Below are 144,179 nucleotides of genomic sequence, written 5' to 3'. Positions count from 1 at the left end.
TCTTCCTTGGATCTATTTTTAGGAGTAAGGAAACCTTCCCCCAAAGCCCCCCAGTAGTCCTACCCCACATCTCACTGGCCAGAACCACAACCCCTGTCCATGCCTAAACCAGTCACTGGCAAGGGGAAGGGACCACCTTTAATGTCATAGGGCAAGCAGTGCTCCCCAAGCCTATTAGACCCAAATGGTTCTCTTGAAAACAAATGTTTTTATGACAATCCTCCTTCAAACCAGAAACAAAACTCATAGATAACATAATTTACGTGCAATTACACATTTCGAAAAAAAAATCAAGAACACTCTCTGATTGTCATATAAAAGAGAAAAAGTAATACATAAAAAAGGTTGGCGATTCAAATCCACCCAGAGGTGCCTCAGAAGACAGGCCTAGTGATCTGTTTCTGAAAAATCAGCCATCGAAAACCCTACAGAGCACAATTCCACTCTGACACACATGGGGTTGCCATGAGTCAGAATACAGCTGAGCAAATGGTTTATGTTCCTAGAAAATTCAGGGTGTATTTAAGAAAAAAAAAAAAACTCAGAGTTTATATGTCAAACAGAATGAAGTTTTGGGCTTAGAAAAAAGTTTTCCACTTTCATGAAAGTCTCATGGAACACAGGACATCATGCCACCAGGGCCCCTTAAAGTAGAACAGCCCCATAGGGTTTCCAAGGCTGTAAATCTTGACGTTAACAGACTGCTATATCTTTCTGCTATGGAGTGGTTGGTGGGTTCAAACCACTGACCTTTCGGTTAGCAGCTGAGCTGCTTAACCACTGAGCCACCAGGGCTCCTAGAAAATTTGGGGTATATTAAAAACCTGCCAAAAAAAAAAAAAACTTTGGAGTTTATATGTCAAACGGAATGAAGTTTTAGGCTTAGGAAAAAAGTTTTCCAATTACGTGAAAGTCTTATGGAACATCTGAAAGCCATGTGGGACATGAAGCCATTCTCTCTTTAACAGGACTCCCCCACACCCTGTAGGATATTCAGCATTGCCCAGACCTTACACATCCAATGCCTGTAGCAGGGGAACCCCGCTCCCCGCTCCCCTCCCCCGCCAAAAAAAAAGTGCCTTTACCAATTTCCAAAGCACCTTTAGGCAATGGTACTGCCCTTTTGAGAACCATTGACTTAGATCAGCCAGCCTCCCCTGACCCATGTGGCTGCACCTTGCTGGGTGGATGCCTGGACAAAATTAGGATTCTGAAGGAAAGGTGGAAGGTGATTGAGAGTTGAATAGGTAACCAGCAGTCTGTTAACCACAAATAATAATCGAACATATTTGCTTCTGGTTTTTCCTATATATGCATATTTTTAAACACAAATAAGGATGATCAATTTACTGAATAGGCAGAACTCAGTGGGCTTAAATAAGAAATGGCTCCATTTCTTTTCCCATCACTGTTTTTTAGCTCTGCTGTGTCAGAACTCCCTGTCAACCCAGATAACAGCTTGGGCAGCCCCATAGATTTCCAGTCACTCTGCGCTATCATAACCCTAGTAGTATTTTCAAGCATTGAAAGCACAGCCTTGTCTAAATCAAAACCCAACCTCACACCCAGTTCCAAGCTTTTTCCCTCCCCTCCCCTGTGGCTCAGGGATTGCAATGCAGGAGGAGGCTCTTCTGTGACCCCCTCACCACCTCCCTCTCCTCATGCTCCTGGCTCTTCCTAGGTCAGGGCCGTGCAATGAATTACTTAATATGACCCTTCTAGCCATGGTCGTTGTGACTCACACACAATGATTTAGTGGGTCTATGCAAATAAAGTGTATGGAACCTGTGATGGTTGGGGTTATGTGTCAACTTGGCTAGGCCATGATTCCCAGTATTGTGTGCTTGTCCGCCATTTCCTGTGTTGTAAATCCTAACCTCTACGTGTTAATAAGGCAGGATTGGTGTGGGGTAGATCTTGAGTCACAGCCTTGCAGGAGGGCATGACTCAAGTCCCACCCTTACTCAACTTATGTCCTTCCCAAGGGTGTGGCCTGCATCCAAGGTATATATATATGGGTGCCCTGGTAGGGCTCTCTCTCTCTGCATCTGGATCCCGCATCCAGCCCGTGATCATCTAACCTCTGGTTCTAGGGACTTGAACCCGAGGCCTGCTGTCTGACATGTCAATTCTAGGGTTCGCCAACCCCCGCAGCCCCATGGGCTGGAGACCTATCGTCTGACCTGAATTGCCGGCTTCCACAGCCTTGTGAGCCAGCAGCCTGCGCTCTGACCTGCCAGTATGGGTTCATCGGCCCCTGTAGCCATGTGGGTCAGGAAAAGCCTACGCCTGACCCACAGATTTAGGACTTGGCAGCCTCCACAACCGCACGAGCCATTTCCCTGATACAGTTCGTGAGTTCTGTGAGTCGTTGCAGTGATTTATGGAACCCCAAAAAGGGAGGGAGAGTATGAGGGGAGGGGGAGGGGGAGTAGTTGATGTCAGAGATGATGGAGGGGGACAGCAGTTTTGAAAAGTTGGACGTTTGGGACATCTGTAACCTCCGCCTCATGGGAACCAGCTTTGTGCTGTTCTTTATCAAAGAAATTATTCATTTAGCCAGGCTAGGGGAAGAGGAGGCTGGAGGGAGGTGGCAAAGTCTTAGAGGACCGGCGGTGTATCAGCTCTGTCTTGGCCTCCGTGGTGGGTTTCCCAGAGCCGCCTCCCTAAGAGGGTCTCCATACCTCACAAGCAGTTCCTTGATGTGAGTGATACGGTCTCTGACCTCCAGTGATTCACTTCCCACGGATTTTCCTGGGGACGCCCTCTCCCAGCAGTCTTCTTGAGTGAGCTTCTCTCAAGGCAGCGTATGCCCAACTTCTGGGATGTCCATTTGGACCCTAGGAAACTCCTTCTTTCCTCACCCAAGAGTGGAAGTGCACCTTCCCAAGGCAAACCCTCCTCTCCTTACCCAGCGTCACAGGCTGTCGACCTTGAGAATTCTCCACAGAGGAGAAAAATCCATCTCTACTCATTTTCAGTTCTAAACTCTCAGAGACTTTTGTCACATTGTCCCAGGAATTTCCTCATCCGCCAGATTCTCTGGTGCCTGGGGGCAAGCATTCAGCTGAGGCAGAGATGCCAGTCTCTCCCTCTGGTAAACCAGTTCCCATCAAGGCAGCTCTGACCCCCAGAGACCTAGGCACATCGGAGCAGAACTGAGCTCCATCAGGTTTTCAGTGGCTGGTTTTTTCAGAAGTTGTTCGCCAGGACTTCCTTCCAAGCTGCCTCTGGATTGACTCAAACTGCCAATGTGAAGTATGTAACCATTGTCAATGAACTGTACGTGTAAAAATCTTTGAATGGGTGTATGTTTCGTTGTGTATATTTTCCCAAATATATATATAGTTTAGATTAAATACTAAACAACGGGCCAATAGGCAAATCTTACCTTCATTGCTAACTGCCCAGTAAAGATCAGCATGAATCCAATTCCCAAAGTGTGGAAATGGATCCAGTCCTCACCTCCAACTTCTATATCGTTGTCTCCATCCACTTGTGTGGCACTGTCTCTCTCTCAGCCCCAACCACCCAAGGATGGATCAGAGCTCACAAGTCAGGAGGACACCTTCTTTCAGGCCACCAAATAGGCAGACACCAGCCCCTATAGGCTCTCACTACCCCTGTGGGTTCATTAATTCATTGGAATGACTCACATAATTCACAGAAAATATACCATACTTACTTATACCAAAATATACCATACTTCCAGATTTATTATGACAAATAGAGTACAAACAGAGACACACAGGGAGAGGTCTGGGAGGAGTCGCAGTGCAAAACTTCCATGTCCCAAAGAGGCACATACTACCCTTTCCTGTACATGGTCACCAACCAGGAAGCTCCTTCTGAATCTTAGGGCTCAGGGCTCTTATCAGCTTCTCCATGTTGCCATGATAGATTATATGTTACCTCCTGAGGCTTAGTCGGCATCAGGCCCCCTGGTGGTTCCTCTTGGTCTGGTCAACTCCCATTCATTAGCTTCAGGTGTTGGTATGGCTACAAAGAACTGAGCACAAAGGCCAAATGGCTCTCTACAAGGTGATTCCATACCTTACAGTTAAAATGAGCTGACTAAACACCCATGTGTTTTGTGTAGCCAAGAAAACTGTTTGTATAAGACGAGCGTTATTTGTTCCTTGAACATTTAATAGAATTTATCCATAAATGATATCAACCTATTGCCTTTTGCAGGGTAGATCTGACTCTAATGTCAGTGCATTTCATTGTTATTTATATGTTTTCAGGGTTTTCTGTTTTTTCTTTCTTTTTGAGACAGTACTGGTAATTTTTATTTTATTTTGCATTTTTTAAAAATTTCATTGTGTTTTAGGTGAAAGTTTATAGTGCAAATTAGTTTGTTATTAAAAAATTATACACAAATTGTTTTGTGACATTTGTTGCAATAATTTTTATTTTTGGTAAAAACATTTTATCTAGATTTTCAGCTCTGTGGAATTATTCATACAATTTTAGCATTTAAATCTCTTCTTTATTTGTAGCTATGTTTCCCTTTTTTTTCCTTAGATTTGTATCTTTTTCTTTCTTTCTTTTTTATTGATAACATTTGCTAAAGATTTCTTTATTTGAAGGTCTTTTAAGGACCTAGCTTTTGGGTTATTAATCAACTGTACTTTTTTTATATTAAACTGTGCTTTATCTCTGTTATTTTCCTTTTCTTTCTTTATTTTGTTTTTCATTTTCTAAATCAATGCTGTCCAGCAGAACTTTCTGCAATGATGGAACTGTTCTATACCTACCACTAGCTATATATGGCTATACATATGTGAAATGTGGCTAATGCGACTGAGGAATTGGATTTTTAATATTATTTAATTTTAGTTAATCTAAATTTAAATAGTCACATGTGGCTAGTGGCTACTGTATTGGATAACACAATTCTAGTTTCTTCATTTGAAAGTTTATGTCAATTTTCAGTTTTTCTTGTCTTCTAATAAATACATTTAAGTTCTTTGGGCACAACCTATAAGTTTTGCAATGTAGTGCTCTCATTGCTCTTCAGCTCTAAAATCATATTTTTCTTCCACGGCTCTAAAATTATATTTTTCATTTAAGACTAGAAATGTGTTTTAACATATACAGGGAGGCGTGGGAGTAGTGGAACTTTTGTTGTTGATTTCTAGTTTCCAATTTTCATGTGGTCAGTAAACATGGCTTGTATGTTATTGATGTTGGGATTTGCTTGCGTATTTTGGGGGACCTAGAGACTTTGCTTGGAACCCAGTATATGGTCAATGCCAGTAAATGTTCCATAAGTGTTTGAAAAGAATGTTATTCTTTTCACACATACCTCCAAAAGCAGAGAAAATTGTAAGTACTACCAAGCTTCCCCCTCAGGCCTCATGACTACTTTTTCCTGTATATACTAGACACACTCTGACCTAAGAAGTCTAGTTGTGTACTCACTATCTTCTATATTTTTTTATCTTTTTTTTTCTGATTATGGCACAAGAAGGGAACATTTCTGCCCAGTCTCATCTACCATCTTGAAACTATTGATTTTCAGACTTGAGTTCAAGAACAAAGCTCTTCTGCCGCGTGAAGTAGCCCCAGATGAGCTTGGCCTGCTGGTGTCCCAGCCCCTCTGCTTTAATGAGCACTGGAGGTGGCAGGTTCTGCACGTGGAGTGTGTGGAGTGGAGGCAGGCTGAGCCGGCTGCTGCTCTCCAGGGCACACTTGGAGGGAAAGGAAAGGGATAGAGGGTGGATGCGTTCAGGAAGGCATGAAAGATGGCAAAGCTCCTGCTTTTAAGGTGGTGGTGGGAGGCAGGTCATGAAAACATGAAAAGCAATCAAGCTGCCTCTGCCACCAATGAGACTGATTTATCATTTTTCAACAAAATACAAGCTAACTTTTTTTAAAGAAAAAAAGTACAAGGGCAAAACTCGTTTTCTAAATTCTGCCGGAGGTGCAGTGACATCAGCTCTGAGTACTGAGTGTGCCTTGGCAGCGTGGTTACATGCTCTGGGTCCAGATGCTCGTCTCGCCTTCTCGCCAGCTGTGAGATATGACTACACCCGATTAGAATGACTTAAAAAACAAACAAATATCCAAGTGTTGATAAGACCTGGAAGATGTGCTTGTGGGAATGCAAAATGGTTCAGCTGCTTTAGAAAAGAGTTTGGCAGTTACTTATCAATTTAAATATATTCTTATCACACGACCCAGCAATCACATTCCTAGGTACTTACCCAAGAGAAAAAACACTATGTTCAACCAAAAACCTGTATACAAATGTTTATAGTAGTTTTATTCATAATTACCCAAAACTGGAAACAACTCAGAATGCCCTTCGATTGGTGAATGAATAAGCAAACCATGATACAGCCACAATGCATTGTTGTTGTTGCAGTCATTATTGTTGTTAGTTGCTGTCAAGTCAGCTCTGGGTCATGGTGGTCTTATGGACAACAGAATGAAACATTGCCCAGTCCCGCACCAATTCCATGATCTTTGATATGTTTGAGCCCATTGTTGCAGCTATTGTGCCAATCCATCTCACCAAGGGTTTTCCTCCTTTTTTGCTGACCCTCTGTTTTACCATAATAAGCAAGAAGCCTCTCTATCCTCACTTCTAAGAAGCATCCCAGTTGTCTTTCTTCCAACACTGACTTGTTCTTCTGGAATTCCACAGTATATTCAATATTCTTCACCAACGCCACAGTATACAGTGGAATACTACTCAGCAATAAAAAGAAATGAAGTTCTGATACATGAAGCAACACGATGCATCTCCAATGCATTATGCTAAGTGAAAGGAGTGAGGCTGAAAGGACTATACGCTATATGGTTCCATTTTATGACATTCTGGAAAAGGCAAAATTACAGGAACAAAAAATTATAGAAACAAATCAGTAGTTTGTTGATTTGGGGCTAGGAGTTGGGAGAGGAGTTGACTACAAAGGGACAGAAAAGGGAATTTTGGGTGGTGATAGACTGTATGTTGATTATGAGGGTTGTTACATGACTATATGTGTTTATCAACATTCATAGAACTGTATACCAAAAAATGGGAATTTTACTATATGCAGATTAAATTTTTTAAGTGTTTTTTAACAAGCATAGGAAAAGATGCTTAACATCACTAGCCATTACTGAGATAAAAATGAAAATCACAAGGAGATACCACCTCACCCCCACTAGAATGGCTGTGATCAAAAAGCCAGAAAACAACAGGTGTCGGCGAGGATGTGGCAAAATTGGAACCATCACTTATTGGTGGTGGGAGTGCAAAATGATGCAGCTGCTATGGAAAACAGTTTGTTGGTTCTTCAAAAAGTTGAACACAGAACTACCATATGACCCAGGAGTCCCAATCCCAGGTATATACCCAGAAGTGAAGGCAGGAATGCAAGCAGAAATCTGTACACCAGTGTTCACTGCAGCACTTTTCACAATAATCAAAAGGTGGAAACCACCGAAATGTCCATCAAGAGAAGAATGGATAAATAAGATGTAATGGACTATTACTCAGCCATAAAGGGAAATAAAGTCCTGATACATGCTGTCACGGATTGAATTGTGTCTCCCCAAAGCATACCTAAACTTGGCTAGGCCATGATTCCCAGTATCATGTGATTGTCCACAATTTTGTCAGCTGATATGTTGTAAATCCTACCTCTATGATGTTAATGAGGTAGGATTAGAGGCAGTTATGTTAATGAGGCAGGGCTCAATCTACAAGATTAGGTTGTGTTTTAAGCCAATCTCTTTTGAGATATAAAAGAGAAAAGCAAGCAGAAAGACATGGGGATCTCATACCACCAAGAAACAAGAGCCAGGAGAATAGCGTGTCCTTTGGACCCGGGGCCCTTGGGCTGAGAAGCTCCTGGACTAGGGAAGCTAGATGACAAGGACCTTCTCCCAGAGCCAAGAGAGAGAGAAAGCCTTTCCTGAAGCTAGCACCCTGAATTTGAACTTCTAGCCTCCTAGGCTGTGAGATAATAAATTTCTGTTTGTTAAAGCCATCCACTTGTGGTATTTCTGTTATAGCAGCACTAGATGACTAAGACACATGCAATGACATGGATGAACCTGGAAAACATTATACTGAGTGAAATAAGTCAGTCACAAAAGGACAAATGATCTCACTTATATGAAATTTTTAGAAACCAAAGATTATTAGCTGTTACTGAGGGTGCGAAAGAGGAGGAAAAGGGGGAGCTACTGCTTAGGGGGCATGGAGTTTATGTTAATGATGGTGGAATAATTCAGAAAAGGATAGTGATAATTGTTGCACAACATAAAGAATGTAATCAATGTCACTGAATTATACATGTAGAAATTGTTCAAATGGCAAATATGTGTATTTGCAAGATGATAAAAAAATTTTACATAATAAAAAAATGAAAGGGGAAAAAAAAAGTGAATAAAAAGAATATGGAACTGGGCCAGTGGTGTGGCTGGACAGACTGAAGATACAGAACAGTTGTAGCAGGAGCACTGGGGAGCACCAGGGGTGGGCAAAGAATGGTTATAAGGCCCATTGTGGGCTGAACCAGAAAGGCAATAGAAACACAAAGACTGCAGAAGACCTTAGACATCCATGGGTTCCCAACCCTGCTGTGCCTCAGAATCACTTACAGAGCTGCTCATGTTCTTCCCTGGTGGGGACCTGGAACCTCTTATTGTGAATTACAGCAGAGCAGACCCCAACACTGACCAAGGCCTATGAGAAACCCAAGAAAGAAGTCAAGTCCCAGAACAACTCTCATACTAATGTGAAAGGGGCTGAGCAGGACTGTCCAATTAAGAAGCAACAGGCTCTACTCAGTAAGCCTATTGCAAATGGCAGATTCTGACTCAATGGGACAACCCCAGTGACAAAAGCACACCTTGCACAACTGTAAATGGAGGACGGACATATAATTTCCGTGTTCTAGCAGAGAGCAGGAGGGGTCTACACATCCTGAGGACTATAGCATGTTCTTTTTCTGTCATTTCATTTCCTTTATTGTACATAGAGCCACTGATGCATGTGCAGAAGGATATTGCTGTTTTAATTACATGACCAATGATATGTTCTCACCAACATCAAATGGAGACAGGTGAGGAAAACACTGAGTCTGTAAAAAGCTCCCTTTTCTCCATGTCTTAAGCTAGGTTCTCTAGAAAAGCAAAACCAGTAAAATGTATAAATATCTATATAAACCAAAACCAGACCTGTTGCCATTGAGTCTATCCCGACTCCTAGCAACCCTATAGGACAGAGTAGAACTATCCCACATGGTTTCCAATGAATGGCTGATGGATTCAAACTGCCCACCTTTTGGTTATCAGCCAAGTTCTTAACCACTGTGCCACCAGGGCTCCAAATATCTATATAGAGAGATTTATATCAAGGAAATGGCTCACAAGGTTGTAGAGAATGGAACGTCCCAAGTCTGTGGGTCAGGCTGGAGGCTTCTCCTTATTCATGTAGCCACAGGAGCTGGCGAACCCAAGATCAGTAGGTCAGACATCAGGGCTCTGGCTCACAGGTTGCAAAGACCAATGAATCCAATAATCAGCAGGCAAGATGGCAGGTAACTGCTAGATCAAGTCCCAAGAACCAGAAGTCAAACAGGAGCCAGCTGCAGGATCCAGAGCAAGCAAAAACCCACGAGCCTTGCCAGAAAGTCCATCTATGTTGGATGTAGGCCACACCCCAAGGAAACTCCCTTTCAACTGGTTGGCTACTCACAGCAGATCCCATCATGGAGGTGATTACATTATATCAAATCTCATCATGGAAGTGATCACATCATCATACGACTGCCAAACTACATCGTAACTGCCAAATCACTGAGAATCATGACCCAGCCAAGCTGACGCACAACCTTAATGATCCCACTCTGTTACTGGCTAACTGATAGAACTTTCATCTTTATCTTCTAGGTAGTTGTTTGGTTTTCAAAGTTTAACAACAACAACCAAAAATCCCAGCACATCTTGTTTAGAGAATTTCAATGGTGTTCATTTCTTGTTAAAACAAAAAACGATCTTGTAAGCTTCTTTCTGTTTTGTTGTTTCATGTAAAGCAACCAGTCTTTGGGTAGTGGCATTGTTGTTATTGTCATTAGCCGCCGTTGAGTTGACCTCAACCCTGCCTGGTCCTGTGCCATTTCTGCAATCGATTGAGCAATGAACTGTTGTGATCCATAGGATTCTCACTGGCTGATTTTTGGAAGTAAATTGCCAGGCTTTTCTTCCTAGTCTCTTATTCTGGAAGCTGTGCTGAAATCTGTTCAGCATCATAGCTACACACGACAGGTGGTGGCTGTGCAGGAGTGCATTGCCAGGAATCAAATTCGGGTCTCCCACGTGGAAGGTGAGAATTCTACCGCTGAACTACCACCACCTCTTTTGGGTGGTGATTCATCACGCCAAATAGAGAGTTTTCCTTCAAGTCAAGCATCTAGTTATTTAAGTAAAGTTCTTGATCCCGGGGATCCTGGTTCTGTAGCACTGGTTGAGCAAGGTCTGGGATCTGCATTTTTTTTTTTTTTAATAATTTTTATTGTGCTTTAAGTGAAAGTTTACAAATCAAGTCAGTCTCTCACATAAAAACTTATATACACCTTGCTACACACTCCCAATTACTCTCGCCTCAATGAGACAGCCCCTCCCCTCCTTCCACTCTCTCTTTTCATGTCCATTTTGCCTGCTTCTTAGCCCCTCTATGGGATCCGCGTTTTAATAAATGCATGAAGCGAGTCTGATGCTACCTGACATCCACAAGCCTTTGGGTCCTGCTGTTCTAATCCAGAGACAGAAAAACGAGGTGCGGTCCCAGGGATTTGACTGAAGTTTGGAAAGTGCCATCTGTTAGGCAGCCCTGGTTTTTGAGAGGGAATAAGAGAATTGCCATCTGTAAGTCTGTCCCACTGTGGTGGCTTGTGTGTTGCCGTGATGCTGGAAGCTGTGCCTCTGGTATTTCAAATACCAGCAGCCATCCATGGTAGACAGGTTTCAGCAGAGCTTCCAGGCTAAGACTAGGAAAAAAGACCTGGTGATCTACTTCTGAAAACTTTATGGTCACGACAGAGTGCTCTCTGATACAGTATTGAAAGATGAGCTCCCTAGGTTGGAAAGCACACAAAATACACAAAATTTTGAGCATACCAAAGATCATGAAGATGGCACAGGACCTGGCAATGTTTTGTTCGTGGGGTTGCCTTGAGTCAGAGCTAAGACAACGGCAGAATAACAAAGAGAGAAATTATAAACTGTTCAAACACCAGCAGGGTGCCTAATATAGTACGTGCTGATATGAAGTCCTAACCAAAGGAGAAAGCACTATTGCGCTTTGGTGCATTTCACAGTCAAACACGGGAGGGCTGGGAGTTTAGGTGTAAGCCCCCAAGTGTGGTGAGAGAGGGTGAGACATGGGGCTAGAGGCCTGGCCAGAAGCAGCAAAGAGGCACATGGGATTGGCATTTGGATACTACTGTATGGGTGCTTGCACAGGGAAGGGGAAGAGGGTGTTTCCCACCCATTCTCCTCACTCTGCCTGCCCCAGAAAACCCACTTTTCCTCCTGGTGCCATGTCTTGGGTAATCATGCCCCTTTTCCTGCACATGGGGGAGCTCTGGCTTGATGGGTGTGCTGACGGTATAAATAAGGGGTCAAGAAACAGATCAATGGATTTGCAGAGGAAAGCTTGTGCCCCTCACACACAGCTACCTCCTCCCCCCGGCAGGCCCAGGGACTCCCCCTCTTCCCCTGCCATGCCCTACATGGGGGTGGTGAGCATCATTGACTAGGAAAGGCGGTGGGGCTCAGGGTGTAATATTCAGGGGACCACTGTGAATGTCCTTCCTCCCTCTTCTCCACCTCCACCCCCCCGCCCCTCCCAGAACACGCAGAGCCTTTCTTCCCTCCTCTGCAGGGAAAAGGCTCTCCCCTGTCAGGGCTAATTTCAGGCTGTTTTGAAGACAGAGGTTCTCATCACACCTAAGTCTGACATCTTCACTTCCCCAGCTCAGCAGATTGCTCAGAGAGCAGGGCACAGGCAATAGCACGGGAACAATTCCACTCCTTGCTGACAAGTACCCATTTCCCAATCATTTCTTTATCCCATTTACTTAACGACCAAACCTAGTGTCATCTCACATTTCACAGCCACAAGCAGCCCCATTCGGTGGAGAGATGGCTTCACAACACTGCCTAACAGGGGCCCTGCTTCCTCTAGCACGGACACTCAGCCTGCAGGGACCCAGCTGGCTTCCAGTGCTCCCTTCTACCTGTGCACCTGCCACCACCTCAGGGTCAGTTTCCGCTTCCCACTTTTGAGCCTTCAGCTCTCCCCACTAGGGCCTCTCCCCTTAGGCGGCAAACCCAGCCTAACAAAGTCATTTGCATCCAAGTTCCCTCTTGGGCTACACGCATCCCTTCTCCCTTTATTCAGTCTCAGCTTCCTCACCTTTGCCTCACCTCCCCGCCCCCAGAAGCTGCTCCCTCTGCAGGAATGCCCAAGTAGTGTGTCCTTGAATCCCTAGGACAACTGCACTTACAGATGGAGATAGAGAGACCAGAGAGGCTGACTGATTTACCCAAGGTCACACAGGCAGCAAGTAAAAGAGCTACAACTTGAACCCACTTTGTTTTTTTTTCATTGTTATAAAAATATAAAATAACACAACATTTGCCAATTCAACATTTTTCCTGAGTACAATTCCGTGAAAGTAATTACATCAATCACGTTGTGCAACCGTCACCAATATCCATTACCAAATTCTCCATCACCGTGAGCAGAAACTCACTGCTTGCTAAACAACGATTTCCCCCTTTTCTCCACCCTCCTGCCCCTGGTAAACCGAAAACCAAACCTACTGCCATTGAGTCAGTTCCAACTCACGGCGACCCTATAGGACAGAGTAGAACTGCCCCATAGAGTTTCCAAGGAGTGCCTGGCGGATTTGAACTGCCCACCTTTTGGTTAACAGCTGTAGCGCTTAACCACTATGCCACCAGCCTGCCCCTGGTAACCACTATTAAATCTGATCTCTACACACTTGACTATTCTAGGTATTTCATGTTAGTGAAATCATACAATATTTGTCCTTTTGTGACTGATTTATTTCACTCAACAGAATGTTTTCAAAGCTCATTTCTCTTGATGGCTGAGTTATATTCCACTGTATGTATATACCACATATTGTTTAGCCATTCATCTGCTGATAATCATTTAGACAGTTTCCACTTTTTGGCTGTGGTGAGTGCTACAATGAACATGGGTGTACATGTGTTTGCTCGCGTCGCTGCTTTCAAATCTCTTGGGTGCATACCTAGGAGTGGAATTGGTGGATCATATGGTAGCTCTACATTTAAATTGGAATCCTCATTCACTACTGGAGGGAATGCAAAATGGTTCAACCGCTATGGATGGAGACTCCGATTTCTCCACATCCTCGCCAACATTTTGAACCCAGGTATAATTCTAAAACCCATGCTCCCAATCACTGTCCCATCCAGTCCCCTGGAGGTCACCAGCGGCCTTTCAAAACCAAGCCCAGGCTTCTCTTGGCTTCAGCCTCCTCGGCCTCCAAGCAACATTCAACCCCAGTGAACACCCCTCCACATCCATATGCCCTCCTGATTGCTCTTTCTCTTCCCTCTGACTTTCTCACGAATTCCCACCCCTTGGCCAATTATGCCCCACTTTGATCTTCAGTCCTCTTCCCCCCCCTGCTACATCATCCAGCTCATTTCTCATGGTTTCAACTCTTTTCCCCATCCCAGCTCTCCCAGAACTCCTCCTGAGCTCCAGACCTGTGTTTCCAAAACTGTCACCCATCTTCCCTAGTCCTCCTCCACCAGAAAGTCCATTCTTCCTCCTCCTGCCCCTGTGTCTTGAGTAATTGTGCCCCAATCTTCCTGTCCACTCAAGCAGGGGACTTCAGAGTCATCTTGGCCTCCTTCCTTGTGACCATACTCTGCATGAATGGAATCCACTGCCCACACGTCTCTTCCTGTGAAGCTCTCATCCTTCACCCTCCAGTTTAGGAGCCTCCTACTTGAGCTTCTCACCCGAGCCAAATCCTCTGTGCTCAGCTACTCAGTCAAGTTAACACACACAGGGCTAGGACTAGACTCAGCTCAGAAGCCACCTCCATTAGAAGCCACTCCTCATAAATGCCCTTTCTTCTCTGGGATCCAACAGCACCTGGACCTACCTTAATATGCTGTGTTGTTCTGTGCTAGGTGCTGGGACACCAGTAATGAGAACGCATGGTACCTGCCCTCAAGAAGTTCCCAGTTCCCCTGGAGGATGCAAACGGGTAAACAGACAGAAGTGGAGAAAATGCATAAGGTCTGTTTTAGGTCAGGTTTGCATGCAGGAGGTTGTCACTGATAAGGGAGTGATAGAAACAAGCGTAGGAAGAGATGTTACCTGACACAGTTCCAGTAGAGGCCTCAGCCTATCCCATAAGGGGCTCTAAAGCTGGATTGCCCTTCATAAAACCCACTGCCGTCAAGTCAATTCTGACTCATACCAATAGAGTAGAACTGCCCATTGGGTTTCCAGGGCTGTAAATCTTTACAGAAACAGACTGCCACATCTTTCTCCTGTGGAGTAGCTAGTGGGGTTGAACCACCAACCTTTCAGTTACCAGCTGAGACCTGTTGCCATCGAGTCACTTCCAACTCATAACAACCCTACAGGACAGAGCAAAACTGCCTTATAGGATTCCCAACGAGCAGGCAGTAGATTCAAACTGCCAGCCTTTTGTTTATCAGCCTCACACTTAACCACTGCACCACCAGTGCTTCTTCCCTTCATAAAACCCAGTGCTGTTGAGTCGATTCTGACTCCTAGCAACCCTACAGGATGAGTAGAACTGCCCCATAGAGTTTCCACGGAGAGCCTGGCAGATTTGAACTTCCGACCCTTTGGTTAGCAGCCTTAGCACTTAATCACTACACCACCAGGGTTTCCTTCTTCCCTTCATAGCTGTCCCAAATTGAGGTAAGAAGATGCCCCTCCCAGCCACCAGAGAGGCCTGCAGTGATGAGCCATCAGTAGCCAACACTCTACGCAGCTGGGGGATGATGAAGGGAATCTCGGCATCACACCACAGTATCCTCTACAGGGTTGCAGGAAACCCAAAGGAGGACTGGCCAATTCTAAGTTGGAAGAAAACAAAATAAGAAAGTCAGGAAATCTTCCCATCTGGTCTAGGTAATATATATAGGTGTGTATCAAGTAGACAATCTAAACATCTTCAGTTCCTTCACTCCTCTTCATGTGACTATGATACCAAAAAAAAAAAACCCGTTCCTGTCGAGTCGATTCCGGCTCATAGTGACCCTATAGGACAGAGTAGAACTGTCCCACAGGGTTTCCAAGGAGCGTCTGGTACATTCGAACTGCCAACCTTTTGCTTAGCAGCTGTAGCTCATAAGTTCTATGCCACCAGGGTTTCTAATACAATGATACTGGCTAATATTTACTGAATATTTACTGTTGTGCCTGGCTGCCAACTCAAAGATTGGAGGTTTAAATCCCCCCAGAGGCACCTCAGAAGAAGGGCCTCATGATCTACTTCTAAAAAATCACCCATTGACGGCAGGGCCAAGACGGCTGGCTAAGTAGAAGCTACCTCGGATCCCTCTTGCAAAAAAGACTCGGAAAAACAAGTGAATTGATCACATACATGACAATCTACGAACCCTGACCATCAAACACAGATCTAAAGAGTTGACCTGAGTGACAGGGGAGTGAAAACCTGCGCCCTGAAGCAGCGACCGCCTCTGGAACCCGCATCCCGCTCCACAGTCTTGAGCCCTTGCAGTTCCCTGGTGACGAGTGGCGGGGCTGATTGAGGCTTGCTGATGCGGGACAGACATGGGACACAGCCCTAACCCCTAGCTCCCTGGGGTAACCTCGATAGAGACTCAGCCAGCGCAAGCAGTCTGTTCACTGACATGGCTAACGAGAGAGCGAGCAACCATGGGGAAGCAAAGACTGTTTTCGGAGCCTGGAGCCAGCGTCCCAGTCAGAAAACCTTGGTGCCAGGCTTTGGACTGGGCACAGGGGAGCTGAGCATGACTTCCTGAGACGGTGCAAACATGGGAGGCATCCCTAGCCCCCTGAAGTGAGCTTGGGGGAAGCCCAGCCAGCACATGCAGGCAGCGCAGCAACGCGGCTGACAGGAGGAGAAGTAACTGGGAGGCAGCGACTGGTCTTGGAGCCTGGAGTGCAGCGTCCCAGCCAGGGCAACTTGGCACTGGGCTTTGGACTGGGAGCTGAGGAGTTGACCATAGCTTCTGAGACAGCACAAGCACGGGATGCAAGCCTGACCTCAGAGGCAATCTCAACCCAGCCAGCGCACATAGGCTCAGATAAAATAATCACCACCAAGCGAGGTAAGTAACTTTGTCTATATTGCTGGGTGCCACTTTCTCCTATCTATCTGACCCCTCCCCTTCCTCCCCAGGTGGCTTCATTAACTCTGGAATCTCCCGGGCCAGGAAGTGAAGTGCTCTGCCATTTTTTTTTTTCCTAACCCATTCTCCTGGCCTGAGAGAAGCAGCTACTAAAAACCCAGGGATGTAAAATCCTTCCCTGACTTCCCTAAATCGGAATAAAAATACAGAACCAGCTCCAGCCAAGCATATGAGATCCACAGTCTTGGGCTTTCATCCCTACAGGGAACAAGGTGGCTATCATAATGCAAAGGCAATTCTGTTAGAGATCTGACTGCAATTGTTTTAGCGGATCACTGGAAAGACAAGTTTTCCAGGTCTGATATCTCTACCTATTAAACAGAGCCGTCACTGATCCACAACAGGGAACTCAGGGCTGAGGCTCCACCCAAACCACCTAGCCACCTGCCAAAGGGGTCTGAGGATACTGACACCTACCAATCTTTAGAGGTACATGCATTGGGTGCCTAAGGTACAGCTGCAGAGCCCACCCACCAAAGTGCTTAAGGAATAGAGACACACCTACCTCACTGGCACGTGGGGGAAGGCTGTCAGCATCCTGCCCCCCCGCCCGGAGCATGACCCCCTGCTGCTACTAGTATCTGGTGCACACATCTATCACCACTACTCCTCTAAGTTAATAGATGACAGTCTACACCACACACTTGGTGACCCAAAATCAGAACACCTAAGCTGATTCTATTCAAGAATAGTGAATGGACTCTTAGGCTTATATATCTGGTAACAGCCCAAACCAGCTGGTAATAGGACATAAGTGATTCAAAGGCTACAACAATCAAGACAGCGCAATCTAGTAGCCCATCTGTGCATATTGAAAGAAAACAAAACAAGATAAGACTCAGTGAACAAATATAAAATAAATCATTACAATATCTTATAGATGGCTCGGAGACAGCAGTCGATATCAAACCACATAAAGAAGCAGACCATGGTTGCTTCTACAATGCCATAAATTAAAGAGCCAAAATCTTTCCCAAATGAAGATACAATCCTGGAATTTCCAGATGCAGAATATAAAAAACTAATATACAGAATGCTTCAAGACATCAGGGATGACCTCAGAAATGAAATAAGGCAATCTACAGAAAAAGCCAAGCAACACACTGATAAAGCAGTTGAAGAAATAAAAAAGATTATTCAAGAACATAGTGGAAAAATTAATAAGCTGCAAGAATCCAGAGACAGCATTCAGAAATCCAAAAGATTAACAGTAAAATTACAGAATTAGACAACTCAATAGGAAGTCAGAGGGGCAGAATAGAGCAATTGGAGTGCAGAGTGGGGGAGGTGGAGGATAAGGCAATTAACACCACTATAGTTGAAGAAAAATCAGATAAAAGAACTTTAAAAAATGAAGAAACCCTAAGAATCATGTGGGACTCTAGCAAGAAGAATAACTTGCATTTGCTTGGAGTTCCACAACAGGGAGGGATAACAGAAAATACAGAGAAAATGGTTGGAGATCTGTTGGCAGAAAACTTCCATGCCATCATGAAAGACGAAAGGATATCTATCCAAGATGCTCATCGAACCCCATATAAGATTGATCCAAAACAAAAATCACCGAGGCATATTATCATCAAAATTGCCAAAACCAAAGATAAAGAGAACATTTTAAAAGCAGCCAGGGATAAAAGAAAAGTCACCTATGATAAGAATAAGTCCAGACTACTCAGCAGAAACCATGCAGTCAAGAAGGCAATGGGATGACATATATAAAGCACTGAAGGAGAAAAACTGCCAGCCAAGGATCATATATCCAACAAAACTCTCTCTCAAATATAAAGGTGAAATTAAAATATTTGCAGTTAAGCACAAGCTTAGAGAATTTGCAAAAACCAAACCAAAGCTACAAGAATTACTAAAGGAAATTGTTTGGTCAGAAAATCAATAATATCAGATACCAATACAACACAAAGTCACAGAACATCCTGATATCAATTCAAATAGGGAAATCACAAAAACAAACTAAGATTAATTTTAAAAAAGAAAAAAATGCTCAAAACAGGGAATCATTGAAGTCATTACGTAAAAGATCACAATAATCAAAAAGAGAGACTAAATACAGGAGGCATAGATCTTCCATATGGAGAGGAAAACAAGGTTATACAAGTTAGGTTTTTACTTAGAAAAATAGGGGTAAATATTAAGGTAACCACAAAGAGGTCTAACAATTCCATAATTCAAAATAAAAACCAAGAAAAACATAATGACTCAGCAAACATAAATTCAACTACTATGAAAATGAGGAACACAATTTACAAAGAAAAACTTCTCAGCACAAAAAAGTAAGCAGAAAAATGAAATTGTCAACAACACACACGAAAAGGCATCAAAATGACAGCACTAAACTCATAAAAAAAACCTCATACTTATCCATAATTACGCTGAATGTAAATGGACTAAATGCACCAATAAAGAGACAGAGAGTCTCAGACTGGATAAAGAAACACGATCCGTCTATATGCTGCCTACAAGAGACACACCTTAGACTTAGAAACACAAACAAACTAAAGCTCAAAGGATGGAAAAAATATATCAAGCAAACAACAATCAAAAAAGAGCAGGAGTGGCAATACTAATTTCTGACAAAGTAGACTTTAAAGTTAAATCCACCACAAAGGATAAAGAAGGACACTACATAATGATTAAAGGGACAATTGACCAGGAAGATATAACCATATTAAATATCTATGCACCCAATGACAGGGCTGCAAGATACATAAAACAAACTTTAACGGAGCTGAAAAGTGAAATAGACGCCTTCATAATTATAGTAGAGACTTGAACACACCACTTTTGGAGAAGGATAGGACTTCCAGTAAGAAGTTCAATAGAGACACGGAAGGCCTAATTACTACAATCAACCAACTTGACCTCATAGACTTATACAGAACACTCCACCCAACAGCTGCAAAGTATACTTTTTTTTTCCAGTGCACATGGAACATTTTCTAGAATAGATCACATATTAGGTCATAAAACAAACCTTTGCAGAATCCAAAACATCGAAATATTACAAAGCATCTTCTCAGACCACAAGGCCATGAAAGTAGAAATCAATAACAGAAAAAGCAGGGAAAAGAAATAAAAAACTTGGAAACTGAACAATACTCTGCTCAAAAAAAGACTGGGTTATAGAAGACATTAAGGAGGGAATAATAAAGAAATTCATAGAATGCAATGAGAATGAAAACACTTCCTATCAAAACCTCTGGGACACAGCAAAAGCAGTGCTCAGAGGTCAATTTATATCAATAAATGTAAACATACATAAAGAAGAAAGAGCCAAAATCAGAGAACTGTCCCTACAACTTGAACAAATAGAAAGCAAGCAACAAAAGAATCCATCAGGCACCAGAAGAAAACAAATAATAAAAATTAGAGCTGAACTAAATGAATTAGAGAACAGAAAAACAATGGAAAGAATTCACAAAGCCCAAAGCTGGTTCTTTGAAAAAACTAACAAAATTGATAAACCTTTGGGCAGACTGACTAAAGAAATACAGGAAACAAATAACCCGAATAAGAAATGAGATGGGCCATATCACAACAGACCCAACTGAAATTAAAAGAATCATATCAGATTATAATGAAAACTTGTACTTTAACAAATTTGCAAACCTAGAAGAAATGGATGAATTCCTAGAAAAACACTATCTACCTAAACTAACACAATCAGAAGTAGAACAACTAAATAGACCCATAACAAAAAGAGAGATTGAAACGGTAATCAAAAAACTTCCAACAAAAAAAAAAAATGCCCTGGCCCGGACGGCTTCACTGCAGAGTTCTACCAAACTTTCAGAGAAGAGTTAACACCACAACTACTAAAGGTATGTCAAAGCATAAAAAATGATGGAATACTACCTAACTCATTCTATGAAGCCAGCACATCCCTGATACCAAAACCAGGTAAAGACACCACAAAAAAAGAAAATTACAGGCCTATATCCCTCATGAACATAGATGCAAAAATCCTCAACAAAATTCTAGCCAATAGAATTCAACAACATATCAAAAAAATAATCCACCACGACCAAGAGGGATTTTTTTTTATGCAAGGTTGGTTCAATATTAGAAAAACCATTAATGTAATCCACCATATAAATAAAACAAAAGACAAAAACCACACGATCTTATCAACTGATGCAGAAAAGGCATTTGACAAAGTCCAACACCCATTCATGATAAAAACTCTCAGCAAAATAGGAATTTAAGGAAAACTCCTCAACATAATAAAGGGCATCTATACAATTTTTTTTTTTTTTTATACAAAGCCAACAGCCAACATCATTCTAAATGGAGAGAGCCTGAAAGCATTTCCCTTGAGAACGGGAACCAGACAAGGATGTCCTTTATCACTGCTCTTATTCAACATTATGCTAGAGGTCCTAGCCAGAGCAATTAGGCTAGACAAAGAAATAAAGGGCATCCGGATTGGCAAGGAAGAAGTAAAGTTATCTCTATTTGCAGACGACATGATCTTATACACAGAAAACCCTAAGGAATCCTCCAAAAAACTACTGAAACTAATAGAAGAGTTTGGCAGAGTTTCAGGTTACAAGATAAACATACAAAAATCACTTGGATTCCTCTACATCAACAAAAAGAACATCGAAGAGGAAATCACCAAATCAATACAGTTCAGAGTAGCCCCCAAGAAGATAAAATACTTAGGAATAAATCTTACCAAAGATGTAAAAGACCTATACAATGAAAACTACAAAGTACTACTGCAAGAAACTAAAAGGGACCTACATAAGTGGAAAAACATACCATGCTCATGGATAGGAAGACTTAACATAGTAAAAATGTCTCTTCTACCAAAAGCCGTCTATATATACAATGCACTTCCAATCCAAATTCCAACCACATTTTTTAATGTGATGGAGAAACAAATCACCAACTTCATACGGAAGGGAAAGAAGCCCCGGATAAGTAAAGCATTACTGAAAAAGAAGAAGAAAGTGGGAGGCCTCACTCTACCTGATTTTAGAACATATTATACAGCCACAGTAGTCAAAACAGCCTGGTACCAGTACAACAACAGGCACATAGACCAATGGAACAGAATTGAGAACCCAGATATAAATCCATCCACATATGAGCAGCTGATATTTGACAAAGGTCCAGTGTCAGTTAATTGGGGAAAAGATAGTCTTTTTAACAAATGGTGCTGGCATAACTGGATATCCATTTGCTAAAAAGTAAAACAGGACCCATACCTCACACCATGCACAAAAACTAACTCCAAGTGGATCAAAGACCTAAATATAAAGACTAAAACGATAAAGATCATGGAAGAAAAAATAGGGACAACGTTAAGAGCCCTAATACAAGGCATAAACAGAATACAAAACATTCCTAAAAATGACGAAGAGAAACCAGATAACTGGGAGCTCCTAAAAATCAAACACCTATGCTCATCTAAAGACTTCGCCAAAAGAGTAAAAAGACCACCTACAGATTGGGAAAGAATTTTCAGCTATGACATCTCCAACAAGTGCCTGATCTCTAAAATCTATATGATTCTGTTAAAATTCAACCACAAAAAGACAAACAACCCAATTAAAAATTGGGCAAAGGATATGAACACGCACTTCACTAAAGAAGATATTCAGGCGGCTAACAGATACATGAGAAAATGCTCTCAGTCATTAGCCGTTAGAGAAATGCAAATTAAAACTACGATGAGATTCCATCTCACTCCAACAAGGCTGGCATTAATCCAAAACCACAAAATAATAAATGTTGGAGAGGCTGTGGAGAGATTGGAACTCTTATACACTGCTGGTGGGAATGTAAAATGGTACAACCACTTTGGAAATCTATCGGGCGTTTCCTTAAAAAGCTAGAAATAAAACTACCACACAACCCAGGAATCCCACTCCTCGGAATATACCCTAGAGAAATTAGAGCCTTTACAGGAACAGATATATGCACACCCATGTTTATTGCAGCACTGTTTACCATAGCAAAAAGCTGGAAGCAACTACGGTGTCCATCAATGGATCAATGGATAAATAAATTATGGTATATTCACAGAATGGAATTCTACACATCAATAAAGAACAGTGATGAATCTGTGAAACATTTCATAACATGGAGGAACCTGGAAGGCATTATGCTGAGTGAAATTAGTCAGATGCAAAAGGACAAATATTGTATAAGACCACTATTATAAAATCTTGAGAAATAGTTTAAACTGAGAAGAACACATTCTTTTGTGGTTATCAGAGAGGGGAGGGAGAGAAGATGGGAGAGGGTTATTTACGGATTAGATAGTAGATAAGAACTACTTTAGGTGAAGGGAAAGACAATACTCAATACAGGGAAAATCAGCTCAACTGGACTGGACCAAAAGCAAAGAAGTTTCCTGGATAAACTGAATGCTTCGAAGGTCAGCGGAGCAAGGGCAGGGGTTTGGGGACTGTGGCTTCAGGGGACATCTAAGTCAATTGGCAAAATAAATTCTATTAGGAAAATATTCTGCATCCCACTTTGAAGTGTGGCGTCTGGGGTCTTAAATGTTAACAAGCGGCCATCTAAGATGCATCAATTGGTCTCAACCCACCTGGATCAAAGAATGAAGAACACCAAGGAGACAGAAAGGGCCACATGAACTAGAGACTTACATTATCCTGAGACCAGAAGAACTAGATGGTGCCTGGCCACAATGGATGACTGCCCCAACAGGGAGCACAACAGAGAACCCCTGAGAGAGCCAGAGAACAGTGGGATGCAGACCCCGAATTCTCATAAAAAGACCAGACTTAATGGTCTGACTGAGACTAGAAGAATCCCGGCGGTCATGGTCCCCAAACTTTCTGTTGGCCCAGGATAGGAACCATTCCCGAAGACAACTCATCAGACATGGAATGGACTGGACCATGGGTTGTAGAGAGATGCTGATGAGGAGTGAGCTACTTGTATAAGGTGGACACTTGAGACTGTGTTGGCATCTCCTGTCTGGAGGGGAGATGGGAGGGTAGAGAGGGTTAGAAACTGGCATAACGGTCACAAAAGGAGAGACTGGAAGGAGGGAGCGGGCTGACTCATTAGGGGGAGAGTAAATGGGAGTATCTAGTAAGGTGTATATAAGTTTATATGTGAGAGACTGACTTGATTTGTAAACTTTCACTTAAAGCACAATAAAAATTATTTTTAAAAAATTATCTATTTTAAGACTCTATGTAGCAGAGTTCTATTCTGACACATGTGGGGTTGCCGTGAGACAGAATCGACTATTCCAACTCCATGGCAGCTAGCAACAACAGTCATTCTGGACACTGGTTTTGCTAGTGCCCCTGAAGATGGCATTATCCCAATCTTGTTTAGCTGAGCCACAATGGGGACTAGGCTCCCTGAGCTTGTGGTCCACTCAGATCATCACATCTTTCTCATCTATGCTCTAGACACCAGCCTCTTCTCTGGCCTGTGTTTGGGCAGCTGGTCATTTGGTGTATTCAACTGAGACAAGGAAAACTGCGTGGGCTAAGGGGCCTCTTCTGCTGGGAAACTGCTTGGACACAGCAGCATTCACTGGGCAAACAGCAGGAACAGACAGTAATCTGTGTTTTGTCCTCACTGGTGATCAGAAGTCGGGTTCCCAGAGGTAGACTCTGGGGTGAGGACTCATGCTACTGATTAAGGAAGGGTTTCCAGGAGAAACAGATAAGGGAGTGGGGGAAGTAGAATAGGGTAAGAGAAGAAACTAAGAAGGCCAAGCTTCAGGCAAATTCCCAGCCTCAGTTTGATAAAAGTTACTCTGGCATGAAGAAAGGTAGCAAGGCTTTCATACTCATCCACCATCTCAATCCTCCACCCCAACTCCATACCGGCCAATCATGGTCTCAGGCGGCCTAGGGAGGTGTCAACTCCCCAGTACTCCCGGCCACCTGTGCATGCAGGCCAGGTGCTCCAGCAGCCTGCAGGCTGGCAGGAAGTGAGTTGCAGGTGCAGGCCATTAGACACGAAGCAGGTGGACACCAGAGGAAGGGCGCACACTAAGTAAAAGGGACCCGAAGGGCATGGGGCATTGTCCCCTGTGCAGTTACCAAGAAGGTGCCAAGCCTTTGTGTTTCCTTGTCTCAGGAGGCTGTTGCCTGCTCTGTGTTACTCAGCGAAAATCAGAACTTACTCAGGCACCCACGAAGACAATGCTCAGCGAGGCTTTTGTTTTCAAAAACAAGCTGGGATCATAATATAGTTTGGGCTAGATTTTCGCAGAAGGAAACTTGGAAGGTTGAAACCTAGGGAAGGAAGAGGGTTTTAGGGTCTTCCTCAGGACGTAGAAAGTGAAATTTAGAGACTTGGGAGTCTCTATATGGCAGGAGAAAGATGTGGCAGTCTGCTTCCATAGAGATTTACAGCCTCGGAAACCCTACGGGGTTGCTATGAGTAGGAATCTCCTCGACAGCAGTGGGCTTGTTTTTTTTTTTTTTTTTAGATGGCAGGAGGAGTTGCTGGGTGGTGCAAATATTTAACATGCTCAGCTGCTAACCAAGAGGTTGGAGGTACGAGTTCACCCAGACACACCTGTGAAGGAAGGCCTGGTCACCTGCTTCCGAAAAATCAGCCACTGAAAACACTGTGGAGCACAGTTCTACTCTGACGCACATGGGTTGCCGTGAGTTGTTGGGATTAATCAGTCAACAGCAACTGGAACTGGAAGATGGCAAAAATCTGTAGCTCCACCCTAATAGTGGTAATAAATGGTATCAATTGTAATCAGGACTTCAAATATCATAGTATTAGGTGCCAATACACGGCATAAATAGAACACAAACCATAACTAACCAATGCACAAACACAAGAAAAGACACTTGACAAGTAGGAGCTCCTAAAAATTAAACATTTATGTTCACTGAAAGACTTCACCAAAAAAATAAAAAGACAACCTACAGGCTGGGAAAAAAAATTGGCTATGACATATCCAACAAAGTTCTCATCTCTAAAATCTACAGAATACTTCAACACTTCAACAACAAAAAATACAAATAATCTGATTAAAAAATGGGCAAAGCTAGAAGTCCTACCTAGAGCAATAAGGCAAGAAAAAGAAATAAAGGGTATCCAGATTGGTAAAGAAGAAGTTATATGGTCCCTATTTGCAGATGATATGATTCTGTACATAGAAAACCCAAAAGACTCCGCAAGACAACTACTGGAACTAATAGAAAAATTCAGCAGAGTAGCAGGATACAAGATAAACATAAAAAAAAAATCAGCTGGATCCCAGTACACCAATAAAGAGAATGATGAAAAGGAAATCAAGAAAACAATACCATTTAGTATAGTCCCTTAAAAAATAAAATACTTAAGAATAAGAAACCAAAATAGATCTACACAAATGGAAAAACACCACACTCATGGATATGTAGACTCAGCATTGCAAAAATGACAATTCTACCCAAAGCAATTTACAAATACAAAGCAATCCTGATCCAAAAACCAACAACATTCTTTAAAGAGATGGAAAAAACTAGTCGTTAACTTTTTATGGAAAAGTAAAGCACTATTGAAGAAGAAGAATAAAGTAGAAGGACTCGCACTACCTGACATCAGAACCTATTATACAGCTACAGTAGTCAAAACAGCCTGGTACTTACACGACAGATACATTGACCAATGGAACAGAATTGGGAACCGAGATGTAAATCCATCCACCTACTGTCACCTGATCTCCAACAAGGGCTCAAAATCCATCAAATGAGGAAAAGACAGTCTTTTTAACAAATGGTGCTGGCAAAGCTGGATGTCCCTCTGCAAAAAAATGAAACAGGACCCATACTTCACGACATATACAAAAACTAACTCAAAATGGATCAAAGACCTAACTATAAAGGCTAAAACCATAAAGTTTATAGAAGAAAGAAATAGAATCAATGCTAGAGGCCCTAATACATGGCATTAACAGGATACAAACCATAGCCAATAACACACAAACTCCAGAAGATAAGCTAGATAACTGGGATCTTCTAAAAATTAAATACTTGTGCTCGTCAGAAGACTTCACCAAAAGAATAAAAACAGAACATACAGGCTGGGAAAAAAATTTTGGCTATTACAAATCAGACAAAGATCTAATCTCTAAAATCTACAAAAAATCCAATAACTCTACAACAAAAAGACAAATAGTCCAATTAAAAAACGGGCAAAGGAAATGAACAGACACTTCACCAAAGAAGACATTCAAGTGGCTAACAGACACATGAGGAAATGTTCAGGATCACTAGCCATTACAGAAATGCAAATTAAATCACAATGAGATACCATCTAACCTGGCATTACTGGCAGGAATCAAAAAAACAGGAAATAACAAATGCTGGGGAGGCTTCGGAGAGATCAGAAGTTTTATGTACTGCTGGTGGGAATGCAAAATGGTGTAAAGACCAGCCTGAGCAAAGAAGAACTAGATGGTGCCTGGCTGCCACCGTCGACTGCTCTGACAGGGATCACAACGGAGAGTCCTGGACAGGGTGGGAGAGAAATGTAGAATAAAATTCAAACTTACGAATAAAAGATCAGGCTTACTGGCCTGACAGAGACTGGAGGAACCCCTGAGGCTATGGCCCCTGGACACTCAGAACTAACTCAGAACCGAAACCACTCTCGAAGCTCACTTTTCAGGAAAAGATTAAACCGGCCTATAAAACAAGCAATAACACACATGAGGAACGAGCTTCTTAGCTCAATCAAATATATGAGAATAAATGGGCAACTCCTGCCCAAAAGCAAGACAAGAAGGTAGGAAGGGACAGGAACTGGACAAATGGACGCAGGTAGCCTGGGGTGGAAAGGGGGAGAGTGCTGTCACATTGTGGGGATCGCAACCAACTTCACAAATCAATATATGTATAAATTTTTCAATGAGTAACGAGCTGTAAACTGTCACCTAAAGCACAATAAAATAAAACAAAATAAAAAAATCATAGTATTGTCATTGTTAGCTGCCCTCAAGTTGGCTCCCGAATCATGCCAACTGCATGCACAATGGCACCTTGACTGTTGTAATCCACGGGATTCTCACTGGCTGATTTTTCAGAAGTAGATTGCCATGCCTTTCTTCCTAGTCTGTCTAAGTCTGGAAGCCCCGCTGACACCTGTTCACATCACAGCAGCACACGGACCTCCGCTGACGCATGAGCTTCATTGACATATGGGTCTCTCCACGGAAGGCCGAGAATTCTCCCAGTGAACCACCACTGCCCCCATAGTATTGTTAGTTGTTTGCATTTCCGCATCCCCTCCCACTTTCTCCCCACCTCATTAAATCCTCCAAGCCTGTAAAACGGTGTCTAGCCCAGAGCAGGGGTTCATAAATATTGCATGGAGAAGGGGTGGATGGATGGAAGGAAGGAAGGAACGAACAAACGAATGAACGAACAGTGGATGGATGGACGGATGGATGGACCGATGGACTGACAGATGGAGCTACTGAACACGTGAAGAAATACTTGTCCCAGAGTGATCTGTTCAGGCAACTGCTGTTTCCTGTTGGCTGAGCAACGAACATGCCACAGGGCCAATCATCTATAAATGCACGGGAGCATGTGGACAGAGGAAGGCCCCTGCTGTCCTTCCTTCACCCTGACAGCCATCACCAGGGGCTCACAGAAGCCCTCAAGCCCAATTCCGCCATTACGAAGGAAAAGCCCTCACAAAACACTTTGCATTCAGAAAACTAACATTTATAACACAGACAGAGAACTATGGAACTACTTCCCCAGCCAGGCACTGAACAATAGTGTGATAAATATCAGGAACGTTCCCTACTTACCCTACATTGCAAATACTCCTACAAGGAACAAGTCTTCTCATTCTCATGCGTGGCTTTTGACAGTGCACACTGATACAACTGCCAACTGGAGACCAATTTGGCGACATCTAGGCCCCCTGGGTGGCGCAAACAGTTAAGTGCTTGACTTAGTTATCTAGTGCTTGCTATAACAGAAATACTACAAGCGGGTGGCTTTAACAAACAGAAATTTATTTTCTCACAGTTTAGGAGGCTTGAAGTCTGACTTCAGGGTGCAGGCTCTAGGGGAAGGCTTTCTCTCTCTGTTAACTCCAGAGGAAGGTCCTTGTCTCTTCTGAGCTTCTGCTCCCTGGTGATATTCACGTGGCTTGGCACCTCTCTTCCCCTGTCTCAGCTCACTTGCTCGCTTGTTTAATCTCTTTTACGTCTCGAAAGAGATTGATTCAAACTATGCCATAAACCCACCTCATTAACATAACAAACACAACCCATTCACAAATGGGATTATAACTACAGGCGGAGGTTAGGATTTACAATACATATTTTGGGGGGACACAATTCAACTCATAACAGTGCTCAACTAACTGAAAGTTTGGCACTTCAAACCCACTTGGAAGCACCTCGGAAGAAAAGCCTGGTGATCTCCTTCTGAAAAGTCACAGTCATGAGAACCCTACGAAGCACAGTTCTACTCTGACATACATGGGGTCGCCATGAGACGAAATCAACTCCAGGGCAACTGGTTTCGTTTTTTGGATCAATTTCCTAAATGTGCATCCCATTTGATCCAGACATTCTCCTCCTAGGAATTTATCCTGCAAATACAATCACATATGCGTACAAAGAACCAGGAACACCATTTGTAAAAGTGCAGCATAGAATCCATCTAAGTCTCCATCAGAAGGAAATAGGCTAAATAAATAAGAAATATTCTGCAGCATCATAGAGAATGAGAGCTCTACGTGTTCTGATAAGAAACAATCTCCAGGATATGTTGTTAAGAGGAACAAAGCAAGGTGCAGATCATTATACAGCTTTTGCTGCCGTTCATGATGGTCTTGCATAGCACAGGCCAGCTCTGGAAAGATCCATAAGAACAAGCTCCCAGAGTTGCCTTTGAGGGAAGGGATATGAGGACCAGGAGACAGGAGTGAACTACTTCTCATTTTGCACGTTTTGAATTTTGTACCATGTGCATGTATTACTTGTGCTAAATCAAATAAGTTTAATTCTATTAATTTAAAAAATAGTATCCCCACCCGGCCAGCCAGGTGCCATGGTACTTGGCATTCGGCCAGCGGAGAATCAGAAGGGCTTATATCATAGTTTGCTTCTCCTTGTATTCGTGCAACCTTGTTAGAGTGAACATAAGTATGATCTGTCTTATAAGGCTGATTCTCCTCTTTCAGGCATATGAGAAAAATTCAGTAAGCCTCTACTCCGTTCTAATGCCAGGGCTGACTTCACAGCCCGCTGGACAGACAGCTGTGCAACAACAGACAGCCTGACACAGGGACGGGGCCAGACCTGCTCTTGGCAATTGAGGCAACTGTGGCAAGCGTGCGAATGAAAGGTCAGGTGAGAATTTTTAATTATCAGACCACTTGGGCTCCTTGCTGGAACATGGTCTTGGTGAGAGGGCTGATTCTATCGGGGGGTGCTGGCCTTTTCCTTACTGATTTCCCTGCAAAAAAGAAAATATGTAGGCAGAGTTAGCAAACACACAACAAAGAACAATGCTGGGCTAGCCTCAGGAGAACAGCTAGGGACATGACCCAATCCTGCAAGTCTGGCTGAGAAGACAGCCATGAGCCCCATGAACCCAGTTGTCTCCCACCTACATGTCCCAGATCAGAGTTTCTGTGGATGTTTAGGGCTCACATTTTCCTGGCCTGTCCACACTACAACTTGCTCCCAGCCATCACGAGGGCTCACATGGCCCAACCTCCATCTCTCTGGATCCCTGGTATGGACATAGCACAGCTCCCTTCTCCTCAGCCCCCGAAACATGCTAATGACAAGGCTGTATTCAAGACAGACACTCACCAAAGTCTGGGAGCAACAGAGTTTGGTTGGCATATGCAGCTGGCAACAACTTCTACTGGAATGTTCCAGATCATATTTTCTAAAAAGAAGCTACTAGATGCCACCCTATTTCTATCCTTCCTTCTTCCTGGCTCTCAGCACTGGGTCCCTCACTCCTCTCTCCCAGGTTGCCTGAAATTCAAAGTTCTTATTACAGGCAGTCACTGGTTACCAACAAGATCAGTTCCTAAGTGCGTGTCTTAGTTTAGGCTCTCTAGAGAAGCAAAACTAGTAAAGGGTATACAAATATACAGGGAGAGAGATTTAAATCAAGGAAATGACTCACGTGGTTGTAGAGGCTGGAATGTCCAAGTCCATGGGTCAGGGTAGAGGTTTCTCCTGATTCATGTAGCCGCAGGGCCTGGCAAACCCAAGATTGGCAGGTCAGAGAGCAGGGCTGTTGCTCACAGGCTTCAAAGGTCTATGCATCCCAAGATCAGCAGGCAAGACCGCAGGTAATCTGCTAGTTTAAGTCCCAAGGACCAGAGGTCGGACAAACAGGAGCCAGCTGCAGGATCTAGCATGAGGAAAAAGCCCCCAAGCCTTGGCAGAATGTCTGCTTATAGTCATTGCAGGCTACACGTCCAAGGAAACACCCTTTCAACTGATTGGCTACTCACAGCAGATTCCATCTTGGGGGTGATCACGTATCAAATCTCAACAGGAAAGTGATCACATTATACGACTGCCAAACCATGGAGAATCATGGCCCAGCCAAGTTGACACACAGTCCTAACCATCACAGCCCACCCCTTTGTCAACTTGGCACCTGTACACGTCTCCTTAAATCATACACAGTCTCTGAAAAAGGACAATTATAAAGTCATACTTGCACCTAACATGATACAATAAACACACATACAACCAAAAATGCACCAGCCCTGTTTATATCTTATATTTTATAAGTGAAGAAAATGAAAATATTTGATGCACACATACAAAGCAGAAGAACTCGTAACAATTACAGTCTTTGTTTCTGTAACTGGTCATGTGGCTGTAACTGGTATTTAGAACTACTTCTCCCCCCACCCCCACCCCCATTCTGTATTCCCTTTGGCCTCAGCAAGCACCTCAGCTGGTCATGGTTCTTTGCCTGGTGGGGTGACCTAAAACTTCATTCCCAAAGTGTCATGTCAGAATTGAGTTACTGTAGTTTTTCCATTGACTTTAATTATAGGGCACGGTAGTACTAAGTGACACCCTAAGGGATCTCCTGCATTCCAGGCATACTCTTCTTTACCTCCATTATGTAATATCAATCCAATTTCCTCTTGGTAATCAGGATCAATCACACCAGCCAGTATGGTAACTCCCTTCTTTGCCTGTTGATCCAGAGGCATAAGGAGCCCAAAGTGGCCAGGTGGCATTCTTAGCTGGAATCAGTGATGTGTCTCCAGGTGGGAACATTCTTCCCTTTGGAACTAAGACTTCTAGACCTGCAGAGCATAAGGTCATCAGAACAGGAAACAAAAATCCCATGGGTGGGTCACTAGGGGTAATAATGAGTATCGTCACTCCCATTTCCACCCCTTGATTCCTGGACCCATGAATTCTGGCTATGGGAGAAACAGCACCGTATATTGGATGCTGGTTTAGAGCCTATACAGCCTCCTGGAGAACATTTCTCCAAACCTGTGAGGTATTGTCACCTAGCCTGTACCGTATTTGTGTCTTTAGAATGCCATTCCATCATTCTATCAAGCTAGCTGCTTCAGGATGATGGGGAACATGGTAAAGCCGGTGAATCCCATGAGTGTGGGCCCACTGCCACACTTCACTTGTTGTGAAGTGGTCCCTTGATTTGAGATAATGCTGTGTGGGCTACCATGATGGCAGATAAGGCACTCTGTAAGTCCATGGATGGTAGTTTTGGCAGAAGCATTGCATGCAGGGAAGGCAAATCCATATCCAGAGTAAATGTCTATTCCAGTAAGAACAAAACACCGTCCTTTCCGTGATGGAAGTGGTTCAATGTAATCAACTTGCCATCAAGTTGCTGGCTGATCACCTTGAGGGATGGTGCCTTTTTGGAGACTCAGTGTTGGTTTCTGCTGCTGGCAGATTGGGCACTCAGCAGTCGCTGTAGCCAAGTTGGCCTTGGTAAGCAGAAGTCCATGTTGCTGGACACATGCATAACCTCCATCCCTGCCACCATTGCCACTTTGTTCACGAGCCCATTGAGCAATGATGGGAGTAGCTGGGGAAAGAGGATGAGTGGTTTCCAAAGAACATGTCATCCAATCCACTTAAATGTTAAAATCCTACTCTGCTGAGGTCACCCTTTGGTGAGCATTCACATGAGACACAAATATCTTCACTTCTTTGGCCCATTCAGAGAGGTCTATCCACATACTTCCCTCATAAATCCTTGTCTCCAATTTTCCAACCATGCTCCTTCCATGTCCCTGACCGTCCAGCCAAACCATTGGCCACAGCCTGTGAATCAGTATATCACCGCACATCTGGCCATTTCTCCTTCCGAGCAAAGTGAACAACCAGGTGCACTGCTCAAAGTTCTGCCCATTGGGAGAATTTCCCTTCACCACCGCCCTTCAGGAAGCGCCCAGAAAGGGACTGTGGTGCTGCCGCTGTTTACTTTGGAGTAGTGCCTGCATATCACAGAGAACCATCGGTGAACCAGGAACGAGTGTTCTCTTTCCTAGTCAACTGATCTTAAGGAACTCCCCATGAAGCCATAGGTGCAGACAGGGAGAGGAAATGTAATGAGACATAAGTGGAGACCATGGGCATTTGGGCCACTTCCTCATGTAACTTATTTGTGACTTCAGGTCCTGCTCAGGCCCGATCTCATATATACCACTTCCATTTAATGACAGAGTTCTCCTGTGCACATCAAACTTTATGACTCTGTGGGTCAGACAACGCCCAGTTCATGATGGGCAGCTCAGGCTGCGTGGTGACTTGGTGTTCTGTGCTTAAGCGTTCAGTCTGTATTAAGGCCCAGTAACAAGCCAAAAGCTGTTCCTCAAAAGGAGAATAATTATGTGCAGAGGACAGCGGGGCTTTGCTCCAGAATCCTAAGGGTCTGCACTATAATTCACCAAGAAGGGCCTGCCAAAGCCTCCAAACAGCATGTCTATCTGCTGCTGACACTTCAAGCACTATTGGATCAGCCGGATCATATGGCCCAAGTGGCAGAGTGGCTTGCACAGCAGCCTGAACCTGTTGCAGAGCCTTCTCTTGTTCTGGGCCCCACTCAAAACTAGCAGCTTTTCAAGTCACTTGATATACAGGCTAGAGTAGCACACCCAAATGAGGAATATGTTCCCTCCAAAATCCAAAGAGGCCAACTAGGCATTGTGCCTCCTTTTTAGTTGTGGGAGCAGCCAGATGCAATAACTTGTCCTTCACTTTAGAAGGAATATCTCAATATGCCCCACATCACTGAACCCCCTAGAAATTTCACTGAGGTGGAAGATGCCTGAATTTCTCTGGGATTAATTTCCCATCCTCTAGCACACAAATGTTTTACCAATAAGTCCAGAGTCATTGGCACTTCTTTCTGACAAGGATCAATCAGCATAATGTCATCAATGTAATGGGCCAGTGTGACATCTTGTGGAAGGGAAAGGCGGTCAAGTTTCCTTCAGACTAAATTATGACATAGGGCTGGAGAGTTGATGTAGCTCTAAGGTAGGCAAATGAAGGTGTATTGCTGGCCTTGCCAGCTGAAGGCAAACTGCTTCTGAGGGTCCTTCAAAACAGGTATGGAGAAAAAGGCATTAGCCAGATCAGTAGCTGCATACCAGGTACCAGGAGGTGTATTAATTTGCTCAAGCAATAAAACTACATCTGGAACAGCAGCTGCAATTGGAGTCACTGCTTCATTAAGTTTTCGATAATCTACTGTCATTCTCCAAGATCCATCTGTTTTTTGCACAGGCCAAATAGGTAAGTTGAATGGGGATGTGGTGGGAATCAACACCCCTGCATCCTTCAAATCCTTGATGGTGGCAGTAATCTCTGCAATCCCTCCAGGAATACGGTATTGCTTTTAGTTTACTATCTTCCTAAGTAGAGGCAATGCTAATGATTTCCACCTGGCTTTTCCTACCATAATAGCCCTTACTCCAATTGTCAGGGATCCAATATGGGCGTTCTGCCAGTTGCTGAGTATATCTATTCCAATGATGTATTCTGGAGCTGAAGAAATCACTACAGGATGGCTTTGGGGACCCAATGGACCTAGTGTGAGACGGACATCAGCCAAGACTCCATTAATAACCTGACCTCCATACGCCTCCACTCTGACTGGTGGGCCACAGTGACATTTTGGGTCTTCCTGAATTAGTGTTAGTTCAGAGCCAGTATCCAGTAATCCCCCAAAAGTCTGATTATTTCCTTTTCCGCAATGTGCAGTCACTCTCATAAAAGGCCATAGATTCCTTAGGGCAAGGCTGGGAGAGAGATTAACAGTATAAATTTTTGGCAGTGTAATTGGAGTCCTTCCTCAAGGGGACCCGTCCTCCCCCTTCAATTAAAGAGTTGTGGGTCTTTAAACTAGCTCAAGTCTGGGAATTGATTGAAGGACCGTGACTCTTTATTCTGGCGATTTGAGTTAGACTGCTGTTCACCTGACCTAGAATTCATCCATTTGTACAGATCAAGTAAATATTTGGTAGATTTCCTATCTCTTTCAGTCCTAGGTACATCACGACTAAGTAGCCAATGCCATAAGTCCATACAAGTCAGGTTATTCTGATTACTACTTTAACTCCACTGTCCATTATGGTAACCACGCCTGCCTTGTCTTTGTCAGTTTAGGGCTGCCAGTTGGCCCCTACTATCACAGGGTCCAATCAGCCCCATCATAGTTAGGTGTTTTAATTCAATTAGGGCAATTCCCATTGTCAATTTTGATTTACATAAAATAGCAACCACAGCAGTCTTCAAGGATGCTGGGGCTTCCTTCACAAGTTTGTTCCTCACGGTTGTGGTAAAGTGTGGGTCCCCTGGGCACTCCATGTGTGGGTCTATGGGCCTAATCTGATAAATCCACTCTAGTATGCCAATTTCCCTAAGCCTTTTGATACCTTCTTCTACAGTAACCAAGGTAGGTCTGGTATTTCAACTTGATTTAGTGTAGGCCACTGCATAATTCATGCTTCAGCAACACAACCAAATAAACTATTAGATCCTTTCCTAACTTCTTGAGCTGAAACATTGAATGAAGAATCTGTGCTAAGTGGACCCATATCAATAAACTCAGACTGATCCATCTTTATGTTCCTTGCACCATTATCCCACACCCTTAATAGCCATTCCCACACATAGTCCCCAGGTTTCTGTTTGTACATATTAGAAAAGTCAAGCAGTTCTTTTGGAGTGTAACGTACCTCCTCCTGGGTCACATTTTGTAATTCACCTTTTGAGGCTTGCCGGGACTAAACTCTAGTTATAGGTCTGTTGCTGTTGTTGTTTGGTGCCGTCAAATCAGTTACAACTCATACCAACCCTACGCACAACAGAATGAAACACTGCCCAGTCCTGCTCCATCCTCACAATCATTGTTATACTTGAGTCCATTGTTGCAGCCACTGTGTCAATCCATCTTGCTGAGGGTCTTCCTCTTTTTCAATGATCCTCTACTTTACCAAGCATGGTGTCCTTCTCCAGGGACTGATCCCTCCTGATAACATGTCCAAAGTAAGTGAGACGCACCATCCTTACTTCTGAGGAGCATTCTGATTTGTACTTCTTCCAAGATAGATTTGTGCCTTCTTTTGGCAGTCCATGGTATATTTAATATTCTTCACCAACACCACAATTCAAAGGCATCAATTTTTCAGTCTTCCTTATTCATTGTCCAGCTTTCAAATGTGTATGAAGCGATTGAAAACACCATGGCTTGGGTTAGGTGCACCTTAGTCCTCAAGGTGGCATCTTTGCTTTTCAACACTTTAAAGAGGTCTTCTGCAGCTGATTTGCCCAGTGCAAGGCATCTTTTGATTTCTTGACTGTTGCTTCCATGGGTATTGATTGTGGATCCAAGTAAAATGAAATCCTTGACAACCTCAATCTTTTCTCCATTTATCATGACGTGGCTTATTGGTCCAGCTGTGAGGATTTTTGTTTTCTTTATGTTGAGGTGTAATTCATACTGAAGGCTATGGTCTTTAATCCTCATCAGTAAGTACTTCAAGTCCTCTTCACTTTAAGCAAGCAAGGTTATGTCATCTGCATAATGCAGGTTGCTAATGACTCTTCCTCCAATCCTGATGCCCTATTCTTCTCCATAGAGTCCAGCTTCTTGGATTATTTGCTCAGCATACAGATTGAATAGGTATGGTGAAAGGATACAACTCTGATGCACACCTTTCCTGATTTTAAACCATGCAGTATCCCATTTTTCTGCTCAAACAACTGCCTCTTCATCCATGTACAGATTTCTCATGAGCACAATTAATTGTTCTGGAATTCCCATTCTCACAACGTTACCCATAATTTGTTATACCCAGACAGTCAAATGTCTTAGCATAGTCAAAATAGCGCAGGTAAACATTTTTCTGGTATTCTCTGCTTTCAGCCAGGATCCATCTGACATTAGTAATGATATCTCCGGCTCCATGTCCTCTTCTAAATCTTGCTTGAATTTCTGGCAGCAGCTTTTGAATGATCTTCAGCAGAATTTTGCTTGCATGTGATATTAATGATATTGTATGATAATTTCTGCATTTAGTTGGATCACCTTTTTTTGGAATTGGCATAAATATGGATCTCTTCCAGTTGGTTGGCCAGGGAGCTGCCTTCCAATTTTCTTGGCATAGACAAGTGAGCACTTCCAGTGCTGCACCCATTTGTTAAAACATCTCAGTTGGTATTCCGCCAATTCCTGGAGCCTTGTTTTTTGCCGATACCTTCAGGGCAGGTTGGACTTCTTCCTTCAGTACCATTGGTTCATGATCATATGTTACCTTCTGAAATGGTTGAACACTAACCAATTCTTTTTGGTATAGTGACTCTGTGTATTCCTTCCATCTTCTTTTGATGCTTCTTGCGTCGTTTAATATTTTCCCTGTAGAGTACTTCAATATTGCAACTCAAGGACTGAATTTTTTCTTGAGTTCGTTCAGCTTAAGAAATGCTGAGCATGTTCTTCCCTTTTGGTTTTCTACCTCCAGGTCTTTGCACATGTCATTATAATACTTTGTCTTTTCGAGCCACCCTTTGAAATCTTCCGTTCAGCTCTTTTACTTCATCGTTTTTTCCTTTTTGTTTAGCTACTCAACATTCAAGAGAAATTTTCAGAGTCTCTTCTGACATCCATTTAGGTCTTTTCTTTCTCTCCCCTGTTTTTAATGACCTCTTGCTTTCTTAATATATGATGTCTTTGATGTCATTTCACAATTCGTCTGGTCTTCGGTCATTAGTGTTCAATGAATCAAATCTATTCTTGAGATGGTCTCTAAATTCAGGTGGGATATACTCAAGGTCTTACTTCTAGGTCTAGAAGCCACAATTGGTAGTGGGGTTTTGAGGACATTCAGCATTGTCTTGTAGAGCATCTGCCTCAGGAGATGCCCCAGGCAATGACTCAGACAAGTGCTCTTTAGAGGCAGCTGAGCTAATCTCAGATGGGAGTGGAGGGGCTAATGGTTTTACTGGGCAGAGTAGTTTAGCAGACAAACGTGGAGTAATCTCTTCAGATGGGAGTGGCAGGGCTGGTTCTGTTGTTGGGAGTGATCCAATGGAATGTCTCCAACTTCCTGATTATCTGCCCATACGTCCCCATCACAAGTTTCAGGATCCCATTTCTTCCCAACCAGTGCCCTCACTTTAACTTCAGACACCTCTCAAGGCTGGCAGTTGAGTTATGTAATTCAGCTACTCTTACAGAAAGACTCTGAGTTTGGTTTTTGGCAATATCAGCTCTGTTACTACAAGAAATAAAGCTTTCCTTCAAAGCACCAGTGGAAATCTTGATGTCATTTATTTGGCACTTGAGCTTTTACTCTGAAGCCCTGAGCCCATCTCTTTCTTTCACTAGGTTGTCTTGAGAAAGTAGGACCAACCAACTAGCTTCCTTATACTTCTCATTCTGACAAAACTGTAGAAAGGTATCACACATGCAAACACCCAGGGTCTTACCTTTCACCAATACCAGATCTATTGGTGGTGATATTTTTCATATTTGTATTGCCACCTCATGCCATGGATTTGCAGTGCCTTCCTTACTACTGGAAGCGGAGTCATCATCATCTTTAAGAACAACCAGACTTGAGAACCAGTTAATAAAACTCATTCTCACAATTTTGTTGCCCCAGAACCACTCTCTCTATCAAATGTCTTGGGGATTCTCTAGAGAAGCAAAACCAGTAAAGCATATAAATAAATATATACATAGAGAGAGAGATTTACATCAACAAAATGGCTCACACAGTTGTAGAGACTAGAATGTCCCAAGTCCATTGGTCAGGATAGAGCCTTCTCCTGATTCATGTAGCTACAGGGGCTGCCAAACCCAAGATTGACAGGTCAGAGCGCAGGGCTCTTGCTCACAGGCTTCAAAGATTGATTAACCCCAAGATTGGCAGGCAAGACCACAAGTAAGCTGTTAGCTTACGTCTCAAGAACCAGCTGTCAGACAAAGGAGCCAGCTGTAGGATCCAGCATGAGCAAAAAGCCCCCAAGGATTGCCAGAATATCTGCTTATATTCGATGTAAGCCACACACCCAAGAAAATTCCCTTTCAGCTGATTGCCTACTCACAGCAGATCCCATTATGGAGTGATCTCAACAGGGAAGTGGTCACAACTGCCAAACCACGGAGAATCATGGCCCAGTCAAGCTAACACACAATCTTAATTGTCACAGTGTGTCTGTAAGTCGAATTTGTAGGTAAGTCGGAACAGGTGCATAGAGTTCTTATTTAGCCTTACTTAAAGGCTCAGAATCCTTTTCAATGATGCAAAATCTGCATGTGCAGCAAGCGAAGGTGATGGTGATAAAGAATTTGTTGCTGAGTAGGGGTTGATTGAATTGTTTCAAAGTGAAGGCAAATTTACAAAGCATTAAAGTTGTCTGTCCAAGTCAGAGGTTCCTAACCAGAGGACTTACTGTATTTTAAAATGCAGGACAATTTGTCCTCTGTGGATCCAGTCCCTCTGCCCCCAGATGTGAGGTGAGGGATTACAGGGGAGTTTTCCTTTAATGACTGAATGAGTCCATAAAGATGTTTTTCCAAAGAAGTGGTCCTCTCTATCTCCCTCTTTGAGAGGGATTCTACCTTCCTCCCAGCCAAAATGGCTGTGTTTTAAGAATAATCTTTCACTTCTCATTAAAGAAACATCTGCATGTACCAATATGAAAGCCACGGACTCACCCACTAAGTGGTGCAGAGTGTCAAGGAGTGCAGCGTGAGCAAGGTCTGAAGGCCGGGCTGCTGCTTACACTTGTGTAAGCTGTGGCTGAGGCCAGGCCTCGGCATCACTGTATTCTGGATGCTGACACCCTAGAGTTAGGGACATCCCAGCAAGGAGGGGCTAACAGGCAGTATGAAGACCTTTCCTCCTCAGCAACAAGGCTCCACATCTGCACGGTTTCCATGGCGTCCTCAGAGCTCCACCACTCCTGCCTATCCTATTCCCCACCCTGACCCTCTCCTTCCACACACCTCCTCCTTCCCCCCTCCCCACAGCCCCCCCAACCAACTCCCATGCCCTGCTGCCACCCCCACTCAGCCTCTGGTGGCTCTGGGCTGTAGCTACGGAAAGGCTAAGAATGGGAAAGGAGAGGGAAGCTTTAGTCAGAGTCCTCTAGAGAAACACAGCCAATGAGATATATGTATATGTAAAGAGAGAGATTTACTTCAAAGGATTGGCTCACATGATTAAGGGGGTTGGCACATCCAAAACCCTTACGCCAGGTAGCAGGCTGGAGACTTCTGCAGGCCTGCATCCCAAAATCCATAGGTTAGGCGATCTACAAGTGTACAAAGTGCAGTGAGACAGGGAGCAAGTCTGGAGGCAGAATGTACCCTAAGGAAACTCCCCTTCTAACTAATTGATTGATTACATTATGGAAAGTGATTGCATTGCATTGCATTAGATTATATTTGGAATAGCTGCTAGTATAGTGTTTGGCCAAACCACTGGGAATCATAGCCTAGCCAAGCTGACACATAAAATTAACCATCACAGAAGTCAAGTTCAAGTTGGAACAATCCCAGAATGTTCAGGCTGGAAAAGCCCATGAAGGTTGTCTGTCACAGCCCTCTCAGCGCTCAAGTAAGGAACCTAGAACAGAGAGAGTGATGAAATCAGAGCTAATCCGACCTTGTAGGGAATCCTGGGTTGCTACGGGAAGAAGAGCAGATCCTCTGACCCTGGCCACACTCTCAGGGTACATGCTCAGAGGGTGGTGTGGCTGGGGTACCCTTCCATCTAAGTCTCCATGGGCTCCGGTTTACAGATCCCCATAGGGTACAACCTACCCATACAGTAATCTCAAGGCATAGCACGCAGACTCTGCAACAGTAAGGGTAAATGTTGTCTCATTAACACGTGCTTTCAGCTATAGATGTTATTGTTGTTGTTAGTTGCATTGAGTTGGCCCCCCACTCATGGCAACCCCAACAACAATGGAACAAAACATTGCCTGGTCCTGCGTCAACCCCATGATCAGTTGGGGAGTGAACTGTTGTGGTCCACAGGGTTTTCATTGACTGATTTTTGGAAGTAGATCACCAGGCCTTTCTTTCTAGTCCATCCTAGCCTGGAAGCTTGGCTGAAACCTGTTCAGAAGCCTCTGCTGACAGATGGGTGGTGGCTGCATGTGAGGTGCATTTGCCAGGAATCAAATCCAGGTCTCCCGCATGAAAGGCGAGACTTCTACCACGGACGGAACCATCACTGCCTCTCAATTGTAGGTGCATTATATGTATTTGATTATGTGTATACTGGGTCAGGTTGGGCAACCGAGTGAAAAAGATTGAAAGCCATTGCCTTGCACCCATTTGACAAACAAACCACCCAACAAAAACTTTCAAATATGAATAGTTGCTAGTTGAAAAGAAAAACCATGAGCTGGAAGAAGCTCCCAGGTTCTTCCCAGGTTACATCTACCCACTAGAGCCCAGGGTGACCAGTACAGCTGAGCAGGTCCCGTGTCAGACAGAGGAAGGCCCAGGGTCTTCTGGTCCCTCACTCCTGTGTACTGTTCTGCTGGCTCCTGTAGGATTTACACCCAGGAATTGAGACTTCTGCCTCAAGAAAGAATTGGAGAAGGCTCAGACAGCCTTTTTGGGTTGACTGGAGCATGTGGCCCTGTCTTCAGAATACCTGGCAGGTGGGAGGCCCTAGAAGTGAGAGGGCAGAGCCAAGGAGTAGGTCAGGGATGGCTTTCTGGACCTGGGCCTCAAGTAGGGACAATGTCTTGGGGTCACTGCCTCAAACATACTCCTTAGGAAGTTAATGCTGTCTGTGTGGGGCAGGCAGCTTGTTTTTCTCCTGTCTTTTTTTCCAGAGGACAGACAAGCCATGCCCATCTCAGGCCCAGCTCTCTGCTCCATACCACAGCCTTGAGTACCTGAGAGGATGCTCCTCTCCAAAGTGCATTTCAGAAGACTATGGTTAATTTTTCAGCAGCCACTCGCCTCCTTAATGGTCCTGGAAAGGGGACTGAGCCTCCATTCTGCCTAAGTGCTCAGCTGCCCCCACCTGTGCCCTGCTCGGGCAAGAAGCCCAGTGCTGCCGCCAAGCCTGGCTTACCACGCTGCCATCAGCTTCTGCTTTCCCTCTGCCAAGGATGCTGCTCCATGGTGGGGGTGGGCATCTTATTTCACCCGTAACTGGACCTGGCCACTGTGTGACAATCCTGGAAAGTTTTGTTTCATTTCACTTGGCAATCCAAAGTCCCAAATCAGTGTCGCCTAGGATCACTGTGCCCAAGGTCAACAGGAGGAGACTGGCCACTGGACCTGGAGACCCTGCAGTGCCACCGAGATTCTCCTGCCCCGGCCAGCTCTGGTCATTCCTTCTGTCGCCATGATACTGACCTCAGTGGGCACTATTCTGTCAGACTCTGCCTGGCCAGTCCCTGAGCCAGAGGCTAGGCTGGGGTGTGTGGGTCTCTGAGCCCCCTGGTCTGTGACCCGCAAAATTGTGTGCTCTCAGTTTTTAAACTTAAATCATTAGAACACAAGCTCTGACCATCATCCACCCAGAAATGTATTCCCTCCCAGAGTCCCTCTGCTCACCCACCCCCAAATCAAAACAATAAACACATTGCCATCAAATCAATTCCAACTTACCCCATGTGACACAGGCTAGAGCTACACTCCATAGGATTTTCTTGGCTGTGATCTTTACAGAAACAGATTAGCAGACCTTTCTTTTGCAGCACAGCTGGGTAAGTTTGAACAGCCAAACATTAGTTTAGTAACTGAGCACAAACTGTGTCACCTATTTCTGAGCATTTCCCAGAAAACTCTCCCCAAGGGCTCCCAGCTGAGCCCCCCTCCAGCCTCCTGGCCTGGCTACCACACTGATGCCAATGACCACATGAGATGGTCTGTCTGTGTGGGTACAGCTCTCTCCACCGGGGACCACTAGTGCCCCTACTTGCACTGGAGAGGGAATGGGGTCCCGGATTCCCCGCAGCACAACCAGACCCAAGCTGGTCAACAGAATCACTCTCAAAGCTTGGAGTGAAAAAAGCTCAGCACATTTAGCACACTTTTTGCTCTCATAGACCTCAGCCTGAACTTAAACGCTATAATCAAAAACAAATCTTCGTACAATGAATTGCTTTTATATGGCCTTTCTAGCCATGGTCTTGTAACTCCCAAAAAATGATTGGATGGGACTATGCAAATATGGTGTTTGTGGCCCACCAAAAGGAGATTGGATAACCTGTTAATCCAAATTAGATGCATGGAACCCTTGCTGGGGGACGTTGTTGTTGTCGTTTTTAGGTGCTATCAAGTCATAGTAACGGTATGTTAACAGAACAAAGCACTGTCTGGTCCTGCGCCATGCTCACGATCATTGTTATACTTGAGCCCATTGTTGCAGCCACTGTGTCAGTCCATCTCATTGAGGGTCTTCCTCTTTTTCACCAACTCTCTACTTTTTTTCTACTTTACCACCCCCACGTGTCTGTCAGTTTCTTGTACTGTGGGGGCTTTTGTGTTGCTGTGATGCTGAAAGCTATGCCACTGGTATTCAAATACCAGCAGGGTCACCCATGGAGGACAGGTTACAGCTGAGCTTCCAGACTAAGACAGACTAGGAAGAAGGACCCAGCAGTCTACTTCTGAAAAGCATTAGCCAGTGAAAACCTTATGAATAGCAGAAGAACATTGTCTGATATAGTGCTGGAAGATGAGTCCCCCAGGTTGGAAGGCACTCAAAAGATGACTAGGGAAGAGCTGCCTCCTCAAAGTAGAGTAAACCTTAATGACATGGATGGAGTAAAGCTTTTGGGACCTTCGTTTGCTGATGTGGCACGACTCAAAATGAGAAGAAACAGCTGCAAACATCCATTAACAATTGGAACCTGGAATGTACAAAGTATGAATCTAGGAAAATTGGAAATCGTCAAAAATGAAATGGAATGCATAAACATCAATATCCTAGGCACTAGTGAGCTGAAAGGGACTGGTACTGGCCATTTTGAATTGGACAATCATATAGTCTATTATGCTGGGAATGACAACTCGAAGAGGAATAGTGTTGCATTCATCGTCAAAAAGAACGTTTCAAGATCTATCCTGAAGCACAACGCTGTCAGTGATAGGATAATATCTATACGCTTACAAGGAAGACAGACCAATTCATATGGCTATTATTCAAATTTATGCACAAACCACTAGGGCCAAAGATGAAGAAACAGAAGATTTTTATCAGCTGCTGCAGTGTGAAATTGATCAAACATGCAATCAAGATGCATAGATAATTACTGGCTTTTGGAATGCAAAAGTTGGAAACAAAGAAGGACCAGTAGTTGGAAAGTATGGCCTTGGTGATAGAAACAATGCCGGAGATCGAATGATAGAATTTTGCAAGACCAATGACTTCTTCATTGCAAATACCTTCTTTCACCAACGTAAACGGCGACTATATACATGGACCTCGCCAGATGGAACACACAGAAATCAAATTGACTACGTCTGTGGAAAGAGACGATGGAAAAGCTCAATATCATCTGTCAGAACAAGGCCAGGGGCTGACTGTGGAACAGACCATCAATTACTCTACGCAAGTTCAAGTTGAAACTGAAGAAAATCAGAGCAAGTCCACGAGAGCCAAAATATGACCTTGAGTATATCCCACTTGAATTTAGAGACCATCTCAAGAATAGATTTGACGCACTGAACACTAGTGACCGACGACCAGACGAGTTGTGGAATGACATCAAGGACATCATCCATGAAGAAAGCAAGAGGTCCCTGAAAAGACAGGAAAGAAAGAAAAGACCTAAATGGATGTCAGAGGAGACTCTGAAACTTCCTCTTGAGCGTCGAGCAGCTAAAGCAAAAGGAAGAATTGATGAAGTAAAAGAACTGAAGATTTCAACGGGTGGCTCGAGAAGACAAAGAAAAGTATTATAATGACATGTGCAAAGAGCTGGAGATGGAAAACCAAAAGGGAAGAACACGCTCGGTGTTTCTCAAGATGAAAGAACTGAAGAAAAAATTTAAGCCTCGAGTTGTGATAGTGAAGGATTCCATGGGGAAAATATTAAACAATGCAGGAAGCATCAAAAGAAGATGGAAGGAACACACAGAGTCATTATATCAAAAAGAATTAGTTGATATTCAACCATTTCAAGAGATGGCATATGGCATATGATCAGTAACCGATGGTACTGAAGGAAGAAGTCCAAGCTGCTCAGAAGGCGTAGGTAAAAAACAAGGCTCCAGGAATTGATGGAATATCAATTGAGATGTTTCAACAAACAGATGCAGCACTGGAGATGCTCACTCGTCTATGCCAAGAAATATGAAAGACAGCTTCCTGGCCAACTGACTGGAAGAGATCCATATTTATGCCTATTCCCAAGAAAGGTGATCCAACTGAATGTGGAAATTATAGAACAATATCATTAATATGACACGCAAGCAAAATTTTGATGAAGATCATTCAAAAACGGCTGTAGCAGTATATCGACAGGGAACTGCCAGAAATTCAGGCAGGTTTCAGAAGAGGACATGGAACTGGGGATGTCATTGCTGAGGTCAGATGTTTCCTGGCTGAAAGCAGAGAATACCAGAAGGATGTTTACCTGTGTTTTACTGACTATGCAAAGGCATTCAACTGTGTGGATCATAACAAACTATGGATAACACCCTGCAGAATGGGAATTCCAGAACACCTAATTGAGCTCATGAGGAACCTTTACGTAGATCAAGAGGCAGTTGTTCAGACAGAACAAGCGGATACTGATTGGTTTAAAGTCAGGAAAGGTGTGCGTCAGGGTTGTATTCTTTCACCATAGCTATTTAATCTGCATGCTGAACAAATAATCCGAGAAGCTGGACTATATGAAGAAGAACAGGGCATCAGGATTGGAGGAAGACTCATTAACAACCTGCATTACGCAGGTGACACAACCTTGCTTGCTGAAAATGAAGAGGACTTGAAGCACTTCCTAACGAAGATCAAAGACCACAGCCTTCAGTATGGATTACACCTCAACATAAAAAAAAAAAAAAAATTTTTTTTTTTTTTTTTAGAAAACAAAAATCCTCACAACTGCACCAATGAGCAACATCATGATAAATGGAGAAAAGATTGACGTTGTCAAGGATTTCATTTTACTTGGATCCACAATCAACAGCCATGGAGGCAGCAGTCAAGAAATCAAAAGACGCATTGCATTGGGCAAATCTGCTGCAAAGGACCTCTTCAAAGTGTTGAAGAGCAAAGATGTCACCCTGAAGACTAAGGTGCGCCTGACCCAAGCCGAGGTATTTTCAATCACATCATATGCATGTGAAAGCTGGACAATGAATAAGGAAGACTGAAGAACAGTTGATGCCTTTGAATTGTGGTGTTGGTGAAGAATATTGAATATACTGTGGCCTGCCAAAAGAACGAACAAATCTGTCTTGGAAGAAGTGAGGCCTTAGAGGCAAGGATGGCAAGACCGGGTCTTATATATTTTGGACATGTTTTCAGGAGGGATCAGTCCCTGGAGAAGGACATCATGCTTGGCAGAGTACAGGGTCAGCGGAAAAGAGGAAGACCCTCAACGAGGTGGACTGACACAGTGGCTGCAACAATGAGCTCAAGCTAACAACGATTGTAAGGATGGCACAGGACCAGGCAGTGTTTCGTTCTGTTGTGCATAGGGTTGCTATGAGTTGGAACTGACTTGACGGCACCTAATAACAACTACTTTATCAAGCATGATACCTTTTTCCAGTGACGGATCCCTCCTGATAACATGTCCAAAGTAAATAAGACAAAATCTTGTCGTTCTCACTTCTAAGGAGTGTTCTGGCTGTACTTATTCCAGGGCAGATTTGTTTGTTCTGGCAGTGCATGGTATATTCAATGTTCTTTGCCAAGACCATAATTCAAATGCATCAATTCTTCTCCGGTCTTCCTTACTCATCATCTAGTTTTCACATGCACATATGACAATTTAAAAGACCGTAGCTGGGATCAGGCACACCTTAATCCTCAAAGTGTCATCTTTGCTTGCAAGGGTGGGATTATGCAAATAAGGTATATGGAAACCTTGTAGGGGATTGGTCAGTTTTGCCATTCCAGGAAGCTTAAAGGAGCCAATCTCAGAGGTTGCAGGGGACCTTACTACCATCAAGAAGAAGAGCTGGGAATAGAGGACATCCTTTGGACCCAGGGTCTCTGTGCTGAGATCCTCCTTGACCCAGGAGATGGAGAGAGCTGTAACACTGGATATGTTGCAAGACTGCGAGAAGCAGTGGCAAGCAAGGCTGAGAAACAGCTGTGGTAGAAGCAGGAGGCCAGCATAAGGTAGCATGGTTGGCTTTTCAGCCCATGGAACATGGCAGCTACAGTGGGCTTGCCAACACGCAAAGCAAGAGAGCTGAGCACCGTCGTGCAGGAGGCTTCCGGGCAGAGTAGGGTATTTCCAGGCACTTCTCAGCTGAGCTAAAGAGCTTTGTAACACTTGCCCAAGTGGGGGCAATGTTGAGAGTGAGGGTCCAGCAGCAGCAACTAAAAAGAAGCTGCCCTGAGCAAAGAACTCTATCCTGAGTCATTCCTGTTACTTCCAAATTAATCTTGATCCTGAAATGTAACCCGTTACTTCCCTAATAAACCCCATAATTGTGAGTATTGTATGTGAGTTCTGTGTGGCCACTACAATGAATTATTGCACCCACCAGAGAAGTAGAGAGTGGTGTGGGAGGAACAGCTGGTGTGAAAATTGGTAAAAAGTTTGGAAGGTGAAGGTATGTCTGACCTCCACCTCATAGAAATCAGCTTTGGGCTGATGTTGATCTTGATTCTCCTTCACCCTTGTGAAGTTAGATGAGGAGGTCTGATGCCATGCCATTTTTATAAAATTAATAAGAAAATATATGGATATATAATTTTCCTTAATGCAAAAAGGGAGAATCCCTCCCAGTTTTTTTTTCTTATAGCATTTACTTTAGGAACTTTGCGATTGTAAATTTTTTCTTTGCCTCTTTTGAGAAATCCTCCCAAAAGGTTAAATAAGTTAATTGTCTGTTTGACAACCCAGGAATGTTTCCTCAAGGACTTGGGAATCATTTCTTTAAAATGTAAGGAAGATAGCCCCCACCCAGTTGCTGTGAGAGGATAAGAGCCTAACTGAGGCAGGCTCCAAGCTATAAAACTATCTTGAGCCATAAATACAGGAGACGCTTATTTTTCCCTTAGATAAAGGCCAATTAAACACTGGCGGCAACCCCATAACCAGGTGAATTTAGGATAAACGATGTGTGACGAATGGTGTTGTCAAGTCCTCTTATTTGAGGACTGGTTTTACCTTGAGGACATGTATGAAACGGTTTGCTTCTGCTTGGCTACGTAAAGGGTGAGATCTCGTCTGTCTTTGCAATCTCTTCAGCAGACTACTTGTGATGCATCACTTTCTGGTTTAATGCTTATTCAATAAAAAAACTGTTTCCATTCCCTTCTATCTTTGTGGAGAGGTTGTCAGTGTTAGGAGTTTTGTTTTTAGTTATTTTTCCCCAACAACCCTGACTCAATTTGTGCCTGTCTCCATGTGATGCCCTGGGACTGGAGGATGGAGTAGGGGATTAGGGTGGAAGGTAGGAGGGTCCATCTCAACCTCCACCAGGAAGAATATTTTGCAACCTCCATACTTGAGCATTCAGGCCAACTCTCCTCACACACAAAGAGGACCTCCTTCCCCACGCCTAGGGCTTACCTTATGTCCCACCCCAAGATTACCTTCTTTCAGAGATGACTAGCTATGATACTATCCATTCCCTGCAGCAGAACCACCCTCAGCTACCCATAGAGTGTGGTCAGGCCTGGACAAGGCAGACTTAAAAAAAAAAAAGGGCAACGATGACCTCCAGTAGCTGAAATAGACTTTAAGTACGTTAATGATGGGCTTTTGTGCATTAGTTCCTGTCATGGATTGAATTGAATTGTGTCCCCCCAAAAATATGCGTATCAATTTGGCTTGGCCATGATTCCCAGTATTATGTGATCGTCCACAATTTTGTCATCTGATGTGATTTTCCTATGTGTTGTAAATCCTACCTCTGTGATGTTAATGAGGTGGGATAGGCAACAGTTATGTCGATGAGGCAGGCAGGACTCAATCTACAAGGTTGGATTGTGTCTTGAGCCAGTCTCTTTTGAGATATAAAAGAGAGAAGCCAGTGGGGGGCGGGGGGAGGGGAGGACCTCATACCACCAGGAAAGCAGCGATGGGATCAGAGCGCATAATTTGGACCCCGGGTTTCTGCACAAAGAAGCTCCTAGTCCAGGGCAAGATTGATGACAAGGACCTTCCCCCAGAACTGACAGAGAGAAAGGTTTCCCCTGGGACTGATGCCCTGAATTTGGACTTCTTGCCTACTGACTGTGAGAGAATAAACTTTTGTTTGTTAAAGCTATCCACTTGTGGTATTTCTGTTACAGCAGCACTAGATGACTAAGACAATTTCTTCATTCAACAAGCATTTACTAAGCACCTATCAAGAGCCAGGCATCAGGTCCCTGAATGGAGAGGTGCCCCAGAACTACCATGTTAGATGTGCCTGGGCCCACTGCAGAGGTAGGAGGCTGTTAAAGAAGCTCTGGAGGCTTGAAGGATTCTGTTCCCCAATGTACACACACATACCTGGCTCTGGAGGCTTGAAGGATTCTGTTCCCCAATGTACACACACATACCTGGCTCTGGAGGCTTGAAGGACTCTGTCCCCCAATGTACACACACATATTTAAAAGACAGCATGGCATTGTAGGCAGCCGCCACAGTGAAGGGGCGTGTAGTCAGGGTCAGGAAGCCCTGGATTGAATTCCAGTTCTGCCACCTCCAGCTGGATGACAGGGAAATTCACCTCACCTCTGCAAGCCTCACTTCCCTTTTCTGTCGAATGAGGACATTATCCTGAATCGGATGGTTTGTGCAAAGCCTACAGATGTGCCTGAAATCTTTCTAGAATCTTCCTCTCTGGTGTCATGATGCCTTCATGCATAGAGAGAGCTACCCACAGAGGTGCTCCATAGATACTTGTCTCCTGCTGAAGGCCCTTGAGAAGAGGGCTGTGTGGAGGTAAGGCAGTGGGCCTCTTGGCTAAAGTCCTCAGAGGCCTGATGGCAACAACAGAAGTAAAAAGGGGGCACCCCATACCCAGCCAGCTGCCATCCCAGGGCACCAGCCTAAGGCCGGCTTCATTTGCATGCTATCTGCATCAATCTGCATAAGCACTGTATTCTGAGTGTATCTGGTAACCAACTATTTCTTTCAGGCAGCTCTGAGTTTCAGGAAAAGGCACAAGCAGCGAAGTGACCTCTTGGGCTTGGCATTAAGAGGGTGTCCAATGCCCCCTCCCACCCCTGCTTCAAGAGTTACTGTCCACAACCTTTGGCTGCTACCACCAGAACCCTGTTAACTGGGTCTTAGCACCTTCAATCCTTTCCAAATCATCAGCAGCCCTGATTCAACCAGATTAGAATCTTGAATGTGGAAGGGCCTAGCCCAGGGGCTTTCAACCTGACCCCAGCCACTAAACCAGGTAAGAACAGCTCTGCTCTGTACTCTCGCACTAAAGGCATCCTCACGGAACCCTTCAGGCTCCTCAGGCATCAGCAGGGGACCCTCAGGCTTCTCAGAACATTTAGAATCCCCCTCATTCTACACCTGGAGAAACTGAGGTCCAAGGAAGGGAAGGTCTTAGCCAAGGTCACAGTGAGCTGCAGCATTGCTGGAACCAGGACCCAGAGAAGGCCAGAGGCTGCAGGTGAGCTGGGCCACACAGAGCAGCTTCTGGAAACAGTCACCAGATGGACTTGGAGCAGAAGGAAGGAAAAGAGGCCTCCAGGGAAATGCAGCTGAGGGAAGAGGGGGACTTGCAGCAGTGGACAGAGTCTACCGTGGTCCTTAGTATTCTCCTTCCACCCCTACGCTTCTGGAATCTAGGGACTTGGGTATGGGGGGAAAAGACTAGAGCTAAAGGAGTATGCGTGGGAAGAATTGGAGAAATTAACATCCATTCAAGACCCACATTGTACCGTCTGCACTTTGTTTACTCTTCCTGGTATCATTATCCCCATTTTACAGATAAGAAAATTCAGACTTAGGATTCAAACCTAGCTCCTGTAATTTTAAAATCTTTATTCTTTTTCTCCAGATGTCAAAGTTAGTAGGTGGGGCATAGGTCCATAGACATCTCCCTTCCTGAACTTGGGAGATGTTCAGGAAGAACTATGGCCTTTTACCTACAGGAAATGGACAAATTTCTAGAAACACACTACCTACACAAACTAACACAAACTGAAGTTGAAAATTTGAACAGATGCATAACAAGAGAAGAGATTGAAAAGGCAACAACAACAACAAAAATCCCAACAAAAAAAATACCCTGGCCCAGGTGGCTTCACTGGATAATTCTACCAAACATTCAAAGAAGGGCTTACACCAGTACTACTCAAACTACCTCAGAACATAGAAATGGAAGGGATACTTCTGAATTCATTCTATGAAGCCAGCATAACCCTGATATGAAAACCAGGCAAAGACACCCCAAAAAAGGAAATTATAGACCAATATCTCTCATGAATGTAGATGCAAAAATTCTCAACAAAATTCTAGCCAATAGAATCCAGCATCATATCAAAAAAAATAATACACCACAGCCAAGTGGGATTCATACCAGGTGTGCAAGGATGGTTCAACATCAGAAAATCTATCAATGTAATCCACCACATAAATAAAAGAATCACATGATCATCTCAATCAACACAGAAAAGGCATTTGACAAAGTCCAACACCTATTCCTGATAAAAACTCCCAATGAAATAGGCAGAGAAGGGAAATTCCTCAACATAATAAAGGGTATCTACACAAAACCAACAGCCAACATCATTTTTAGTGGAAAGAGGCTGAAATCATTCCCCTTGAGAACAGAAAAAAGACAAGGATACTCTTTATCACCACTCCTACTTAACATTGTGTTGGAAGTCCTAGCTAGAGCATTATGGCAAGAAAAAGAAATAAAGGGCATCCATAATGGTAAGAAAGAAATAAAACTGTCCCTATTTGTGGAAGATATGATACTATACACAGAAAACCCAAAAGACTCCACAAGAAAACTGCTGGAACTAATAGAAAGATTCAGCAGAGGAGCACGATACAAGGTAAACATACAAAAGTCAGTTGGATTCCTATACACCAATAAAGAGAACTACAAAAAGGAAATCAGCTCTTAAAAGAGTAAAATACTTAGGAATAAATCTAACCAGGGATGTAAAAGGTCTATACAAAGAAAACTACTAAACACTACTGCAAGAAACCAAGAGACCCACATAAATGGAAAAACATACCATGATCATGGATAGGTAGAATCAACATTGTGAAAATGTGACTTCTATCCAAAGCAATCTACAAATACAACACATTCCTGATCCAAATACCGATAGTATTCTTTAAAGAGATGAAAAAACTAATCGTTAACTTTATATTGTTGTAGGGGAAAAACATCAAAAAATTTAGTAAGGCAAAAAGAAAGTTTTATTCAGCATATATTCGAAAAGGCAGAAGTGGGAAGTGGACAAGCATGTTGTTAGAGCCATGTCTGCCCAAGTCCAGTGAAATATTATAGAATAAGCAAGAATGGGAAAACAGACAGCCATGGTGCCACAGCCATGGTGCCACAGCCATGTCTGCCCAAGTCCAAGGAAACTACAGAACACGCAAGAATGGGAAAACGGACAAGCATGCTGTCACAGCCATGTCTGCCCGAGTCCAAGGAAATTACAGAGTCATCAGTACATATTAACATTACAAACGGGCAAAACCATTGAAAGTTTCACCTTTTCATAGAAACTGTGATCCTATGTTTCGCATCCTCTTTCTTAATGATCATTGGTACAGGTTTCAGTAATGACAGGAAGGTCTTCATTGGTCCAGCAAATTTTCTATTCACTAAATGCTAATAAAAAAAGATAAGACTGGAAAGTCTTTTGTGTCTGGCTTAAGCGAAAGGTTCCCTAAAAGATATTTTCTAAGACTATCCTATTATATCTCAGGGTCCAGTTGATGTGTCCTTGTGAGTCCTTGTGAGCCCAGCTCCAGCTGGGTCACATTCTGTATGCTCAAGGACAGGGAATAAAGACTCCAATCCTCAGAACCTATCATACAGCTTTGGTAGTCAAAACAGCCTGGTACAGGTACAAAGACAGATATATTGACCAATGCAACAGAATTGAGAACCCAGATGTAAATCCACCCATCTACGGTCACCTGATCTTTGACAAAGGGCCAAAGTTCATCAGATGGGAAAAAGACAATCTTTTTAACAAATGGTACTGGCAAAACTGGATGTCCATCTGCAAAAATATGAAATAGGACCCATATCTCGCTATATACAAGAACAAATTCAAAATCGATCAAAAACCTAAATATAAAACCAAAAACTATTAAGGTCATAGAAGAAAATATAGGGTCAATGCTAGAAGCCCTAATACATGGCATTAACAGGATACAAACCATAACTAACAATACACAAACATCAGAAGAGAAGCTAGATAAGGGGGGTCTTCTAAAAGTTAAACAATTATGCTCATCAAAAGGCTTCACCAAAAGAGTAAAAAGAGAACCTACAGACTGGGAAAAATTTTTTTGGCTATGACAAATTACACCAAGGCCTAATCTCTAAAAACTACAGGAAAATCCAACACCTCTACAACAAAGGATGAATAACCAATTAAAAAATGGGCAAAGGATATGAACAGACACTTCACCAAAGAAGACACTCAAGGGGCTAACAGACAGGTGAGGAAATGCGATCACTAGCCAGTAGAAAAATGCGAATCAAAACCACAAGGAGATGCCATCTCACCCTGGTATTACTGGCACGAATCAATACAATAGAAAATAATAAACGATGGAGAGGATTCAGGGACAAGACAGAGCCCCCACAGTGCTGTAATCTTTACCTCTTTTCCTCCCCTACTGTGTTGTACTGAAAAATCATTTTCTTTGCTGGGCTTCCCCTACCCAACCCAGCTTTGCTTTTGAATCCTGCTTTTGCCTGAAGCTTATACATAAACCCCATTGCGCCTGCGTAGCATATTTAAGATGTTGCTGATGTAACTTGTATGAACTCCCTACTTGTAAACCCCTTTAGAAGTAAGTTGCCTGCCCACCCTTGGCAAGCAGTCTTAGCAGCAGCAGCTTCGACTGACTCCTTTCCTTGTACAATGAAATAAAGGTGCCTTTCCTATTCTCTCACCTCGGTCTCTCATTTATTTATTGGCCAATACAAGTCATGCCTAACACAAACCTGGGGTTTTCACCCTGCAACAGGGAGATTGGAACTCTTATGCACTGCTGGTGGGAATGCAAAATAATACAACCATTTTGGAAAATGATACGGTGCTTCCTTAAAAAGCAAGAAATAGAAATACCATATGATCCAACAATCCCACTCATAGGAATATATCCTAGAGAAAAAGGAGTCGCCACACAAATAGACATATGCACACCCGTGTTCACTGCAGCATTGTTCACAATAGCAAAAAGGTGGAAACACCCTAGGTGCCCATCAACAGACGAATGGATAAACAAACCGTGGTACATACACACAATGAAATACTATGCAACAATGAAGAACAATGATGAATCTGTGAAGCATCTCACAACATGGATGAATCTGGAGGGCATTATGAGTGAAACAAGTCCATCAAAAAAGGTCATATATTGTGTGAAAACCATGGCTATTGTTGCAGGGTAAAAAACATCGTAAAGTTTAGTAATGCAAAAAGAAGTTTTGTTCAGCATGTGTTCAAAGAGGCAACAGTAGGAAAGCAGACAAGCATGCTGCCAGAGCTAATGTTTTGCTGAATCCAAGCAAATTACAGAATAAGCGAGAAGGGGAAGGCGGACAAGTATGCTGCCACAGCGATGTCTGCCCAAGTCCAAAGAACATTACAGAGTCATCAGTATATATTAACGTTACAAAACGGGCAAAGCCATTGAAAGCTTCACCTTTTCACGGATTGGCTAGAAACTGTGATCCTACATTTTGAATTGCCTTTCTTAACTGTCATTGGTACAGGTTTCAGTAACAATAGTCAGGAGGGTCTTCATTGGTCCAACAAATTTTCCATTCACTAAATGCTAATAGAAAAAGATAACAGTGGAAAATCTTTTGTGTTCTTTTATTAGCTTGTATGGAAGGTTCCCAAAAGATGTTTTCTAAGATTGTCCTAGCTATTGCCTTTATATCTCAGGGCTCAGTTGATGTGTCCTTGTGAGTCTTTGTGGGTCCTTGTGAGTCCAGCTCCAGCTGGGTCACATTCTAGGACAAGGAATAACTGCTCCAATATTGTCTACTAAATATTTCCTCCTTTTGATCAATCAGAGATTGGAGATAACACATTAATGATCAATACCTGGACTTAGTCGAGCTCCTAGATGGTGACCGTGGCAGGTTCTTTAAACTCACAGTGCTGGTTTCCTACTGGATACCATCTGGTTCTTCACCAGGATCATAAGTAATAGCGATGGCCTCATCAATCGTATTGCCAAAATGAGCAAACTCAGTGTACATCAACATTTTAGCCTGAGGCCTTCTTTTGCCTTTTAGGTGTGTAAGACAATAGAAAATAAGTTTTATTATGTCTGATACTATCAGGATGCAGACTAAGAATATTACTATTCCTTGCAATAGTGATCTAGCCCATTCCTGACAGTAACTAATCCGATAAATCTGGTGTTTGTAAGAGTGTTACAGTGTGTAACCAAGTAGCTTGCTGTCCAATTCTATGTATATCCTGTTCTTCTCCTGTGTTATTTACCCAAATGCAACAAGAGGTATTTGCTACAGCACAGACTACACTTTCCTGGGAAAATAAAAAATCTAACCCTATTCTGTTCTCATATCAGCTTGGTCTATAAGATCAGAGATCGCTGTTTTGTATCCACCCCTTTTAGCAACTTCTTTTGCTATTTGTCCCATAGTGATTGATAAATTTCTCAAAGACTTCTCCACTTCGACTGTACAATAAGTGGGAATTAAATCTACCAACAATACCCTGAGTGTTGGACCAATGAGGTTTCTTCTGACCTCAGTTTACAGTGGGTAACAAATTAACATTACCTTTCCAGTATTTACTAGCATCATTATTATGAATATATGAAGGGAATGCTAAAGGTCCCAAAGTGTATTGCCATGCATTCCTCAGGAATCTAAACAAGTGTTTGCCCAGGTAACTTCAGTGTCAGTTGAAAAGGGATCATCTGAATTAGTTTAGTTGGATCTACCACACAAAAACATATATCCCTAAAGAGCGCTCAAAGTTGTCTAGAGAAAACAGAAAGTATAGAAAAATTTACTTCTGACAAACAAGTTTCTATTAGAGAACTCATGATTAGCAAGATAATACAGGATGAACTTCTCCTGTTGGAGGTCTCCAGTTAATCTCTTAAAACACACTAAGTGTTCTCCCTGAGGGCAAGCTGCACCTCCTTGGTTTACGTATTACCAGTCGTGGGTTACTTCCTCAGAAGCAGAAGTGGAACCTAAGACAGAATGGAGTCTGAGCCATGAGGTCATCTCTTCTTAGAACCTGGTTTAAGATACAAATTGTCTGTATAGCAAGAGGGTGAGAGTTGGATTACAAACATTAGACAGGTATTTCATACAACATCGTCTTGAAGATTGTTTAAACTATTTACTGATTTATCTTAAATATAAATTTCAGTCTGATCTTTGGAGTCAGTTTAAAATGGACTGAATTCTTCAAAAAAAAAAAAAAAAAAAAGTACAACACCAGAGCAAAACGGTCTTACTAGTCTATCTGGGCTGTTGTTTTGTTACCGATACCCAATTGACCCAAAGGGTCTTTGTCTTTCCCCGAGTAAGAATACACAAGGGAGACAGAGTTGGACAGACTTGGTTGTAACTTTGGCAAGTTTATTTTACTTGTGACAAGTAAAAGACTGACTGGCCAGAGTCAGGGAGGTCACATTTCTTATAGTTTAAAAAAGAAAAAATTTAGGGTAGGATAATTGTGTCATCTTTATTCATGGGTTTTCTGGGAAAAGGCGTGGTCTTCTAGGAAGGGGTGTAGTTTATTATAATGAAGTGCACACCGGTATTTCTTTCAAGATGGAGTCGCTCTGTCTTGTTCAGCATAGGCCCTGCCACGGTCACTTTTGCACATGCCCAGTAGAGGTCCTTTTGTCAAGCTCGTAGTTCCATTCCCTGTGAGGGACTTTTGCTCACTCCTGTCCCTAGTGGAGGGTCATATAGAGGTCATCTCCTTCTTCACGGCGCATGCTCAGCGCCTGGTTGCTCAAGAAAAACAGACTTCCGGTTAAGTGAGCTATAAGCCCTGATTAATACTGCTAACGATAGGTTCTTTTCCAGGGTGTGATGTTCTGCTGTTTGCTGGAGGTTCATGATGTTCCTTCACGAAAATCCCTGCCTTTCCACCCTGGTCTCAGTTTGACTCAAAATTAGCTTTAGGAACCAGTTTTTTGCCTTTTCCAAAACTCAAGATTCAAAAGGACATCCAAAGGCAATGGCCTGGGTGGGTGGCCCCAACTTCCATGAAAGCCAGAAACCTGGATTCCAGGAGAATTACAACTCTTTCACGCTTTCCTCCTTTGGATCATGATCTTGCTACAGAATCTTCCATCAAAAATGCTCAATAAATGGTAACTGGGCATCATCTGGTTTTTAAGATCCCAGGCATCATACAGCAAACTAGGAAGTAGAATAGAAACACTAATATTAGGCCAATTGTCTCAAATAACCAATGAAACCACGACTCTAAGGTCTTCGAGCCAAGGGAACAAATCTCATGAAGTGTTTGTTTTATGAATAAGCAGCATCAGTAACTGCTTTTCACAGGCCTCGGCAGCAACTACACTCAGCAAAACCTCGCTTGTGTATTAATATAAATGCACCAACATTTATCTATTAAGGCACAAACTGTTTCAGTAGGAAATCCAATGCTTTCTATTCTGTAAAATCATAGCTCAAATTTCAGATACTTCTCTGGTTATGATGTTTACAGCTTTGCTAAGTTTACCAACAGGAACTTCTAGCTCAAGATTTACAATATCTAAACCCATTAGTTAGATAATTTAGGAGAAAGGAAAACGGTTTCTCATATCCAGAAAGTAGGAGCTTAAAACATCAGCAATATTCCCACATAAAAACCCATAGTTTCCTTTAGTTCCCTCAGTCTTACGTAGCCAATTTCTGTTCCACGTGATTCTGGATCAGCCTCAGTCTGTGAACCCATCAGCTTCTGCATAGCAGTCCTGGAAATCTTGATTGAGTCTAGTCACAGTCTTTTCTACAAGTCTGATATAGTCCATCTTTTTGTTGAGATATTTTGGTCAAATGTTTTCAGAAAACCAGCAAAGTAAAAAGTTATTTGCACATGACCAAACTTAAGATGGCCATGATTAACCTATAAAAATACTCTTAATCGTGAAAGACCTGATAGAAATTAATTACAAGCATAATATAAAGGTCAAATAAAATCAGTTAAAAGAAACTTTAGGTAAAAATATTTCTAAGTATAACAATTAACCATATTTTTTTAAAATAATTTTTATTGTGCTTTAAGTGAAAGTTTACAAATCAAGTCAGCCTGTCACATATAAACTTATATACACCTTACTCCATACTCCCACTTACACTCCCCCTAAGGAGTCAGCCCGCTCCCTTCTTCCAGTCTCTCCTTTCGTGACCGTTTTGCCAGTTTCTAACCCTCTCTACCCTCCTATCTCCCCTCCAGACAGGAGTTGCCAACACAGTCTCAAGTGTCCACCTGATACAAGTAGCTCACTCTTCTTCAGCATCTCTCTCCAGCCCATTGTCCAGTCCCTTCCATGTCTGATGAGTTGTCTTTGGGAATGGATCCTGTCCTGGGCCAACAGAAGGTTTGGGGACCATGACTGCCGGGATTCTCCTAGTCTCAGTCAGGCCATTAAGTCTGGTCTTTTTATGAGAATTTGGGGTCTGCATCCCACTGTTCTCCTGCTCCCTCAGGGGTTCTCTGTTGTGCTCCCTGTTGGGGCAGTCATCGGTTGTAGCCAGGCACCATCTAGTTCTTCTGGTCTCAGGATGATGTAAGTCTCTGGTTCATGTGGCCCTTTCTGTCTCTTGGGCTCATAGTTATCGTGTGACCTCAGTGTTCTTCATTCTCCTTTGATCCAGATGGGTTGAGACCAATTGATGCATCTCAGATGGCCGCTTAACCATACTTTTAAAGAACTTCAAATATAATACATAATAATCCTGAGACATAATACCATATAGTCAGGATATACTTAAAATATACCAAGATTATCAAATCTCTAAATACCTGAAATGGTAACTAAAAAAAAAAAATAGGTAAATGATGTGAATTGCCCGGTCAAACCATTGGCTCTGATGATGCTAGATACAAAAAAATAAAATTGTGACCAAGTTAACAATAAAGAAATACTAATAAAATTATGACATAATATTATGCATTTGCTGTCTGATATCAGGCAAAAACACAAGAGGAAATGTTAACATATATATTTTAACCCAACAAGAATCAGGCACTTCTCTTGATTTTAACAACACGTTCCATATAATTTACAGCATGTTAAATAAACCTTTTTAGCACTTTTCCTTTAAAAAAATTTTGTGGCTTTCCAAGAAGTTTCAAACTTGTCAGTTTATCATAAGTTACCGTGAAACAACATTTATTTAACCAAAGATCTTTCAAGTAAAAACCTGTTTTTTTTTTTTTTTCTAAAGCCATGCGTTCTGGTTTCCGACTCAGGAATCTTATTCTAATGAGAGGCCAAACCTTTGTCTTCAAGGCAGATTGCACAAAGAATAGATTAATTCTTCAACTCAGTAATCAAAGAAAATTTTGTTATTTTAAGTGCGAAAAACCCAGTTCTTTGTTTTATATGCTATTTAACATTAAAGCTTCTAAAACTCTCATAAATGAAACCATTAAATTTCAGACTGATAAAACTTTTGACCATTATCAAATAAATTTCTGTTAATAAACGTCTTAAATATTGTCTTTGTCACATATCTCTTATAGTGCATCCCTTTAAAATGGCAAAAATGAAAACACTCATTAACAGATTTAATACCCAGTGCCGTTGAGTCAATTCCAATTCATAACAACCCTATAGGACAGAGTAGAACTGCCCCATAGAGTTTCCAAAGATTTTATATATATATATATATATTTTTTTCTCTTGTGGTATAAAAAGCAAAACTCTATAAATTTAAATTATGATGAATATCTACTAACTCAAATTAATATCAGTAAGTTACCTAAAGGGTCTTGAGAAATTATGTTAAGCCTGCACACCATAAAACATAACTGTAATTGAAATAAAGTTTGTCTAAATATTCTAAATTTTCATTCAACTTTTACTATTTCTTATATTTTTCCTATCTAATCTGATTTAGGAAATAATATTGGAGTCATTCTTCCCTGTCCTTGAGCATAGAGAACATGACCCAGCTGAAGCTGGGCTCACAAGGACTCACAAGGACACATCCACTGGTCCTGGAGATAAAGACAATAGATAGGATAATCTTGGGAAATATCTTGTAGGGAAGCTTTCACATAAAACAGAATACAAAAGACTTTCCACTCTTACTTTTTTCTATTAACATTTAATGAAGAGAAATTTGTTGAACCGATGAAGACCCTCCTGTTACTGAAACCTGTACCATAATTGTTGAGAGGGACACTTTAAAATGTAGGATCATAGTTTCTAGCCAATCTGTGAGAAGATGAAGTTTTCAATGGTTTTCCCTGTTTTGTAATGTTAATATATACTGATGACTAATATCTTTTGGCAGACATGGCTCTAGCAGAGTGGTTGTCCATTTTCCCATTCTTGTTTTTTCTATAATATTCTCTGGACTGGGGCAGACGTGGCTGTAGCAGCATGCTTGTCTGATTCCCACTTTTGCCTTTTGGAATATATGCCAAATAAAACTTTCTTTTTGCTTTACTGAACTTTGTGGTATTTTTACCCTACAGCAAATTTTAGCTCTTAAAGATTTTATCAACTGGCTTTGGAAATGACAAAGTCTCTCCTGAACCGACCAATTCATTGGTATTGATATAACCTTAAGTTTCTGGCTAGGATTGGAAACATTTTTCCAGGCCATTTCAGGTGTGTCTTATTGTGATTTTTTACTTTTTGGCTTCTTAAAAGTTCCTCTACAATAAAGAGAACTTGTTTACAGTTCTTTTACATTGGGATCCACCCAATTTCTGAGAACCATTGCAAAGCAGCAATTTCTCTTATCTTCTTTTTGTCTTAAAAGGGTCTCTACCCAGTTGGAAAGGGCCTTTCAAAATCTTACCTAGAGCTATATGATGGTTAAGAGGGAGGGGAGGGTGGGGATCAAAAAACACTAACTAGGCAATAGATAAGTGGTAACTTTGGTGAAGGGTAAGACAGTACACAATACTGGGGAAGCCAGCACAGCTTGATGAAGGCAAGGTCATGGAAGCTCCACAGACACACCCAATCTCCCTGAGGGACCAAATCACTGGGCTGAGGGCTGTGGAGACCATGCTCTCAGGCAACATTTAGCTCAATTGGCATAACATAGTTTATAGAGAAAATGTACTACATTCTACTTCAGGAAGTAGTGTCTGGGGTCTCAAAAAGCCTGTGAGGGGCCATCTAAGATACTCCGCTGGTCTTACCCCTTCGGGAGCAAGGGAGAAAGAAGAAAACCAAAGACATGAGGGAAAGATTAGTCCAAAAGACTAATGGACCACAACTACCACAGCCTCTATCATACTGAGTCCAGAACAACTAGATGATATCTGGCTACCACCACTGATTGCTCGGACAGGGACCACAATAGAGGGTCCCCGGCAGAGCTGCAGAAAAATGTAGAACAAAATTCTAACTAGCAAAAAAAAAAAGAAAGAAAGAAAGAAAAAAATCAGACTTACTGGTCTGACAGAGACTGAAGAAACCCTGAGAATATGGTCCCTGGACACCCTTTTGGCTCAGTAATGAAGTCACTTCTGAGGCTGACCCTTTAGCCAAGGATTAGACAGGCCCATAAAACAAAATAAGGCTAAATGAGCATACCAGCTCAGGGGCAAGGATGAAAAGGCAGGAGGGGACAGGAAAGCTGGTAAAGGGAAACCCATGTTGGAGAAGGGGAGAGTGTTGACATTGTCATGGAATTGGCAACTAATGTCACAAAACAATATGTGTATTAATTCTCTAACGAGAAACTTGCTCTATAAACCTTCATCTAAAGTACGATGAAAGAAAGAAAAAAGACAACTATGACCTTTTTGAAATTGAATTTCTGCAGCCATTTCACACTCACCAAGATGCTGAGGCAGGTCAGGGGATTTGAATCCTGTGATGAATGTGAGGGGCTTCCGGGCACACAAGATTACCAAATCCCCTAAGCAGACTTCCAAATACAACTGGAGACTCGGCCTCATCCATTAAGCTCCTCCCAGCCTCCCATCTTCCTTTCCTCATCAGCCCTCACCACTGCTGCCAGAGGGGCTCTGCTGAAATGAATAACAGAATCAAGGCAAAAGAAATGGAGTGGAAGGGTTGGGCTCCAAATTAGACCTGTGGGTTTGAATCTTGGTTCTACCACTTTCTGAGCTGTGTGACACCAGGCAGTTAACTTAACATACCTGTGCCTTAGCTCCCTTATTTGAAAATGAGGAAAAGAATAATACTGTGAAAATTAAATGAGGTAATACAGTTAAAGCTTCTTAAGTGGTGCAAATGGTTTCCACTTGACTAATAACCTAAAGGTCGGTGGTTCAAACCCACCTAGTGGCACCTCGAACGTGCCCAGTGGCGCATCAGAAGAAAGGCTTGGCAATACGTTTCTGTAAGTCCTACAGCCAAGAAAATCCCATGGTAAGCTCCAAGAATCTACTTGATGGCAAGGGGTTTAATACAGTTAAAACGCTTAGGATACCTTTAGGACGGTGCCTAGTATGTAGTACCAAAAAAGCCCATCGCTGTCAAGTCAACGTAGGATGGAGTAGAACTGCCCATAGGGTTTCCAACAAGCAGCTGATGGATTTGAACTGCTGGGCTTTTGGTTACCAGCTGAGTTCTTAACCACTATGCAGCCAGGGCTCCTAGTATGTAGGCTTTCAAAAATATGTTGGCTATTATCATCATACATGCTCGCACCTCTTAAAATCTTCCTGGGCCCCTACTGCCAGCATGAGGAAGTCCAGCTTACCATGGAAGGCAAACCCAGCCTCTCTCACCACGCTCCTGCCCTCCCTAGCCAGCTATCTCCCATGGTGCCTTTCAGGGCCCCCGTCTCAAGCACAGGGCAGGGCCTGTTCTCAGCAACTCTCAAAGTCATGGTGGATGCTTCAAGCCCTAAGCTCTCAGACCCCTTGGGCTGGCAGGAGAGGGAGGCCCAGCCAGGAGAGGGGCAGGCCCTGAGCCTGATTCCTGATTCCCAGAACAGGGTGCCCTCCGAGCCCATTGGCCTGGGCCACCTAGCCATGGGGGCAGGGGGAGGCTGGAGGACTGCAAGCTCTCTGGGGGCTGCTCAGAGGAGGGCAGAGACAAAGAGGATCTCTTTCAGGGAGGAGGAGAGAGCCTGCCTGAAACTGGCTTTTCCTCCTCTCCCTGGGAGACCTTCCTTTTCCTGTCCCATTGTCTGACTGCACAATAGTGAACACCTACTGAGTGCAGGTCCTTCCCTCTTTGTAGCTCACTTAATTCTCACAGCAACCTGAGGAAGTAATCACTCTCACTTTGCAGCAGAGAAAACCGAGCCTCTGTGGAGAGGCCAACTTTGAACCCATGTCCTTGACACCAAAGCCTGTGCATGTTCCTTTACCCGACAGACATCTGGCTCCCAGAGTCCTCCTTGCTAAAGGCCCAGGCCAGGCCCGAGGCCTTACCACATGTAGCAGGTCTTGGCCATTACTTCCCACACATGTTCTGGTCTGGAAGTCTTGTCCTGCAGGGACCTGGATTCCTGCACCCTACCAGTGACCAACTACCAGTGACCAACTAACATCTGAAGATGGCTCTGAGGAGGACGGTCCTCTTGTGTGTGTGTCAGTGAAATCAGGCAGCCACGATATGGGGACCGGGCCCTTGGCGACTTGCCTCCCATACCATAGACCTGCTTCCAGGCTCAACAGATCTTGGGTAGAGTTGTCTCTCATGCCATGCTGGCCCCAGTCCTCAGCACTAAGGGGTAGCCAAAGGTGCGTAGACCACAACCCACTGCCACTGTGAGGTAGTGGGAAGATCTGGTTCAAATCGCATTTCCTCACTGAGGGTCCTAAGCAATTCACTTTCCTCCTCTGAGAACTGGGGCTGCTCCTGCTCACCTCACAGGGCCTAAAAAAAAAACCTGTTGCCGTCTAGTTGATTCCGACTCATAGCAACTCAATAGGACAGAGTAGAACTGCCCCACAGGGTTTCCAAGGAGTGGTTGATGGATTTGAACTGCTGACCTTTTGGGTTTTGGCCATAGCTCTTAACCACTGTGCCACTAAGGCTTCTCACAGGGCCTAGGTGGGGATTAAAGGCAGGTGATCTAATTGAAGCATGGTGCCTGCCACAGGATGGGACTTCAGCAAATGTCCCTCCCCTTCCCTGACCTCCTCTGGAGCAAAAACCACTGAAACAGAGAATGTAGTGGGTTGAACACACATCCAGCCTAGATGGAGGGTTTATCTCCCCTGCTGAGGGCAGTGTGTTTGCAGATGGCCCTAAGGCCAATGACCTAGACACCTCCCTGTGCTGCCTGGGCTGTGACCTTCCCTCTGGGGTCTATGGGGCAGTTCTACTCTGTCCTGTGGGGTTGCTGTGAGTCTGGAATCAACCAGGCGGCGACAGGTTTTTCTTTTTTAGACACCTGTCATGCTGAGTGAGCTTCCACTACCCAGTATGAGGGGCTCAGAGGCAGAGGGAGTAGAGCTTGAAGAGATGGCAGCTGAAGCACCTGGTGGCCAGGACCCCTGTCCCAGTGTCCCTGTCCTGGGCTATGGAGAGTCCCTTCACATGGAGGACAGCACCTCGCACCCCAAATTTGGTAAAATGGGTTCTGGTCGGTGGTTGAAGGGGGCAGAGGAGACAGAGGGAGGGGTACAATGTGAGCATTTGATCTTGATTTCGTCCCAGTTGACCCCCGGCTGAGTTGGAATTGACTCGATGGCAACAGGTTTGGTTTGGGTTTTGGACCCCCATCTGGTTGCGTTTTCTCAGTAACTGCTGGCTGAATCCAAGGAACTGTCCTTCTCCCCACTCTTGTCCTCTTCTCCAATATCCAGCAAAGACACCCTGTGATGCTGCTCTCACCACGAGAAGGTGACAGCAGTCAAGGGGAAAGGATTCCTCACGGTAGCATGCAGACCTTCCTACCTGTTGTTCAGTGTTGCTTACACAGTTGGCTCTTCCCAAAGGCAACTTGGGCAGCTTACAAAGAAAACTTAATAATGAGGATATCAATGAACTGTCCCCGAGTGGTGCAAAGGGTTAACATGCTCTGCTGCTAACCCAAAGACTGGAGGTTTGAGTCCACCCAGAGGTGCCTAGAAAGAAAGGCCTGGTAATCTACTGCAGAAAATCAGCCACTGAAAACGCTCTGATGCTCAGCTCTACTCTGACACACGTGGGGTCGCCAGGAGCAGAGTCTACTCGATGGCAACTGGTTGAATAATGAACTAGACACAGAAAGTTACGGCCTGGGGGAAATAAAAAAATAAAATAGACCCAGTGCCATCGAGTCGGTTCCTACTCATAGCAACTCTATAGGACAGAGTAGAACTGCTCCACAGAGCTTCCAAGGAGCGCTTGGTAGACTTGAACTGCCGACCTTTTGGTTAGCAGTCGTAGCACTTAACCACTACGCCACCAGGGTTTCCGGGGGAAATAAAATAGAATTTAAATATGGTTAATAATGATAACATGGTCATGAATGTGAGTCTGAGTCTAGTCAATGTGGTAATAAGGGAAATAGGATGAGTTATTGAAAACAGTTAAGTATACAAGTAAGGTCTTACATTTTTTTCTTGGAGCTTAATATAATAGGCATTGAGGGTTGTGAGGGACCGTCATTCACCCCTGTTGTAGGGGAAAAGCATCACAAAGTTTGGAAAGCAAAAAAGAAAGTTTGATTTGGTATATATTCAAAAAGACAGAACTGGGAAGCGAACAAGCATGCTGCCAGGGCTAACGTTTGCCCGAATCCAAGGCAATATTACAGAACAAGCAAGAATGGGAAAACGGACAAGCACGTTGCCACAGCCATGTATGCCCGAGTCCAAGAACAGTTACAGAGTCCTCAGTATATATTAACATTCCAAATGGGCAAAACCACTGAAAGCTTCACCTTTTCACAAATTGGCTAGAAACTGTGATCCTACATTTTGAATTGCCTTTCTTAACTATCATCGGTACAGGTTTCAGTAACGGCAGTTAGGAGGGTCTTTGGCAGTTAGGAGGGTCTTCGTTGGTCCAACAAATTTTCTATTCACTAAATGTTAATAGAAAATGATAGGAGTGGAAAGTCTTTTGTGTTCTGGCTTATGTGAAAGGTTCTCTAAAAGATATTTTCCAAGATTATTTTAGCTACAGTCTTTATACCTTAGGGCCCAGTTGAGGTGTCCTTGTGAGTCCTTGTGAGCCCAACTCCAGCTGGGTCACATTTTCTATGCTCAAGGACAGGGAATAATGACTCCAATATTATTTCCTAAATCACCCCATAGTTATAGAAATTCAGAAGTAGATTAAAGCAGCCTATTTGGCTCAGAAGGACTTTTTTTTTTTTTTCTTGTACTTTAGATAATGAAGGTTTACAGAACAAACTATATTCTCATTAAACAGTGAGAACATATTGTTTTATGACACTGGTAAGCAACCCCGTGACATGTCAACACTCTCCCTTATCAACCTTGGGTTCCCTATTACCAGCTTTCCTGTTCCCTCCGGCCTTCTAGTCCTTGCCCCTGGGCTGGTGTGCCCCTTTAGTTCTGTTTTGTTTTATGTGCCTGTCCCATCTTTGGCTGAAGGGTGAACCTCAAGAGTGATTTCATTACTGAGCTGAAAGGGTATCCAGGGGCCATACTCTCAAGGTTTCTCCAGTCTCTGTCAGGCCAGCAAGTCTGATCTCTCTTTCTGAGTTTGAATTTTGTTCTGCATTTTTCTCCAGCTCTGTCTGGGACCCTCTATTGTGATCCCTGTCAGAGCAGTCAATGGTGGTACCCAGGCACCATCTAGTTGTTCTGGACTCAGTCTGGTGAAGGCCATGGTAGATGTGGTCCATTAGTCCTTTGGACTAATCTTTCCCTTGTAGCCTCAGTTTTCTCCTTCCTCTCTTGCTCCCACAGGGGTGAGACCAATGGAGTATCCTCGATGGCCTCAAAAGGTCTTTTGAGAAAGAGCAAAAAAAAAAAAGGCCCAGGAAACTCATTGTCCTCCAGTCAATTCTGACTCACGGTGATGCCCTGTGTTTCAGAGTACAACTGTGCTCCATAAGGTTGTCAAGACTGTGTGACCTTTCAGGAGAAGATCTCTGGGCCTGTCTTCTGAGGTGCCTCTGGGTGGGTTCCAGCTGCCAGCCTTCCAGCTAGCAGTCAAGTGCTTAACCTCTTGCACCACCCAGGGACTTAGGATGTTTAAGTGCAAACCTGTTAGGGTGGGTGTGGTTCAGTTGCAGATTTCTGAAGCTCTGCCTTGACCTCTTTTGTTCTCAAACTTTGATGTGCGTAGGAGTTTCCCAAGGGTCTTGTGAAAATGTGGTTCTTATTCAGGAGGTCTGGGTGGCCTTAGACACTGCAATCCTAAAACCTTCCTAGGCCAGATGGGTGTGCGCCACTTTTGGAGCAGCCAGCATGGTGCTAAAGTCCAGACTTCTCTAGTTACACACCTTCTAATCTCCCTCAGCTGAAAAGGCCAAGCAATTTTATCACAGCCAAGAATGAGCGCATTCCTGGGCTCCATAAATACTTTCTAGAATGCCTGGTGGCGTAGTAGTTAAGTGCTATGGCTGTTGATCGGCAGTTCGAATCTGCCAGGCGCTCCTTGGAAACTACGAGGCAGTTCTACTCTGTCCTATTGGGTCGCAATGAGTTGGAATCGACTCAACGGCAGTGGGTTTGGTTTGGTGGGAGTAGGCCTGGAGGAAACTCTGGTGGCAGAGTGGTTAAGTGCTATGGCTGCTAACCAAAAGGTCAGCAGTTTGAATCCAACAGGCCCTCCTTGGAAACCCTATGGGGCGGTTTTACCCTGTCCTATAGGGTCGCTATGAGTTGGAATTGACTCGACGGCAATGGGTTTGATGTTTTAGTGTGCTTGTAAGGAGCCCTAGTGGCACTTAACATCGAAACGTAGGTGGTTCCAACCCACCAGCCACTCTGCGTCCCTGTCCAATAGGGTCTCAACAGCAACAGGTTGGGTTTTTTTCTGGTTAGTGTGCCTGGGCCAGGTTCTCTACGTGCTGAGTGACCATCTAGCGTCTAGGTCAGAAGCCAAGGCAGGATCAAACACTGAACCTGACACAAAGGCTTACAAAGTACCTACTACGTGCCAGGGAGAGCCCTTAGAAAAATTGTTGGTCCTGCCACCCACCCCGGTCCTTTATCTACCCTCTCCTTTCAGCACCTGCCTTTAGACTCTTCTCCACACTGGCCACAGTTAAACCTCCCTGATGATGTTCTCAGAGGTTCTCATTACAGTGAGCTCAGGGCTCTTCTCTAGAGAGCTTACGTCTAAGCAGACGGCATCTGGAAGGAGGATAACCACCTGCCAGAGCAGAGCGCCAGGCTCTGGGGCGGAGGGAGAGTTGGTGCAAGGGGAGGGCCTCGTGCCCCATAAGCCACACCTCACAGTGCAATGTTGGCTCACAATAACATGCCTTGTGGAAAGAGGCTGTAGTTTAAATCCCAGGCCCCAAGGCCACTTTTGCCAGCTCACCTCCCCAGCTAGTGCAGGCCCCCCTCTAGCAGACCACTCCCATGGCCGCCGGCACCTCAGCACTCTGGTGTGGCTGCCATGGCTTTCCTCACAGAACATTAGGATGGCAGAGATGATCCACGATCCCTGCATTTGCCTTAGTCACCCCCAAGGCCCCCGCCCCGGATTCTAGCCTCGCTCCCACCCTTACCTAAAGGAGCAGCTCCCTGGAGTCCGGGAGCTTAGAAAAGTCCCACGCTCCTGGCCCAGTGCAGAGGACCCCATCAGCAAGAAGCAGCAGCTCCCTGGGCCCACAGCACCCCCTACCTCCCATCCCCCCGTCCCTGGCCCATGCAGGCCAAGGTCAGGCGGCTGGCTCCTGGCCAGGGCTGTCACTGCATCAGGGTACCCAGCTTCTCATGGCCATCTCGTTTTCATAGTCAACTAGGGTCTATTTTGTTCGGTGAAATGGGTGTGCTCTGTCCAAACCTATAAATGCTGGATTAAACAGTGAAGCTGAGCGTGAACAACTTCCCTCTCCTCTCTGGCCCAAGTAGGAGATGAACCTAGATTCTCTTTCTGGATACTCTTGTGCTTTTAGCCAAAGGACTAGCCTTGTCTCCAGGGAAAGGGGCAATCTCAGGAGGCTGACATCCATGGGCTCCATAAACAGACAATTCAGCAAGCCCAGACCCAGACACTCATAAATGCACGTATCAAACACCTTGGCCACACGCAGCACCGTGCTAGCTCTGGGGCGTACAAAGGAAAGAAAAAACATGGGCCTGCTCTCAGAAGCTTATGAATATGTTGAAGAAACATAATGTGTAGACAGTGCCCAATAAAAATTCTCTAACTGAAGGCATGAGTTGGGAAGATAAGATATAAGTGGGAAAAATGACCGGTTCTGATTCAAGATGGCACATTGTCTGGGGCTAGGCTGTGAGGTGCTGGAGAAGACCAGCGGTGGGCAGGAGTCATGGGAGAAGCTTCCCAGAGATGCTGAAGGAGTGAAGGAGATGAGAATGGGGGTACATTCATTCAACAGATATTCGTTGAGAACCTACTATGTGCCAGGCTCTGCTCTAGGCACAAGGGATACAGAAGTGAATAAAACAGATGACACCCTGCCCTAGAAGAGTCCACGTTTCTTCTGTGGGAGAACACGGTTATTAAACAGCAAATACAATAAGTATATTTTATAGTGTGTTACAAAAAAAAAAAAAACACACACACACAAACCAAACTCACTGCCATCAATTCTGACTCATAGCAACTCTACAGGACAGAGCAGAAATGCCCCATAGGGTTTCCAAGGAGAGGCTGGTAGGTTTGATTATAGTGTGTTCCAAAAATCAAACCCATTGCCGTCGAGTGGTTAATTCCAACCCACAGTGACCCTATAGGCCAGAGTAGAGCTGCCCCATGTGGTTTCCAAGGAGCGGCTGGTAGATTCAAACAGCCGATCTTTTGATTAGCAGCCATAGGTCTTAACCACTGCACCACATAGTGTATAAGGAAGTGATAAAACCAAAACCTTGTTACCATTGAGTTGATTTCGACTCATGGCGACCCCATGTGTTACAGAGTAGAACTGCTCTGTAGGGTTTTCTTGTATGTAATCTTTATAGAAGCAGATTGCCAGGACTTTCCTTTTGCAGTGCTGCTGAAAAAACCAAAAACCCATTGCCATCGAATCAATTCCAATTCATTGTGACCCCATAGGACAGAGTACAACTGCTCCACAGGGTTTCCAACAAGAGGCTGATGGATTTAAACTGCTGACATTTTGGTTAGCAGCCGTAGCTCTTGGTCACTTTAGTTAGCAGTCCAGTGCAAACCAGCACCACCCAGGGACCTTTAGGAGACGACAGGGCTGTGGCGGGGGGTGGGGGGGGGGTTGCGGATGGCACAGGGTACATGCATGAGGGTTCAGTGATGATCAGGGTGGTTCTAACAGAAACAATGATATTTCAGCAAATACCTGAGGGAGGGAGTGAGGGGCCCTGAAGACAGCTGGAGTAAGAGTGGTTATAGTAGACCCAAGAGCCAAGGCTGTGCTCTGTCTGAGGTCTTGGGACCATGCCTAATCTGTCAGAGAAAATCCTGTATGGCAGGATTGAGTTTGAGCAGAGAGACGGGAAAGGAGAGGAGGCCAGAAAGGGTCAGATCATGCTGGGCCCTGTCAGCTGCTGCAAGGACTTTGGCTTTTCCTCTGAGTGACATGGGGGGCCATTGGAGGGTTTGAGCAAAGGAGGAACACCACCTGTCAAATATATTGGAAAGAGTGGCTCCAACTTCCCCACCCTCGGCCTGGCTACAGATACCAGAGTCAGGCACATAGGAGGTGCTCAACCGCTGTTAGCCTGGACCTGGGAGAGACTTATCTGCTTCAGGGAGTTTGGTCCCCAATCTTACCCACACCACACCCTGTGCCAGGTGAGACGAACTCACACTCACAGTACTCCCAGTCCAGGGGACAAAGATGGGCAAGCATCAAAGGCCAAAGGCATGGGTGATGCCTGCCACCCAGGTCCCTGGGGCCTCGGCAGGGGGTTCCCCTACTTGCAGACGTTCACGCCGCCCCAGACATTCCTCTGTGGAACTCTGCCAGCCCAGCCCTCGGGTGCTTTCCAACTCTTACTGACCAAGGAGGCCCATGGGATCCCAAGGATGCTGGGAGACCTCTCAGAACTCCTACTTCTCAGGCTCCATCTCCTAGGGACACCTGTTGGAGTTGGAGGGAGGATGCCCAGAGGCCCGATCAGCCAGAGCAGATGTTTAAAATTGTTGTTGTTGTTGTTAGGTGCCATTGAGTTGGTTCCAACTCCTATCGACCTTATGTACAACAGAACTAAACAGCGCCCAGTCTTGTGCCATCCTTGAATTGTTGCTATGTTTGAGCCCATTGTTGCAGCCACTATCAATCCATCTTTTCAAGTGTTTAAAGAGCAGCCATGATGTGCAGGACACAATGGTAGGGCCACCAAAGGGGCTGAGAACTGGCTCCTGTCCTTCAGCAGTTTACACCCACTGCAGACCAGGTCTGGCACCTGTGTCCCCAGCACCTGGAACACTGATTGGCACAGGTGGGGCTCTGCGAGAGCTGAATGGGTGAAGGATCTATGAGAAGGTGGGGCTCTGATAGCTGAATGGGTGAAGGATCTATGACAACCTGCCGCAGAGGTTCAGAGGGTGTTGCCCTGGAGCAAGGTGAAGCAGGAGGGTCTTTGAAGGAGGCAGGAGAGGAACTGGGCTTTGGGGCTAGGCCAGGCAGAGAGCTAGGGACAGAGGGTGTTTCAGGCAGGAGAAAACCTGTGGGATGCAGGAAAGTACAAGGTGCAGGTGGATGGGTCTCTGTGGGGCCCTCACAGGAGCATTCTCACCACTGCCTCTTCACTACCATGGTCTCCCTCCACCCACCACTCTCAGTGTTCAGATATTCCCTCCCTAGAGCTTATCTCCCCAACACAGGTTAGCTTCCTGGAAAGCAAGATTCTTAGACTTCCTAAGAAAAATTTGAGGTTCCTTGCTGGAGGCTGGAGCCCTGGTGGCACAGTGGTTAAGAGCTCAGCTGCTAGCCAAAAGGCCTGCAGCTCAAATCCACCAGCCGTTTCTTGGAAACTCTGTGGGGCAGTTCTACTCTGCCCTATAGGGTCGCTATGAGTCGGAATCGACCTGATGGCAACCGGCTTATTGGGGGCTGGTAGGATAAGCCCCCCCACCCAAGTTTATTCTAGAAAGAATGCCAGGCATTGGGAAGCCCGGGCTCGGCCTCCCAGAAGCTGAGTGACATTGGTCACCCACTTAACCATCAGCATCGTCATCTCACCTGGAAAGAGAGGGGAGCAACTGTCCAGCAGAAAGTGAGGTCACAGGTGGAAAAGGACTTCAGATAAGTGCACCTACCTCTACAAAGGCACCCAAAAGGTAGTCTCACCTTAGCCTCACCTAACTGCCATTCTGTGATGCCACTGATGCAGAGGAGGCGAGGGCAACAGGCAGGGAACTCAGGGCGGGAACTGCCTTTCGCAGGAGCAGGTCAGAGTTTTGGACCCCAGAACAGACAGGGAGGTGAGCTCCAGTGTCCCCAGTAGCTCCTGGAGGGCAAGGGGGGCCCCAGCTCCCAGGCCTTGGAACCTGGGAGCTATTGGGAAGGGCCAAAGTCCTGCCCTAAGGGTGGGCAAGGAATAAAAGTGTGATAGGCCCAAGAATGCTGCTCCTGCCCTCACTTTCAAGCAAGGGATACTATTCAATCTGGCCCCTAGGCCTGTTATGCCTCATTTATCGTCGGTTATAAAATGGTCATGGATTTGAGACTTCCTTAAGAGTACAAAGAACTCCCCGGGGACACAGTGATAAGCAGCAGTAATTTGTAGGCAAGGCTCAAACAAACTATTCCTCAGATTAAGGGAGGGGCTAGGGTCATCCTGACTTCGACGCCCTCCTTGACCGCTCCCTTTAACCGTGCGTAGGGGCGCAGATCCAGAAGTGGTGGGGCCAGGGTCGGGGGTGGGGAGGGTTTCGCCAGTCCAGCCATTGACGAGTGGTCTGTGGCTCCCCGATTGCCTGCTGCACAGAGGGAGGTGGCACAGAGGGAGATGGCCGAGCCGGATAAGGCAACGACGGGCTGGCAGGGGGCCACTCCCTCGCTGGTCCGGCCCTAGCGGGTGGCCGGGCGGGGCGCGGGGAGGGGAGGAGCCTCGGGGCTGTGCCACAGCCTCCGCCGCGGACCTTCAGCCGTCGTCGCCACTCCGAACGGCGGGCCGGAGAGGTGAGTGACCTCTCCCAGGTTGCCGCGCAGCTATGGGCTGAGCTCAGCTCCCCGGGACCTCCGTCCCGGCGGCCGCCCCATTGCACCCTGCGCCATCGGCGCGCGAAGACCCGGCGCCGCGACACGCCCGAAGCCGACCCGGGTGCCACAGGAGGAGCCAGCCACGTGCGTCCGGCAGCCGCGAACCCGGATCCGGGCCCCGTACCTCCCTCGCGCCTTCCTCCCCCGGGAGCGCAGCGGCATGCGCCAAGCGGGGTGGGCAGGCCGGGTGGCCCCTGCGTCGGGCGGGGCTGAGGGGAGCAGGCGTCCGGAGCCCGCGGGTGCACAAGGGCGCTCCCCTCCCGGGCTGGCCCTGCCCAGCGTTCTGGTCCCACGTGTCGCTCGACTGGCGCAGCTTCGGCCAGCCGGTCCCAGGGGAGGCGGGAGTGGCCCTCGGGATCTTCCTGGCCTCGCCGGGCCTCCTAACCCCTTCGCTGCGCGGACAGAACCGGCGGCAGGGGCTGGGGCGCCCGACCTTGAACCGAAGGAGGCGGGGCTGCTGGAGCGCCAGCCTTCACCCGGGGGTCTTTTACCTGGCAGAGCTTCTCCTCTTGCTTGGAGGCGAAATTTGGAGGCGGGCGTCCCGGAGAGGTGTGGTTGAAACTTGGGTCGCTTTGGTGACTCTGGGTACATGAAGGGGAGGGTGCGCCAGGAAGTCGTATCCGCGGGGAAAATGCAGGCAGTTTCTGCTGAAACCCTGGCAGAGGGCACCGAGAGGCCCCCCCGGGTGGGTGTCCAGGGCCATCTCTGAGACAGGCGGAGAAGGGGGTTCTGTAAATACCCCAGGGGAGGTCTTTCTGTCCATCAGAGTGCAGCGATGTTATAGTTAATAGCAGACATTTATATGTGGGTTATATGTTTATAATGAGCAGGGCACCGTGATATGGCTTTGCACACAATATCCCAGTTAATCCTCACAACAGGAAGGCACTTTATCTCCCTGTTACAGATGGGGAAACTGAGCCTCAGAGAGCTTGGTTATTTTGGAAGGCTACACGAGTAGCACGTTGAAGAAGTAGCATTTATCTGACTTGGGAGTCCGCGGCAGGGGTGGGGGGTGGGGGGGGGAGGCCATGTCCTCAGAGGATGCTGGCAGCCCAAAGAAGGCACCACAGAGTGTCAGAATGTCCACCAGGCCAAAGGGCCTCACCTGGGTGTGCCCCTCAGTCACCTGTACGGTTTGTTAGAAACATTGATGGCCAGGTCCTACCTGCTGCTTACTGAATCCAAGTCTGCAAGGTGGACCACCTCGCACCAGCCATGAGCACCTGGAGGGCTGCGACTGCATATCTTCCTTCTCTCCCCTCCCTAGTGGCCTGCATGGGGGCTGACGTGGAGCAGGTGCTTCATACACGTCTGGCGAAATGAATGGACTTAATGGGGCAGAGGGTGCCACTGGGTGGAGAATGGGAGCAAGAAGAAGGAGGCCTCGAATGGTGGACAGGTGGCTCCAGCAAGGCAACCAGGAAGTTGACTTGGATCAGTCACAAGTTCTGAGCAGCCTTGCCCGGTGACCCTGGCCTCGAGCTGGAAGGGAGCTCAGGCCCATCCTGCTGCTCGTCAGGTGGTTGAACAGCCTGCCCCTAGCCTGTGGAGTTCCCCAGAGCTTGGTCTGGTCATGCTGGGGCCACGAGTGTGCCCGTCCCATGCCAGAGATGCCCAAATAGCTGGATTCCTCTCTGGTTCATGCTTCGTGTCCTTGTCCCATGTGGCCCCTTTCCTCTCTGGCTTATCAGAGCCCAGAGTGCCAGAGTGCTAGGCAGGGCCTCGTGCAGTTAGAAAGTAAAACCTCTTAACGGAAGTCCAAAGCCACACACCTGAGCCCTTGGGGAGGAGCAGGGATGTCCAGGAGAGCTCACTGGCTTTGGAGTTTGAGTCTCAGCTCTGCTATGTGACTTGGTCCAAGTTGTTAGCTCTCAGACCCTTGGTTTCTTCATCTGTGAGGCCTTGCTAAGGGTGCACAATATCCCTCTGAAACAGTGACAATAATGCCTGCAAGGGGGGCTAATTGTGTAAAGTGCTAAGCATTGTTGTTAGGTGCCGTTAAGTCGGTTCCGACTGATAGCAACTCTACCAGTGAAGGAGAAACACTGCCCAGTCCTGTGCCATCCTCACAGTTGTTGCTATGTTTGAGCCCATTATTGAGGCCACTGTGTCAACCCATCTCGTTGAGGGTCTTCCTCTTTTTCACTGACCCTCTCCTCTTCCAAGCCCGCTGTTCTTCTCCAGGGACCGGAGATAACATGTTTAAAGTATGTGAGACAAAGTCTCACTATCCTCGCTTCTAAGGAGTATTTCTGGCTGTACTTCTTCCAAGACAGATTTGTTTGTTCTTCTGGCAGTCCATTCAGTATTCTTCGCCAACACCATAATTCAAACGTGCCAGTTCTTCCGTCTTCCTAATTCATTGTCCAGCTTTTGCATGCGTATGAGGTGATTGAAAACACCATGGCTTGGGTCAGCCACACCTTAGCCCTCAAAGTGACATCTTTGCTTTTTCACACCTGAAAGAGGTCTTTTGTAGCAGATTTGCACAATGCAATATGTCATTGGATTTCTTGACTGTTGCTTCCATGGGCATTAATTGTGGATCCAGGTAAAATGAAATCCTCGACAACTTCAATCTTTTCTCCGTTAATCATGATGTTGTTTTTTGGTCCAGTTGTGAGATTTTTGTTTTCTTTATGTTGAGGTGTAATCCATACTGAAGGCTGTGTGTAGGCTTTGGTTTTCATCAGTAAGTGCTTCAAGTCCTCTTCGCCTTCACCAAGCAAGGCTGTGTTACCTGCGTATCGCATTGTTACCATCACCCGTTGCCATCGAGTTGATTCCGACTCATAGCGACCCTATAGGACAGAGTAGAGCTGCCCCATAGAGTTGCCAAGCAGTGCCTGGTGGATTCGAACTGCTGACCTTTCGGTTAGCAGCTGAGCTCTTACCCGCTGTGCCACCAGGCCCCCTATTGCATTGTTAGAAGTGCAGTAAAAGTCACCCCCCTCTCCTTCCCTAGGGTTGAGTGTTAATCAGCTGGAGTCAGTTCTAGTCGCAACCCTCAGTTCACTAAAGAAGGTGACTGAAGCCCAGAGTGTGGCCTTCAGGGCTTCTCTGTGGCATGGAGCTTGGTGGCTGCTGCCTCCCAGCCTGACATATTCTGGCAGAAGCCTGCTGCCTGCCTCCTTCCTGTGCTGAGTCCAGCCTGCACGTGCAGCCCTCAGTGGGCTGAAGACGGTTTTTAGGCAGGTTGGTGCAGGACAGGGAAGCTGACTGGCCAGGGATGTCCGGGCTCTCTGGGCGTCTACCTGAGGCCGGATCTACCTCTTCTTGCCCTCCCCGCCATGCCTAGTGGCCAGGTCCTCCTGGGCTGGGCAGGCCTGAGCTGAGTAAGCCATGCACTCCATGAGATTGCTTTCTAACATCTGGACCAGGAACGGGCCTCTACTTAAAACGAGGAAGCTTGCCAGCTTAAGTGATTGTTAAAACCTAGGGCCGCGCTGACTCCTCTCCCACCTGGTGGGGGCTGGAGGAATGTGTGCCTTTTTTCCCACTCCTGCCCCACCCACCCCACCATCCCAATTTGGGAGGCCGTGGAGATGGAACCAGTTAGAGAGGAGAAGGCAAGAGGTGGGGACAGGGCAGTCCAGCTAGGGGGATTCAGATGTTTAACCCCAGAAGTCCCAGTTACTCCCATCTGCCCCCTGCAACTAGGCCCACCTGCCTGTCCAGCCTCCCACGTTCCCAGGCACCCGCGAGTCCTCTGTCAGCTGGGGCACCCCCTCCATTACACCTGAAATGACAGTCCTCACCATCACTGGATGGTCAGCTTCCTACATACCAGGCCCTGGGTGAGCACTCTGTGTGTGAATGCCTTCGAACCTCACGGACCTTGTAGGGGGGAGAGATGTTCTTCTCCCCACTTGTCCCGATGATGTGACTTTTCCCAAGGGCACGCAAGATTCCAATTCAATCTTTCCACCCCAAACTTGAGCCTCCTAACTGCTCATTAAATGCCTGCCCAAATTCTGCCTCATCATTTATTCATTCAACAAACATTTACTGAGCACTAACTTTGTGCCAGGCACTCTAAGACCTGGCTCAAGTCCCACTGGAGGCAGGAGGAGTATCAGCTGCCATTCATCACCACAAGTGCCCATGCCCGGTCGGCTTCACTTCTGAATACAAGTGAGGAAGCTCTCGTCTGTGAGGCCCATGCAGCTAGTCCCAGTTAGGATTCACACCCAGAGGGGCCGTGACCCCAGCTGGAGGTGTTGACCATTGTGCCTATGGGGGCGGATGCTGGTGGATCATAGAACTGCACCGTCACTCCACCCCAGGGGCAGGATGTCTCCCTTCTCCTCAGGTACGGCCAGCTCTCTAGCTAACTCTGTGGACACTGCTTGAAGGGGACCAGGGCTCAGTAGCTTCCATGAAGTAAGCACTGTCTCCAGAGAATTACCAGATGCCGAACTCTTCCCAGTCAGCTGGTCCTCAGAAATCATGTAAATCACCATAGTCACCTGGTGGAAACACAGCAAGTGAGCGGTGACTGCTCTGCCATCAGCCGGTAACTTACTCCTAGCCTCCTTCCGTTCAGTGAGAGCCAGGTGGCATCAGTCAATAGCCCATTTTCATCAGGTTTGGAGATGAAACTGTAAAAAAAAAAAATTAAAAACGGCCCCAAGATTATAAATTGATCACAGGGAAAATGTAAAGGAATTTGGAAGTTTGTGAGTGAAACAGCTCAGCTTTATGTGGAAGACTGGGGCAGTCTTGGTTCCTGTATAAAAAAACACCAGTTGCTTTCAAGTCAGTTCCAACTCATGGCAACCCGGTGTGTGTCAGAGTAGAACTGTGCTCCGTAGGGTTTTCGATGGCTGATTTTTCGGAAGTGGATCACCAGGTCTTTCTTCCAAGGCTCTCGGGTGGACTTGAACCTCCAGCCTTTGAGTTATCAGTGAGCTGGTTATTAGTAACAAGGGAGTGAACCTGCAGGGAACCCAGCCAAGTGCGTTAACCCTTGGCACCAGTTGGCGGTAGGTTTCCCAAAGCAGGAGTGCTGGGGTTTCAATGCCAAGACTCTGTCTGCTTACTGTATGCATTTACCTCCTGTGGTGTGGACTTCAGGCTTCGGGGAAGTTGGGCTTGTGATTTTACTGGTAGGCTTAGGAGGGTGACAGCACCCCCGCAGTCGGGGTGAGGTTGTCTCCTGAAGGTGAATGCTCCCTCAGTGCACAGCTGGACCTCGTCCAGGAGGGATGGACCTCGTCCAGGAGGGAGCTTCTGGTGGCTATGAGGGGGGACCCTTTCTGCAAGATGGGGACATGACCACAGACAGGGCCAGCTGTGTCACCAGAGTGGACATTTTTGAATATGATGGGTTGTGCTAAAGCTTTCTGAGTGACCAGCCAGGCCTGTCAACCAGTCAGTGGTCACTGCCATCCAGGGAATTGGCCACAGCCTGGGTAGGAGGCCTCAGCAACTGTGGGAGGTGAGATCAGGCCCTTTGTGGCTGGTCCCTCGAGATGGCTCCAAACTGACCAGAAGTAAGGCGCTGCCAGGACGGAAGGAAACAAGACCACTTTGGGGCCTGCAGCGAAGGGTCGTTGTAAGTGGAGGGGGGAGAGGAGTAAGTTCTCTCTGGGGAAGCCCTGCCCTCCTCCTGGATTGGAACACCAGAGGATGGAGACCTGACAACTGCTTTTTACATCCCTTAACCTTGGCTAAGGAAATCCTGGTGGTGTAGTGGTTAAGAGCTACAGCTGCTAACCAAAAGGTTGGCAGATCGAATCCACCAGGCACTCCTTGGAAACCTACACGGCAGTTCTACCCTATTTTACAAGGTCTCTATGAGTTGGAATTGACTAGACAGCAAAGGGTTTTTTTTTTTTAAACCTTGGCTAAAACTCTTCTGGAATATTCTGATCTGGCATGGCTGTGTGTAGACTGCTGAGGAAGGGGAGTTCCCAAGACTTGGGGGAGCCACAAGGTACAGCTAAGGTCTCAGTGAGAACCCCAGGGGAAGAGAGGTGCTCCTGCAGCCCCTCTCTGCTCAAGCCCTAGGGGGAGTGGGGTTTCCTTACAGGGCTTCTCCCAGGAGATCCGGAGACCGCCAAGGGTTTGGTAGGAATACAGAGTCCTAGCCCGCCTCACCTACTTGAAGCGGAAACTCTGGGGTGGGGCTACCTGGAAACTTGCAGCTTAAGCCCTGAGGTGATTCTGGGGTCGCTAAGACGTGAAGCTAGTGCCTGAGCCTCCTCACTCCTGCCGACCAAGACCTGTTAAGATTCCCTGACCCAGCGGGTACCTCTCAGGCCACCTCCCCAGTGAGCACAGCACAATGCTGGGGCAGTGTGGACACACATGGGCGTAGGGCTCTCGGAGACCTCAGCCTACATGGGAAGCCAAGCTGATAGCACAGCTTAGCACCACAAGGCGGCAGAGGGAGAGGTGTTCTGGACTGCGTGTTCACAGCAGAGCACAGGCAATGTGCTAAACAAGAGCACTTATAAGAATGAAGAAGTGTGTGTCACCTGCCTAGGCCACACCGTTATTAGCACATGGCTGAACCTGAATTCAAACCTAACTTCGTGTAACCAGTCTACCAACTAACACAGCCGCTCTCAGGATTCATAGTGGGGAGAGATGGCAGTAGGGGCTATGAAGGGACGCGGGAGGCCTTCAGTGCCCAAGGGCTCAGGCTGGATCTCGAGCGAAGGGGGACATGAATGGGCCCAGAGAATGTCAAGACTTGAAGCTAGCCAAGGAGGCAGCATGGGGAGGGTCAACCAGTGGAAGGAAGGAGTAGTTCCACTCGCTGGAGAAGCCAAGTAGGGAAAAGTCAGTGTGCACACACTTGGGCAAGATTTACCTCGTCATCAGGACTGACGGGAGCCTCTGCCCACAGGAGATTTCACTCAAGTGGGAGGGGCAAGACACAGGTCACAGCAGTCAGACAACAAGGCAAAACCCTGCTCTGGTGTTGCTACCAGGTGCTACAGAGTTGACTCTTAGTCATGGCGAGGCGACCCCATGTGTTTCAGAGTAGAACTGTGCACCACAGTAGTCTCTCGGCATCCGTGGGGCATTGGTTCTAGTACCCCAACGGATACCAAAACCTGAGAATGCTCAGGTCCCTTATATAAAATGGCGTAGTATTTGCATATAACCTACACACATCCATCCTCCTGTATACTTTAAATCATCTCTAGATTACTTACACTACCTAATACAGTCAGACCTTGTTTTATTGTACTTCACTTTATTGTGCTTTGCAGATACTGCATTTTTTACAAATCGAAGGCTTGTGGCAACCCTGCATTGAGCAAGTCTGTCGGCACCATTTTTCCAACAGCGTATGCTCACTTTGTGTCTCTGTGTCACATTTTGGGAATTCTCCAAGTATTTCAAACTTTTTCATTGTTATATCTATTATGGTGATCTATGATCAGTCATCTTTGATGTTACTATTGTAATTGTTTTGGGGTGCCATAAACCATGCCCACGTAAGACAGCAAACTTAATTGATGAATGTTGAATGTGTTCTGACTGCTCCATCGATGGGCTGTTCCCCAGTCTCTTTCCCTGTCCTCGGGCTTCCCTATTCCCTGAGACACAACAATATTGAAATTAGGCCAATTAATAACCCTACAGTGGCCTCTAAGTGTTCAAGTGAAAGGAAGAGTAGTTGCTCGTCTCTCACTTTAAATCAAAAGCTAGAAATGATTAAGCTTAGCGAGGACGGCATGCTGAAAGCTGAGATAGGCCCAAAGCTAGGCCTCTTATGCCAAACAGCCAAGTTGTGAATGCAAAGAAAAAGTTCTGGAAGGAAATTAGAAGTGCTCCTGCAGTGAACACAGGAATGATAAGAAAAGGGAACTGCCTTATTGCTGATACAGAGAAAGTTTTAGTGGTCTGGACAGAAGATCAAACCAGCCACAGCATTCCTTTAAGCCAAAGCCTAATCCAGAGCAAGGCCTTAACTCTCTTCAATTCTATGAAGACTGAGAGAGGTGAGAAAGCTACGGAAGAAAAGCTTGAAGCTAGCAGAGGTTGGTTCATGATGTTTAAGGAAAGGAGTCATCTTCATAACAAAAGTGCAAGGTGAAGCAACAAGTGAGGATGTAGAAGCTGCTGCAAGTTATCCAGAAAAAAAAAAAAACAAACCAGAAGATCAAGCTAATTCACGAAGGTGGCTGTGCTGAACTACAGATTTTCAGTGTAGAGGAAATAGCCTTGTATTGGAAGAAGATGCCACCTAGGACTTTCATAGCCAAAGAGGAGAAGTCAATGCCTGGCTTCAAAGCTTCAAAGGACAGGCTGACTCTCTTGTTAGGGGCTAATGCAGCTGGTGACTTTAAGTTGAAGCCAGTGCTGATTTACCATTCTGAAAATCCTAGGGCCCTTAAGAATTATGCTAAGTCTACTCTGCCTGTGCACTGTAAATGGAACAACAAAGCCTGGATGACAGCACATCTGTTTACAAAATGGTTTACTGAATATTTTAAGCTCACTGTTGAGATCTACTGCTCAGAAAAAAAGATTCCTTTGAAAATATTACTGCTCATTGCCCATGCACCTGGTCATCCAAGAGCTCTGATGGAGATGTACAAGGAGATTAATGTTGTTTTCATGCCTGCTGACACAACACCCGTTCTGCAGTCCACAGATCAAGGAGTAATTTCGACTTTCAAGTCTTACTATTTAAGAAATACATTTCATAAGGCTATCGCCACCATAGATAGCAATGCCTCTGATGAATCTAGACAAAGTAAATTGAAAACCTTCTGGAAAGGATTCGCCATTCTAGATGCCATTAAGAACATTCACGACTCATGGGAGGAGGTCAAAATATCAACATTAATAGGAGTTTGGAAGAAGTTGACTCCTCATGGATGATTCTGAGGGGTTCAAGACTTCAGTGGAGGAAGTAACTGCAAATGTGCAGGAGGGGAGATGTGACTGAATCGCTGTAATCTCGTGTTAAAACTTTAACAGACGAGGAGTTGCTTCTTACAGATAGGCAAACGAAGTGGTTTCTTGATGGAATCTATTCCTGGTGAAGATCCTGTGAACATTGTTGAAATGACAACAAAGGATTGAAAATAATACATACGCTTAGTCGATAAAGCAGCGGCAGGGTCTGAGAGGATTGACTCCAATTTTGAAAAAAGTTCTACTGTGGGTATAATGATATCAGACAAAATCACACGCTACAGAGAAATCTTTCGTGAAAGGAAGAGTCAATCGATGTGGCACACTTCATTGTTGTCTTATTTGAAGAAACTTCCACAGCCACCCCAGCCTTCAGCAGCCATCACCCTGATCAGTCAGCAGCCATCAGCACTGAGGCAGGACCCTCTACCAGCAAAAAAATTAGGACTCACTGAAGGCTCAGATGATGGTTAGCATTTTTTAGCAATAAAGTATTTTTAATTAAGGTATGTACATTGTTTTTTTAGATGTAATGCTATTGCATACTAAGTAAACTACGGTATAGTGTAAACGTAACTTGTATGCACTGGAAAATCAAAATTCGTGTGACTCACTTTATTGCAATATCCGCTTTATTGCGGTGGTCTGGAATCGAACCCACAAGGTCTCCGAGGTATGCCTAGTACAATGTAAGTGCTATGCAAATGTTGTCACACCGCAACTGAAGACTTGCTCTGGGAGGTAGCCTTTCTTTTCTATGAGTTACTTTCCGTTTTTGAAATTTTATTGTGTTTTTAGGTGAATGTTTACAGTGCAAATTAGTTTCTCATTCAATATACAGATTCTTCTGTGAGATTGGTTGCAATCCCTGGAATGTGTCAGCACTCTCCCCCTTTCTACTCAGCGTTCCTCGTGTCCATTTGTCCAGTTTTCCTCTCGCTTCCTGCCTTCGCATCTTGCCTTTGGACAGGAATTATCCATTTGGTCTTGTATACTTGATCGAACTAAGAAACACAGTCCTCCCACGTGTTACTGTTTGTTTCACGGGCCTGTGCATTCTCTGGCTGACAGGTGGACTTTGGGACTGGCTTTAGTTCTCAGCAGGGTGTCTGGGGGCCATAGTCTTGGGGGTTCCTTCAGTTTCAGTCAGACCAGTAAGTCTGGACTTTTTTTATGAATTTGGATTTTGTTCTGCATTTATCTCCTGGTCTGATGAGGACCCTCTAGTGTGATCCATGTCAAAGTGGTTGGTGGTGATAGCTGGGCACCATCTAGTTCTTCTGAGCTCAGGTGGGTGGACTCTGTGGTTCATGTGATCCTTTAGTCCTTTGGGCTAGTGTTTTCCTTGTGTCTTTGGTTTTGTTCGTTCTCCTTTGCTCCGGATGGGATGGGACCAATAGATGTATTTTATTTAGATGGCTGTTTGTAAGCTTTTAAGACCCCAGATGCTACTCATCAAAGTAGGATTTAGAACATTTTCTTTATGAACTATGTTATGCCAGTCGACCTAGATACCTCTCAAGACTGTGGTCCCCAGCCCTCAGCCCCACCAACGCAGTCCCTCAAGGTATTTGGACGTGTCTAGGAAACATCTATGACTTTGCCATGGCCAGGTTGTGCTGACTTCCCCTATATTATGTGCTGTCTTTCCCTTCACCAAAGTTGACACTTGTCTACTACCTAGTTACTGATTTCCTCTCCCCATTCTCCTCTCCCTAGTAACTATCAAAGAATGTTTGTTTCTGTGTGTAAACCTTTCCTTGAGTTCTTATAATAGTGGTCCCATTCAATATTTGTTCTTTTGTGACTGGCTTATTTCACTCAGCATGCCTTCCAGATTCATCCATGTTACGAGATGTTTCAAGGATTCGTCATTGTCCTTTATCGTTGCGTAGTATTCCATTGTGTGTATGTACCATAATTTGTTTACCCATTTACCTGTCTATGGGCACCTAGATTGTTGTCATCTTTTTGCTATTGTGGATAATGCTGCAGTGAACATGGGTGTGCATATGTCTATTCATGTGATGGCTCTTATTTATCTAGGATATATTCCTAGGAGTGGGATTGCTGGATTGTCTGATATTTCTATTTCTAGCTTTTAGAGGAGGCAGTGTATTGTTTTCCATAGTGGTTGTACTCTTTTACATTCCCACCAGCAGTATGTAAGAGTTCCAATCTCCCTGCAACCTCTGCAACGTTTGTTATTTCCTTTTTTAATTAGTGCCATTGTTGTTGAGGTGAGATGGTATCTCATTGTAGTTTTGATTTGCATTTCTCTAAAGGCTAATGATCTCTAGTCACCTGAGTGTCTTCTTTGGTGAAGTGTCTGTTCATATCCATGCCCATCTTTTAATTGGATTATTTGTCTTTTTGTTGTTGAGGTGTTGAAGTATTTTGTAGATTTTAGAGATTGGACCCTTGTCAGATATGTCATAGCCAAGAGTTTTTTCCCAGTGTGTAGGTTCTCCTTTCTATGAGTTTTTTGAGCTCTTCTGGGAATGCTGATGCTGCCTGGGCATCAGCTGATGCCAATTCGCCCGTGACCTTGATGTTCTTGAGGCTGGAGTGCTTTACAGAGCAGCCAGCCAGCCCTTACTAGCCTGACACCCCTTCTCGCTCTGCCGAACCCCCTCACGTTGAGCCCGTGAGGGGGTGCTTTGACCGCTTCATTGCTTTTGAGGAGCCATTGTTTCACAGAAACAAAGGGTGCACACAATACAAGCAGTGAGTGAATGAGACACAAGACAAACAACGTTCAAACAAGGAGTGCCGGAGAAAGACTGAGGCGGGTGAACTGGCGGAGGCTACAGCGGGGTATGCTTACACATCACTTCATTCTCGGAGATTCAGCACGGTGCTCAGTGAGCGGGAAATGCAAGTTTTGCTCTTTGGAACACCCCCCCCCCAATATTTTTGACCTGCGGTTGGTTGAATCTACAGATGCGGAACCCATAGGCACAGAGGGCTGACTGGTTCATCTAATGCTGTAGGTTACTCAGGCTTCACACCAACCAACCAACCTGATTCCGACTCATAGCGACCCTATAGGACAGAGTAGAACTGCCCCATAGTTTCCAAGCAGCGCCTGGTGGATTCGAACTGCCGACCTTTTGGTTAGCAGCTGTAGTTCCTAACCACTACACCACTAGGGTTTCTCTCAGGCTTCAAAGAAGTTGGAAACAGTCACATACTTGTCCTTAAGATTGCACTTGCCATAATTTACTTCACTGGTATAGCAACCTCCAAACCTTTATCCTCTCTTTGGGCTGTCAGTGTGAGCTCCTGGGGTCAACTGGAAAAGCCAGCAGCAGGAAGCAGGCAGGCATGCACTGTCTTATTCAGCCGTGCTTTGCCTTTGTGAGGCGCTGTCTTCTGTCTGTGGGTCTCTGTCTGTCTCCCGGCTGTAGCCACTGACTAGCAAATACAGATGACAATGAAGCCTTTGCTGGCACAGAATGCTGAGAGAATTATCACTGAGCCAATGATAGCTGTGGTGATTGCAGTAAATTACTTCCACAACAATTGACAAATTGCCACATTCGGCAGCCATTATGTTTGGGTTTGTATCCTGAAGAGTAAACGACTCTTTCTCTCTCTCTCTCTGTATCTCTCTCACACACACACACACACACACACACACACACACACAGGCAGTGAGGCAGCCTACCCTGTGTTGAATGACATTTATGCCTTTTATGCATCCTGGGTTCTTGTGGCCGTCCTGCCTTAGTTCCTGTAGCAAAGAGACTTGAGTCTGAGCACTAATTATCACCAGTGAGGTTTCCTCCCAAACGGGAAGTATCAGCCCAGATCCACTCTCTGGCGGTGCACTCTCTAACCAAGCATTATTCACTGTGCCCGTCCAGCCCTTGTGGCCGTGAGCCGGAGTGCAAGCTGAGAAAGAGGGAGGCAGCTTGGGCCAGCTGAGCCCCCAGCAGGCCCCTCACCTTCGGAGGGTCAGCCTGAGTCAGCTGAGGAAGAAGGGGTGGCCCAGCTCCCTGGAGGGTTGTCAGGGCGCTGGAGCAAGCGCTCAGACCACTGCCCCGGCCGACTTCGCGCCAGCCTGTTGGTAAGTCTGGTTGGGGTACAGATCCCAGATGGCCTGGGCAGTACACAGCCCCACCAACCCCTAGCCTGTTCAGGCGGCCTGAGTGTGCCCCAACTTCTCAGGAGGAGTCTGAAGGGCTCCCCACACCTCCCGTGGACCGCCCAGCCCAGTTCAGGTACCACTGTTTGGAACCGGTGGCAGCCGAAATAATGTAAGAAAGTCAAGAGCCTTTTCAAATAAAGGGTCTAAGGATTGCTCGCACACAGCGCTGTCAGTTAATGAAAGCCATGGATGGCTCTGTGGGTTCCGGTGTGTTAAAAAAAAAAAAAAAATGTGTGTGATGCATTTCCATGGAGCGCAGGAATGGTTAAGTTTTACTTATTGGTAACCATTTCTGGGTTGGTGTATCGCAGAGCTTCTGCTGCAAGGAATCCAACTGGATTTTCCTAGAACAATTCTAAAATTTAGATTTTTGCCTGAAGCCCTATAAATTATTCATTCACTTTTATTTTTGCAAAACAGTGTGATGATAAACTTCTCTCTTCTGTAAGAGCAAACTTGTGTGTATGTGTGTTTGTGTGTGTGTGTTCTTGTGTGTGCATAGCCAAGCTTTTTGTATTCTCCTTTGTGGAGAATTTGCAGCCTTCCTTTTAAAAATATAATGATTTTTTATGATGTCTAAATAATGGTTCCGGGCAGTATTACAAGAAATATAACAGTAAAATGTTTGTAAGAGTCCATCAGAAAGGGAAAATGGCCACAGAGAAAACAGAAATGCACCAGTTCAGATGTGTGTGGATGTGGCCCAGCTTTTAAAGCCTGGTTTGAGGTGGGAGTCCTCTGCCCTCTCCTCCCTCAGGTCAGCTGGGGGAGGCTGGGGTAGGGGGAGAGGCATTTCAAAGCTGGGGGGTGGATGCAGAGGGAGTGCTTCGTTCTAGACTTCCTGGAGCCCTAAGCCCAGAGGAAGGGAGGGATGGGTAAGAACACCATCTGGGGACTAGCTTCCGGGGTTTGGGGTATAGACTAGAGGCAGCCCCAGGTTTGCAGAGACAACCTGAGAATGGGAGCCTGGAAAGTTAGTTAGGGCAGCTTAGCAGGAAGCAGGGAAGGCTGAGAGAAAGAGAACAGGCAGATGAGATCCATATGGAGTACCTGACCACTGTTGCTCACGCTCGTGGGACCTAGCCATCCCTCTTCACCAGGTCCAAGGCCAACCCAAATGCAGGGCCTGGGATAGGCCTAGGGCGCAGTATACCCAGATCTGTCAAGAGCCAACTCTGGGATCTTGAGGAAGTCCCTTAAACTGTTTGGGTCTCAGTTTTGTCATCTGCAAAATGGGGATAATGATAGCCATCTGCACATCAAACCCCATGCATACAAATCCACGTCATGATTACTCTGGGCCCCATGAGTCTGGCCTCACAGTGACTTCTCATTTGGCTTGTGATGATCGCAGGCATGTCCCATGCCAGGAACTTGCTGGGTGCTAGCCTGTGGCTGCCCAGGCACCACTGTTAGGCAAGGTGACCCTCACAGCCCTAGGGGAGGCCCGGAATTTCTACATGGTGAGACTTTAAGGACAGTCATGGATGAAAAGGGGGAACTAGGGGACTTTCCTGAAAACAGTTTCTATTTGCACAGCAGATGCCTTGTTTTTACTTAGATTGTGTATCACAGTTCCATAAAATTGGAATTCATTCATTATTTCTTTTCCCTAAGACTAGGAAAATGTGAGTCAGTCATTTCAATCTGTATTAGTTTTAATATTAACATTAGTGGGGGAGTGATGGAGATTCTGGGGGGCTAGAGCCCCCTACCCAGGTGAAAACACCTGGTGATCTGCTCCCATAAAGATTACCGCCTAGGAAACCCTGTAGGGCAGTTCTGCTCTGTCCTACAGGATCACTAGGAGTCAGAACCCACTCTACTGCCTACAACAACAGTGCCTGCACCACGTTCCACCCCTCAGACTGCCAAGGGGAAGGACCTACCTCCTATGCTAATTTGGCCCCCTTACCCGTGCTTTAGAGGGCCCAGGAGACCAGAAGGGGAGGGATTGATTCTGCCTCAAAGAGGAGGTAGGGTGAGGGCGTCACAGAGGTGGTAGTGTTCCTGCTGGACCTTGAATTTCGACAGATGGGCAGAAGAGACTTCCCAGGCAAGAAGATTAAGTCTCTGACCTGAGCAAGAAGCAGCATGAGCTTGAGGTCTGGTGATGGCCGAGTGGGGAGTGACCGAGATGGTGCTGTGGACCAGGCAGGCCCCATGGGAAGGGCACATCTGCCAGTGGCCACAGCCAGGCCACACCTGCCCTGGACACCCTCTTCTCCTGCCCAGTGGAGGCTGAGCTGACTCCTCTTAATGGTCCCTACCCCCTGCCCAGAAGCCCACCAGCCCTGGGGCCATTGATCCACATCCCTGAAACCTCTTTCCATGGGTACCCACATTTCAGGCTGCACCCGATGCACCTCCAATCTGGTGTTTATTTTCCCTGTTAATTGCATAATCGTATTTGTGTTTTTATGATGATTTGCAATGTTTAAGCTAATCTGTATGTACCTCCTTCTGTGTTATTTAGTTGAATAGTAAAATGCCCGGCTAGGTCTAACGATATAACTTGGCTGCTTAACGTAGTCAGCTGCCAACCAAAAGGTGGGAGGTTTGAGTCCACCCAGAGGCACCTCAGAAGAAAGGCCTGGTGATCTATTTCTAAAAAAATCAGCCATCGAAAACCCTATGGAGCACAGTTCTACTCTGAGTCACATGGGGTCATCATGAGTCAGAGTCAACTCAGTGGCACCTGGTTTTCAACCAGTTTATAGTAGGCATTAGGCATTCCTGGCATTATTATTTAACCGCCACTGGGTACAAGAGAGGAAACTCTGGTGGCATAATGGTTAAGAGCTTCGGCTGCTAACCAAAAGGTCGGCAGTCCGAATCCTTCAGGTGCTCTTTGGAAACTCTGGGGCAGTTCTACTCTGTCCTATAGGATCGCTAGGAGTCAGAATTGACTCGACAGCAACAGGCTTGGTTGGTTTTGGCTTGGGTACAAGACAAGGAGCCCTGGTGGCACAGTGGTTAGGTACTCGGCTGCTAACTGAAAGGTTGGTGGGAGACAGATATGGCAGTTGGCTTCTGTAAAGATTTATAGTCTCGGAGACCCTAGGGGCAGTTCTGCCCTGTCCTGTAGGGTCGCTGTGAGTCAGAATTGACTCTATGGCAGTGGGTTTGGTTTTGGGTTTGGGTACAAGAGGACCCTGAGCGAGGTTCTGGGGAATCACAAGCATACCCTGCCCTCAGGCACAGAAGTTGGTAGGTGCATCATTCAAGTCACCAGCATTTATTGAGCACTTACTGGATGCCTGCGTAGGCTAGGTACTAGAGACACAGAAAGGAGTAAGAGGTGGCCCCCAGTCAGGTGGCTGACAGGCAAGCAAACCAGGTGTGCAGTCAGCAGTGATGCGACATAAGTGTGCCCAGTAACTTAAGAAAGCGTGGCCCCCTCTGTCCTAGGGGCTCAGGGGGAAAGCCAGGAGCTACTCGGGCTGCCTGGACCAGCCTTTTGAGCTCTTGGAGCTGTGCGTGGACCTTGACGGGCCTTTGAGACGTGCTTGGATGGCCCTCCCCAAGTGGAACAGTTGCAGAGTGGAGCCTGACTGTCAGTGCCCCTGGGAGTCCAGAGAAGAGGCCGCTCAGCGGCAGGGGAGGTGCCAGAGGTTTCCAGGAATAAGCAAGCCGGGGGGAAGTGTCTCCAAGCCCAGACATCAGGCCACATGAGCAGACCGAGCTCCCTCAACAGAGCTCCTGGAGCTGCCTTTGTGTGTCTTGGCTGCTTCAGCCTCTCTCCCCACGTCCATGCCTCCCCTCCTTGCCCAGAGCAGGACCTAGTAACCCGATCCCCAATTCTGCAAACCCTACAGCATCAAGCCTTACACCGTGGCGGGGGGGTGAGAGGCAGCCCTAGTACACAAGACCCACCTGGCCTGGCCTTGACAGTGTCAAGTCTCCCAGGAAAACAAGAAACCTCTCAACCTCAGACACGGAGGCTGCAGGTTGAGCTGCTGCTGCCTGGTGTAGGATTAACCCGCCCACAGGGAGCCAGCAGCCCCTGCATGCCATAGCCCTGACCTCACAGGCAAAGTCAGGCAGCTCCTCCTTGGCTCTCACGGTGTCTGGATGTGTAGCCAGCCTTCTGCTGAGACCCCCTCCCAAGTGGGTAGGCCGTCTCCTGGCTACCTCCTTAGCCCCCATGCCCTGCCCTTGCTGGGCACACAGTTGGTACTCAAGGAATAATGAAGGAGGGACCTTAGAAGGACTGAATGAACTGCACACGCTGTGCAGTGCACAACTCCAGAGGGCGCTGTTTGCCTGGATTACAGTGGAAAGGGTGCCCATGTAGTCTCCAGCATGGTGGCCTGGGCCTTGAGCACGCCCCTTGCTTCCAGCCGCTAGCCTTAGTGCTGACCGTGGGCCTTCTTCCTTCTCTTCGCCAGCCAGTACTGACGCCCTGCACTCTGCACCTCCTCTGCTATGGGAGTACTAACTGATCTGGTGAGCAGCTCTGCCAGCCAGCTGTGTGCTCACAGTGATGAGACAGCCCTGGAAGTACAGGCTGCTCGTCTGCATCCTTGGCCAGCCAGGAAACCTCAGGCCTCTGGGAGATCCACCGAGTTGGGTGTTAGGGGGCGTCCTGAGTACCCAGGATCTGTGTGGTCCCCAGTACTGCTCATCTCCTCCCCTATCCCACTGTGGGCCTGGTTACCCGCCTGGTAGGTGGGTCACAGAGGCCATGGCAGCTGGTCCCTGTGGGGTTTGCCTTTCTGTCCCAGTTAATGACACCTCCATGGCCTTGACGAGCTTCTCCTCACCAGAAAGAGCCTGCCCCATGCAGCTCCATGGTGTGCAGGGATGGGCCACGTGCACCTGACACTCAGAGCGACAGAAGCTTAGGGAGAGAACACTGAGGAGGCCCCGAGGCAGGAAAGGCTCTGCGGAAAAGGTGGGCTGGGAGCTGCACCTGACTGCAAGAACCGGGAAGAGAGTCTTGCACGTGAGTGATCTGTGACTTCACGCACACCTTGCACAGAACGTTACTGAGCAGCCACTGCAGTGGTTCTCCAAGTGTGATCCCCGGAACAGCAGCATCAGAAACTACCCTTTTTTGTTGTTGTTGTCATACTTTCTGTATTTTTTTTAAAGCCTAAAGTATTTATTTAAAGAAACAAAACACAGAAAATCTGATTAGATGAATGGGACCAAGAGTGGGTGGGTCGTAGTGCCTCTGGAACGGCCTTGAACACTTTTTTTTTTTTTGCTTCCTTTCAACCCTTAGGTAGAAAATTGTTCTAAAAGGGCTATCACTTTCCTCTGTGGTTCTGTCCAGTGCCCGGAGCTGAGGTCTTACAGAGGGTCGGAATTCCAGACGTGAACGGGGATTCTATTGCCTTTGACTCCCATGGTGTTTGACCTGTGCCTCTCTAGGTCACTGATCACTCAAAAAAAAAAAAAAGTTTGAAAATGCTGTATAAGAGGCATGGCTAGATGGACAGATCTGTGATAAAGTGAGGGCAAAACAAGCTCGTTGCCGTAGAGTTGATTCTGACTCGTGGAGACCCCATGTGTTACAGAGTAGAACTGCTGCTTGGGGTTTTATTATTTATTTATTTATTTATTGTGCTTTAAGTGAAAGTTTACAAATCAAGTCAGTCTCTCATACAAAAACTTATACACACCTTGCTATGCACTTCTAACTGCTCTCCCCCTGCTGAGACAGCACACTCCTCCTCTCCACCCTGTATTCCCCGCGTCCATTCAACCAGCTCCTGTTCCCCTCTGCCTCTCTGCTTTCTCACCTCCCCTCCAGACAGGAGCTGCCCACACAGTCTCATGTGTCTACTTGAACCAAGAAGCACACTTCTCACCAGTATCATTTTCTATCCTATAGTCCAGTCCAATCCCTGTCTGAAGAGTTGGCTTTGGGAATGGTTCCTGTCTTGGGCTAACAGAGGGTATGGGGACCATGACCTCCAGGGTCCTTCTAGTCTCAGTGAGACCATTAAGCCTGGTCTTTTTCACAGAATTTGGGGTCTGCATCCCACTGCTCCCTCAGGGGTTCTCTGTTGTGTTCCCTGTCAGGGCAGTCATCGGTTGGAGCCGGGCACCATCTAGTTCTTCTGGTCTCAGGCTGATGTAGTCCTTGGTTTACGTGGCCCCTGCCGTCTCTTGGGCTCATATGTACTTTGTGTCTTTGGTGTTCTTCATTCTCCTTTGCTCCAGGTGGGCTGAGACCAATTGATGCATCTTAGATGGCCGCTTGCTAGCCTTTAAGACTCCTTAAGGTTTTCTTGGCTATAATCTTTACAGAAGCAGCTTGCCAGGTTTTTTTTTTTTCCACAGCACTGCCAAGTGGGCTTGAACTACCAACCTATAGGTTAGTTGTTGTGTGCTGTTGAGTCAATTCCAACTCACAGTGACCCTATAGGACGGAGTAGAACTGCCGTATAGGGTTTCCAAGGCTGTAATGTTCACAGGTGCAGATTGCCAGGTCTTTTCTTCTGCAGAGTGGCTAGTGGGTTCAAGCTGCTGACCTTTCAGTTAACAGCTGAGTGCTTAACAGGCATGGATAGCTTTACAGCATATGTACCTCCTGGGCTCCTTTTTAGGTTAGTGGTCAAGCTGGCTTCCAGCCTCTGGCCTTGGTGCTGATCGTGAGCCCTCCACCTTTGCCATTTTTACCGCCCAGGGCAACGGCAGCAGCATGTCAACGGCAACATCAAACAACCCATTCGGCTTAGAAATGTCTGAAAATTCAAACCATGCCTGAAAATTTTTCAGAATAATGTGTTGGGAAGAAGGCCACAAACCCAAAACATGCCTTTTGCAGAAAAGCTGGGAAATCCGCTTTCTCTTTTCCACACTCTGACACATATCCACCTATGTTGTCTTTCTATTTATCTTATGGTTTTACATGTTCTGTTTCAGCATTCCTGATTTTTAAGCATCGTTAGCTTGGGTGTATTTACAGGTTTCAGGTAGGAGATGGTTTCCAGGGGTTTTGGTGACAGATAATAGCAACCTTTTCCAATTAAAAAACTGCAAGTTGATTGACAGGAGGGATTTTTTCCTCATTAAAAAAAAAATTCATATTTTTTCCTTACAAAAATAATTCATCCCTGAAAAAAATTCAAACATTTAAGTAATATAAAATGTGTAAGTCTCTGTCGTCCCACCCCCCACTGTACATAATATACAAGAGGTTGTTGTCTTTTCCTCAGATTATATATAGTATATAATGCACTTTACTTATAAATGTATATAAAAAATGTATTTTTAACAAAAACAAATTAATAGTTAGTGTTTTTCAACTTGCTTTTTCAGTTGTTTCCATATTCACATAAACCCACCTTGTTCACTCTAATGTCTATATGGATGTAGGCTAATTTAAATTATAATTACAGGTTAAATAAATAATCATTATACTAGAGGGGTCCTTTTTAGGTTAGTAATCAAGTTTAGGAAACCCTCGTGGCATAGTGGTTAAGGCCTACATCTGCTAGCCAAAAGGTTGGCAGTTCAAATCCACCAGTCACTCCTTGGAAACCATGTGGGACAGTTCTGCTCTGTCCTGCAGGGTCGCTATGAGTCAGAATCTACTCGAGGGAAGTGAGTTTTTTGTTTTTTTTTTTTTTGGTTAGCCAAGTTTAAGTTTATAGCCTTCTTCCCACAGTTTTATTCTGAAATCCCTCCAAACACGGTTTGAATCCTCAAACATTCAAGGCTGAAAGAATATGTCAGTGAACATCCGAGTAGTCACCACCCAGATGTCACCATCAACACGCTACTGCCGTGGCCTTAGGTTCCTGGGGGGTGCAAATGACCTTAGTGATGGTCGTTTGGGTTGTTTTCCAGTATGAATTTCAGAGGCCAGAAAATCGCTTTTCGGTTTGCTTGCTAAGGGAAATGGCTGTCACACAGCTCTTTGTAACTCTGCTTTTGTAGGGGGTTAAAGGCTTTTTGTACTGAAATCCCAGGGGTGCACAGTCTCAGCTTTGCCATTGTCATTAGCATGTGACACTTAGAGAGCACTGGGGCTGTGCTGGCTTGAGATCCCACCTGAGCCTGCCTGTTGGAGGCCACTCTCTTCCTGGCACTTCTGTTTCTGCCAATACATACAACCAGATTCCTGGGCTGGGGTTCAGACTGAGGTCAGTGGAGCAAGGGCTCCACGTTTATAACAGGGTCCTTTTATAGCAGGGGTCAGCAAGCTTTTCCTGTCGAGGCCCAGACGGTAAATATGTTAGGCTTATAGAACACAGGGCTGGTTGCACACCAAAAGCAGCTGCGGACAATACGTAAGCGAATGGGTGTGGCTGCATTGCAGTCAAACTTTATGGACCCTCAGATTTGAACTTCATATAATTTTCATGTGTCACAAAATAGTCTTCTTCTTTTGATTATTTTCTAATTATTGAAAAAATGTGAAAACCTCAGGGCTATACAGAAATAGAGGCTTTATTTGTCCCATAGGATGTAGTTTTCATACTTCTAATTTTGTAACGGAAACCCTGGTGGTGTGGTGGTTAAGAGTTATGGCTGCTAACCAAAAGGTCAGCAGTTTAAATCCACCAGGCGCTCCTTGGAAATGGTATGGAGCAGTTCTACTCTGTCCTATAGTTCTACTCTGTCCTATAACATGACGACTTGAGTTCTTAATTTTGATTCAGCTGAGTTGGCTCATTCTATCATTAAGAAATTGTTTTTCCAGATGGCTCACAGTGGTATGAATTTTTCATATCCTCAGCTCGTAGCCCCCTGTCCTCATTGGTCTCTGCATGGCTCCCTTGTGTTTTTTTCCTTCTAAATTTATTGTTTTTGAGAATATACACAGCAAAACATACACCACTACGTGTACCATTTAGTGAAATTGATTATAATCATCGAGTTGTACAATGTTCTCACCTCGCTTTTCAGAGTTGTTCCTCCCTCAGTAACATAAACTCACTCTCCCCCAAGGTTCCCATTTAATCTTTTGAGTTGCTGTTGTCAACTTGATCCCATATAGATAGTTCTTAAAAAAACATAACGCTCAAGGCAGACCTTTTTTACTAGTTAAGCTAAACTATTGTTCAGTTTTAAGATGACTTCAGGGGATATTTTTGGTTTAAGGTTTAAAGATTATCTTATGGCAATAGTTTCTGGGGTTCATCTACCCTCCATGACTCCAGAAAGTCTGCGGTCCATGATAATTTGAAATTCTGTTGTGTATTTTCTCCCTTTTGACCAGGATTCTCCTGTGGGATCTTTGAGCAAAGTATTCAGTCATGGTAGCCAGCCAGCATCCAGTTCTTCTGGTCTCATGGCAAAGGAGGCAGTTGTTCATGGAGGCAATTAGCCACCCATTCTATATCCCCCTCCTATTCCTGACTCTTCTTCTTCCTCCGTTGCTCCAGGTGAATAGAGACCAATTGTCGTGCCCTGGATGGTTGCTTGCAAGCTTTTAAGACCCAAGACACCATGCACAGAACTAGGAGGTAGAACAGAGGCAGAAAACACATTAGTAGGCCAATTAACCGGGGTGGCTCATGAAACCATGACCCTAAACTCCAAACCAAGCAACAAAATTCCATGAGGTGTTTGGTTGTACATACGCAGCCTCAGCATCTACACTTTTTTTTTTTTTGGCATTGTTGTAAATATATCTGTCATACAGCTTTTGCCAATTCAACTTTTTACAGTTGTACAACTTATTGACAGCAATTACAATAATTGGCTGTGCAACTGTACCCTTAATCAGTGTGATTTTTCCATCACTGTTAGCACCCCTTTTCTCCTTCCCTCCTGTCCTGGCAACCACCGATAAACTTTGGTCTCTACATTTGCCTTTTCTTGTCTTTTTATATAAGTGGGGTCCTACAATATTTGTCTTTTTGTAATTGGCTTATTTCGCTCAGCATAATGTCTTCAAGCTCAATCCATACTGCAGCATGTGTCAACACTTCATTTCTCCTACTGGCTGAGTAGTATTCCATTGTATGTATGCACCACATTTTGTTTATCCATTCATCTGTTGATGGGCATTTAGGTTGTTTGCACCTTTCGGCAATTGTGAGTAGTGCTGCAATGAACATTGGTGTACAAGTCTCTTTTTGGGTCCCTGCTTTCAAGTCTTTATACACCGAGGAGTGCAATTGCTGGGTCATATGGTAGTTCAATTTTAGTTCTTTGAGGAACTGCCACATTGTTTTCCACAACAGCGGTACCATTTTGCATTCCCACCAGCAATGGATAAGGGTCCTAATTTCCCCACATCGTTGCCAACATTTGTTATTTTCTTTTTTTAAACTATTAGCCATCTTAGTGGGAATGAAATCGTATCTCATTGTGGTTTAGATTTGTATCTTCCAGATGGTTAATGATGCTGAGCATCCTCTCACGCGTTTAGTGGTCATTTCAATGTCCTGTTTGGTGAAGTGCCCATTCAGTTTATGTCCATTTTATGATTCGGTTATTTGTCTTTTTGTTAAGTTGTTGAAGTTTTATATATATTTTGGCTATTAGATTCTCGTTGGACATATAGTTTCCAAAGATATTCTTCCAGTTGGTAGCTTGTCTTTTCCCTTTTTTGATGAAGTCTTTTGATGAACAAAAGTTTTTTAATTTTTATGAAGTCCAGTTCATTTTTTTGTCTTTTGCTCTTTGTGCTTTTGTTATTCTACTAGATAATGCATTGTTGAAAACTAGGACTGACCGCCATTTCCCCTACTTATTCTTCTAAGAATTTTATGGTTTTAATTTGCACATTTAGATCCTAAATCCATTTGGAATTTGTTTTTGTGTATGGTATGAGGCATGGATACTGTTTCATTTTTCTGCATGTGGAAATACAATTTTCCCAGCAGCTTTTATTGAAGACACTTTTCTTTACCCATCAACTGGCCTTAGCACCCTCATCAAAACTCAGCTGACCATATATGTGTGGGTTTATTTCTGGACTGTCAATTCTATTCCATTGGTCTATGCGTCTATTGTTAATACCAGTACCCGTCTGTTTTGACTGAGTCTTCGTACCTCGTTCTTCTCTTTCAACATTGTTTTAGTTATTAGAGGCCTCTTGCCATTCCATATAAAGTTGAAGGTTGGTTTTTCTATTTCTATAAAGAAGGCTGTTGGAATTTTGATTGGGATTGCATTGAATCTATGGATCGTTTGGGGTAATATTGACATCTTAACTATATTAAGCCTTGCAATCAATGAACACGGAATATCTTTCCATTTATTTAACTCTTCTTTGATCTCTTTCAGCAGTATTTTATAGTTTTCATTGTATAAGTCCTTCACATCCCTGGTAAAATTTATTCCTAGGTATTTTATTCTCTTAAATGCTATCGTAAATGGGATCGTTTCCCTAGTTTCCCTTTCAGATTTCTCATTGCTGGTATATAGAAACTCAACTGATTTTTGTTTTTTGACCTCGTATGCTGCAACTTTGCTAAATTCCCCTATTAGCTCTACAAGTTTTCTTGTGAACTCCTTGGAATTTTCTATGTATAGGATCATATCATCTGAGAATAGAGATAATTGTACCTCTTTTCCAGCTTAGATACCTTTTGTTTCTTTTTCTTGTTTTATTGCTCTGGCTAAGAGAGCTACATTTTTTTTATTGCACTTTAGATTAAGGTTTACAGAACAAACTAGTTCCTCACTAAACAATTAATCCACATACTGTTTTGTGACATTGGTTGCCAACCCCATAACATGTCAACATTCTCCCCTTCTCAACTTTTGGTTCCCTGTTACCAGCTTTCCTATCCCCTCCTGCCTTCTTGTCCTCGCCCCTGGGCTGATATACCCATTTAGTCTCATTTTGTTTTATGGGCCTGTCTAACCTTTGGCTGAAGGGTAAACCTAGAAGTGACTTCAGTACTGAGTTATAAAGTTGTCTGGGGGCCATACTCTCAGGATTTCTCCAGTCTCTGTCAGACCAGTAGGTCTGGTCTTTTTGTTGTTGTTGTTGTTAGTTAGAATTTTGTTCTACATATTTCTGCAGCTCTGTTTGGGACCCTGTATTGTGATCCCTGTCAGAGCAGTCAGTGGTGGTGGCCAGGGACTATCAAGCTGTACTGGACTCAGTCTGGTGGAGCCTGTGGTAGTTATGGTCCATTAGTCCTTTGGACTAATCTTTCCCTTGTGTCTTTGGTTTTATTCATTCTCCCTTGCTTCTGATGGGGTGAGACCAGTGGAATATCTTAGATGGCGGCTCGCAAACTTTTAAGACTCCAGATGCTACTCACCACAATAGAATGTAGAACATTTTCTTTATGAACTGTGTTATGCCCATTGAGCTAGATGTTCCCTAAGACCATGGTCCACACAGTCCTGAGAGCTACATTTTAACAAGTGCTCCAGGTGACTCTGCTGTGGCTCAAGTTTGAGAACCCCGGCCATAAGATGTGCTGGGCACCGGGCCAAGTGCTGAGGTTACAAAAGTGATTTTGACACAGTTCCAACCCTTAAGGAGCTTGGAGTCCGAGGAGGAGACAGATAGGAAAGAGAAACACTGTCCAGTGGAAGAGGGGTGGAGTGAGTCTGTGAGTGCTGCAGACACTTAACGAGCTCGCTGCTAACCAATAGGTTGATGGCTCATGGCCACCCAGAGGCACCTCAGTAGAAAGACCTGGTGATCTGCATCTGAAAAATCAGCCACTGAAAACTTTATGGAGCACAGCTCTACTCTGACACACATGACTGCACGGCAGGCAACTAGTTGGTTAGGAGAAAGTATGTAAGCGAGGGCTGTAGAGGCAGAGGGGAAGCTAGTGTGGGGGTTTGTGTTTGAACCTGGCAAGGAAGGGTGGCCTGGGGACCCCAGTGACAGAAGGACCATCTCTGACAGGTAGCCGAGTGTTGGGACTAGCAGCCAGACCCTAGAGGAGGAGAGAGGGAGGGAGCCCACTGCCCCAGTCCCACTCCACCTTGGCCTCTACTTCTGACCACTGGCTTCCCCACACTGTGCCCCACCACCCTCCTCTTCCCCCCACTGTGCCCCACCACCCCCCTCTTCCCCCACTGTGCCCCACCACCCTTCTCTTCCCCCACTATACCCCAGTGCCCTCCTCTTACCCCCACTGTACCCCATCACCCTCCTCTTCCCACACCGTACCCCACCACCCTCCTCTTCCCCTCACTCCCAGGATCCCAAACCAGAGCACCCCTCACTGTGTTGGTGATAAGTGTGTGTGTGCTCCGAGGTCATTATCTCAGAGCACATTATTAGAAAACGTTACAGAAGTTTTTCCATTCAGCAGGGAACACTGTGTGTTGATTTAGGTGCATCTAGTTCTGCTTTACACAGACAGGAGCGTTTTAAAATTTCTAAAGACAGAGAAAAAAAAAAAAAAAAACGAGTGAATTCAACCGGTTCAGAGCAGTGGCACTTACATAAACCTCATTACTTTGTAATAAAAAAATTTGCTGTCAAGTGGACCCTGAACCCTGATGGCCCCAAGTCATGGCAACCCCATGTGTGTTAGACTCTAACTGTACTCCACGAGTTTTTTGGAAGTGTATCACCAAGCCTTTCTTAGGAGGCACCTCTGGGTGGACTCGAACCTCCAGCCTCTTAGTTAGTAGCCCAACTCATTATCCTTTTGTACCACCCAGGGACTCCAACACATCACTCCCATTTTACAGATGAGGAAACTAGGTCTCAGAGGTAAAGTGGCTTGCTGGAGGACACCCAGCTAGTGAGTGGTGGGGCTGGGATGTGAACCCAGCTGCCTCCCAGGCTGTGCCGTGGCTACTCTACCTTGAGGTTTACAGATGGATAAACCCATGGTCTCCAGGTGTTTTCCTATGCCCACCTTCTGATGGTTGCATTGCAGGGGGCCACCGGCCTGGCCAGTCCAGCTCCCAGTGAACGGTTGCAGCTTCAGGGGGTTCGAAAGTCCCAGGGCTGATCCCCTGCCTAATCTGGGAAGGGTGAGGTTGAGGGGAGGAGGGGGAGCTTCTGGACCTAATGCCCCATCTAGCCGATTTGCAGCTGTGGGCTACTTTCCAGCTGCATATCCTTATGTAAACTCCCAGGAGCTGGCAGGGTGAGCCTCAGAGCGAGGTTCTTCTCTCTGCATGCACCCCACAGGGCCCTGGAATGGCCTGCTTGCTTGGGGCGCAGTGCAGAGAAATAGCTGCATGAGCAAAAGCTGCAGGGCCCACTCCAAGGCCAAGAGGACTGTTTAGCCTTGGCGCCATATCCCCTGGAGTCCCTGGGTGGAGCAAACCATTAACATGCATGGCTGCTAACCGAAAGATTGGCAGTTCAAGTCCACTCAGTGATGCCTTGGAAAAAAGGGCCTGATGATATACTTCCAAAAACTCAGCCATTGAAAACCCTATGGAGCATCGTTCTCCTCTGACATACACGGGGCCACCATGAGTTGGAGCCCACTTGACAGCAACTGGTACCATGTCCCTTACGACGACAACAGTGATTACGTAAGCCTCACTGATCGAGAGGTCATGGGCTTAGAAACCTCAACTTTGTGGAAAGTAAATGGGAAGTAACTCTAGAAGGTTTTAGAGCCACCAGCCTTGGTGTCACAAAACCCATGTGCTAAGTTCGTGAGAATGAATATGTTTGCTTTTGGTTTATACACACCAACATCAGGCTGTGGTACCTGGATTTCTTTTGTTTCCTTTTATTTTCTAACAACTTTACTGAGATATAATTCACATTCCATACAATTTACCCTATTAAAGTATGCAATTTAGTGGCTCTTACTATGCTCACAAAGTTGTTCAACCATCACTGTAACCAATTTTAAACCATGTCTGTCACCCCAGAAAGAAGCCCTGTACCCATTAGCAGTCACTCCCCATTCTTCCCCAAGCCCCCAGCCCTAGGCAGCCCTGATCTACTCTCTGACCCTGTGAATTTGCCTATTCTGGATGTTTCTAAATGGGCTTATACAATATGTAGCCTTTTGTGACTGGTTTCTTTCGCTTAGCTTGTTTCTGAGGTTCATCCATGTCGTAGCATGAATCAGCGCTTCATTCCTTTTTATTGCTGAACGATGACGTTCCAATCTATGGATATTCGACGCTTTGCTTCTTCATTCATTGGCTGATGGACATTTGAGGTCTTTGTGCTTTTTGGCAATACTAATAATGGTACTGTGAACATTGGTATACAAGTTTTTGTGTGGACATACATTTTCATTTCTCTTGGGTATACCTAGGAGTGGAGTTGCTGGGTCATATGATGACTCTGTGTTTAACCTTCTGAGGAAATGCCAGACTGCACCATTTTGTAATCCCTCCAGCAGTGTATGAGGGTACCCCTTTCTCCACATCCTCACCGGCTCCTATTATTATCTTTTTTGATTACAGTCATCCTAGTGGGTGTGCAATGGTATCTCATTGTGGTTTTGACTTGCATTTGCCTGGTGACTAATGATGTTGAGCATCTTTTCATGTGCTTATTAGCCATTTGTATATATTTTTTATTTTTATTATTTTTATTGTGCTCTAAGTGAAAGTTTAGAGATCAAGTCAGTCTCTAACACAAAAACTTAAATACACCTTGCTACATACTCCCAATTACTCTCCCCCTAATGAGACAGCCCACACTCTCCCTCCACTCTCTCTTTTTGTGTCCATTTTGCCAGCTTCTACCCCCCTCTACCCTCTCATCTCCTCTCCAGGCAGGAGATGCCAGTATAGTCTCAAGTGTCCACCTGATCCAAGTAGCTCACTCCTCACCAGCGTCCCTCTCCAACCCATTGTCCAGTTCAATCCACGTCTGAAGAGTTGGCTTCGGGAATGGTTCCTGTCCTGGGGCAACAGGTCTGGAGACCATGACCACTGGGGTCCTTCCAGTCTCAGTCAGACCATTAAGTCTGGTCTTTTTATGAGAATTTGGGGTCTGCATCCCACTGCTTTCCTGCTCCCTCAGGGGTTCTCTGTTGTATTCCCTGTCAGGGCAGTCATCGGTTGTAGCCAGGCACCATCCAGTTCTTCTGGTCTCAGGATGATGTAGTCTCTGGTTCATGTGGCCCTTTCTGTCTCTTGGGCTCATAATTACCTTGTGTCCTTGGTGTTCTTCATTCTCCTTTGATCCAGGTGGGTTGAGACCCATTGATGCATCTTAGATGGCCGCTTGTTAGCATTTAAGACTCCAGACGCCACCCTTCAAAGTGGGATGCAGAATGTTTTCATAATAGATTTTATTATGCAAGTTGACTTAGATGTCCCCTGAAACCATGGTCCCCAAACACCTGCCCCTGCTACTCTGGCCTTTGAAGCATTCAGTTTATTCAGGAAACTTCTTTGCTTTTGGTTTAGTCCAGTTGTGCTGACCTCCCCTGTATTGTGTGTTGTCTTTTCCTTCACCTAAAGTAGTTCTTATCTACTATCTAATTAGTGAATACCCCTCTCCCACCCTCCCTCCCTCCCTCCCCCTTCTCGTAACCACAAAAGAATGTGTTCTTCTCAGTTTAAACTATATCTCAAGTTCTTATAATAGTGGTCTTATACAATATTTGTCCTTTTGCAACTGACTAATTTCACTCAGCATAATGCCTTCCAGGTTCCTCCGTTATGAAACGTTTCACAGATTCCTCACCGTTCTTTATCAATGCGTAGTATTCCATTGTGTGAATATACCATAATTTATTTATCCATTCATCCGTTGTTGGACACCTTGGTCGCTTCCATCTTTTTGCTATTGTAAACAGAGCTGCAATAAACATGGGTGTGCATATATCGGTTCCTGTAAAGGCTCTTATTTCTCTAGGATATATTCCAAGGAGTGGGATTGCTGGATCTTATGGTAGTTCTATTTCTAGCTTTTTAAGGAAGCACCAAATTGATTTCCAAAGTGGTTGTACCATTTGACATTCCCCCTAGCAGTGTATAAGTGTTCCAGTCTCTCTACAACCTCTCCAACATTTATTATTTTGTGTTTTTTGGATTAATGCCAGACTTGTTGGAATGAGATGGAATCTCATTGTGGTTTTGATTTGCATTTCTCTAATGGCTAATGATCGTGAGCATTTCGTTGTGTATCTATTCGCTACCTGAATGTCTTCTTTAGTGAAGTGCGTGTTCATATCCTTTGCCCATTTTTTAACTGGGTTGCCTTTTTGTTGTTGAGTTTTTGCAGTATCATGTAGATTTTAGAGATCAGACACTGATCAGAAATGTCATAGCTAAAAACTTCTTTCCAGTCTTTAGGTAATCTTTTTACTCTTTTGGTGGAGTCTTTGGATGAGCATAGGTGTTTGATTTTTAGGAGCTCCCAGCTATCTAGTTTTATTTCTGCATTGTAGTAATGTTTTGTTTACTGTTTATGCCATGTATTAGGGCTCCTAACATTGCCCCTATTTTTTCTTACATGATCTTTATCGTTTTGGATTTTATATTTAGGTCTTTGATCCATTTTGAGTTAGTTTTTGTGCATGGAGTGAGGTATGGGTCTTGTTTTATTTTTTTGCAGATGGATATCCAGTTATGCCAGCACCATTTGTTAAAAAGACTGTCTTTTCCCCATTGAACTGTTTTGGGGCCTTTGTCAAATATCAACTGCTCATATGTGGATGGATTTATGTCTGGATTCTCGATTCTGTTCCACTGGTCCATGTATCTGTTGTTGTACCAGTACCAGGCTGTTTTGACTACTGTGGAGATATAATGTGTTCTAAGATCAGGTAGTGTGGGGCCTCCCACTTTGTTCTTTTTCAGTAATGCTTTGCTTGTCCAGGGTCTCTTTCTCTTCCATATGAAGTTGGTGATTTTTTTCTCTGTGTCATTAAAAAACGTCGTTGAAATTTGGATTAGAATTACATTGTATCTATAGATTGCTTTTGGTAGAACAGACATTTTAACAATGTTCAGTCTTCCTATCCATGAGCAAGGTATGGTTTTCCACTTATGTAGGCCTCTCTTTTTGGGGGGGATTTTGGTAGGCCTCTTTTGGTTTCTTGCAGTACTGTCTTGTAGTTTTCTTTGTATAGGTCTTTTACATCTCTGGTCAGATTTATTCCTAAGTGTTTTATCTTCTTAGGGGCTTCTGTAAATGGTATAGATTTGGTGATTTCCTCTTCTGCTGTTCTCTTTGTTGGTGAAGAGGAATCCAGCTGATTTTTGTATGTTTATCTTGTATCGTGATACTCTGCTGAACTCTTCTACTAGTTTCAGTAGTTTTCTGGAGGATTCCTTAGGGTTTTCTGTGTATAAGATCATGTCATCTGCAAATAGAGATACTTTTACTTCTTCCTTGCCAATCTGAATGCCCTTTATTTCTTCATCTAGCCTAATTGCTCTGGCTAGGACCTCCAACACAATGTTGAGTAAGAGTGGCGATAAAGGACATCCTTGTCTGGTTCCCGATCTCAGAGGGAAAGGCTTTCAGACTCTCTCCATTTAGGGTGATGTTGGCTGTTGGCTTTGTATAAATGCCCTTTATTATGTTGAGGAATTTTCCTTCAATTCCTATTTTGCTGAGAGTTTTTATCATGAATGATTGTTGAACTTTGTCAAATGCCTTTCTGTATCAATTGATAAAATTATGTGATTCTTGTCCTTTGTTTTATTTATGTGGTGGATTACATTGTTTTTCTAATGTTGAACCATCCCTGCATACCTGGTATGAATCCCCCTTGGTCATGGTGAATTATTTTATTGATATCTTGTTGAATTCTATTGGCTAGAATTTTGTTGAGGATTTTTGCATCTCGGTTCATGAGGGATATAGGTCTGTAATTTTCTGTTTTGTGGTATTTTTTTTTTTTCCTGGTTTTGGTATCAGGGATTTGCTGGCTTCATAGAAGGAGTTTGGGAATATTCCATCCTTTTCTATGCTCTGAAATATCTTTAGTAGTAGGGGTGTTAACTCTTCTCTGAAAGTTTGGTAGAACTCTGCAGTGAAGCTGTCGGGCCAGGGCTTTTTTTTTCTGTTGGGAGTTTTTTGATTAACTTTTCAATCTTTTCTTTTTTTTATGGGTTTATTTCATTGTTATACCTCTGTATTAGTTTAGGTAGGTAGTGTGTTTCTAGAAATTCATCCATTTCTCAAATTTGCTAGAGTACAATTTTTCATAGTAGTCTGATATGGTTCTTTTAATTTCAGTTAGGTCTGTTGTGGTATCACCCATCTCACTTCTTATTCAGGTTATTTGCTTCCTCCCCTGTTTTTCTTTTGTCATTTGGCCAATGGTTTATCAATTTTGTTAATTTTTTCAAAGAACCAGCTTTTGGTCTTGTTTACTCTTTGAATTGTTTTTCTGTTCTCTATTTCATTTAATTCTGCTCTAATTTTTATTATTTGCTTTCTTCTGGTGCCTGAGGGTTTCTTTTGTTGCTCTCTATTTGTTCAAGTTGTAGGGATAATTCTTTGATTTTGGCCCTTTCTTCTTTTTGTATGCATGTATTTATTGATATAAATTGATGCCTGAGCACTGCTTTAGCTGTGTCCCAAAGATTCTGATAGGAAGTGTTTTCATTCTCATTGGAGTCTATGAATTTCTTTATTCCATCCTTAATGTCTTCTATGACTCAGTCATTTTTGAGCAGAGTATTGTTCAGTTTCAGTGTGTTTGATTTCTTTTCCCTGCTTTTTCTGTTACTGCTTCCTACTTTTATGGCCTTAGGGTCCGAGAAGATGCTTTGTAATATTTCAGTATTGTGGATTCTGTTAAGGCTTGCTTTATGATCTAATATGTGGTCTATTCTAGAGAATGTTCCATGCGCTCTGGAAAAGAAAGCATACTTGGCTTCTGTTGGGTGGAGTGTTGTGTATATGTCTATGAGGTCAAGTTGGTTGATTGTGGCATTTAAAGATCTTCCGTGTCTATTGAGCTTCTTTCTGTCCTTCACCAAAAGTGGAATGTTGAAGTCTCCTACTATTGTTGTGGAGCTGTACTTTTCAATGCTGTTAGAGTTTGTTTTATGTATCTTGAAGCACTGTCATTGGGTGCATAAATATTTAATATGGTTATATCCTCCTGGCATATTGTCCCTTTAATCATTATATAGTTTCCTTTCTTATCCTTCATGGTAGATTGAACTTTAAAGTCTATTTCGTCAGAAATTAGTATTGCTGCTCTTGCTGTTTTTTTGATTGTTGTTTGCTTGATACATTTTTTTTTCATCCTTCGAGTTTTAGGTTGTTTGTGTCTCTAAGTCTATGATGTGTCTATTGTAGGCAGCATATAGACGGATCATTTTTTTTTTTTAATCCATTCTGCCACTCTCTGTCTCTTTATTGGTATATCTAGTCCATTTACATTCAGTGTAATTATGGATAGAGTTTAGTGCTGTCATTTTGATGTCTTTTTTTGTGTGTTGTTGAGTTTCTTTTTCCCGCTTAATGTTTTGTGCTAAGTAGTTTATCCTTATATATTGTTTTTTCCTCTTATTCGTTGTTTGTTTGTTTTTTTCTCTGCTGAGTCCTCATTTTTTTTGTTATATTTTATTTTGATGAGTAGGATTGCTAGTCTCCATTGTGGTTACCTTAATATTTACCCTATTTTTCTAAGTATAAACCTAACTTTTATTTCTTTATATCACCTTGACTTTGTCTTCTTATGAAAGATCTATGACTACATTTTTTAGTCCCTCTTTATTGTTTTAATGTTGTCTTCTTTTACATAATGACATTGCTGTTTCCCCATTTTGAGCATTTTTTTATCTTGATTAATTTTTGTGATTTCCTTTATCTGAGTTGACATCTGGTTGCTCTGTCCTGTATTCTAGTCTTGGGTTCACATCTGATATTATTGATTTTCTAACCAGAGAACTCCCTTTAGTATTTCTTGTAGTTTTAGTTTGGTTTTTACAAATTCCCTAAACTTCTTTTTATCTGGAAATGTCCTAATTTTGCCATCATATTTGAGAGACAGTTTTACTGGATATATGATTTTTGGCTGGCAATTTTTTTCCTTCAATACTTTATATAAGTCATCCCATTGCCTTCTGGCCTTCGTGGTTTCTGCCGAGTATTCCGAGCTTGTTCTTATCGACTCTCCTTTGCAGGTGACTTTTCGTTTATCCCCAGCCTCTCTTAAATGTCTCTCCTTGTCTTTGGTTTTGGCAACTTTGATTATTATATGTCTTGATGACTTTCTTTTGAGATCTATCTTTTGTGGAGTTCGATGAGCATCCTGGATAGATCTGTTCTCATCTTTACAATATCAGGGAAGTTTTCTGCCAGCAAATGTTCAAGAATTCTCTCTGTATTTTCTGTTACCCCTCCCTGTTCTAGTACTCCTATTACTCATAGGTTATTTCTCTTTATAGAGTCCCACATGATTCTTGCAGTTTCTTCATTTTTTCAAATTCTCTTATTCGATTTTTCTTCGAATGTATTGGTGCCAAGTGTTTTATCTTCAGTCACACTAATTCTGCCTTCCATTTCCTCAGTTCTGCTCCTCTGACTTTCTATTGAGTTGTCTAATTCTGAAATTTTATTGTTAATCTTTGGAATTTCTGATTGCTGTCTCTCTATGGATTCTTGCAGTATATTAAAGTTTTCATTATGTTCTTGAATAACCTTTTAAATTTCTTCAGCTGCTTTACTTGTGTGTTCCTTGGCTTGTTCTTTTTTCTGCCTGAACTCGTTTCTAATGTCTTAAAGAGCTCTGCCTATTAATCTTTTGTATTCTACATCTGGTAATTCCAGGAAAATACCTTCATCTGGAAGATTCCTTGATTCTTTGTTTTGAGAGCTTGCTGAAGCAATCATGGTCAGCTCCTTTATGTGATTTGATATAGACTTTTCTCTGAGCCATGTATAAGTTATTGTATTAATTTATTTTGTTTGCTTACTGTATCCTAGCTTCCTGCTTTGTTTTGTTTTGATATGCCCAAATAGGCTGCTTGAGTGAGCTAGCTTGATTATTTTTGCCTTCGAAGCTCTAACTTCCTGTCACCAGATGTCTAGAGCTGTTACCAGGAATACGAGCCTAGGAGTCAATTCACTTTTCTTGTATGGATTTAGCTCAGGTGTCCAGGTAGTTGGTCATCAAGTGTGTGGTATAGACACTGTCCTACAGTCTTAGAGGAGCAGAGCTGTGATTGGTGTAGGCAAAGGTCTTTGGTTGCAGCAGGGGGTCACTTTCTGAACAAGGCAGGGGGCTGACAACCATGCCCCGAGTGTCTGTGAGGAAACTGTGTCCCTGTTCCTTCGAGCTCACAGGTGGGTCAGTTCTGCAGCTGGATCATGGGCACCGAGTGCTTTTGGTTATAAGGTCTGGGTGGTACCACTTATCCTTTGACCCCTCTAAGGAGTGGCTAGGTGACATAGGTGGAGCCACCAGCCCTTAGGCCCCTGATGTGGGTAGGTGAGGACCCTGTTTAATAGCAAAACAGTGTCAAACAACAAAACCTATCTTTCCACTGCACAGTTGAAACAGTTACAGTTGAAACAGTTACCAACAAGGGCCTATTCCCCTGAAATGGCCCACACAGGTCCATGCAGGGGTGAAATGTATGCAAGTCTGCAGACTGTATGTGCCTGGATAGGAGCTGCTTCTGTTATGAGCTCCCTGCTTAGTGGAGCTGGCAGATTATCTTTTCCCCCAATTGTGAATTTATTTCTTCTCCCAGGCTGGGAGAATGGCTCAGGGTGCACAGCAGGGTCTATCTCAGACCCAGGGAAATTGATATCCACTGAAACCAGCTTGGAGGCTGGGGGCACGGTACAATAAATGCAAGTACTTAGCTTTAGCTGAGAGCGCCATTCTTCCCTGGTTCCAGAGGTGTGAGTAGGCTGTGCGGCTCGCTGTCTGTCCCTGAGGAAACCGCATCTGGACCATTCTACCAGCACCACCGCAGTTGCTCCAGGAATCGTGCCTGAGGGTTCCTGCTGAGGCAAGTCCGGCAACTCCTCACTGCTTCTGAACCGTCTGTCCCTCCCCCTGCCGCTTAGTCCATTTTCTGACTTTGCCTTTGATGTTCAGGGCCCCTAGGTTGTCATATGTAATTGTTTCACTTGTTTTTTCGGGTCTTTGTTGTAAGAGGGATCACTGGAAGCATCTGATTTCTCCACCATCTTTGCCTCACCTCCGGGTTTGGTGTTTTTTATTTTTTTTTAAGCCCCTGGTGAAGACCCTGGGTGGTACAAACACTTTAAGTGCTTAGCAGCCAACCGCAAGGTTAGGTTTGAGTCCATTTACAGGTGCCTGGGAAGAAAGACCTGAAGATCTACCTCCAAAAAGTCAGCCGTTGAAAACCCTGTTGTTGTTAGTTGCCATCGTGTTGATTCTGACTCATGATGGCCGCATATGTTACAGAGTAGAACTACACCGTAGGGTTTTCTTGGCTGTAATATTAACGGAAGCAGATTGCCAGGCTTTTTCTTCTGCAGTATCACTGGGCGGTTTTGAACTGCCGACCTTTAGGTTAGCAGCCAAGTGTGTAACTGTTTGATCACTCTGCTCTGACACACATGGGTCACTATGAGTCAGAGTCAACTTGATGACAACTGGTACCGGTAAGCCCCTGGTCCAGGCGGTGGACCACTTTGCACCAGGGATGGAGCAGCTTGCCGGGGGTGGGGGTCCCTGTCCACTGTGTCACCTTGTCATCCCTAGGCCTTGACTCACACAAGCCCTGTTCTGGAATGTTCTTTCCTGGCTCCCCCTCACATCTTTCAAGGCTCAGCTCAGGCCTGCTTCCTGCAGGAAGCCTCCGGTGCCCCCCGCCAGCAGCGCCCTCCTTTCAGGAGACCTTGTGTGACTGCATGCTGTGGCCTTCTGGACAAGAGCTCTCCAGAATGGGTGCCGACCTGCCCAGGGCTTGCAAAGGATCACTCACTGCAGAGCCGGAAGAAAATGTAGCACTTCTATCTGTACTTAATTTTTAGCCTTATCCCTTTAATATTTGTATATGATTCATCTGTACATAAATAGTGTACCAGGGTACAAATATTCAACATTGTAAATGTATATAACATGAAGAAATGCATCAGTAATGGGAATAAAACCAAAATCAAAGCCAAACCCATTGCTGTCGAGTAGATTTCAGCTCCCCAAATTTTATTTTACTGATGGGGTAAAATTAAAAATATTAAAAAAAAAAAAATTGAAGACAACTGTGGAGCTCTTTAAAACAAGAACTGTGCCGTACTCCTCTCTCAGTGCCCAAGGCCAGCCCCAGACGATGTATTTGCTCAGTCAGTCACCTTGTGGGAGGGGGTGGGAGGCACTCACCAGCTGCCCGCAGGCTGGTCCTCCTCCATCCAGCTGCAAGTGTCCCAGCCAGCCTGATTCCCTGTGGCCCTGGCTGCCAGCCTGCGCCCCACCCCACAGCCACCCGTCTGTGGCCACGCAGCCTGCCTTGGTCGCTCTGTGTCTGCAGAGTGGTCAGCTGCCTGCTTATAACAGTCTCTAGAGCTGTCTGCGTCGTGACTTCTACCACTAGTGGGCAAGAGAGCCAGCAGGAGCCGGGGGCAGGCCTGTGGGCCCAGTGTGACTCCCAGCCACAAGCCCAGCCTGGATCTCGGCCCTGTCAGGTAGCCTTAGCACACTGGGAGCCTGGGCAGAAGGGGGCTGGGACCTGTTGCTCCCACACATCAGAAACTCAAAAGTCAGTGCCATTTTGTAGCTGTTGTGGGCAGCGTGGAAGGAGGAGGCAGGCAGACTTTGTGCAGACTGAGGCCTTGGCCCTACTGAGCCTGTAATTTGATCCCTTCCTCCTCCCTCACTCCTTTACCCCACATCTGTAAATAGAACGACCAGGGAGCCAGGGCCCTGCCACTGCAGCAGGGGGCACCTGTCCTCCTCCCTCCCCACTGGCATAGGGAGGACAGTGACAATTCTAAGACGTGGCCACTGCCCATAGGAACTAGAGGGGACAGTGCATATACACAGGGCCATTTGGGGCCAGAGGTGGCACCAGACCCCGGTCCCCGAGTCCCTGCTGTGCACCTTCTTCTGCTGCAGATGCCTCCTCAGCTCCCGAAAATGAGCACATACCGAGCCAGGTTCTCGAGAGCCAGCCCCAAATAATCCCTTCCGACCTCAGGATTCTAGTCTGGGCAAACGGACAGGACTCAATTCAGCTCCAGTCACCTTTTTCCCCTTTTGGCTGGTTCAGTTTCTTTTTGAGGATGTAAACACCATCTGGGGTTCTTCAAGGACCATCAAACGCCCTGTCTACCTTGAAGGCCCCTGGCTTCCCCATTGGCAATGGTGTCTGCCCGTCCTGGGCCCCGTCCCTTGCTGCCCTGTGTTTGTTGAGTCATTGACGGCCGCATCTTATCCGCCTCCCCTGCCCACTGGACTGTAAATCATCCTAGCGTAGGGGCCACATCCTCTTAGATGGGAGGGGGAGAGAAGAGGCTTCTTTCCAGTAGGGATCTACTTGGGATAATTCAGATTGCTAGCAAATGTGGAAAAGACAATCTGGAGGTCTCAGTGGAGGGAGGTTACCCTCCCTGCCCATAAGGGTAAACTTATGCTGGGTCTGCACTTATGCCTAGTGCGGTTGCAGCTGGGAAAGGCCTGGTGTATCTCACAGCCTTGACTGACCCCAAGGGAAGCCTTGATCCTCAGGCTTCAGACCACAGGGGTCACTGGGTCCCCAAGTTGGGATCTACATTCACCTGGAACACATCACCAGTTCCAGCCTGGGGAGCCCAGAGGTCACCTGCACAGCCCCCCATCCCAAATCTCCTCTTGATCAGCACTTTCAGCCCCGCCCCCAGGGCAGATGTGGTGGTGGCAGGGTCTTCTGCACACCTTCCTTGGCCTTACCCCGCCTCTGGTACCCTGCTGTCCCTGCTGGCACCACTGAGCATTCACGTGGTAATACTGGACAGCACTCAACTGAGCAAGTGCCTACTGTGTGCTGAGCACCGTTACGCATGTTTTACATCAATTTATTTACTCTACGGCATGCCCATAAGGAAGGTACTGTTACTGTCTCCATTTCATGGCTGGGGAAACTGAGGCACTGACTGGCCCGAGGTCATGCACACCAGCGAGTGGCAGGGTCAAGACTGAACCAGGCCGTCTGGTTCCAGAACAGCTTTAGAAAGGGTGCCTCAGGTAGCCCCTCCCCACGCGGATGCCCGGCTCCCAGGCTGCACTCTGGGGGTGGGTCTGGGGGCTGCTTTCAGGAGCTCATCACCACCCAGGGGAAATGTAGAACCAGATGGAAGGTGCCCTCTTTGGTGGTGGTTGCGGGGGTGGCTATCCGAGCATGAGCGGCCTGGGATCCTGGCTGGTGTCCGACTGCAGGCGTGACCTCTGTGTCTGTGGACTCTATGGTCCCCACAGAAATGGTCCCACAGCAGCCCAGCTCGGCCAGTCCCTGGTGTCCTGGGAGAGAGATAGAGAGATGTTTCCAGACCACTTTAAAAATGAGCAAGAGGTTAAGGGAATTGCTTGCAACATGTGAGGTGGGACAGGAACGTCCTTTGCACACGTTCTCAGGAGGGACCAGTCCCTAGAGAGGGACATCGTGCTTGGTAAGGTAAAGCGTCAGTGACAAAGAGGAAGAGCCTCAAAGAGACGGACTGACACAGTGCCTGCAACAATGGGCTCAACGTAACGATTGTGAGGATGGTGCAGGACCAGGCAGTGTTTCATTCTGTTGTACATAGGGTCACTATGAGTCGAAATTGACTCGACGGCACCCAACACTGACAAAAGCACGGGCGGAAGAGGCAGAAAGACCTGAGTTCTGCTCTCGCCTTTCCTCACTTCCCATCTGTGCCGCCTTCAACAAGTTACCTCAACCTCTCTGAGCCTCCGTTTCCTCGCCATTGAATGGGGCGCAATAATAGTACCTACTTCCTAGGGTTCTTTTGAGGGTTAGATGACAACCACTCATGTTAAGGGCTGAGAGCAGTATCCGGCACAGAGTGTTGCTGTCAGCTGCTGTCAGTTGGCCCTCAACTCATGGTGTCCCCACACAGAGCAGAACAAAATGCTGCCTGGTCCTGCGCTCTCCCCTTGATAGGTTGCAGATAAGACTGTTATGATCCATAGGGTTTTCATTGGCTGATTTTCAGAAGTAGATCGCCAGGCCTTACTTCCTTATCTTAGCCTGGAGACTCACTGACACCTGTTCAACACCACAGCAACAAAGAAGCCTTCACTGACAGACGGGTGGTGGCTGCACATGAGGTGAGTTGGCCAGGAATGGAACCCAGGTCTCCCGCATGAAGGCGAGAACTTTACCACTGGACCACCCGTGCCTCAGCACCCTATAAATAGGAGCTGCTGCTGCCTTGTAAAATATCCATGGCAGAGTTTTTTAAAACCCTTCGGGATTGCATTCCTGTCATCTCAGAGCACAGAACGTGATGTCCATTTTATAAAGGTGGGGACTCTGTTGGGACCCTGAGGCCCCGACAGGCGCGCTGACTTGTCCAAGGACGAACATCTGATGTGTGGAACAACCGGGCATGGCCTCCTGGTCTCCTCCCCTGTCCCTCACTGTCCCATATCAGCCGGTGTTGAGAGGGTCTGGAAGACTGCTGTGGAAAGTGGGAGAGGCAGACCCCATGTATGTTGTTAAAAGCCACCCTACTGCGGCACTTGTGAGGCAGCGGTCCTTAACCCCCGTGCTGAGGACCCCTGGGGACCCATAGGTTGGTGAGGCCTGTGGACTTCTCACAATGCTGCTCTTAAATGCATAAAGCAAAATGACACAGGGTCACAGCAGAGAGCAGCTCTGTTGAAACACATTTCCTGTTTTTTTACAGATGTACCGTAGTAATGTGTGTGTACGTGAAATAACAAAATCTACCATCACTTTAAATTAGCGATGAGTTTAGATAATATTCGGAGAACTCTCTCAGAATGCAATTTGTGGTTTGACATTGATCAGTATCGGCAACACACTCACAGGTCCTGCCAATATACTGTTGTGTTTGTTGCGTACCGTCACACTTGAAGGAAATGGCAAATTTCAGACAGAGATTAGTGAAATTAAAATAGAGTTTTTCCCACCCAAGTTGACTGCAGACCCCTGGTCCCAAGACCAGAGTGTCCTCTGTGCCACTCACATCTCGGACTTAGCGAGGGAAAACCCAGGGTGCCCAGCCTGTCCCAGGCACCTGTTCACTGGGCCGTCCCACCCCAGCTCTCCCCACAGAGAGAAAGGTTCATGCAGAATTTCAGTGTTCGTTCTGTCATTCAGCAAACGTTGAGCACCAGCTCGGTGCCAGGCCCCGTGCCAGTCAGTGAGATCCAAACTCCAATGAGATGAGGTCCTTGCCTTCCAGGTGCTTATCATGGTACTTAAGGGACAGCGCAGAGGTACCATTCTGGAAATGCAAACTGTAAACAAGAACAAGGAACCTGTCTGCCCTTCCTGGTAATCAAAGAATGCAAATTATAATAAACTTGCCTTTGTAGTCTGCCTTTTATAATGTATTACGAAAACCCAAACCCATTACCGTCCAGTCGATTCTGACCCATTGTGACCCCGTGTGTTACGGAGTAGAAATGCTTATAGGGTTTTCTTGGCTGTCATCTTTATGGAAGCAGATCCCCAGGCCTTTCTTCCGTGGTATGTCTGGGTGGGTTCAAACTGCCAACCTTTAGGTTAGTGCCACCCAGAGACCATTTATATTATATATTTTTAATGTTATGATGATACTTAGTAATGGTCAGGTTGGGGATACATGGTCACTCCTGGCTAGAACCGCTGTCCATCACATAACCGTTTGGAAAGAAGTATGGGCCTGCATAGCATTGATCACGGAAATGTCACACCCTTTTCTCAGTCCTCTCAGTTCTGGGAATTCATCCCCAGGAAGTAATTCAGCAGGAAGGACAAGGGTGGGAGACAGAGAAAGGTCCTTCTCCCTCCTCCTCCTGGGTCTGTGCACCCTTGTGGGGGGCTGGGTCCTGCTCAGTGTGTTCCTCTAGGGCTGGCCAATGGTAGGTACGCAGCGAAAGCCTGTTGGGTGAATATTTGACCATAGTTACTATGGATAAGAGGAGGGAGTGCGGGAGGGGAGTCTGGAGGCCTCTACTGACCAGGTTCCTGCCTTCTCTTCTAGCCCCTGTAATGTCAGGAGACATGGACAAGCCGCTGATCAGCCACCGCCTGGTGGACAGTGATGGCAGCCTTGCTGAGGCTCCCACTGAGGCCCCCAAAGTGGGCATCCTGGGCAGCGGGGACTTTGCCCGCTCCTTGGCCATGCGCCTGGTGGCCTCCGGCTTCAGTGTGGTCGTGGGGAGCCGCAACCCCAAACGCACAGCTGGGCTGTTCCCCTCCACAGTCCAAGTGACTTTCCAGGCAGAGGCGGTGAGCTCCCCTGAGATCATCTTCGTGGCTGTGTTCCGGGAGCATTACCCCTCGCTGTGTGTTCTCAGCGACCAGTTAGCTGGCAAGATCCTGGTGGATGTGAGCAACCCCACAGAGCAGGAGCACCTTCAGCATCGCCAGTCCAATGCCGAGTACCTGGCCTCCCTCTTCCCCACCTGCACAGTGGTCAAGGCCTTCAACGTCATCTCTGCCTGGAGCCTGCAGGCCGGTCCCAGGGATGGGAACAGACAGGTAGGTTCCGGGGAATGAGAACCCTGTCATAACAACAATAAATATAAACAGCTAACTTTCATTGCCTTCAGCGTGCTGGGCTCCTTGTGTTATTCTCACAACATTGCCCAGTTCCCTTTTAAAAAGGAGGAAATGGAGGCTTAGAGGTGTTAATGAACTTACTCAAAGTCCCACAGCTGGTGAGCTGGGATCTGAACCCAGTCGATATCCCAAAGCCATGCTATGGTAACTGGGCTTCCTAGGGGGCAAGGAGGAAAAGGTTGATGGCTTTCCTGTTACTGTTTGGAGTCAAGAAGGAGAAGGATTTTGCTTTGAGAATTCGACTCAAAGAAGAAAGTAACACACTTGTGTGCCAGGCCTTGAGGAAGGCAAGTGTGTTCCAAAGTTTATCTCATTTATTCCAAAGGCTTCCAGGAGCTGAGTGGATTTCTGAGAATAGTCAACCAAGGGTTTTTCTGAGGGTGGAAGGTGGCTTCCCAAGACCTCCCCAGAGCAGCTAGGACCACATGCATTTCTTGGCAGGAGGAGCTCTTACCAAGGCAAGGTGGTTTTTAATGCGAAGAGGCCACCTGAATTTTCCTGGAGGAAGACTGCCTGACCCCAGGTGTCTGTGAGAACCTCTGCCAAGGAGTCAAGCCAAAGTACCCTCCTCTCAGACCAGCTCTGAGCCCAGGCTCAGTTGGAAGGTCCAAGAAGCCCAGTACCCCTGCGTGCAGGCAGTGTCACAGGACTGCCATGTGTGGACCAGCCAGAAAGCCGTGGGCGATGCTTTGGTAGCAGGGCCTAGAGGGAACAGTGAGCAGGCTGGCTGGAGAAGACTTTGTGGTGGGCCTTGAGTTGGGCCCACCTGATGTGGAGAGGCACAGGCAGGAGGGAGAGCACTCCAGGTTGAGGGGACCACCTGGCAAAGGCACAGATGTAAGAAACAAGGCTCCCAGACTTCACTTTCCTCATCTGAAAAATAAGGATAATAGTACGTACCTGGCAGGTGTGCTATGAGGCTGAAGGGTATGTGAAGCCTGGTACATAATAGGTGCTGGGTTAATTTTGGTAGACCAGACCGTCTAAGTAGTATCAACAAGGTCAGTGTTTGATGATCAGAGGACATCAGTAAGCCTGCAGTGCCCTATGAGGCTGGGAAGGCAGCTTGTGGAGGGCCTTGCGTGTTGGTTCAGGGCCCTAGGGGACTGAGGACGTTGCCGAAGGGAACCCTTCTGGACCAAGGGGTGGAACTGCAGCCCCAGCTGCACATTCTGGGGCATACGCAAAACCCTGTTGCTGGCCCTGACTTTGTTAGTGGTGGGGGAAGAATTTGGAAACGGATAGTGGTGACGGCTGCACAATGTGATGAACGTATTGAATGTCACTGAACTGTTCGTGTAAAAAATGTTGAATTGGCAAACGTTTCCTTACATACATTTTTACCACAATAAAAATAAAAAGCTCTACTGCTGAGTGACCCCCAGGACAGACCCCTGTCCTCTGAAGCACCTACGCCAAGGGCCCGTGGGGTCTGCCTAGATGGGCGCTTTGCTTGTGGCTGTTGATGTCCTCAGCCCTGATGGCTCTCCTTGAGCAGTGGGCATTTCAGGGCATGCCGGGCAGAGGCTGGGCGGCCACAGGGGTCTTGTCCTGGTGGCCTGACCCCTGGCCTGGGAGTCAGAGTCGCCTTCTACTCCCAGCGCCTCTGCCCCTCTGGGCCTTGCTCAGTGTCCTCAGCCATGGACTACATGTGGTCTAGATGCTGAGGCCCTGCCCACTCCCGTGGCCTGTGACCTCGTCTGATCGACTTCCTGTCCCTGTTCCCGCAGGTGCCCATCTGCAGTAATCAGCGGGAAGCCAAGCGCACCGTCTCGGAGCTGGTGCAGGCCATGGGCTTCTCGCCAGTGGACATGGGGTCCCTGGTGTCGGCGCGGGAGGTGGAGGCCATGCCGCTGCGCCTCCTGCCGGGTTGGAAGGTCCCCGCCCTCCTGGCCCTGGGGCTCTTTGTCTGCTTCTATGCCTACAACTTCGTCCGGGATGTGTTGCATCCCTACCTGCATGAGGGCAAGAACACGTTCTACAGGCTCCCGGTGTCCGTGGTCAACATGACGCTGTCCTGCGTGGCCTACGTGCTGCTCTCGCTGGTGTACCTGCCCGGCGTGCTGGCGGCCGCCCTGCAGCTGCAGCGGGGCACCAAGTACTGCCGCTTCCCGGACTGGCTGGACCACTGGCTGCAGCACCGCAAGCAGATCGGCCTGATGAGCTTCTTCTGCGCCGCCCTGCACGCGCTCTACAGCTTCTGCCTACCGCTGCGCCGCTCCCACCGCTACGACCTCCTCAACCTCGCCGTCAAGCAGGTAACCGCGCGGCGCCCCTGCGCCCCTGCGCCCCGCGCCCCTGCGCCCCGCGCCCCTGCGCCCCGCGCCCCTGCGCCCCGCGCCCCTGCGCCCCGCGCCCCTGCGCCCCGCGCCCCTGCGCCCCGCGCCCCTGCGCCCCGCGCCCCTGCGCCCCGCGCCCCTGCGCCCCGCGCCCCTGCGCCCCGCGCCCCTGCGCCCCGCGCCCCTGCGCCCCGCGCCCGCCTTCATTCACCACATTCGGGTTAGCACTGACTCTGCCTGTAGGTCCAGTGGCTCCATTGCGCTGTGATTGGTCAGGGCCTGTGTCTTCCAGTTCAGACACAGGGCCCTACCCTTATGGGCACAGCCTACTCAGTGGAGACTTAGAGTAGGCGAATATAAGAAGTCCATTACAGAAGGTATTTAGAAAGTGTAAGTGCTAAGGGTAAAAGTAAAACGGGTGGGAAGGGGTGCAGGCCTAAAGGATAGCCAGGGAAGGCCTTGCTGAGTAGGTGATATCTGAGCAAAGATGTGAAGGAAGGGAGACTGAGCTGTGTGGCTAGCAGGAGGGGTGTTGCAGGCCAGAGGAACAGCAAGTGCAAAGGCCCTGGGGTGGGAGCGTGCCTGGCATGTCTGAGGAGCAGCAGAGACGCCTGTGTGGCTGGAGCAGAGTGAGCAGGGGGTTAGGTTGGGGTGGCAGGAGACAAAGCCTGAGAGGTGGAGGCCAAATCAGGAGTAGGCCTTGAAGGCCCAGGAAGGGCTTTGGCTTTGCCTCTGAGTGACATCCGGAGCCGGTGATGGGTTTCGAGCAAGGGAATGGTGGCCTGACTGACGTTTACCTGGCACCCTCTGGGTTTGGTTTTTTGGTTTGTCTATCCTAAACCCTTATCTTAGCCCTCCAAGCAGGTGCTGTACTGTCTTCATTTTCCACATGAGAAAGCAGGCACAGAGAGCTAAGTAACCTGACCAAAGTCACATAGCAGCAGAGCTGGCATTCAGGTCCAGCTGATCTGCTCAGATCCATCCTCATATCCACAAAACAGTTGAGGAAATTATCCCAGCACCTAAGTTATTCATTCATTCATTCCCTCACTGCACACCCACAGATTGGGCCCTTGCTTCAGCTGGCAGAGGGTGGCGTGGAGGCCAGAGCCCTGGACTTTTGTCCTTGGCACCACATATTGAACAGAAGGACCTTGACCTTGAGCAGATCACAGCCCTGCTTTTGTCCTCAGGGCCCAGATGTGTGGATTAAGGTCTGTTCCTAGTGCTAATGCTTTTGATACTCTTTTGATGGTGTTTTCTTACCCATTTCTAAAGAGCCAGCCTGCTCAGCAGGAGGTTCTGTGGCTCCCCAGGGAACTGATGGGAGCAGGGTTTGCTGCCCAGGACCAGGCAGGTCTGGGCGGCACGGCTGGAGATCCAGGCATGGAAGCCCCTCTCCACTGACAGCTGAGCTGGGAAGAAGGCCACGTCCCCCTCCCTCCCAGAGAACAAAGCAAAGCCTGCTCCTGCCGTCCCTCACCACCCTCCCGCTGCCTGCCTCTAAATCCTCTGCCCTCCTGGATATTATGTTAACCCAATTTTGCCATGATGCAAATACCAAGGCACAGAGGGGTGCATATAAGCTAATTCTCCCTGAGTTCCAAAGACCTTCAGAGATCCAGGCCCTGGGGGGGTTGCCAGGCAACTGTCACTCCCGCAGGAGTGGATCACTGGCTGCAGACACCAAAGTCGTGTCACGCCCAGGGGCTTAAACTTGTTCTGCGGAGTTCCAGGGGTAGAACCAGGGCTGGTGTGTGTGTGACGGGGTAGAGGGTGGTTAGAGGGAGGTGGGGGCTTAACACAGAGCAGCCCAGAAGTGGTGAGCTGCCCAAGCCTGGAGGTGTTTGAGCAGATGCTAGATAACCGCTTGCAGCCTTGTGTCTGAGGGTCACCGTGCCCTCAGGTTCCGAGACTTTGGGCACCTGAGGCTGTTGTGTGCCCAGTCCTGTAACAGCATCCCCTGTGGCGTCCTGTCTGATGTGCGACTTTCCCGGTCTGCTCTTGGCTGCCTCACCACACTGCCCTCTCCCTGGCCACTCACCTGGGCCTTTTGGGTAAACAGAGCTCATTAGTCTGGGCACAGGAAGTCCTTTCTCCAAGTTTCCTTAAACCCACTGAGCCAGCAGATTTGAGGGAAACTGTATCTCAGCTGCAGAGAAAACCCTTGAGACCATGTTTATTAACAGTATTATTGCCAACAACGACCAATATTTGTGTAGCACTTTTTCATTTCCTTGTGTGGTTCCCTGGAAATGTATTTCAAGGTCAAAATCAAAGGCAAGGTTAAACCCACACTGTTTTCCTCTCCCCTAACCCAAATCTAATCTGCACACAGATGACAAAGAGAACTCTCTGAAGCTTGCATCTGTAATGATGTAGTTTGGCAGTTACGTAATGATATAATTTAGCAGTTACATAATGATGTAGTCAGCCTCCATTTTGTGATCTGAGGTGGTCATTCTCCATTTTTTCATAATGCCAATTTTCACATAACAACTTGGTTTTTGGAACCTAACCATGTCGATGAGTGAGGAGTGGGTGTACAGAAGACAGTGAGGTGTGTGTGGGGAAATAGGAAGACAGGCAGTCCTGCCGGCTGTCCTCAGGATGAAAGAGCCTTCACAGTACAGCCATGCTTTCTCCAGCCGCATCTCCCCTATGTCTCCTGTGACCTGTCAGACTTGAGTCCCATTCTGTTCCCTGAACTGGCAGAGCTCTCTATCTAAGCTGTTCTGGGTCTGCAGTACCCACCCTGGGACACCCTGACAGCCTGGCAAACTCCTATTCCTCCTTCAAAACCCTGCCTCTGTTAAGCTTCCCCTGCCTGTCTTCCTCTTTCCCCACACCCACCTCATCATCTTCTGTACACCCACTCCTCACTCATCAACATGGTTAGGTTCCAAACACCAGGTCATTATGTGAAAATCAGCATTATGGGAAAATGGAGGATGACCACATCGGATCACAAAATGGAGGATGACTACATCATTATGTAACTGCTAAATTATATCATTACATAACTGCCGAACCACTAAAAATCATGGCCCAGCCAAGTTCACACATAATCTTAACCATCACAGCCAACGTTACTCTCGCCTTGTGTCTCCGCGTGTTACTGCCAGACGTATGTTGCTTAGGTGCAAAATAGTGGGATAGTAGATTTTTTACTGTTGTCATAAATGTAAAATGTCGGATAAGGAGATAGTCATAAGTGAGGAGTAGGTGTATTTTTTATATACTTCCATCATTTTTCTTCCACATCAATTCATAGTCACATATTTGCATGTCTCTCTCCTCTATCCCAGGCCATGTTCCGTGATGGCAGGAGCTGGGTTTTACAAGCCTTGAGGACCCTGGTCCCCAACACAGATTCTCAGTGCATGTCCATTGAGTGAGTGATTATGAAATTAGCCCCCACGAAGCCAACACCAGGCACCTTTAAGAGGCGCACACTGAACAGCAGAGCGGACTGTTGCTCTCGGGGCAAGAGCCAGTCTAACTACTTCTCCACCCCCTGCCCAGCTGCCTCTAAGAACAACATCTGCAGCCATTTATTAAGCACCTGCTGTGTGCCAGTCAGGAGCCCTGGTGGTGTGGCGGTTAAAGCTTTCAGCTGCTAACCAAAAGGGTGGCACTTTGAAGCTACCAGCCATTTTGCAAGAGAAAGACGTGGCAGTCTGCTTCCGTAAAGATTTACAGCCTTTGGAACCCTATGGGGCAGTTCTGCTCTGTCCTGTAGGGTCACTAATGGGTTTGGTGTGCCAGCCACAAGCTACTCATTTCCTGAACATCATCCCTTTTTCCTCATAACAACACAGCGAGAGAGAGACAGTAGTGTATTGGCTGGGGAGGGCCTGCCCAAGGTCTCATGACGGTCCCCCAGTGGTAGAATCAGCATCGGAACCCAGGCCTCTGGGGCCACAAAGCTGTTTCTCTACGCCTGCAGGCTGCCCCTGCTACGTCCTGCCTTCGCACTTCCCTGAGTTCTGCTGGCGATTGGTCCTGCCATCTTCCCAACCACTGCCTGTCCTGGGGGCACAGAGGGGCTGATGCTGGTCCTCCTGCCCTCGGGTCCTTCAGCATCTAGCCTGTAACCTCTACGTCTCACTGACGAGCGCTCTTGTCCTTCACAAGGTGGCCAACTTGACTAGCTCTACACTGGTGGTGTGGAGGAGGCCCGTGCCATCGAGATTCTGGTTAACCAGCACTGTGGAGCTGAGTCAGCACTGTTGTCCCAATACCAGTAAATATCCAGTTGCTGTTGAGACGACTCTGACTCCTGGCTAGCCCACGTGTGCCATCGAGCTGTTCTCCATAGGGTTTTCAGTGGCTGATTTTCAGAAGTAGATTGCCAGGCCTTTCTTCTGAGGTACCTCTGGGTGGACTCAAACTTCCGACCTTTCGATTAGTGGCCAAGCATGTTAACCACTTGTACCACCCAGAGATGCCGTTCATTGTCCAGGACCCTAGGTAAGACTCTCACAGAAGGGGTTTGGGCCCCACATCCTCACACAAGTTCCTTGCCTGCTACTGCCGCCTTGCCCACCTCACTCCACCCTTCCCAGCCTCCCTCCAGAGGGGAGGTATTAGAGGAAAAAAACAAGACATTTTGCAAGTACATGTGGTTTATATGTGTAATCACGTGAGCTCTGACTTACGACATTAACTGCCTGATCATACCAAAATACAGAAAGGAGTGACTAAGGAAATGTATTTGAAGAACAAATAACTTGCAACAAGGAGATGACTTATTTCGCAGGAGTTGTTAGCACTGAGAAGGTGTGAGTAAGAATTCTCTGGTCACAGTTAGGGGGGCAACCTCTCTGCCCTTTGCAGAGGAATAGCAGCGATACACAGTTCTAGAACATAAGCAAAACCAGGGATTTTAGACGTGACCTCGTCCACCTCTCTTGGATGGAGAAACTGAGGCTCCAGAGACAGAGCTGCCCAGAGTTGTACGTGACTAATGGTCAGGACAAGAAGCTGGGTCCTCTGACTTCTGGTCCTTTTGTGGCTTAAAGAGAGAGCATGCCAGAGAGAGCCAGCCCACCTGAAAAGAGAACAGAGCCAATCTTTTTCTCCAAACTGCAGGAATAGTACCCAAAGGATGGCATTTTCTCAGTTTCTTTCACAAACTTTTAAACAATTATTGCTCAGCCCACTGGATTCATTTTTGCTATTATATGTGGTATCTAGGCTTCTGTTATTTTTTGCCTGCTGAAAACTGGAATGAGTCATTCTGTTTTGTAAGGATGGACCTGCCACCTCAAGCACAACCATGTTTTCTAATGGAAATTCTGTGCCTCATTTGGCTACTGGAATTAAAGGGCTAGTGTTTCACAGAGAACACCTTGGTTTCCAGGAACTCTGCTCTCTGGTCTTTTTGGGAAATGACACTGTCATGGACGGGTCTGGATGAAAGTCCTTCCCCGTGCATGTGCGGTGAGTGTGTGAACCAGGCCCCGTGGAAGCTCAGCAGCAGGGACACTGCGGGGTGGGAGTGGGGAGGTAGTAAGGGGTTTGCGAGGGCTCCCCAATTTGTGCATTTCTGGAGCTCCGTGGGAGCCCAGAGTGCTGCAAACACCTAACCTGTTCTGCTGCTAACCCAAAGGTTGGAGATTCAAGCCCACAAAGAGACACCTCGGAAAAAATTCCTGGCAGCCTACTTCCAAAAAATCAGCCATTTAAAACCCTATAGAGAGCTCAGAGAATAAAATAACTAGGAATAAATTTACCCAGGGATGTGAAACACACAATGAAAATTACAAAACGCTATTGAAAGAGATTAAAGAAGACTTAAATAAATGTAAAGATGTTCATGGATTGGACTTAATATTGTTAAGATGGCAGTACTACCCAAAGCAATCTATATATTCAGTACAATCCTGATCAAAATTCCAGCAGCCTTCTTAACAGAAATGGAAACACCAATCCTCAACTTTATATGAAATGGCAAGAGGCCTCGAATAGCTAAAGCGAAGAGAAAGAAGTAGGAGGACTCACACTTTCTGATTTTAAAACACATTACAGAGCTACAGTAATCAAAACAGCCTATTACTGATATGACAATAGACACATAGGCCAATGGAATAGAATTGAGAGACCAGAAATAAATCCACACACCTGTGGCCATCTGATTTCTGACAAAGGTGCTAAGTCCATTCAGTGAGGAAAGAAGACTCTCTTTCAATCAATGGTGTTGGGAAGATTGGATTTCCATGCACAGAAAAATGAATCAGGATCCATGCCTCATACCCCACACAAAAACAAATCCAAAATGGGTTAAAGGCCTAAATGTGGAAACTAAAACCATAAAATTCTTAAAGGAAAGTGCAGGGGCAATGCTGTTGGGCCTAGCTTTTACCAATGGATAATGTAATGTAATAACAGGCACAAACAGCAAAAGACAAAATAAATGGGACCTCATAAAAATGAAAAGTTTTGTTTATCAAACAACTTTACCAAAAAAATAAAAAGACAAGCCAACAACTGGGAGGATATCTTTGGAAGCCATATATCCAACAAGAATCTAATAACCAAAATAAATATACAATTTTGACAACTTAACAACAAAAAGACAACCCAATCATAAAATGGGCAAAGGACCTGAATAGAGATTTCACTAAACGGGACATTCAAATGACCACCAGAGACATGAAAAGATGCTCAATATCATTAGCCATCAGAAAGATGCCAATCAAAACCACGATGAGGTACCATTTTACTCCCATTAAGGATGGCTATGGAAACCCTGGTGGCATAATGGTTAAGAGCTGTGGCTGCTAACCAAAAGGTCAGCAGTTTGAATCCACCAGGCACTTCTTGGAAACCGTATGGGGCAGTTCTACTCTGTTCTGTAGGGTCGCTATGAGTTGGAGTCAACTCAATGGCGATGGGTTTTTTTTTTTTTTTCTGGTTTAAGATGGCTGTTAGTTGGAATCGACTCAACAGCAGTGTGTTTTGGTTTAGAATGGCTAAGATAAAAAACCCAGAGAATAGCAAGTGTTGGTGTGGATGTGGGGAAATTGGAACCCTTATCCATTGCTGGTGGGAATGCAAAATGGTACAACCATTATGGAAAACAGTGTGGCAGTTCTGCAAAATACTAAAAATAGAACTATAAAACCAAAAAACCAAACTGATTGCCATGGAGTTTATTCTGACTCATAGCGACCTGTAGGACAGAGTAGAACTGCCCTATAGGGTTACCAAGGAGTGGCTGGTAGATTTAAACTAACCTTTTGGTTAGCTGCCAAATGCCCAACCACAACGCCACCAGGGTTCCAAGAACTACTATAGGATCCAGCAATTCCACTCCTAGGAACATACCCAAAAATACTAGAATGCAGAGATTCAAACAGTTACTTGTACACCAGTGTTCTTTGCAGCACTACTCACAATAGCCAAAAGGTGGAAATAAACTAAATGACCATCAGCAGAGGAATGGATAAGCAAAATGTGGTGCATACATACACTGGAACACTACTCAGCCAGGAGGAGAAATGAAGTCTTGACATATGCTACAATATGGATGAGACTTGAAGATATTTTGCTGAGTGAAATGAGCCAATCACAAAAGGACAAATATTGTATGACTCACTTATATAAAAAGACAAGAGCCGACAAATGTATAGAGATCAAAGTGGTTACCAGAGGCGGGAGAGAGGGGGAGGGGGTATGTTATTGCTTATAGAGTATGGATTTCCGGTTAATGGTGAAGGAAAAGTCACGTTAAGTGTAGGGTTGCACAGCTGTTTATCCTAAGTGCTGTCAATAAGTTGTACACCTGTAAAATGTTGAATTAGCAAAAGCTGTATGAGAGATACATTTACAACAATGACTAAAAAAAAGAAATAGTAGCTGCCGAGGCTGCTTATGTACAACCAAACACCTCATGGGATTTGGTTCCTTGGTTTGTAGGTTTAGGATCATGGTTTTATGAGACACCCCAGTTAACTGGCCTCATAATCATGTTTCGTGTTTTTGTTCTAACTCCTCCTTCGTTGCAGAGTGCCTGGGGTCGTAAAAGCTTGCAAGCTGCCATCCAAGGCACAACAATTGGTCTCTATCCAGCTGGAGCAACAGAGGAAGGAGAGTGAGGAATAGGAGGAGGATATGGGATGGGTGGCTAACTGCCTCCACGAACAACTACCTGCTTTGCCAAGAGACCAGAAGAACTGGATGCTGCCTGGCTACCATTACTGAACATTTCAATCAAAGATTCTATAGAAGAATCCTGATCAAAAGGGGAGAAATGTAGGACAGAATTTCAAGTTCTCATGGAATCCAGATTTACTGGAGCCATGGAGACTTCATAAACCCCTGAAACCATTGCCCTGTGATAACCTTTTAACCTCAAAACAAAAATAGTCCCTGAAGTCTTCTTAAAAACAAACAATAGTTTAGCTTAACTAGTAAAGAATGTCTGACTTGAGGATTGTGCTCCTTTAAGATCTATCTATATGAGATCAAATGGACAACAGCAATTCTAGAGATTAGATAGGAATCCTAGGGGACAGTGAGTTTATGTTAATGGGGGAGGAAAAACTCAGAAATGGGTGAGAATGGTTGCACGACAAGAACAATATAATATTATTGAATTGTACATGTAGGAGTTGTTGAATTGGTGTACTGCTGCATATATTTTCAACAACAAAAATAAAATACATTAGTAAAAAAAAAAAACCTATTGAGTGTAGTTCTACTGTGACATCCATGGTGTTGCTATTAGTTAGTCAACATGTCAGCAACTGGATATTTCTGGTGCTCACTGGGGGTGCCAGAGCTCTATGGGGGCAGGCCTCCTTCCTCCCTGCAGACCAGTGCCCCTGAACACAGTAGGCACTTCATAAGTACTTAGTGAATGGATGTCAGTCCCTGTTGCCTGGCAACAATGAAGCCAAACCTGTACGCCTCAAAGGTGAATGCTTGGGCGGGGAGACGGGGAGTCCAGGGGCTTTGAGTTGGGATGTTGACGGGTTTGGTGGCTGTGTGTCCTGAGTGGGAGTCAGTGCTGTGGGGGGGCAGCTTGGACAGCAGGAGGACGAAGTGTCCAGAGCAACAGGCTGGAAGGGAAGGCACCCCGTGGAGACTCTAGCCCATCTGGCTAAGGGGATGCAGAGCCTGGATGGCCCTTTCTCCTTCCCTGGGACTCGGGGGCCAGGAAAGTGTGTGTGATAGTCATGTTTAAAGTGTCTGTTTCTTCGTTTCTCTGGCTCCTCACTCAGCTCAGGTAGTTGTGGTGTGCTGGCCCCTGGCCCCACAGGGGTTTCACAGCTGCCTGTGCAGGTCTGTGAAGGCTACAGAGGGGCCCATCGTTGGAGTCAGGGTGCCTGGTTCTACTCCCAGGTCTGCCCTCTGTTAGCTGTGTGTGACTTAGGAAAGTTACCCGATCTCTCTCTGCCTTGTTTTTCTTGCTTGTAAAATGGGGATAACAGTGATCTCCATCTCATGGGATGCTGTGACGATTAAATGAGTTAGTATCTGTGAAGCACCTAGAATAGACACGGTCACGTGTTAGGTGGTGTGTAAGGCTAGTTGTCCTTTCTCTCGTCCTAAAGTGACCACCTGCCTCCCAGGGGCACAGATTTTTCCACAGCTGATGGTTTTCCTTCCGCCCCCATCAGGTCTTGGCCAACAAGAGTCCCCTCTGGGTCGAGGAGGATGTCTGGCGGTTGGAAATTTACCTCTCCATGGGAGTCCTGGCCCTCGGCACGCTGTCTCTGCTGGCTGTCACCTCGCTGCCATCCATCGCAAACTCACTCAACTGGAGGGAATTCAGCTTCGTTCAGGTAAAGCCAGGCTGGTCCTCGCTCGTGAGCAGCCAGCAAGGTCTGGGTCCTGCCTCCGGGGCACATGGCTGCCCCGAAGTGAACTGCCTCTGCTGTGCTGGTTTGTACAGCAGGGCAGTGCATCAAACACCAGGGCCTCTGGGCCGAGCTTCCTGATGGAGGAACAGGCTGGGACGCGTGCGTCCTCCTGATGCCTGGGGAAGCCTGATGTAGGCGTGCGAAACAATTAGAGAACAGAACCTGAACCCTGGATCAAGCGTTCTCAGTATCTGCAGTTCTTGAGCTTCCCAAACAAAAATCTGTAGTGTGCAGCAGTCATTGGACATTTTGGTGGTCCAGGTGGGAGTCAGCGAGCTAGTGAGAGCCTAGCCTACCGCCAGCACGTCTCAGCCGTGCTCTGTGTTCCCTTTAGCCCCTTGAGTCACGCAGCATGGATGGGAGGTGCGCATTAGTTAGGATCATCAGTTTACAGGGCATGAAACTATATCCAATAGCACGCATTTCCCAAAGGACACCATTCCCATGAAAAACCCAGAGGTTTGTGATCAGATATATTTGAGAAATGATTCGCCTCCCCCTAAGAGAGTCACAGGAGCCCTGGTGGTGCAGTGGTTAAAGCTAACCGAAAGGCCGACAGTTAGAAACGACCAGCGGCTCAGCGGGAGGAAGATGTGGCAGTCTGCCTGCCTCCACAGAGATTTACAGCCTCGGAAGCCCTGTGGGGTCGCTATGAGTCGGAGTGGACTCGATGGCAGCGGGTAGGAGATTCACAGAGTCCCCAGGTGTGCAAACAGTTAACGCACTCGGCTGCTAACCAAAAGGCTGGAGGTTCGAGTCTACCCAGAGACTCTACAGAAGAAAGGCCTGGAGGTCTAGCACTAAAAGATCAGCCATTGAAAACCTCTTGGATCACAGTTTTACCCTGACACACATGAGCGTGCCATAAGTCGGTCAGTTCACATTCACGGTGCACTTTGGCTTGTCAGAGATCCTGATGAAGTCCACAGCTTACAAGCCTTGTTAGCCAGACTTATTTGAGCATTAACGCTCACCCCACCCCTCCTTTTTTTCCAGATGAAACGTATCAGCACCCCACAGAATCTGGGAAATGTTGCTGGTGGTGAAAGTTTCTTTATATGTTTGTTCATTCAGCAAACATTTATTGAGCACTTACTGCGTGCCAGGCACTGTGCTGGGCCTGAGATACCGTGGGAACAGGACAGGCAGAGTCATGTTTCAGCTTATAAAACAACTGAGACAGGGATGTGTCTTGCATTTCTTTGGCAGTTACTCATCCCCTCCCGTGGACAGGAGCTGACTAATCCTGGGCTCTGCTGCCTCATTGCAACAGGGCAGAGAACAGCTATACCATCCGCCCCCGTCGTCACAGAAATCTGTTGAGAGCTTTCTCTGTGCAGTGAGGGCACTTACGGGGCACTCAGAGGGACAATGACGGTCATTATCCAAATACGTAACAACCACAGTCATTGTTTCTGATTGGTGACACATAACATGCCTTGGAACAGAAGTTTAGAGTTGTGGCTGTTTACAGAGTCTCTTTCTGAGACTGCCTGGCCCTGCTCATCTCGGAAGGCCCTTGGAGGAGTATGCAGGGCTGAAATGCACCAGCATAAGAGAGGGAGAAAGACAGCATATTATTTATCTGCTGCTAATCCTCACGTGGCTAACACCCGGATCTCGGATTTTCCTGTTTCCGCCTGGAGTATCTCGGCACGCATGGTTTATCCACAATTAAAACAGACCGCAGGCTGCTTTTCTCACCAGAAGGCTGTTCCCTTAAGCAGCCATAGATTACACGCCCCGGCTTTGGCTGCTGGAGAAAGCCGGAGGATTTGATTTTGTTAGCAAACACTGACTGGGACCTCAGCAGCCAGGTCTGCTTTACATATTAAAGAGTCACAGGACGACAAGTGTGAAGTCCTCCCTAAGAGCCAGGGTGGTTGTGGGGCCCAGAGAGGGGTGGAAAGGAACGGTTTTAGTTGTGGTAATCAAATGCCCACATTCTGTCCACGAAAACAAAGTGCTGTGTCTCCTGAACGTACCGGTCTGTCAGTGCCTGGGGTGCTCCAGCTCCAGCTGTGCTTCCCCAGGCCCCAGCTCCATGACCGGGGGCACTTCACATCACCCCTCGAGCCTCAGTGTGCACGCCTGCACAATGGAGCCAATGCTGTGCAGGGACGTTGTGAGTCACAGTGAGAGGTTGTATGTGAAAGAAATATAAAAAGCCTTTTGCTATTATTACCACCTTTCCGGTATCCCTGAGTAAGCTACCCATTTCTGAGCCTGATAGGAGGCAATGAGATAGAAGCCAGAGATTCTAGCCCTGGGCATCAGAACAGTCAGTGTTTTCAGACTGGTTGAAACTCTTTCCAAAAAACCAAACTTGTTGCTCTTTAGTCTATTTCGACTTGTGGAGACCCTGTGTGTTACAGAGTAGAACTGCCCCATAGGGTTTCCAAGGTTGTAAATCTTTACGGACACAGACTGCCACATCTTTCCCGTGTGGAGTGGCTGGTGGGTTCAAACATCTGACCTTTTGGTTGGCAGCCAAGCACTTAACTACTGGGCCACCAGGGCCCCTAGAAACTCATTAGTGGGTTATGAGATCAATTTAGTGGGTCACGATGAACATTTTTTAAATGAAAGAGAATAGAATGCCAAAAAAAGATGACAGTGCTTTGCGTGTTTTAAGGACAGATTTTTTTTTGCAGTTGGTACATTGATTCAGTCATTGATACATACATATGTGGTGTACTGGGCAGTCACGTAAAATGGGATCCTTGCTGTCAGCCACCATCAAAAACTGTGAGGTCACAGAGCACCCTAGGATAGTGAAGATTCCCAGGCAGCCCCAGCCCTGCACACTCAGACTCTCTGAGGTGGCTTGGAAGCCTCTATTTTTGCCAGGTCCCTGAGTGACCTTTTTTTTTTTAATTGTCGTAAACATATATGTGACAAATTATTTGTCTTTTCAACATTATTTACATGTACGGCTCAGTGCCATTAATTATCATGTTGTACAATCATTGCCACTATCCATTTGCAGATTTTCCCATCACCCTTAACAGAAGCTCAGGGTCCCCTAAGCAGTGGGTCCTCCTTTTCCCCTTCCTCCCACCTGCCCCTGTAACCATGGATGAACTTTGCTCTCTGTTAATACCTGCCTGTCCTAGGTATCTCATGTAGGTGGCATCATACAGCGTCTGTTCCCTGGGCGGCCCTTAAGTGCACAGGCTGCAGTGTATGGATCCACAGAGCTGGGGTCCGTGCCAAGCCTACCACTCACCAGCCCTGAGCCGCGAGGCTGCTTAGCCTCTTGGGGCCCTACTTCCCCACCTGTGTCTGTGTCTCCCTCACATGCTCGCTGAGGTTGAGTACCTGTAAAAAAGCACAGCAAGAGTGCTCCTTGGAAACGAGGATGGTGAGACTTCTTCTCACATACTTGGGACATGTTATCAGGAGGGGCCGGTCCCTGGAGAAGAACATCATGTTTGGTAAAGTAGAGGATCAGCAAAAAAGAGGAAGACTCTCAACGAGATGGATTGATACAATGGCTGCAACAGTGGGCTCAGACATAGCAATGACAGTGAGGATGGCACAGGACTGGGCTGTGTTTCATTCTGTTGTCCGTAGGGTCGCTATGCGTCGGAACCCACTGCAGGGCAACTAACAACAGCAACATATAAGATGCACAACGCATGTGCTCAGTAATGCGTTTGTGACTTTCGAGGTCAGCCGCAACGTCTGTGAAATGAGCACTGCCAGCAAGGAGCTAACCAGACCCCTTTTCCTTCCTCTGCCGCCCACAACCACAACAGGCCCCTGGGTATCCAAATGCCATAGGAAGGTGGGGACAGCCATTGTTTTCAATGGGCCTGGTCTGACCCCTGGGTCTTCAGTGACTTATTTAGCCAAAAGCCAGTGAAACAGTGAGTAGCTTCCATAAAGAGGTGATTTACCCTTTTTCCCCTAAGGGTGTTTTCTAAGTTTTTTTATATTGTTTTTGTTTGTTTGGGTGTTTTGTTTATTTTTAGCTCTGCTAAGTGCTCCTAATTAAGCTGAGTAAACATCCTTTGATTGCAAAACACCCAGGCTGGTGCGGCTGACTTGGACAGAGAAATCAGGGATGGCACCTAGCACCTAAGTTCCTGTCCCGAAGCTAGAGAGGAACTTCTGTGACCTTGCCCACTCCAGCCACCTGCCTTAAATGATGACAGAGACCAGCGCCTGCCCCGGCTTCATGAGTGATTGTCCACAGCCCCCTCACGCCATAGTAATTGGGCATCAGCAGGGGTCACCCATGACCTGGCTGTTTTCTCTGTTGCTAACAAGCATACCTATGATAAAAATGGCTCTGGCTTAGGGGGTCATTAATTATCCTATGACAATCCCTCCCCTCCATTTGGTCTCCTGTGGCTGTTCTAGGATCTTTAGATTGTTCCCTGGGAGAGAGTTTTAGAGAAACAGGCTAGCTGGAGTCACCCTGGCTTCTCACTGGGATTGAAGAGTCAACCCTCCCCGAAACCATGAACCTGAGGCCGGGGATCCCTGCCTGCTTTCACTGCAGGGTTTTGGATGGCACAGAGACAGGGATGTGTGAACGGAGGACTTCACTGCCGCTGGTGGGCGCAGGAGCAGCATCCCCACACTGTCCCTGTGCACAGTCCCGCCTGCCAGCACAATCCATCCTTCTCCAAGTTAGGGGCTGGGGGTGGTGGCCTAAAACATGGGAGCTACAGGGCATGTCACCGAGGCCCCACAAACCTGAGTGGGCTCCTACTCCTGCAGGGCTGAGAAAGCCCCATGATACAGCAGTATGGGCGCACAGAGGCCCTCACAGGACTTTTGTCCAAGGAACAGATAGGTCTGGTCCCATCCCCAACCAAAGGCCTTGAGCACTGGGCCCCATGTGGACTTCTTAACTGAAGCTAGAAGGGCTTGGGTGATTTGAGGTCCCTAAGTTAGTGCTTCTTAGCCCTGGTTGTACATCAGAATCTCCTGCTGAATGGTTAAAGACAACAGATGCCTGTGCCCCACCCCAAACCAATTTCATCAGATTTTCTGGGGATGAGTCTTAATTATTTCCAAGCTTCGCAGGAGATTTTTAACATACAGCCAGTTTCAAAACCATAATGTCAGACTCATAGCTTTCCCAGCCATTCTTATGAGGCAAAGGAAAACTCCAGAAACTCCATGAGTGGGGGTTTGGGTGTCAGGGTATCCAGTTGGGGAACATCAGGATGACTGACAGGCTTGTTCAAGACTTATTCCAGATGGTCAGTGCTGGGACACTTTTTATCCCCAGTCTTCAATAACAATAAATCTGAACTTAGAAAAAGTTGGTATGGTTCAAAGGTTGGTGCTCGTGGATTTGGAATTGAGCCTTCCATTTGGGGGCTGGCCGTGCTGATATGACATGTGAATTAACTGTAGGTGATAGCCGAAAGCCAGCTGTGGCCTTTCCTGACTGGCTGGGTTGAGTCTCTAAATCCTTACGGATGGGATAAGATCTTTGAGGTGGTCACAAAGCCAAGAAGAACCAGAGATGCTCAGTAAGGCTGGAGACTGGGGATCTTTTGACAGCAAGTTCTTTTATTTGGGGTCAAAAATGTTGTACCTGAGGGCCTGTCTGTGAAATTAGAGTGCATTAAAAAAAAAGCTAAGCCAGTTGCCAAGGAGTCAGTTCCGACTTACGGCGAAGCCATGTGTGTCAGAGTAGAACTGTCCTCCGTAGGATTTTCAGGGGCTGATTTTTCAGACGTAGCTCACCAGACCTTTCTTCCAAGGTGTCTCTGAGTTAGTAGCTGAGTGCTTCCCATGAGTCAAAATCAGCACCATGGCAATTGGCCATAGGGCACAGCCATTGGAAAATTTTTATTTTTTCATAAAAATGTTAAAAGTTATTCTTCAGATCCATGTCCTTTCACTAAGTGAGTGTAGAAATGGCCTGGCAGGCGGTGCCTGACCTCCTCTAACTTTACAAGGGGGACGAGGATCAAGATCAACAGTCCAAGGCTGATTCCTACATGGCTGAGATCAGACATGCCATGCCTCACCTCATCCTTCTCCCCTTTTTACCAATTCTGACACCAGCCATCCCTCCCAGGACACTCCCTTCTTTTCTCCTTGGTTCGATAGTTCATTGCAATGGCCAGCCACACAGAACTCACAGACAATACTCACAATTGTGGGGCTTATTAGGGAAGTAACAGGTTACAGTCCAGGTACAGGAATGCTCAGGATACAGTTCTTCTATCAGGACAGCCTCTTCTCAGCGGTGCTCACAGGCAGGTCTCTCCCTGGCCCTCAGCCCCTCCACCTGGCCTCTGCCCTGCTCAGGCAAGTGTTACGAAGCTCTTTTAGTGCCGAGGCACCCACTCCCAGTAAGCCTCTTGCTGAAGGCGCTCAGCTTTCTCACTCTGTGGGCCAGGAAGCCCCATCACAACTGTCTCAAGTGGGTTTCCCAATTCCTGCTGCCTCAGGCCCCTGTCTTTCACTGTCTTCTGTGTTACAGCTCCTCTCTGTCTCCTGGATCTAGAAGTTGTCAGTGCAGGGATCCAGGGTCCAAAGGATGCGCTCCACTCCTGGCCCTTCTTTCTTGATGGTGATGAGATCCTCTCTACCTGCCTCTGGGATGGCTCATTTTAAGCCTAGCAGGATGGCAAAACTGACCAATCCCCTCCTTAGGGTTCCATATACCTTATTTGCATGTTCCACCCCCACAGGCGTGCCATGCACCTCATTTACGTTATCAGCAAGCTATCCAGTTCCCTTGGTGGGCCATAAGCACCTCATTTGTACAGTCCCGCCCAGGCATTTGGTGGGAATTACAAAAACTATGGCCGGAAGGCCATATTAAGTAATTACACTGCACCACACTGGGGCTCACCATATGGTGTTGGTACTGATATGGCTCCCCCATATCAGGCAGGAGCTGAAAGTGCTGCATGCTAGCAGAATCTGACCCACTTAGGAATGTGTTCTATGGGTGCTCAAACAAGCCACTGTCTCTTAGCCAGGCTCCCTGGATCAGTGCTGACAAGCTGGGCTCAAAGGAAATCCAGGAGGCCCAATTGCAGCTTCTCAGCAGAAGGCTCAAGTCCTGTGTAGAGAGAACATTGAGGTTATCAGCACACCACCACATTTAAATTCAACTTTTGCAATGTTTCCTTGGAGAAAATACATACATATTAATTGGTTGATGGGTCCCTGTTATTTTCATTTCTTAAGTAATAAACATATGGGGTCACCACGAGTTGGAATCTGAATCAAGTCGATGGCAGTTCATTTGGAGTGTTTTTTGGATATTGTTGTAGAATGGATTGTGTCCCCCAGGAAATGTGTGTCAGCTTGGCTGGTCCATGATTCCCAGTGTTGTGTGATTGTCCACCATTTTGTCATCTGGTGTGATTTTCCTATGTGTTGTAGATCGTACCTCTATGAAGTTAATAAAGTGGGATTTTTGACAGTTACGTTGATGAGGCAAGACTCAGTCTACAAGATTGGGTTGTGTCTTGGGTCAGTCTCCTTTGAGAAATGGGAGAGAGGTGAGCAGAGAGACATGGGGACCTCATACCACCAAGAAACAAGAGCCAGGAGAATAGCTCGTCATTTGGATCTGGGGCCCCTGTGCTGAGAAGATTCTTGGCTTGAGCGGGCGCCCTGAATTCAGACTTTAGCCTCCTAGACTGTGAGAGAATAAATTTCTCTTTGTTAAAGCCATCCACTTGTGGTATTTCTGTTATAGCAGCATTAGATAACTAAGACAGATATGTAATAAACATGGATCTCTCCTGACCCAAAGCTCCTCGTTGCTTACAGAATTCAGTCAAAACTGCCCCCATGCTCAACTCCCTGCCCCTATAAATAACTGCCAGTACCCTCCGCCCTTCCTCGTTGCCTGAGTCCCTGTAATGACCACCAGTGCCCTCTGCCCCTCCTCGTTGCTTGCAGGACTGGGGGATGCTGAGTCTACAGGTGCTGAAGTTTGTCCACGTGCTCCGTCACACGCTCCAGCTTTAGCTGTGGAATTACTTCTTTCTCACTGAGCTAGCTGAATGACTTGTCCAGGGTCACGGTCAGTCAATACTAGCACCACCAGCAGAATCTGGAATTCTTAATCTCTAGTCCATGAGAAACCTCACATTCAGGAGACTCACAAAGGCTGGAGATACAGAGCAGCACTTCCCAGCCATTCCCATGTCCCTGGGTGACACAAACGGTTAACACACTTGGCTGCTAACCAAATGGTTGGCAGTTCGAGTTGGTGGTTCAAGTACCCAGAGGTACCTCAGAAGAAAGGTCTGGTGATCTGCTTCTGAAAAATCAGCCATCAAAAACCCTATGGAGCCCAGTTCTACTCTGACACACATGGGGTCACCATGAGTTGGAGTAGCCTCAATGGCAAGTTTTTTTTTAATCTGGCCTCATCTTAGGCCAAATAATATCTAAAATTATTTTGATTTGTTGAAGTACACTTATTATTCTTATATTAAAATATACACAAAACTAGTGAAATGTTTTTAAACTTCTTTGCACTTAATTCCAGCTAAAGCCATCTGTTTGCACCCAGAAGTACGTATAACACGCTTTGGGAAAAAACATTTTATCTTATGGAGTGAATCCATCAGTCCTTACACACTGCCAGGGTAGACACAGAATTCTCATTTTCTGTTGAGGAAACTGAGGCTCAGAGAGTTTAGGTAATAATAATAAGATGCTGAGTAAGAGGGCAGGGATTTGGGCCCAGAGCCTGGCCACAGACACCGCCCTGCTTCCTCTGCCAGGAAAGTGGATGAGCCATGGGCAGGGTCCTTGCGTCTCTCACCACCCTGGCCTTGCTTTCAGCCTGCAGCTGTGTCAAAGCCTTCCTTTCCTTCCACAGTCCACCTTGGGTTTCCTGGCCCTTGTGCTGAGCACGCTGCACACGCTCACCTGTGGCTGGGCCAGCGCCTTCAAGGAGAGCAGCTACAAGTTCTACCTGCCTCCCACCTTCACACTCACGCTGCTGGTGCCCTGCGTGGTCATCCTGGCCAGAGGCCTGTTCGTCCTGCCCTGCTTGAGCCGCAGACTTGCCAAGATCCGGAGGGGCTGGGAGAAGGCAGGAGCCACCCGGTTCCCGCTGTGCGAGGACCACACCGTTGCCCAGAAGACAAGCCACGTGTGAGGTGCCTGCACCCTCTAGGAACCAGATGCAGGCGGGATGGTACCCCGAGCGTAGTGAGGGCTGCTTCTATTGATAACGCAGTTGGCGGTTGAAGGCCTGAGCTCTCGGGAAACAACTCGAGGCAGTAATATTCACACTACCATGCATATGTGTGTAATATATATGTGCATATATTTCATACATGTAATGGGATTTACAATTGTAATCGCTTAGCTAAAAAGTTTATTCCCTGAGATTTCAGCTGGTAGATTGAAAAGCAAGGGCCAGGTGTTAGGAGAAGAGCAGATTGCACTACTGTGGTGTTTGCAGATACACTTTTTGTACAAAAGACTCGAGTGGTTTGGCCCTTTGTTGATTCGATCCATTTGAGCTGCCCTCCACGCCCCTTTGGCTTCTTTTCCAAGACTCCTTACTGCAGAGCTGGGCTCTATGATGGCACAGAAGACCCCAGTTCTGCCGCGCAGTCCCAGGTGCTCTGCAAGCCAGTGGGAGATCTGCCCTTTGCTGGCTAGGGTGGGGTGGGCTGGGGTGCTGGGCTGAAGCTGCTCCACCTCAGCCTGCCTGAGCTGGGAAGGTTTTTTTCCCCCGAAAGTCAGAAGTCGCCACATCAGCTGCAAATTGGTCCTCCTGTGGGGTGTGAAGTCACCTCTTTGCTGGAGCCTCTAATGAAGCCCGTCTTGAGAACAAGTGTCACCTCTTTCCTTCCTCTTAAGTTGGTGATGACCGCTCTTTAAACCACAGTGCCTTCTCACCTTTTAGATCGTTAGTTTGAATTTCTCTCAAGCAGACCTCACCCAGACCCCCCTAGAAATTAGCCCGGGAGGGCAACAAGGAAGAGCATTTTCAGCTTTGAGTGGAACCCTTTCTTGAGACCCTGCACAGGGTAGGGGAGGTAGGGGTGCTGAAGGACTGTCTTCATTAAATCGGTCCTGTGGAATAATCCTGGGAACCCCTTAAAATGTCCTCTGCTGCCACTGGGCACCCAGAAAATCACTTGACCCCACGTTCCTCCTAATGGAGTGGTTGGTACATTTCAACACAGCTGGGAGGGTCTTTTCCTGCTAAGCTGCCCTGCATGGGAACACTGCTGCCCCAGGGCACAGGAGCCCAGACCTTGGCCAGGGCACCCTATGCCGTCTCTCCCTGTTCGTGCTTACGCTGTTTTTACTTCTGAGAAGCAGCTGTTCTCAGCTCAGCCCCCAGTCCCCAGCAGAACCAGGGGGTGATCTGTCTTCTCTACTTAAAAAAAAAAAGGCCTGTTTGACCGCAAAGGGGAGTGAGCTCTTGCATACTGAACTCTATACTCTGAATGGAGATTCAGGCTCACGTTTGTCTTGCTTAGGTTTCCCGGGCGGGCAGCATCTCATACTGTAACAGGGAGAGCGGGGCCGTGAAAGGCTGGGCAGATGTGCTGTGAGATGGGGGTGCCACTGCTTCCCCAGGGAGGCCCCATGAGCTCATGTCTGCAGAGCACATTAGGGCCCTTCAGTGCAAGAATATCTCATTAGGCCAGTGACTGGTGGCCGGCAGCAGCGCAGGGGAAACGTCTGCTTCCTGCGGATGCCTTCCATCTGCTCTCCAAGGCCGCGTGGCAGAAGCCGGTCTCGTAAATTGGCCCTGATGGAGCATCGGCCGTGGCCTGCAAAGAGCCTTGCTGAAAAGGAAGCAGACAAAATAGAGATTGTAGCATTTGCGTGGGGAAACGAGCACCCGTCAGTCTCCAGCTAATGGTTACCTTCGACCCACTAAGGATCCTCGCCCCTTGTAAAGACCGACTTCCTTCCTTTTCCAGGCCTCCCTGAGCCCGGAGTTGCCAGTGTTCGTTGCCATGGAGTCGATTCTGATGTGTTCAGAGTAGAACCGCTCCGTGGGGCTTTCAAGGCTGTGACCTTTTAGAAGCAGATCATCAGGGCTTTCTTCTGAAGTGCTTCTGGGTGGGTTCGAACCACCACCGTTTCGGCTAGTAATTGAGCACTTAACTGTTGGCACCACCTAAGGACTCCCTAGCCCAGGGATTATGGTGGCTTATACTAAAGATGCTGACACCAAGCCCAGCATAGGTCCTTCCCTTCCTCAGCCACCTCCAGCATAGGTCCTTCCCTTCCTCAGCCACCTCCTGCTGACGGTGCCCATTAAGTGACTCCAGGTGAGTGGTAGGAGGGAGCGGGCATGGCAGAGGAACTGGCCACCCGTCGTCCACTGGATAGTCGGCTTCTGAAAGGCAGGTGGCCTGTGTACTTGGCCTTGATCTGTGTCTACGTGGCTCTTCCCTTCCTTATCAGGCAGCTGGCAACAGCGTCCCCAAGACAGCGAGTCACTCCCTCCCAGCCTGGTGTCTCCTATGGGCCTGTGGGTACAAAAGTGCCTGAACCACCATGCTCCAGACATCCTAAATGCCAGTCGAGGCTGACATTTAAAATCTATGTCCTTGAAAAGGTCTGTGTTTCATTTTTACCTTGTCGAGGCTGTCTAAGAAGCAGCGATATAAACACCTAACCTTCTGTGAATTCTGGGCTTTTATTTCTGTCCTATCGATCATCGACCCTCTCGTTTATTATTATTTTTTTAAACTTCACAAAATTTACTAACTCAAAGAGTAAGTTTCAACATGATATTTAATTAATATTCTTCACATCTATATTCCTCTGAGTGGCAGAATGTCCCAAACATATCTTCATTCATTTGTTAAAGAAAAGATTTGCTGTCCCAGAGTTTTATTGCGGGAGTGTTAAAATAACATGTTGTTAACAGCTGAGAATTTTGAAGAACTGCCTTTCACAGGTGTCCCACTGGATACATTGAGCAATGCTATCTATTCAGCTCCCTGGCTTAAATTCTTATTTACTCAAAAGGAAATTCTCCACCAATACAGCTGGGTTAGTCTGTAAACTTTCGATAACAACACGTAGATATAATCTTCTCTTATGCTTATAGGAACCTTCTGGAATATTCTTAAACAGTTTTTTTTCCCCTTCTCAATTTGTTTTGTCGTTGTTGAGAATATGCACCGCAAAACATACACCAATTCAACAGTTTCTACATGTACCATTAAGGGACTTTGATTACATTCTTCGAGTTGTGCAGCCATTCTCATCCTCCTTTTCTGAGTCATTCCTCCCTCCTTAAGACAAACTCACTGCCCTCCTAAGGTTTCTATCTAATCTTTCAAGTTGCTGTTGTCAATTTGATCCCAGATAGATAGTTCTTAAAAGAACATAATGCTCAAGGCAGACCTTTTTTAATAGTTAAGCTAAACTACTGTTTGGTTTTAAGGAGACTTAGGGGATATTTCCAGTTTAAGGTTTAAAGATTATCTCCGGGCACTAGTTTCAGGGATTCATACCCTCATTTATTTGTTCACTGACTTGATGAACCTTCTGATTGGAGGCTGCTCTGAGTCAGCCAACATGGAAGGTGTTGGGGCTGCCCAGGTGAACACAGCATATGTGTCCAAGGAAGGACAGACATGCAGACCTCCCAGAACAGGCCAGTAAGGAGATACCTGGGATACAGGTGACAGTGCAGGGAGAGGGGGATGAAAGGGGTACCCAAAGCCAGGGGACGGGCAGGGAGGGCCTCTTGGAGGGAGCAGTATCTGCACTGTGGTCTGAAGACTAAGTCCTTGAATGTAGGCTACAGTGGTGCTTCTCCAACTATAAAGGGCATATGAACCACATAGGGGTCTAGTTCACATGCTGAGTCTGATTCATGGGTCTGGGGTGAGCACCAAGGCAGCTGTTCTAATACGCAGCCAGGTGACACTGATGTGTTGTTCCTTGGACACACAGCAACAAGGGCTTCAATGGCTCTCTTCGTTTCTGCTGCACTGCCGTCTCTGGCCGTGCACATAAAGTCTCTCTGCCCCACAAGCCTTCCCCATGACCCTGGTTCCTCTGCATACCACCAATGCTTCCCAGACCCCCTTGTTCTCTTAAAGGCAGAAAACACTCCATCCCCAGCGCTACAGCACTGTACTTCATGTTTTGTGTCTGTGATGCTCCCTAGAGTTGTGTAAGACAATGATGCTGGGTCCATCAGGAAAACAAGAGCTTGCTTCAGCCGCTATACACCTAACAGGCAGCCAAACCTTTCCACTGAAGCTTTCAGAACTGTCTTAACTGTTCAGGAGAAGGAAAGGGGCGGGGAACCTCATGTGCAAAAAAAAAAAAAAAAAGACACGGCTAAATGGCTAAAAACCATTTTTGGGGAACAATAACCAAAAGATGCCCCGGCGATTTTGAGCCCATAGAAAGAACCATGTCTAGAAAACAACTTCACCACAGATAATCTTCAAGGGGCAAATAACTCTTGTCCTTGGAGGTTTGCTTTTTACTTTGTGTCCTCCCACACATAATGCTGGGGAAGGTAAGGTTAAAAAGAAGTAATAAAATAGATGAAAAATCTCCGTTACTCAGGCATCTGACGTAAGAACTAAGGAGCAATCAAAATAACCCTTATTAGTTAAAGAGACCAAGTTATTGTTTAGCTATTTCACAAGTTATGCCTTTTCCAAAAGCAATGAAGTTGGTCCTTGTAGGTGCAGAAGCTGTATTGCGCTGGGCAGCTTCCGTGGTTGCTTTACAAACAGGGAGTCGGCCCCATTAGAGCAGAAATTCTCAACCCCATCACACCAGCACTGACTTTTTCTAACAAATATTTGGAAATCCGCCTTAACTAACCTGAGATGAAATCGGTGGGGTATACCCACACATATAATTTTTTTAAATCAGTTTAAGGCCATAATTGAAATATACAGTAGAAATAAAGACAAAATAATTTACACTAAATTAAACTGCTAATATTTATAACACTTATTCTGAATAATTATTTTTAAAAAAATTTTTTTTTTTTTACAATCTTAAGTAAGTTGGTTTTAAGAGAAATACAATGATAGTCAATTATGTTGATCCTCTTTATAACTGACATGTTTTGTCTAAAGTGACACATACCTAATTGTAATTCCTGGGAAGTATGCAAAGTGGATTTTTGTCCAATTAAATTGCATTTGCCCCACCAATTTCTGTAATAATTGCAGATAGTTTATCTTAATTCATTTTGATCTCTAACAGTTACTTAAAATACTTTGGCTTCCTTTTTGCTTTCTCTGCTCAGAAATGAACAATGGCAAATATAACCTTTGATGTACTACACTACCAAAAAAGAACTTTCATTGCCAACTGTCCCATAAGGTGAAAAATCAGCCCCTTTTTTACTGAGTGGTGATTTCATTTATTGGACAAGGAACCTAGCTAATTTCTATAATCCCCATCAGAAGCAAAGCCTACTCTTGAAAATCACATTTTAGCCAACAGTTAAACCTTTTCCCTACATAGAGAATTTATTAGGGCTTTCATCTCCTGAATAGTCTTCCTACTACAAAACAACTAGATCCTGACAAAAGAGTATTCTTAATGAATTGCTGGACTCTCAGGAGGTAAGGAAAATCACCAGGGCAGAGAATAAGTGGAAACACAAAAAAAGCACTCCTTGGCTCCTAGAAGAAGCAAATTCAAGGCCTTTCTTGGGAAAAGCAACTTAAATTCTGACCAGTCAAACAGGAGATCAAAAAACCACAAGTGAGAATCACCAGAAACACAAATAACCCCAAGGACTTCAAAGAATGGAATTATCAGTTATACAGAATGATATATTAGATATCCAAAAATAAAAGAGTCACAAAAATAAGTAAACAATAAGACACTATCATTATTTTAGATGGAAGGTGGGGCCATTGCCCAGATAGTCCCAGAGAACAGAGGATTGTTTTCTATTCTTGAGAGCTAATGAGATTTGCCCTGCTGGGTTTTGAACTTGATTGGTACACATGACCCCTCCTTTCCCTCCAGTTTCTCTCATTCGAAATGATAATGTCTACTTTATGCCTGGTTCACCATTGTATTATGGAAACAGATAATTTGTATTACAGATTTCAAAGGCCCACAGGTGGAAAGGAATTTTGCCCCAGGATGGAATATATCCAGTAAGTCTCACAGGTACTTGATTTACACGATCCAGAAGAGATTCTGGATTTAGAGTTGATGCTGGAATGGGTTAAGACCTCTGAGGATGATGTGATAGGGTAAATGTGTTTTGCACTTGGGAAAGACATGAATTTGGCGGGAGGGGCAAAGGGTGAAATGTATGGATTAAACTGTGTCCCCCCAAAATCTGTATTGAAGTCTTGGCCCCTATACCTATGGATGTAATCCTGTTCGAAGATAGCATTTTCATTGTTAATTGAGTCATAATTGAGTAGGGTGGGTCCTAAGCCTAGCCACTTCTGAGTGATTAAAAGAGCAGAATAGACACAGAGACACACACAGGGAAAGAAAGATGCCAAGGAAACACCAAGAAACATCTGGGACTACCAATAAGGAAGGACCTTCACCTACAGCCATGCCCTAAATTTGGACTTCTAGCCTCCTGAACTGTGAGAAAATAAACTTCTGTTCTTTAAAGCTGCCTACTTGTGATATCTGTGACAGCAGCAGTAGGTAACTAAGACACCAGGCATTTTGAATTTAAAATATACAGTCCTAATTAAGTCATCAACCAGAAAGGAAATAATAATGGACACTGTCTTAGTCATCTAGTGCTGCTATAACAAAAATACCACAAGTGGATGGCTTTAAGAAAGAGAAGTTTATT

At 45.8% G+C, this 144,179-nt stretch overlaps 1 protein-coding gene across 3 annotated transcripts; it reads left to right on the top strand.

Moving 5' to 3' along the window:
• Nucleotides 1–73,621: 73,621 nt before the first annotated feature.
• On the top strand, nt 73,622–137,974 carry STEAP3 (STEAP3 metalloreductase). Of its 3 annotated transcripts, none has more exons than XM_049889170.1 (5): nt 73,622–73,661; nt 115,691–116,190; nt 118,002–118,529; nt 128,180–128,344; nt 137,250–137,974. In XM_049889170.1, the coding sequence occupies exons 2-5, from the start codon at nt 115,699–115,701 to the stop codon at nt 137,529–137,531; spliced, it is 1,467 nt and encodes a 488-aa protein (XP_049745127.1). In that variant the 5' UTR covers nt 73,622–73,661; nt 115,691–115,698; the 3' UTR covers nt 137,532–137,974. The 3 variants fall into 3 exon arrangements, with proteins under 3 accessions (XP_049745127.1, XP_049745126.1, XP_049745128.1); XM_049889169.1 differs by lacking the exon at nt 73,622–73,661 and adding an exon at nt 86,509–86,700; XM_049889171.1 differs by lacking the exon at nt 73,622–73,661 and adding an exon at nt 114,930–114,999.
• Nucleotides 137,975–144,179: the final 6,205 nt, after the last annotated feature.

The sequence above is a fragment of the Elephas maximus genome, chromosome 6, assembly GCF_024166365.1.
Source record: "Elephas maximus indicus isolate mEleMax1 chromosome 6, mEleMax1 primary haplotype, whole genome shotgun sequence".
Taxonomy (NCBI): domain Eukaryota; kingdom Metazoa; phylum Chordata; class Mammalia; order Proboscidea; family Elephantidae; genus Elephas; species Elephas maximus.
This window is presented reverse-complemented; position numbering and strand designations above follow the sequence as displayed.

Excerpts from the sequence above, each read along its gene's own strand:
- STEAP3 (XM_049889170.1), top strand. The coding sequence starts at position 115,699 with ATGTCAGGAGACATGGACAAGCCGCTGATCAGCCACCGCCTGGTGGAC. Across the intron at positions 118,530-128,179 it reads TCAACCTCGCCGTCAAGCAG|GTCTTGGCCAACAAGAGTCC; the intron begins GTAACCGCGCGG and ends CGCCCCCATCAG. Across the intron at positions 128,345-137,249 it reads GGGAATTCAGCTTCGTTCAG|TCCACCTTGGGTTTCCTGGC; the intron begins GTAAAGCCAGGC and ends TTCCTTCCACAG.